The 128,505-nt window shown below is 39.5% G+C and overlaps 5 protein-coding genes, 2 long non-coding RNA genes and 1 pseudogene across 10 annotated transcripts in view; 2 read left to right on the top strand and 6 right to left on the bottom strand.

Annotated features, from left to right (window-relative positions):
* Nucleotides 1-13,320: 13,320 nt before the first annotated feature.
* gtpbp1l (GTP binding protein 1, like) lies at nucleotides 13,321-27,704 on the bottom strand. 3 transcript variants are annotated; one of them, XM_035942461.2, is made up of 15 exons: nucleotides 27,549-27,704; nucleotides 27,071-27,261; nucleotides 26,488-26,599; nucleotides 24,412-24,592; nucleotides 22,209-22,392; nucleotides 21,485-21,649; nucleotides 21,238-21,361; nucleotides 20,359-20,473; nucleotides 18,761-18,905; nucleotides 17,866-18,048; nucleotides 17,435-17,570; nucleotides 17,078-17,256; nucleotides 16,822-16,959; nucleotides 16,168-16,218; nucleotides 13,321-15,262 (listed from the first exon to the last, which is right to left on the bottom strand). In XM_035942461.2, exons 2-15 carry the CDS (start codon nucleotides 27,257-27,259, stop codon nucleotides 15,149-15,151), a joined length of 2,016 nt encoding a protein of 671 aa, XP_035798354.1. In that variant the 5' UTR covers nucleotides 27,260-27,261; nucleotides 27,549-27,704; the 3' UTR covers nucleotides 13,321-15,148. The 3 variants fall into 3 exon arrangements, with proteins under 3 accessions (XP_035798354.1, XP_054866254.1, XP_023153045.1); XM_055010279.1 differs by lacking the exon at nucleotides 27,549-27,704 and adding an exon at nucleotides 27,489-27,507; XM_023297277.3 differs by lacking the exon at nucleotides 16,168-16,218.
* A 1,150-nt stretch (nucleotides 27,705-28,854) lies between these two features.
* On the top strand, nucleotides 28,855-32,135 carry lgals2b (lectin, galactoside-binding, soluble, 2b). Of its 2 annotated transcripts, none has more exons than XM_023297280.3 (4): nucleotides 28,855-28,939; nucleotides 30,558-30,631; nucleotides 30,788-30,959; nucleotides 31,722-32,135. In XM_023297280.3, the coding sequence occupies exons 1-4, from the start codon at nucleotides 28,937-28,939 to the stop codon at nucleotides 31,866-31,868; spliced, it is 396 nt and encodes a 131-aa protein (XP_023153048.1). In that variant the 5' UTR covers nucleotides 28,855-28,936; the 3' UTR covers nucleotides 31,869-32,135. The 2 variants fall into 2 exon arrangements, with proteins under 2 accessions (XP_023153048.1, XP_054866259.1); XM_055010284.1 differs by lacking the exon at nucleotides 28,855-28,939 and adding an exon at nucleotides 30,397-30,419.
* A 4,231-nt stretch (nucleotides 32,136-36,366) lies between these two features.
* On the bottom strand, nucleotides 36,367-39,366 carry LOC111587357 (tripartite motif-containing protein 16-like; annotated as a pseudogene).
* Nucleotides 39,367-40,909: 1,543 nt separating this feature from the next.
* On the bottom strand, nucleotides 40,910-43,720 carry LOC118469471 (tripartite motif-containing protein 29-like). Its single transcript, XM_035942459.2, has 2 exons — nucleotides 43,234-43,720; nucleotides 40,910-41,731 (listed from the first exon to the last, which is right to left on the bottom strand). The coding sequence occupies exons 1-2, from the start codon at nucleotides 43,357-43,359 to the stop codon at nucleotides 41,240-41,242; spliced, it is 618 nt and encodes a 205-aa protein (XP_035798352.2). The 5' UTR covers nucleotides 43,360-43,720; the 3' UTR covers nucleotides 40,910-41,239.
* A 142-nt stretch (nucleotides 43,721-43,862) lies between these two features.
* Nucleotides 43,863-47,227, bottom strand: uts2r4 (urotensin-2 receptor 4). The gene has a single exon (XM_035942460.2). It carries the CDS (start codon nucleotides 45,932-45,934, stop codon nucleotides 44,861-44,863), a length of 1,074 nt encoding a protein of 357 aa, XP_035798353.1. The 5' UTR covers nucleotides 45,935-47,227; the 3' UTR covers nucleotides 43,863-44,860.
* A 133-nt stretch (nucleotides 47,228-47,360) lies between these two features.
* On the bottom strand, nucleotides 47,361-70,936 carry zgc:92360 (uncharacterized protein LOC436988 homolog). The gene is made up of 11 exons (XM_023297278.3): nucleotides 70,800-70,936; nucleotides 67,446-67,576; nucleotides 65,434-65,525; nucleotides 62,181-62,263; nucleotides 60,810-60,922; nucleotides 58,985-59,131; nucleotides 57,668-57,751; nucleotides 57,364-57,426; nucleotides 52,174-52,245; nucleotides 50,071-50,302; nucleotides 47,361-48,864 (listed from the first exon to the last, which is right to left on the bottom strand). The coding sequence occupies exons 1-11, from the start codon at nucleotides 70,885-70,887 to the stop codon at nucleotides 48,836-48,838; spliced, it is 1,134 nt and encodes a 377-aa protein (XP_023153046.1). The 5' UTR covers nucleotides 70,888-70,936; the 3' UTR covers nucleotides 47,361-48,835.
* Nucleotides 70,937-71,133: 197 nt separating this feature from the next.
* LOC129348809 (uncharacterized) lies at nucleotides 71,134-75,046 on the top strand. The gene is made up of 2 exons (XR_008601505.1): nucleotides 71,134-71,270; nucleotides 74,805-75,046. It is a non-coding gene; the product is annotated as an uncharacterized LOC129348809 (long non-coding RNA).
* Nucleotides 75,047-127,688: 52,642 nt separating this feature from the next.
* Nucleotides 127,689-128,505, bottom strand: part of LOC129348660 (uncharacterized) — a 20,175-nt gene continuing 19,358 nt past the window's right edge. The window contains exon 3 of the long non-coding RNA XR_008601278.1: nucleotides 127,689-128,505. This exon is cut by the window's right edge and continues 1,783 nt beyond it. This is a non-coding gene — a long non-coding RNA (uncharacterized LOC129348660).

Genomic DNA, 128,505 nt, shown 5'->3' with positions numbered 1-128,505 from the left:
AATCTTGTTTGAAGTAGTCTTTTTTGTGTAGCAACACAACAGCTCCAAGTGCTCCTGCCACATTTAAAACTAACCTTGGAAGTCTCATTTTGTATGTGGGTCAAGCACCTTCTGTGATTCTGCTGGATCTTCTCTGCTGTGTCAAAGCAGGAACTGGTCTCTATGAATTTCACTTCTGGGGAAGAGGAAGAAGTCACCTGGAGCCAAATCTGCCAATAAGGGCCGGTGGAAGGAGACAAATGTGTTATTGTGGCCAGAAAACTAAACGTGAAAGTGGAACTCAGTATTGACAGTCTGACATTCATGACCCTACTCTTGTCACCAGTGACGAGCCTCCACTTGAAGGGTGCATCAGTTGACATAGAACTTGATGTTTGCTCTCAGTGAGGTCCATGGTAAAATGGCAAAGGCACACCAGCATGTGGTCACACAGACGTCTAAGAGAGTGTTCCAAACAGGGAAACCCAGAAATCATTAGTAGTCTTTCTCTTGGAAGCATGGATATTTGTATTAAATCTTAAAGAAAATACATGTTAGGAAAAGAAGAAGGAAGAGCAGGCAGAAGTAAAGGGAGGGTGGGTGGGGCACGAGAAGCGAGAACGAACAAGTGGGAAGGGCAGAGTGTTATGTATAGACGTACGACAGGAAGGGGAGTGATTGAGGAGCGGTCCAGCTCCAGAACTTCATCTTAACATTTGATCTCCATTTAAATACTTGAGATATTTCAGTCTGAACCACAGCAGTGGACCAACATCTCTTTAAAACTGAAAAGAACTAAACTTATCTTTCATTTGCACAGGGTTAGCATTTAATTTGTGAGTTCATGCACAATTTTAAAAGTTGGTTGATTCAATAAAAACGGCAGTGCAGTGGTCCTGGAAGAGAAAGGAGCTTGGAATCTTCAAGAACAAACAGAACACTTAATTTCTTGGACAATGAAGAGACAAACAAGTAGACAGATGCAGGAATGGAAGAGACTGAAACTAAAAAAAAATAATTCAGACTTTGGCTTTGACATATCAGGAGTTGGATGCAAAGTTGCATCGTGGCTGGAGGGTCCAGCCTGTTTCCTGTCTCTGGATGCACCTGAGAAGCAGGATGAGGGGAGGCAGACAGCAGGCTGATGCAACTGTGTGTGTGTGTCTGTGTGTGTGTGTGTGTGTGTGTGTGTGTAAGCGAGAGAGAGACAGATAGCAGCCGACAGAGACGATAACAGCTGAATCAGGGAGAAACGAGGCCAAAAGTGGGAGCCGCCCTCACCTAATGAAGCACCATAAATACAACAGACAACTTTCCTTTCTCTTTCTCCTTTATCTGTCTTTTTTTTAACTTTGCCAACTGCTGTGGATCAAGCACACACACATCCACACACACACACAGACATACAGAAGTCTATATTCAATAGCTTCCTTAAGAGTATCAGCTTTACTGGAGATAATACTATTCCATGGACGTAGGCCAGAGGAGGGCCTTCACACTCAAACACACCAATAGCCTGTGACTGACTGCTTCTCATGCAGCTGAATTGGAATAAATCCTAACACAACAGTGACACCTACTGGCCAACAAAGACCACATGGACACAAGAGCAACCTTTGCATGAGATTGGAGACCATGTAAAGTCTGAGGAGTGCACACTTGATACGCTGCAGCTGCACTGTTTTGGATGACATCCAAAAGTGCTGAACAGGAAAAGACAAGTATAATAATCTTTATTTATTAAGAGGGTTATTTTGTGCCTTACCCCCAATCTGAATCATCTCATGGTTGTCTTTCTCGCTCACTACAGTAGCCCCTGCCTAATTAATTTTAAATCCCCTTGCCTAATTCAAAATATCTGAGCCTCATTTAGAATACTGGAGTTGTAAATGGTTGCAAATGAAGAAACCATGTATGTGAAGTCAAAGAATATTTCTTCTGAAAGGCAGATAATCAGATAATCCCACAACATCTGAACTGAGGAGCTGCAGACAGACCAGTCTGACATAAGGGCATGTTTGTGTCACTGTTGTGGATTATTTACCTCAGACCAGCCGTGTGTCTTAACATTATAAAAATAAAATCAGGCTGTTCCAGTGTCTTCTAGAGCCTGATAACGTATTGAAATAAAGACAGATACTTCACGTGAATATATTATCATTGCAAGCAGACAGACTGATAACTTGACATTTGAGTATGGTGTGATGGTCATCTTTTAAATTTACTTTCTGAGAACTTTTGGGGGTGATGAAGGTTTCTTAAGACTATTGTGCTCAAACTGAACCTGTAGCCATCCTCAGGGCATTCAAGCTGCTAAAACAGGATTTCAACTATATTGTACCACTAAGCAAAACCCAAGCTAATGAGATTCATCTCAGGTTAACAGCTTTCTAAGTCTGGGTGACTCAGTTTCACAGTAAATCTGCTTAAATTGTAGAGCGCTTAAGTGAATAAATGGTTGTGAAATCCCTCTCTGTTTAAGAACCAAGTCTCTGTCCTTGACTGTGTGAATGTGACTCCCACTGGCTTTTGTGCTGAGCGGCTCATTTCACCAGCCTTTATCCCCTTTCATCGGCCATTCCTCCCAAATCAGCGAATTTAGCTTCATTGACTGACGCAGCATACCGGCTTAACATTAAAGGAAATATTTCTCAAGACACTGAAAACCACAATCCCCAGTGTCTTATTGCTATTATCGGACTATAGAAGGCAATGATTGCTTTTTTTTCCAAGTACAAAGGAGAGACTTTTTTGCATTGTCACTGATGTTTGTATTTTAATGGAATTACACAAACGGATCCTGATCATTTTTGAAAGGAGCGTGCCCATCAAAAGTACATGACTGAGACGTCAGCAGGAATTGATTTCTTTCAGTTGATTTTCAAAGATAAAAAGAAAAACATAGAAATCAGAAAAGTTTTTAAAAAAACAACAAAAAACCATCAATGTATCAGTTAAATGTTTAGTTTTTTAACTACAGTAGTTATTGGAAGTCTTAATGTCTGTGTAGATTCGCTGTCTTTGAGGTCTTAATAATCCTAAGTGCGCCAGAAGAAGGCCAATGGACCTGTTTTTGGTTTTTGAGGACCACCTCTCAGCCACATACAGGGCAGTCCTGATGTCCCTCCCCAGGTAGTTGGGTGCTTTTCATTATGCTAACCTATGCTTCCTTGCATTCTCCCTCCCCTGTGACCCAGAAATCTTTCCCCTTCCACCACTGTGAAGGACCTTCCTATTACTTTGATGACCCAAGAGGCACGGAGAAAGGAGGCTTTTGAAGGAGCTTAGAGTGAGGACGCCTACAAGGAGTTTTTTTTTTTTTTTTAAATCAAGAGGCATTAGATATAAACATTCAACCCATTCTCCAAAAAATTACTTTCCTATGCTACAAAATTGCATTTTCAATCATGTTTTAAGAGAAACATATTTTTGTCCAGATTCCTTTTTTGCAACATATCACAAATATGTTTCTAATAAACATACAGCATCAACTCCTTTTTAGCCAACCCATCATATATTAGATGGAGATTGATTTATCACCCTGGTAAATCAGAAAATTGTAGTAAAACAAATATTATTTTACATCAAACCTAAACCTAATTAAGTAATTTTGGTGCCTGAACTTAATGAGTGTCTACCAAAGCATGATATTTTCTTAAACGTAAACACATAGTTCTGGTGCCTAAACCAAGTAAAAACCGAAAGTAAACAACAACAGGTAACATAACCAAGTCTAAGACTGATGGTCTTTCACCGGGTACGAACCCCAGCCTGCCGGGTGAGAATCAGAGCCTCCATCCACCTCTCCTACCTCCTCCAGTGGACTTTGTAGCTCCACAACAGTGGATGTCACAAGTGAGAAAGCACGTTTATTTCACAATGAAATTAAGTTTCCCTCAAGACGTAATTGAGAATGCAGTTTAGTTGGAACTCCCTACTTGTCAGTGAGAACTTAGGAAGCCTCTATGATGGTTGAAATGCCTTCAAGAACCAAACAGAAGTAGTTGTTCTACCCTGGAATATTTTCTTATTCTTCAACAAGGTATTATATTGCTACTACATGAGCTTCGGTACAGAAAGCACATAAAGTTATAGCATGTGCTGGATATTGGATGCCAAGAGGGCAGTCACACAAAAGTTGCTCAACCAGCACATATAAAGTTCTCTCTCAGTTTGTAGGGGTATCATATAGTACTTCTTGGTTGACGAACTGGAAAAGTAATCACTGACTTTCACACCATATTGACTTCCAAGATAAAACTACATTTTTAAAAATATTGGGACAGAATGAGTCGTCCTACCTTTCCAAAGAATTAGACACTGATCAGCAGATCTAATGAAGTATAAAGCTAAAGTAGCAGGCTTTAAAAAGAAAAGAAAGAAAAAACTTTCCTTCAAAGTTCCCTCATCTTTTTTTCAGCTATTTCTTCTAATCTTATCTGTGATTAATTATGCAATGCATCTTTTTTTTTACAGTCAAGTATTCCCCATCGTTCTTTTTTCTAGCTCATTCACTTTCCCATTGTCTTTCTCATCGCCCACCCATGTTTTGAATCAATACACTATTCCTTCTGCCTGTTTTGCTGCCAGCCTATTTCCCTCCATCTGTCTGTCAGTCTGTTTGTTCTTCCTCTCTGTACAGCATATACCACAGTTGGCTCACTCACCTTCCATCCCTCTTGCTCATCTCCAGCAGATGATCACTGTTTGTCATACAAACACTCAATGAAAGCAGTTTCATAGGAGCCAGAAATCATTTTGCTGGCAGAGTAAAACCTCGATAGATCAAGTAAAGTGACTGTAAATATCAGTGGACCAATGCCCACTGAAGAGGGTAACATGGAAGCTAACTTACTTTAGCTTTTGCATTTTACACTTTTGCACACAGAAGTGAAATTCTTCTTTAAATGAAGTATGGTGGACCCAATAATAACACAAGTGTCAGTTCCCTGGAGCTAGATCTTGTGTCCCATGGCTTTTTGCTAAAGCTACCCACAGATAACTTACATTATGATGGCCCAAAGCACACAATGCCGATCAATACTGAGCTGAGTGACTGTCAGTGTGAGTGATTGTTTGCGACCCTGGATGTCCACAGGCCACCGAAAACAAATGCTTTCTCTGAAATATCCTGTCAATGCATAATATGGTGGTTACATAGTGTTTACCGGTGACAGAAAAAAATATTGTGATCCTGTAATACACAAAGATTACATCTGAGCTGGTTTCAGGTTTAAATAAAGGGACAAGGCTCATAAGATAATGAAAACAAAAAGCTGAAAATATTAGAAAAATAACATACTTCCAAAAATTCAAGAAGGGATAAATATAGTAGCATGAATAGGGATAAAGAAAAAGAAAACATGTTGATGTATGCAGAATCTCTCCAGAGTGTTGCAGTCTGTTGGGAATGACCAGGGGAGCATGACTGAACATGAATATTGGATGAACAAAGACGCTGTAGGTTGAGACAGCTCTGTGAATTTTAAGAGTGAAGGAAGGACAGAGGTGACATCTGAGGTCATGCTGCCAAACACAGTGACAACCACACCATTCTTTACTATGACGAAAGAATGGGCTGGACGTGCCTCAGGAGTAAAGCCACTGGTATACTTTCCAACCGCAAGTACATCATAATCCACTAGGGTCTTCGTGACATGAAATTTGTCATCTCCCCAAGTCTGCAAGAGTCTGCATGGAGCCCAAAATTTGTGTCCAAACTGACATGACCTATTGCATGTATGCAAGTAGAATCCAAGCAGGCTAGAAATGAGTATAATAACAAGTACATGTTCAAGTTGTTTGCAGCTGTCTGTGTGCACATCTGCAAAAAGTATAACTGAGGTTTAAGGGTCTGTTGTGCTTTCTGTAGACATTTTTTTTTTTTTTTTTTTTTTTTTTTTACAGATTTACATAATAAAGGTACCGGGCCATTACCTAGTCACTTGACATATGCCCCAGTTTTTGGTCCTACAGGCAGGTTAAGGTACACATTGAATGGTAACATATTTTGAAAGGAGCACTTTGAAACTTGGTGTGGATTTACTGCTTTCTGCCATTTTGACAGTGCAAAGGATCCAAATTTGAGCAGCAGGATGGATCTATGATGGTCTGTAGTCTACAGCAACAACAAATACATCTGATATAATGAAATACCAATCTGTTGATGTAAATTCTACTTCAAACTTGATTAGAATACTTAAAGAGATGATTCGCTAATCAGGTGTTGCCACAAAACTCTTTGCTTTGCATATCGTAAGACAGTTGTTTTTTTTTTTTTTTACAGTCATTGCTCAGTGAAGAATGAGTTGTAAAGTGAGACAAAGTTTGTTTGAAGGACACAAGATGCAGGTTACCACACTGTCTTTAATCTGAGCCTTAAGTGGATTCTACTCAGGGGACATGTGGATGAATATCTGTGACAGATATCTTAAATAGTTCCATGTTTTTTGCAACACTTGGAACATGCAAAAGAGTGAGAAAGCCATCGGGACAGCTTCAGTCCATTGACTCTGGAACTCTACTGAATAATTCCTTCATTTCGTGTTTTGGTGATGGTGATGGAGAGCGCTGTCTAATGTACTGGCCCAAGAGCTTCCATAGGTGTTCAGTTGGGTTAAGATTTGGTGGCTGTAAAAGTCACATAATTTTAAAGTAAATCAAACAATTCCTTGTCTCCTAATGCTCTACGAATGGAGGCATTGTCATTCTGGAAACGATAGCTCCCATCAGGATAAAAATGCTTCATAATGGGACAGAAAACCGTTGTATTGATTAGCAGTGATCCCTCCCTCTGACGGGACAATCAGAAACAAACCATGTCAGCAAACACAGAATACCAGAGCCACTGGATCCCACCTACTGTGGGAATCAGCATTTGAGGTTCTTTAATTCCCCATCTGTTTGTATTCCACAGAAGAAGAAAATAAATGGCAAAAATTCAGTATGAAAGGAAATGAGAGGCAGAAAGTCAGTTTAAGAAAAGATATATTGTGCAAAAATGCTAACTAAAATGAGTATATCTGTAAATTTTTAAAAATAAAAAGGAAGGTTGTAGTTTTGTCTTCAAAAGGATGAGTATTCAGGCTGGGTCAGAGCACTGCCAGTTGGTTTATAACTGATGGGATCCACTCTTGTACAAAACCCCACCAGTTGAGCACAAGCACACATTGCCTAGATTAATTAAAGGAGTTGGCCTCTCCTTTCCAGAACACGCTCGTGTCAAAACAAAAATGAAAAGCTCTTTTAGTCATGCGCTCAGAGCAATTTGATGGGTTTTATTTTCCATTAACTTTCCACAATTACAGACATTTAACGGTGACTAAATCAGACACTAAATGTCACTTCTGCTTTCTGTGCTTATTCAGTAATGCATTATGATGGAGTTCTTTTTATTAACTGTAGAATCTTTAGTGCATCTCTTTCACTTATTCTCTGGCACTCTTGTGTTTCTTTGCTAATTTCTAATGCATCAATATGAAGAAGTTTGGTGTAAATATCTATCAGATTCAGTGAAGCTGTTAAGGAAAATGCATTGTGTTTTAGTTATTAGGCCAATAAATAGACAGCTGCTCCATAATGCATAACAATTAGAAATGTATGTCTTTTTCAAAAAGTGTCACAAAGAATTCCTTCATCATGAGATATGCTTTTCAAAGCATATGACAGCTTCACACAAAGCTCCTCACAACATGTATCTGTTCTATCACCCACCTTCAAGTTAAATGGATTATCGTGGGAGAGTGCTTGTTATGTAATTATGGGAATATGTGCAGCCATGAAATTTGGCGTCAAGACTATGATCTTATCTTTCAGTTACAAGGAAGCGCCAAGTTTATACTGCAGGGAGTTGGCTGTGGTAATAATTAGCAACTTCAATAGTTCTTCCCCTAAAACAACATTAGGCAGGCTCTAACGCTGAAGTACACTCTAACCACACTAAAGGGGTGTGTTGGATACACGTTACGTTAGAGTGAAATAAATGGAGCAGCAGCATCGAGTCGACTGCCTGAACTAGCTGTCGAGCTTTGCTTCATTTAAGTTGAGCTCTCATCTCAGTATTAATGCAATCCCTTTTGGCTTTTAAACAGAGATAAGAGAGCTCTCCTGCAATCACTAACCACCTTCACACAGTGCCAATGGGATCAGCTGAGTCTAGCTAACCTTTTGTGAACAGGGCCAATACGTGTAATGGTGATTACGGACATCACAGCATTGCCAGAAAGAAGTTTAATTCGTCAGACAGACTATTTCTTTGAATAAATCAAGTATTTGCTCAATGGTTTTTGAGGTATTGTAGTAATACTGCTGTATTATATGACTAAAAAAGCCATTTCTGAAGAGTTTTTTTAAAGACAAAGTTATTGCGGTTTCACGTTTCTTGCAGCTACAACACAAAAGTTTATATTCAACTTGGTGTTTCAAGACAGAGATTTAAACAGATTCTGCTTCAGAGAAGATTATTGTTGTCTATGATAAACACAAATTGCTTTTCTTTGATGAATAGCCTCCAAGACAGTGATGAGACCAGCAGCTACTGCAGTCTATGACGTCAATCATTGTTTCCATTGTGTTGTCATTTTTAGTGTTGAGGCCCAAGGACTGTACAGTCCACTAATGATACAGATGGCTAAAAAAACATCAAAGAATTAGGTTTGTAACAAGGGTCCATTGTTTTTATCCTTTTTTTTGTCATGTTGGTCTCAGACTGAGCCTCTTAGGATCATTCTCATTCTTGGTCTAAAACCTGCTGGCTTCACTCTGCAGACCTGGAGGCTACGACTATCTCTTATATACAGCATTACGTGATCAATATGCTGTTTTCAGCATATTATGACTCACACCTTCTTGCAATATTTGTTCAAGATGACTCAGCATTATTCTGTCATTGCACTTCTTGTTCGTCACTCTCTGTAAGGGAACACAATAAATGTTTAAACTAAAATGTAAAACAGAGAATTATAGATTTAAGTCAGGACACTTAAGTTGCTGACTGCTCAGTCTGAGCCTGGCAAAATATGTGAGAGTGAGGTCGGCTGCATCACGCTGAATCCATCTTTGCCCTTTAAGAATCTCCAGTAAAGAAATAATTAAGTCTCTTCATATCATGCTTGAGATGACATAATGGCTCTGCATATTTTGCCAGTGATATTCAGTCCTGCAGACTTTGTGATGAGGCTCTTACGCTGCATGGTGTGTAAGCCTGTAAAATCTGATGGAGACATGGTGATACATTGTTATTGGTATTTAATTCTACCCGGGGAGACAGATGAATACGCAACCGGAGAATGGGAATAAACAGAAAGACATGGTCTAAGAGCTTCTTTTCATAAACTGTAAGACTGCAACCTTGAAGTGCCCCCATCCACATTCATCAAGTCATTCACTGACCCTGGGCTCTGCATCAAAGGCCTGTTCCGATTTCCATTTTCATACCATCTGGCTGAACACCACCTGTGAAAATGAGTTGACAGGTTCACAGAGCAAGACTTTGATTGAATTCCAACAAAAACAATCAGTTGTTACAGACTAAAATATGAAGCCCTGGGGTTTTCTGAACTATTGAACACATTTGATTGAAAGTTCTTTGCATCAATAGCAGGTGTGCAGTAAGTGAAGTGTCCCAAAGCCATGAAAACGGCAGTGTGAGTGTTTTAGTAAAGGGAATTTCTAATTTGACTCCACAACTCTCCGTTAGTGATCAAACACCAACCTGTTATGCAATGTGTTTCCAATGCGAGGCAAAATTTTAACAATAGGCCCCCTTAGAAAGCAAATGATTCCTGTATTTGTCAATCAAAAAGCTCAACATATTCTCCCTGGACAACCTTAAAGAATCAAAAAGAAGAAATGAAGAATTATGGAATGGCAGTGCATCACAGAAAACTTTCAAATATCTTGGAATTGAAAGAATTTCCATGTGAAAGTGGCCAGAAATTTCAGTAAGCAGTGGTCAAAGACTAGTGAATACTTAAAACATCGATATTCTCCTCTGAGGCCACTATTTACTTTTAAGAATATTACATGTTGCTATTTTTGTTACATAGTGACTGAGAGCGTAGGGATATAGCAGTGCAGCAGCAAAAATCTCAGCAGGGAGGAATGGGAACCCTAGGGAGGCAGCTTTACAGGCTCAGACAGCACTTAGACAAATGGATATTGTATGGCAGATAGGGAATAGTCATGGGGGGTGGATGAAGCACAGCCTACACGAAGCAAAGCGGCAGCAGCTGGAATGAGAAAACAGGTTGAAGATGAGATTTAGAGGCAACAAGAGGCTGTTATATGTGCAAGAGCAGTCTTTCAGCAAAGCAGGGCCAGTGGATGAGCTGGGAGAGTGGAGAAAAAGAGGAAGTTAAGCTGGAGGAAAGTGCGGGGCATGAAAGCAGGTAGGATGATTTTCATGCAAGGAGAATTTACAGTATGATGTTCTCTGCCTCTTTCAAATCTTAGCAAGTAGAACCGCTGTGTCCTTACTATTCACTTGTGTGTTCACCATTGGGCTGCACAGTGGTTTAATGGTTGGCAGCTAGAAGATCCCTAGTATATGTAGCCCCGTGATGTGTTTATAGACCTCTAATAGGTCTATAAGCACAAATACATGATAAAACTTGAGCTACGTTTAAACACATTGCATACCTGCAACAAGCTAGTTCAACCAGTTCAAACACACCTGTTGTAAGACAGGGCTTTCCTTGTCTTGTTACACATTTGTGCCTCAGGATTCAGACACACCAGTTACAAAAGTGGAACAAAGTGAGAATGGCTGCTCACACATACTATTATTATGATTGTATGAAAATAATTGTTACAATTATGCAAGACATAGACATAATCTATTAGGCCTAAAAATGTACTGTATTTGTGCAACTGTTCAAAAGTTTGAGGCCACCCAGACAACTTCATATTTCCATGAAAACTCCCACTTGTATCCATGTGCTAACATAACTGCACAAGGGTTTTCTAATCATCAATGAGCCTTTCAACACCATTAGCTAACACAATGTAGCATTAGAACACAGGAGTGATGGTTGCTGGAAATGTTCCTCTGTACCCCTATGGAGATATTCCATTAAAAATCAGCTGTTTCCAGCTACAATAGTCATTTACCACATTAACAATGTCTAGACTGGATTTCTGATTAATGTTATCTTCACTGAAAAAAACTGCTTTTCTTTCAAAAATAAGGACATTTCTAAGTGACCCCAAACTTTTTGAACGGTAGTGTAACCACGTTGAATAAATAAACATCATCCAGCTAAAGACATCTTATTACTTCTTCAAAGACAGGTCTATGGTTAATATACTGATTATGATTTGAATATACATCTAAACATACTGTATAATCACTGAAAAACCACCACACAGATCAGTAAACAGCCTAAAATGTTGTAATTGTTTCCTTTCATTTCAGAAAGGATGGTCCTGTGTGTCCTATAGGCTAATGGAGATAAGAGAGGAAGCACTGAAGCACCCTTTACTCAGCATTTAGAGAATTGGACCACCTCTTATCATTGCACAATGAAACTTCCAGGTCATTTCACCCAATGAGAAACCTTTCTAAGCAAGAAAGACCTCAACTGAGATACCAGGTAGATTTAGGAAAACACATCCCAAGGGAAATAGCTACTACTAATCTAAGAGCACATCTTGTTCTGTGGATCCTCCTGTGGTGTATTTTGTGGAGTTGATTGTACCATGGGAGAACAGAGCTTTGCAATGTAGAACTGGCAGCAGAAGCAGAGGAGTGTAGTTAGGAAACTAAGGTTTGCCCAGTGGAGGTTGATTATAGGGGATTTGTTGGCAAATCAGTGTTATCCTTGTTAACTGGGAACAAGAGAGATGGAGCCAACAGCAGACAGCTCCTGGAGGGGAAAGTTATAGCCCAGTGTGAGAAGGCTGTCAGCGTATTACATTGCTTAGCAGGCTCTAATTGGGGATCTGAAAGAACGGCCATGATGATGATGTACGGGGCCATGATACGTTCAATATTTGATAATGGATGTTTGGCCTATTGATCTACAGCGCCATCACTTCTGGGAAAAAAACTGAAGCATCATTCAAGCTAAGGCTCAGAGAATACACAGTGTGGCATTTCCAGAATTAGCTCTGCTCACAGAAATGGGAGGAATTACCATTTAATTAGTGGGTAAAAAGGATTTGGAGGAGATTTCTTAGCACAATGCCTACTTGAGAAACACTGAGAATTCTCTGGAAAGACAGAAACGAAGAGTATTTTGTTAATTGTTAATGCCACTGGGGCAAGAGGCAGAGGGATGAGAGATTTTAACAGAGGGCCTGTGATTGGAAGGTTTAACAGTCTGACACACATATTCAGAGAATGGTAAGAGAACAGCTTTGGGAGAGGCATTAAAGGCAGTGAATAGAAGCATCCTGTGTGGAATGACAGAGAATCTCCTTCAGTGTGGAGAGTTTGTGGAGACTGTTTTAAAACTGGTGGCCTTACTGCATATGTAGAGACAAAAAGACTGCTAATTTCACTTCATACTGCTGATCTGTACCATCGGAGATACATTTGGAGCACAACAGTTATAAAGGAGGCAGCAATATGAGGGAATGAAGAAATGAGGAGAAAAAAAGATGAAGAAGCAGCTGCAGCAGCGACTGGCTGCAGGTTAGAAGAAAGATGAATGACTTGCACAAAGACAGATAAGTGCAAAGATTATATTGCTAAGTCGTGTTGGTGAAGGTGATAGCTTCTATAGGAATGTTCACCCAGCATTCGACACATTTTACACGGCTCTGATGAGAAATAAAGGGATATTATTAGAGATGCCTTTAGTGCTTGGAGGCATTTTTTCATTTTAGACACCCTGCAAATATGAAAATCCCCATCGAACCTTTGAAAACTGACTTCAAAGCTGCATTCATTTGACCTCAAAGGTGGTGATAATTCTGCAATTTCCCATCGCATTACTGAGTAATTTCAGTGTTTATGTAAAAACAGGTATTTATGCGGCTGTTAGCATATGAATGGATATCAAAAAGCAAACCTTTCCTCACTTCTTTTGCTTTTACATGAATATTTAACCATTGATCTTTAAATCTCTTCTGGTCACTGTGGCACTAGCATTTGTTCTGTAATTTGACTTTAAAGTTGTAAACATCCAGCGATACGGTGAAGGGGGTCAGTGGCAGTTACAAGCTCATGTAGAATACATCTCTAATTTGAAAATGAAGACATATAAACATGCTAGGCAATTATAGAAATTGAAAAATTATGTTAAATTCCACAAACAAAGCCTCCTTTCACCTCATTCTTTTTTGGATTCGCTGCCTTACAGCATCAGTACATTGATTTAAATGTTTTTTAAAAAAGAATTCAGCTTTCTACAACATCTTTATTTCAAAGGATTTACAACACAAACTGGCACCACTTCATTTAAATGGCATCTCTTTTTATCCTTCTGCACAACTTGCATGTTTGTATATACACACAGAGCATGTCTCTTCAAAAATAAACCCATGCATTATTGGTAAAGTTAAAAGGGAATAAAGGGAGAAATATTCTGGCAGTTCAGTACGTTTAGGATCCTGAGAAAATGGGTTTAGCCCTTAAAGACGCTCAGATGAGACTGACAAGCATTCACAGATGTATGTGAGACTGGGAGAGAAGCCAGTGAAGAACTTGATAAAACATGTAGCTAACAAAAGGATGTAGTTTTCCACAGCTCACTTTAGTTTGATGTGATTAGTGCTTTGTGTTCGCTTATTAGAAACAATATGAGACAATTTGCATGATTAACTGGTACATTGCCAGGTGGTGTTAATACGCTAAACAGATATTCAGTTTCTGTGTCATGGTTTAAGTAGTGTAGAGTAAAATCTGAATCATATAGAAATATCTGTGGGTAATATTGATACTGAATGTACCATAAAAAATATTCAATCTCTGGTCATATGAAAGGAATTTGTGTTTTCCCAATGTCATTGCATTGAAATTTGTTTTGCAGCTGCAATAAAAAAAAAAGATTCGTTGCAACCAAAATTAATGCTCTTCCTTGGCTTTTGAAAATGTGAGTGTCTAATTAATTTATCAAAATAGCAGGTAATGGTTTTTGTGCATTCAGCTTTTGGGTTATTTGGTTATCACAATGGATTAAATAGAAGAACTGTGCTTAACGGTCTGTGCCTGCTTGGCTTGTTTCCCAGGAAACAGAGTAAACAAGTTCAAAAGGACTTGAACCCGATTAAAACATGACAAATACATTTGGCCACTAGACAGTACTTGTGGGGAAAAAAGGGAAGGACTATTCAGAACTTTTCTCTGCTGGCTGTATGAACCTGATGCAGTAAAACAAGAACACTGTCTTAGAAAAACAGTTCAGTTTATAATCAATAAAACGACCTTTCTTTTGCAAGGATTAAAGAGACCGTTTTGTTTGCCGGGTACAAGTAGATGCTTCACGACACAGTGATGCGTGAGTAGTTAGAATTTCACGGCAAGAACAGAACTTTTCTGCTAAATAGCCACATTTACATCATCACCACCATCTCTATCATATCAAAAACACCTTCAGCAGGGGATTTACAAAGAACAACTGCAGCTACCACCCAAAACGGTGGTAGAGGAAACAAACACACAAGCTACATCTAACCCATACTTTTTCAGTTCAATCAATTTCAAATATCCAAGTTTTTACTGCCAGTGTCCATGACAAAGAGCTTTTTAAAAGGAATTTTAAAACTACTGAGTAGTAGACTCGAGTGCTGTCAAGATCAGAATTTTGTTAATGACAGTTAGGTGGAGGAGAACATAAGAAGTGTATCAATAGAAAAACAAATAGTGGAGGCTGAAAACAGGTCTGGGGAAGTGACTGAAGCCTCTGCTGGAGGTTCTGTTAAACAACCCTGAAACATTTGTATTAAAACAGAAATTGATAAATATAATGTAATCTACAAATTGTAAATTGTTAATGCAGTAAAATTCAAACCAAATAGCAACCATCAATTTCTGCAGCCCACGAGTTATTAGGTATAAACTGATTCAGGGTGAAAAATAATTTGCTTCCAATTCCAAACTCTTAATCATTTTACATCAAAGAAGCACGTCATGACAGGCCAGACAACCAGCAGAGCATCACGGCCACTTCTCCTCCCTGTAAACACATCATAATGATGGGCTGAGGGGAAATCTAAGCTTGTGCGTTTAGGCTGTGCCTGCTGCTCCTGCAGGAACTGCTGTAGAGATTGTTGCAGTGTTCAGGCCTTTCCCTCGATGTCTCTGACCACCTCTCCTCCGTCCTCCACCTCCCGACTTAAGCTGCAGACACAAACACCACAGTGAGCCCCATGAAATCAGGCTTCAGATGAACTGAACGCAGCAGGGGAAAGCTGGTTGGTCGAAGATGCATTTCTGAGAAACAAGAATTTGTTTCTCATCTGTGCCTTTAACTAAAAAGGTTAAGAGGGGAAAGATGAGGTTGAACTTTTTTTCCACAGGGAAGGAATGAGATGAAATAGGAGTTGGTAACAGTTCAGGATTTATGCCAGGATTATTTAATGGTGATGGTAAACCCCACACAATTTCCTCATTAATTAAATAGGACTTTTTTCTGACAGTTACTGTTATTTTCTGTGAAACTGTATTAATATATACTTATATTTTCTTTGATTTAAGTAGGATGACCAACCTCCACAATATAACACTGGCAAAATTCCCAAAATTGCACAATTTTATTCAACTGGAAACATGAAAATTAGAATGACAGCTCATTGTAGTGCTGCAAACCTTTTAGAAAATCTAACATACAAAAACACTCGTTAAAGTTTTCATTAGAAAATTAATTAACCAGGCAGAATTCACAACACAAGGACGTACAATTAAAATACGGTAAGTACTTACACCACAATCACAGGAAAAAAACGTAACATTATTTTTCTCCTTTTAACGGTAAGTATGTTGACTGTTTCTAAATCAAAAAGCACAGGGGTCCAGTTTGCAAAAAAGAAGCTGCTCAGTGGCCAGCAATTCAACAGTGATGGTTTCACTGAGCAGTTTCCAGGTATAACTGGGTGAAATTGTGAAAATAACTTAAGACTGTGCAGAAAAGGAGTGTGCATGCTCAGAAAACATCAGTTTAGAAAGTGAAGACGACAATAACAGAACAACATCCAAGTTTAAGGAGACGCCATCACGACTCCCACAGTCTGCAGAAACTTCTTTACCTTGTTCTCTGTGTTGCCATCTTTACAGAGAGCCTCCTCCTCTGCCACTGTCTGACGCAGCATGCCAAGACAGGGAGGGAGGAAAGGAAAGTGTTAAAAGCAAATGAAAGACAGTGAAGAGCAGAAAAAGCAGAGAGGACGGGTGAGGACCACATGGTAAATGAGTGGAATGATGTAGGTGTATGTGGAGATGAAGGCAGAATATTAAGGGAAGGATAAGAAGGAAACCCAAAGGTCATTGGGAACAAATCATGTTTGTCAATACATGATTAAGACGTGAAACCGAATGGGTAAGAAAGGGGACAGTGACAGAAATTAAAGGTCTGAGGTTCAAAGACAGTCAAAAGCAGGAAGAAAAAGTTTAAATAACAAATGGCAACCTTAACTCTCACTTCACAGAAATGCACCGAAATGGAGCATAAATGCTGCAATTCAAATATCAAGCCTTTTCAGCAAGAGGTTTTCAATACAAAGCAACTCTGAGATTATTAAGAAGGATTACACTATCTTCTACTATTGACAGTTTTAAAATTACATGGAAAACTGGATGTATAAAACATATTCTCACCAAAAAGGGGGGAAAGTTTTAATGTCTCACTTGGTTTACTGAGAATTTACAAATAATAAAGTTTCACAATGCATTGGTTTACTCACTGGTAACTGTGCTGTGTTCGGACTAGGCGGCCGTGCTGTTGATCCACCCTCTTCATTGGCCTCTTTAGAAGTCTTCTTACTGGCCTGACTCTTAGACTGTTGGGCCTTAGCGGCCTGGGTGTTCACTGCTTGGAGAAGCTAAAATCCCAAACACAGCCAGTGTTACTTACACCTGCATCGACCTAATATTAAACAAACTTAATACATCGCTTACAGATGGAAACTGAAACAGGAAAGCAGCAATAAGCTTCCATACCTTGGTGATGGTGCCTACAGCTTTGGTACGTCCTTCCCTGAACACCAGCTTCTGGTCACAGTGCAGGTACTCGGGGGTCTTGATAAAGCGGAAGTGGACTGTGGCCTTGTCCCCTGTCCTCAAACAGTCTTTGTTCATTGTCAGGATTGTGGCTGTCTGCCTGATGCTGCCACAGTGGACTAATGAAAAGGAGACAGAGTGACCCAGTTATTCTTGGTTGGAACTTTAAGGGTGACCATATAGTTTCCAGAAAAGCCAGTCTAACTTTCCCCGAGTGGCCAAATCAAAGCCATAAAGAAGATACACAAACTGGTGCAAATTGCTGTAAAATGTATTTGATGGTGTGCTTTCACTAACCCATGGCCTGGTATCTCGGGGATATCGTGGTCGGATGGTGTAGCACCAAAATCTCAGCCTCAAATTCCCAGGTGGCCAGTGGCATCAACTTTGGTGAAACCATCACCATTCCTTTCCTTATAGATGATCGTTTGATCTGAAAAAATACAAAGTGCAGAGGAAAAAAAAAATAGCAGGAAGCAAAGACATAAAATGAAGCTGGGGAAGTAGTAAGGACAAAACAGAACTAGAGCCAGAACACTACCTGCTCCCACTCCTTGGGATTTGCATGTATTATAAAACTGATTAGAAAGTTATGAAACTAATTCTTATTCATAATACATCCAAAAGTTTCTGAATAATTATCCTTTTCAGAAGTTTTTAAAACTTTGTGTCAGGTTGTCTAAAATGTCCTAAATGGCTGTAATTGAGCCCAAACCTCCCCCACACACCTTTTTGAGGGCAAAGGATGCCGTCTGTCCGCCACGGACCTCTCTGACAGGCATCCTCTTGCGGTGGATGGACTTAACAGCGATGGGGATAAAGGTGCCAAGAGGATCTGGGCCTAAGAGCAGCGTGTCGTTGAGTCGTATCATTCCACGTAATGTAGTGCCTGAAACTACTGTGCCCACACCCTGTCAAGAGAGGATCAACATGAGGACAAGTTAGGTGTCTGGCTCTTCTTCCCTTGGTACTATCTACAAAGAGCCTTCATCAGTCATTCTTAGTAATGCCAACAGTGCACTTTCCTACAAATTATGTATTTTCTTTGCCTATTTTCTACTATGGAGTGTCAGTGTATAAAGTTCGGTTCACGGCGCTTCACACCTTATCGTGAATTTTCACACACCGCCCACAATCTTCTTTACATGTTCAGAAAGTATTACTCTGTGAACTCTTTTTCCAGCGCTACATCAGCTGCCTCCTTTTAATACTATGCGCTGTGGAAATGTACAGAACGTCCTTGTTTTTATATTCAGCTCTGCTGTTAAAAGCAGTGACAGTCTGGCTGTGCAAATCAAAATGCTGTCATGTCGTGTCATCACAGCCACATGCACACGTACAGAGGCTTTTGACAGTGAGTGCACACATTCAGTTCAGCGTTTCACATTTTCACATGGCACTGCTGCTGGCAGACACATCGGCTTTTGCATCAGTATTAACCTGCAACAGCAGAGACTCTCTATTGTCTCCCCTCGGGGCTTGACTTAAAAACATTTGGACTTCTGTCAACCATTCTCTTTGGTCTAGCTGCCCCCTTTGGCAACCACTTTCATGTGCTAAAGTGCTATGGGGAAAGAAATCAACATCTAACAGTGTATAGCTGTGTGTGTTTTCTGTTTTTACCGGTACTGAGTATGTGTCATCTATTTGGAACTCTGCAGGCTCATCGTTGCTAAAGGTGGTCCTAGAGGACAGGAGGTTCAGGAACATTTTCAGCAGGTCCATGTTCTCTCCTGTCACATTTGAGATCTGGAAAATTGGACACATCCTAGAGAGAGGGTGAGAGTCAGAGAACAAAAGTATGACAGTTAAACATTACCCTCTGTTCAGTTATACTAACACTGTAATTAAAAGACAAAAACACAGAATAACGTTTACAACTACAACTTAAGCCACCGTGTAAGCAAACATCTGCTTTGCCAAAATAGGCTTCAGAAATGCTTCTGTTTCACAAAAACACTGAACCTCCCATTGGGTGAGATGGCAGATTCCCCAAAAGCATTGTTAAACCAGTATAAGAACATTTTACAAAAAGGGCCTGAGATGTACCACTGGATGTGCTGATTAAAGTGAAGATGCAAGAGTAAAGATATTTAAGCAAATACACTCCTATGAGCATGAAATACACACTGCACTACCTGCACATCATAAAGCTAACGTGTACTGCTGCATACAGACGTGATCTTCCATACCATCAAACATACTCTAGGCTCCTTTTTCTATTAAAATGGTAACAGATGTTCTAGTACTGCGATACACTGAAGGGAACAACACACACCACAGCAGGTCTGTCATGACAGGTAACTGGATGAACATGCAGGCAACTGAACTGAGAAAGAGGCCAACACTGTGATGAATACAGGGTTCTGATCTGCTCATACAGTAAAATGAGCAAACATAGAGAAAGCTGTGTACTGAATGTGCAAGAGTATTGTGTTGAAATATGGACTGCAAATATGCCTCTGAATAAAAACTGAATAAACAGGTCTGCCACAGGATGAATTAGTCAGCTCCCGGAGGCCTGTAAAGTGCCCATCTCAAAGAGTTCAGCCATGGTGAATTTGGCTACCCCTTCAGTTACTAGTGGTAACAGCAAACACAGTTTAATACCATGCAGATTTCTGTGGACAACAAAGGAAAAGCTATTTAGTTATTTTAACAAAATCAGGTAATAATCAAACTTTTTTCCAACCATATTAACCATTGAGCAACTATAATCTGATGGCACAGTGAAACGCTGCACAATAAGAAGAATAAAGGCTATTATTATTATTATTATTGTTATTATTATTATCATTATTTTGGTGAAGACACAATGTGTTTTTTGGAACAACTTTATAATACAAAACAACTTGTGTTTTGTGAATGAAATACTTTTAATGTGAAGTTACAACAGCAGGAAATGCTCGGTTAGTAACTTCATACAGATTTTTTTGCAGATATGTTCATAACATTGCAAATATCTAAATAATGCCATTCTCTCCTAAGTGGGCCACAGGCTCAGTCACTATTTTGGAACCTCATCTGGTGGGAGATGTGACTTAACAGACAAATATTTGAGGATAAAACCTTCAGAATTGCCACTTTAAGTAAACATGATATATTTTTCCATGTACTTTCTCGGTTGTTTTTCAGTTTTTGGTCTGTCTGCTTTGCTTTTCCTTTTTTAATTTTTGGTCCATGTAGTTCCCATATCCGGCCCACCTTTTCTTTGTTCTTACCTCTCGGAGCTGAAGTTGGAGGCTGTGACAATGACATCATCCTTGTTTTGGACAAGAACTGGGATTTTCCTGCAGCCTGGTGACTTTAGTAACCTTTGTAATAATTTTAGTGTCTCTGTGGATAAACACACACACACAGACAAAAACTAAAACAGTGGCTGTCACAAAGTCTGACAACATGCCAAACTACTTATGAGACAATGACACAAAATAATGGACATGCATGCTTCATAATGAGCTCCACTTAATGAGTACACATTTTAATACAAGGGAACTGGGAAAAAAGCAGGCCTCTATTAGAAAAAGCCCTGCATTTGTAATTCTTTGTGTTTTTTAAAGCTTATTTAATCATACTTTAGTAAGGAGACTCAATATTTTCTTTATTACTCCCATTTGCTTTGTTTATTTGCTCTTCCACTGGCTTGCCATTTATGCAAGCTCAACTCTTTGTCCTTTAGTTTCACATTAAAACCCTTCCAGCAGTTATGGTCACATATTTCCTTTTCCTTCCCAGAGAAGCTTTTTGTGTAAGTGCTGAGTTTCATAAATACTAACTTAACATCATTAAAGTACAGCAGAGTAGTAAATAGAAAGAATTAATGTCTACAAAGAGTCTTTAACAATAAAATGCTGTGGACGGCATGGTTGTTGCAATGATCTTATCATTGCTGTGGGAATGTAAATTATGCTGAATTTACAATGCAAGGCATTACTCTCACTGCTGCCTTCTCGCTATGTGTACTTTGACCATATGGGAAATTTCACCATAACTAGTGAAGCTATTTACTAAAGATGCATAGTTCTGCAGTTCTACAGCTACTGGTGGGATTCAACAGTAATATGTCTCTCAGTTAAATAAGCAGTCGTGTATCTCTTTACCTTGCAGGATGTTAGCGGGACACATGTCTATCTTAGTAACCACTACAAACACCGGTACATTTAGGGCTAGTGCCAGACCCAGATGCTCTTTGGTCATGCCAACAATACCAGCGTTACTGCCAACCTATGAGGAGCGACGAGAAACAGACAGGTGGTGAAATCTGCAAAAAGGCCAGAAGCATTGAAAATTAAGTGTGAACAGGAGCAGGATACTACATAGGGTTTTCTTTCCTATCCTGCTTCTCACCATGAGCATGCAGAAATCAGGTAAATGTCCCGTCATGCCGAAGACAGTGGTCTTGAGATATTTCTCATGGCCTGCCAAGTCAATGAAAGTGATGACCTTTGAGGATTTCTCACAGATCTTGGTCCAATCTAGGCCTCCCCCATGGCTGTCTGGCTTGTTTACCACCTAAGCAAACAGTGGAAGACAAAATATAATATAACTTGTGAATGATGTGAAGTCAAAAAAAAGAGTAGAATATAACTCGACAAGAGGGAAGAAAAAACTTTCTCCAAGACTGTCTCCAGAAGTTAATTTACTTAATTCTGAATCAATGGCGTTGATCTCAAGTTTATTAATTATAGAGAGAACATTTAGACAAGAAATGTGCATGCTTTTAAACTGGGTTGTCCATGTAAAAAAAAAAAAAAAAGGTCCATCTTTTGTATTTACACCACAAGCGTCTCTTTACTGTACAGCTATGAGAATTGTGGGAGGCTCTATTGATTACCACATTTTGGACTCATAGTCTAATACTTTGTAACTACAGCAAAGCCCGTCACAATTATGAATTCTGAGCAATCAACAAAGTTAATTAAGTTGTGATAAAAACAACAAAAATTACAGTTGAAATGATGACTTTTTAAACAACATTTTGATATATGGTATTTAATTCAAACAGCTTTAAAGTAAAATAACTTCACTTCTTAATTTGGCACTTGTCCATTTAGAGTTGGCAGAAGCTCACCTGTCCTTCCTGATCAAAGCCCAGGATATCATTGCCCACACTGCTCGTCCTGCCACTTTCCATTTCATGTTTGTGTCTGAAGAGCTTCTGGCGAGCAAAACCTCTGCCATTGTCCAGCTCGCCATGGGTCAACACCCCCAGCAGGGTGCTCTTTCCAGCGTCTACATTCCCCACAACTGCCACTCTGCAGACAGAATAAAAGAGCATGAAGAGTGACTTTCAACCGCTTAAATCCAATCCAACATAAACAAGACAAGATATGATAAAGATGTCAAAATATAATAAATACTGCCAGCAGCAAAATCAGGCACAACAAAGGTGTGTGCGGTAATATATCATAGTCTGTCACTGACTCCAACAAAGCTGTAGAAAATCTTTAGTTTTATCCGTTTAAGAATATGTTGTCAACCAACTGTATGGAATGAATAAGCTTAATTGAATTAATGCTGCAATTTCATGTGCACGTCAAGACACCAAAAAGACAATAATTACATTAAATAGCAAGAAGTGAATGGTATTTGACCTTATGTAAAATGATGAACAAACAGATTAGATAAAACACATTTAATAAATGAGCTCCAGTACAATCAGCACAACAAAATTGAGCACAGCAACAGAAAATCTGTGACAACTGCAACTAAAGTGATTACACATGCAATTTCTGATTAAGGTTGACTACATGAACAAAGTTATGAAACAACCTATAAAAACACAAAAGTGTTCTCAGTTTTGGTCTGAGTTGCATCTAATGTCACACGGCTGCACATGGTTAACAAACTGCCGAAGCAAAGAAACTAGATTGTGAGACTTTGTAAAAATGGGAGACGGTGCACCAACACCTACAGGAAACTGAACGTAAACTGAAACACAATTCCAGCAGTGGTTACGAGATATAGGAAGAGCTATATTATCACCAACACAAAGTGCAGTGGCTCTGCTCGGGAAATGGCGGCACATACAATTTGCTATTTACGAAGCTTTGCGTTGAACAACAGATGGGTAAGTACTTCTAGGGATATCTGTGCTAAGAGAGTGTGAAGAATTACACATGAAGTCCAACTGTGCGGACAGTGTCCAGGAAGAAAACTGCTGCTCACAAAATTGCACAAAAGCTGCAAGGTTAAACTGCAAAAAAAACACACTGCATGAAGCCTAATGAATTCTGGACAAGTTATCCTTGACTTCAATTCAATAGAAACACCTTTAGAGCATTTTCTAGTGGAAAGTAGAGAATCAAAGAGCAGCTGAAAACAATCAAGTAAAGTATGGCAGAACATTTGCAGTCATATTACAGAAGATTGGTATCATCCACTCCTAACTGGCTCAAATCTGTCATTAAAAACAAAGGCAGATATATACATCCATCCATCCATCCATTATCTATACACTGCTTGATCCTCATTAGGGTCGCAGGGGGCTGGAATCTATCCTGGCTGACTCAGGGTGAAGGAATAGGACACCCTGGACAGGTAACAGTCTGTCTCAGGGATACATATACAGAAAAAACAATCACACCTACAGACAATTTAGAATCATCAGTTAACCTCAGCATGTTTTTGGACTGTGGGAGGAAGCCGGAGAACCCAGAGAAAACCCATGCATGTACAGGGAGAACATCAAACTCCATGCCAAAAGATCCCGGCAAGGATGTCGCAAACCGGGGATCTTCTAGCTGCAAGGCTAAAGTGCTAACCACTGAGCCACTGTGCAGCCCCAGATATATACAAAATATATGAAAAACTAAGAAAGAAATCTCCCTAATGAAGGGTGGACTGACATGAAACCAATTGCTTCCTAAATTTGGACCTTTGATGCACAACATAGGTCAAGATATACACATTTTCCATTGAATATGGGTCACTTTTGATCCATGTTGTGCATCAAAAGGTTAAAGCCTAAGTACCTGTACAGAGGGTGTCCAATAGGAGATAATGAGAGTTATGCACCTGTGTAGACATCGCTCAGATGCTTTCTGAACAAAGCACAAGAAGACTGGAGCCAATTACCATGAATTAAATTACAATGAAAGGGTTAAAACTGCACACAGAACCCCAAAAAACAATATTTATATTCATTTCGTACAAAACGCAGAACCTAACCCTAAAAGCCATGCAAATGAGCACCTCAACAGCAGCAACTGAGCTAGGTAAAAGTTCAAATTATACTTTTTCCAATTCACAGAACATTGTGTTATACTTTATACCTGACTTCCAGGAAATCCTGCTCGCCCACATGCCGACGGATGAGGTAGTCCTGGATCTTTCCGCCAGTGTCAGTTCTTTCTCTCAGCAGGATTAGGTCAGCCTCAATCTGTTCACACAGCGACCGCACAGTTGCTACCGATGCTTCCATGTCCTTCTCATCCAGACCATAGTCACCTCCATCTACACAGAAAGGAGAGGGAAGGACAGGGACTTACACTGACGCAGGATATAGATAGGATTAAAGTTACACATCTTCTTTTTAATGTGCGCTTTGTTGAGGTGTCAGTGAGCATATGCTTTCTTGGAATGTTTGATGGATGTCAAGGCTAATGTAAAGCCTCCCTGGGAATGTTTGGAACTTAACTATTGTCCATCCAATGAAAGAATGTTGGTAACATGCAATATGACAGGGCGGTGACCAGGAAGACAAATACCACAATGGAAAGAGACTTTAGAGAAGAAAGAGAAAAAAACAAAACAGGTGGTGTATAGAAAAGACAGGAGTGGTATGCAGAGATGAGAAAACCTCAATTACTGTGACCATAATGACTCCCAAAACGACTGAATCATAACCAGTTAGCTTCAGACAATGTCCAAAAACAGTAGTGTTGTATAGTCTTTCACAACACTACACAAATATATATCTTTATGTAACTGTAAATTTCTCAGGAAACCTACTTATCCACTAAGCCTTCACTCACTGCCAGTTACTTTACGGTTAAAGCAGCTATAATCACTGCTACCTATTTCAATATAAACACCACAAAAAACCCTTCCCCTAACTGGTCACACAGTTCAGTTGTACTAGACTGAGAAACAGACTTCCAGGCAGGTCAGCAGACCCGTCAGCTGCTCATCCAGCCGGCCAGACAAGTCATGAATACTGACATATGTACTACTGAACTAGTGACAGTCCCTGTGCTGAGCAAGGATAAATGACACCCCTTTACACATGCACTGTGACCTCTTCAGCAGGCCACATGGGTCAGACATGTTGCTGTAACACGCAAAAAATAACTGGTTGCCAACAAAGGCTCTCGTGTTTGTGTGTGTGGAGCAGAGGGTTTCAGAATGAAAACTCGACAGCAAACAAATGGGATTAGCAGCCTGGGAGGCACAGCCAGCAGAAGTGATGGCTTCGCTTGTACTTAGGTATACTAAAAAACTACTTTCCCAAAACAATTTATATGGATATGAAACAATATATGCCATAGCCTAAGTCTATATGTGTGTAAATGTGTGTTTATGTTTAGTGAGGCTGCACCAACTATATTTTCAAGGAGCCAGAGGTAATAAAGTAGAAAATAAGCACTGGCTTTCTACAACAACATGGCAGATTCTTTTCTTTGCGTTCGAGGTTTCAGTTTACTCTAAAAACAAGGTGCCTGCAAAAATATTAAAAGTCTCTGGTGCCATCTATAGGATCTGTTCACTACATACACCAGTGACTCAGATTACTTTTTTGATCAAGTTGAACTTAAACTTCAGCTATAATATACCCCAAAAAACAGAATAATTATCTTTCATGTTCTTATGCAAATAAAATCTCTTGAAATTTTAGTTGACATAACAACAATAAATGCTAAGTTTTTACATCAATGAGAATAAATAAAGATTTCATTAAGAGTTTTTTTTAATGTGAAGATATTTTCAAATTTTTATTAATTCAAATCATATATTATGACTGTAGAGGCACTAACAGCTTATGTAGATGCAGTGAAAACCAACATCGGCAGAACATTAGTCAGGGTCAAATCACAGCTGAAATGAGGTTATCAGGCATCTTACTTTACTGTTGAATCTTATCAATCTACCAACAAAGACTTTTGACTGTCATCTGCTCTTCACAAAAGAATTTTCCTCACTGTATGAGGACACTGTAACAACAACTTTATGTAGCATACAGTCTTCAAGAACATGAGTTTCCTCCACTCTTCCATTGAGCAAATACATTTTTAACAACAAAGCATATTCTTAATGTTGATTCTGCACTGCTTCGTGGTGATGCTTGGATTTGAAACTGCCTTTTTATGGTGATAAAGCAAAGACTTCATCCTTAAGTTCTTAACTCTTACCTGAGCCCATGCCAACCACATAGATTGTCTCTCCGCAGCCCTCATCTATCCGCTCCCTTAAATGTCGTAGTAATGAATCATACTGTTCTCCTGTTGGACTCACAAGGACCAGCTGGAAGAAAGGTGAGAGACAGGTGAAGCGACAGAAGACAAAGACTTAGAAAGTCAAACAAGTCTTTTTTTGAGCATCTGGAAGTCACTACTTCAGCAAGTAATCAGCTTTCGTTTTTAGGCTGTGTGCTCTGCAGATCAGTCAATAAAGTTTTGCTTTGCTAATTCAGTTTGATGCCTGAGGCTGCTTCCTGTCACCAGTATACAAATGACTGCACAGTTTGCACATACATTAAATTACACCCCATGTCTGGGAACCTGCCAGCTGGATGCAGTTACACACGCTGGGCAATATACGTGTCACTCTCCAGTGTTTCGCACAGCCAGCACAAAATGCGCTGTATGCAACTTTCTTGCATTAGGAAGTTTGTTACCATATAGCAAGAGTTAACCGAATCAAAATAATAAAAAATGCGCCGTTGGGACATCTTACAACTTCACGTTACTAGCCGCAATTTCCACTGAGGCCCACCTTGCTGCTTAAGTCTAAATGATCCGCGGACTCTCCGTTTGTACCCTCGCCGTCTTCAAAGCCCTCTCCGCCGGATAGATCCTCGGCACATCCCGGGTCGGGTGCAAACATACAAGCGGGCACTATGGACTCTGCGGCTGATGCTGACCCCGGGCATATCGCTGGCTCTGTCGCCACTGACGACGCCATTTCTACAAGGAGGAATAATCCGAAATAAGCAGCAACAATAAATACCTAACTCAGCTAACCTTTAGCTGTTAGCAAAGACAGAAACTTAGGTTGATAATCAGAGCATGCTAGCTAATGCTAACCCAACATCGAACTTGTTATTATAACATTTAACATACAAAATGGGAAACGAAATTTTAATCAATCACTATAGGTGTAACATGTCAACTACGTTTTCAAACTTGCGCACATTTAAATGGTGAATTAAGCCGAATCAGATATGTATATCTCTTATAAAATAGCAGCATACCAGAAGTTCCAGCTAGCTCACAAGCTAACTTAGCTGTTGATTCTGGTCGGCTTCGATTTCTGTACGCCGACTGTAAGACACGCCCACCGTAAAATGGAGACAGACGAATGGCTGAAGTACACAAAGCCACGCCCACTTATATGAAGCACAACATAGATCACAGTGTTGCTCGGGTGAAGCCCTGAAACCCTGACCTACTTTCAAACGCACACACGCACGTACACGCACACACACACACACACACACACACACACACACACACACACACACACACACACACACACACACACACACACACACACACACACACACACACACACACACAGCCTTACTATTATATAATAATAATAAATAACCCCCCTCCAAGTCAGAAATGAAGAACTTCTACATGCTGCCTTTATATGTTTGTTCAATGTAAATATTAGTAGTATACATCATTTTATAACTGTCCATTACATTCTGACACAAACATATTAATGCTTTACATAATGTTTCTATATATGTCTATCTGTTGTGTTTCTGTTCAGAAACTGTTTACTATTACAGTGTGTTTGTTTTTGAACCCAGTTTCAAAACTGGGATATAATTATAGAAATGCTACATGTTGTAAAAGGAAGAGTCAAACTGTAATGAAAAGTAGTATGCTTTCTCAAAAATGACGCTCTTTCACAGAAACACGTCAAAAACATATAATTACAGCAAAACGGTGAAGAGTTATGCACACATTTATACAAATCAGACAATATGTGTTACATTATATACATGCAATATAAAAACCTTAATGATCCATAAGACTAGAAAATGCATATAGGCAAATCCAAAGTTGTTTAAATCAATCCAACTGGACTTTAAGAAGGTTCCTTGAAGACGTTTCACCTCTCATCCAAGAGGCTTCTTCAGTTCTTACTGAAGAAGCCTCTTGGAAACGTCTTCAAGGAACCTTCTTAAAGTCCATTTGGATTGATTTAAACAACTTTGGATAACCATGACCTGGATGAATGAGAAACTACACAGATATATAGGCAAAGTTGTCATCAGTGATTTAGTGATCAGGTATTTGATTTTACATATGAGGAAGAACCATTTCTTAAAAGCATTTTGTCAAAACCTGCTAAGCAAAGGATGTGAATGTATAATATTATTTTCCAAAAAGATAAAGTAAAAAAAACATTAAAAAGAAAAAAAATATTACCCACAGCAGTCTGCATTGTAAAGCCGAACAATGACTAAATGGTTTCATCAAGGAGCAACACTCATGTGTTTTTAGTCATTTTTTAACCTTTCCCTCTTTGTCACTTCCTGCCCCCAGCGTCAGCAGTGTTATATAAACCAGTCACCTGCCTGCAGAGCTCTGTCACTCCAGACGCAATCCACTGACGACAGCCAAGATGGTGAGTGGTGTGAAAAGCTTCATTCATTGGACATTTATTCATTCTCCTCACGGACAAATTTCTGCATTTGTTCCCTTAGTCATGGCATTGTGGCAAGCTATAGTAAATTTGACTCATTTTCTTTGACTTTGTAGTCAGATTCTGTTAAGGAAATTCAGTGTTTAACGTAGAACTTAAAACATAAGATACAGCATGTCTTGCCTTCTAGAACTTTAGTTTGTTGATTGCATCTAAAATACTAATACAAACTAATATTCACACATTTCAAATGAACGGGTTGAATATTAGTTAATTCAGAGTTTTACTTGGTTTGTGTAAGATTCGTATTCACATCATTACCAGTAACCTGCTAGAGTTTTTTTATTTCATTCTAATAACTTCATTTTATGTACAAAAAGGAGAGAAATGGTTTGTAATAAACCTTTTTTTTGCCTGTAAAAATGCTGTTTTTTGATTACCATTTGGTTAACCATTAACTTTCAGTCAAGGGAATAGTTTCCTTGAATATTCTCGTGTGCAGACCACGAGAATATTCAAGCCATGAAAACACTGTTCTAACATTTAATACTTCATGAGAACAAATAAACTGGTAAGCAATTAACTGGATCTTCTTACAGTAAAAATCCCAGAGCCTTTTTTGATTCCTGTGAGATATGCATGTTAATTAATAATTATAATAGCCTGGGTGGACATGGAGGAAGATAATGTTCTTGGACTTTTCATGCTGCACCCAAATAATTGGAATGACTCAAATCACAGTAGGATTAATAAAATATAACTTAACTGAAATGTTCTCCAACATCCTGTCTGTGAGTTCAATGATAAACCAGTGCTATTCTAAGGTGGGTGGTAGGGTGGATACACTGAGGTACCTATGGGTGTGGTGCAGGTCTATAGGGGCCAGCATGCTGAGGTCGATTTGTCACTATCAGAGGATGTCTGGCACATTGAGTAGGAGGGGAATTTATTGCCTTATTGATTAGGTGAACACATTCACAGACTTTGGGCAACACTTCAGGATGAGTTTGTGAAGTGCAAGTATTTGAAATCAATCTTTTTTGGTTCGGTTTCCTGTTTTTTTAAATAGTATTTTTCTGTAACTGTTAACACATTCACATTTTGTAGGGAAGTATAGCTGTGGGACCCTGTGTCTGCTGATATTGTAGCATAAGATCCCTTTCTAGGCATATCTTTATGGTTTTACTATCTCTTTATGAGGACAGCATGTATGGGAACAAATAGAGCTCCTTCCTGTTTCACTGCTTTTACAACCATGAATGCACTGTTTCACCCTGGTTGATCATCAGCAGCAAAGATAAGAATGACTCCAATCATCACTTCTCCCATTTTAGGCGTTCATTGTTGACATTTGCCTCTAAAAAACACATCTAGACATATCATTAACTCAAATCGATATACATGTTTGTACTCATTCCCTAACAAAGTGTCTTGGTTTCCAATAGGGAAGGAGCAGTTAATGGTTAATATTCAGTCTTGAATCTTATAAAAGCTCTTTACTCTGAAGTTATGGCTGTAAATATCTGAGTGTAAATTCTGTGTGATGAAAAAGCCATTTCAGTCAATCAATTCCAACATTACTCTCTGTCTCCCTTAACAGAAAGTCCATGACATGACATTCAAGGAGGGGACGGAGTTCAAGATCCGCATTAAGCCCAGCGATGACTGCAGCAGGTAAGACCTCCTCATAAGACATTCAAGCTAAAAATGTTCTCTGTGGGTCACACAGTTTAGCCTTGCGGTATTGATTCAGTTTTATGCTCAAGAGGAAGCAGCATACTGTGAGACGGGTTCATGCTTAATCCACTTCTTACCTCTGCATTCCTGCAGCTTTGCCATCAACATCGGCCATGACCCTGACAACATAGCGATGCACTTCAACCCCCGCTTTGACTGGCAGGGAGAATCCAACATCATCGTCTGCAACTCCAAGTCTGGTGGATGCTGGGGTGACGAATGCCGCGACGGAAACTTCCCCTTTGCGCGTGGGGAGGAATGCAAGGTGTGTTAGTGGAGTAAATGTTAAATATTTCCAATCACAAAATCATTCAATCTGAGATTTAGTCATCACCATGTGTTCAGATACAAGGTTCTGTCTAAGGGATGTAAGAAGTGACATGTTTTTGCACATATGCCATCAAGTTAAAGTAGTCCAACTCTGAGAAGTGCAAGGTAATGGCAACTTCCAAAACAAAGTGTTAAAGCATAAAATTGACTTTACCTTACATATTTTAATGATCTAACATCCCATTCTGCATCATCCACAACTGGCAAATCTCATCCCAGGGCAGATCTGTTACAGAGTTTCAGAGATACAGCTCATATTCTTATGGTTTGTCATTGTTTAGACAACAAAGGCTCACAGCAGCTTGAAGGTGGGATTACAGTTCTCACACAGACCTGCTGTACTGTATTAGAATGAATATCTGTTGCAGATCATTAGTAAAGTGTTGTATTTATTACAGTTACTTTGTCCAAGCCCCAATATAAAAATGTCTTTCACCATAGAGACGTGATTAGTGGGCTTGGTATTTGTGCTGTAAAACTGCTAGTTCAACACATAGTAATGAAGCGTTTTATGGGCTCATAAAACTTAATAGCTGCTGATCACAGCCTGATGTCTCTGGAGGATCATTCTGCGTTAAAAATGTTGCCTCAGTCAGTCTTCTTACATTGATGTTCTCTTATCTTTTCATTGTGCAACAGTATATTAACCTGAAGATGAACTGTGCGTGTTTGCTCTTTCTCTTTTTGTCTTACTCAGTTTTACATCAACTTCAACATGGAGCAGTTTTACATCAAACTCCCTGACGGCAGCATGATGAACTTTGCCAACCGCCTGGGAGACGTCAAGTACAAGTACTTTGACGTCACTGGTGATGCAAGGATCGTCGGCATCAAGATCAAGTAGAGGCTGATGTCTCTCTATCCCTTGACCTGTCTGGATTTTGCTTGTTGCTGAAATAGTCTGTGTTAAATTACTGAGCCCTGGCCTGATTGTCCATCATTCCTCCTGCTGAAAAGCAACATTAGGAAATGTAAACCAACATGAATTGCTGATCTTGTAATAAGAAAAAATGACTGAAAGATGGAGCCACAGCACAGCTTACCTCATTGTGCATGCTTGACAGCTCATCAATCACTGGGTGTGTTAATAAAATCAGGAAAAATAAATAAATACTGTCTCTCGCTGTTTTTCCACTCTTTGACACACACATATGACACACTACACATCATTTCCAGTGATGGTGTGGACTTAAAATATCTGATTATTGGTATATATGTTCTTAAATCTACACAGTGTTCTTATAACACAGATATGTGTTTGAAATGTAAAACAAAGGCACAAAAATACCTGCATTTCCTTTAACAGTGAGGAACACTTTATATGGGGGTGTTTTAATCCCAGTAATGTAAAGTAATTTAACTGATGTATGTTTAAGAACATCTAAAAGAGATGTCACTGTACATTTAGGAGAGTTAAAACCACATATGTGCAACAGAAACTGTATGACGACCAGAGGTGATGATGTAATTCTGTGTGGTCTTCATTTTATTTTGCATAAGCACTGAAGCACCTTTACTGTTATTGCTCATTCTTGTAGATTCTTACGACACGATTTTCAGCCAGCCTGATCTCACCCAGTGGCGTATAAATATCAGTCCAGCTGCTTGATTTATTTTGCGTGATATCACTGCACATTTTTTGCTTTTTGTGAATCAGCTGATGCCCTATAATCTCTATTCAGTGTGAATTAGCTAAATTACACATTTTGTGAATTGAATTTCTAATATTGGCTACTGAAATGATGTTTAATTTCAAGTAAACTGTCGTAGTGTGCTGTGCTGACTTGCCAGCTATCATTGTAGTAAGCTGTGTCTTTGCTCTAATTTTTATGCATGCTAAATACAAGTAGGTGTCAATATTATTAGAAATGTATGCCTGTGTCCGGAAATGTCATACACTGGATGCTATAGTTTACCGTTGGTACCTACTTGTAGTTGCCGTCCTTCAATTTTCTAAAAATAAGCTGTAATATCATGACCTAAACAATCTGAAGATACTTGCAAACCTGAAGTTGACAGTATTTTTTTGCTTTTTTTCCCCAAACAATCTATACTTTAGTCTTTATGGAGATTGAAAATGTCAGCACAAATTAGCCTATTTAATGCATTTTGTAGTTTGTTGTAATTTTCTTAAGTTATGTAATTTCTCCCTCTGTCATCCCAGTCCTGCATGCAGTCAGCCTAATTGCAGGGATTGGAGACAGTTACAGGGATCTGCTCTGCAGTCAAGCAAACACCAAATGCCTTAAAATGTCTGTTCATTTCACCACACTCTGCCAGACCATAGACAGCCATACGAAGCATGTAAGTTTACCACCATTTGGTTCACTCATGGGCTGAAGCTTCTTGGTGCTTCATTTGCTCTACTGTGCCATCAAGTGGACAATAAATGTAGAACAGGCAGAGTGATTATAATGACACCATGGTTTTGGTGTGTGAAGCTTTGAATCAAATGAATGAATCATGTTTGTGATGCCAGTACATAAATTATGAACTTAATAATATGGTGTCTGTCTTCGTGATACAACGATGGGGTCAAAAAGGATAGTGGAAACAAATTAGGGACCTCTTTCAGTGTTGATAGAGGTCCACATATCTCATGTTAAACTAACTGCAGATGCCTTCAACACAATGGCAATGGCTTTCTCCTTGATTTCCTTATATCTGTCCTCCACCACAGCTTTCAAAGCCTCAAGGAAAGAAGAGAACACTCTCGGAATAGCAAATATGGGGGGAAAATGCTTCATGTGCTCACATACACACCTGCCTTACGGGGAGAACATCGGCAGGGTTCAAAGCTTTAACAAGCTTTCTAAAACCTTTGTCCTCCACAATAGTGAAAGGCTGGCGCATCCTCAATCAGCATATTAACCAGCCCCTAGTCCACATCATTCTTCTGTGCAGTATTCAATTACAGATATCATTAGTCATATTTAAAATATACATTAATGTTGTCTAATACAAATGTGCCATGTAATCTTATGTTTGTAAGCTGTATTATCATTGCATCCTAAAATGGTTCACCTTAACATTGTCTACCTTAGTCGGTCTCCTTGTGTTGCTGCAGGGCTCTGTAATGCTTCAGCATAGATGAGGTGTTCCTGTTGTATCCAAGTTCTTTTGAACAAACACTTCACCTTTTAGAAAACCAGAATTTAGAAGAAAGGAATTAGAACAAGGACTACATTGTGTTATCATATTTATTTATACTATGCTAGTTATTATTCCTGTGTGCATACCTTATTAGGAGAGTTCAGCTCAAAATGTTCCCAGACAGGGGAAAAATCTCCTCTTTCTTGCTGGTGCCATTGCAAAAAAAAAAAAAAAAAAAAAAAGCTCAAATAGATTGCAAACAAATGCACAGTAAAATCCCAAGTCTACAAAATGTGGGCAGGGATCCATTGTGTTTTGCTGCCCCTTATATGTTGTTAAAATCCAAAGGTCAGTTATCTCTTAAATGAATTATATTAATCGTCAGAGAATCACTGGACCAGCTCTCCATCCAACGGGTCAGGTTCCTGCAACCAGAGGGATTTCACCCAGGTGGGATTCTGAGGAACGATTAAGCTGGTTAGTGAGGAAATTCACCTAGCTGCTCACTGCCTCCATCCAGACCCCTATCCCTCTTCCTCTGATAATCAGTTTAACTGAGTAGCAACTTTTGAGTGGTTAAATTAATTACCAGTCACGTCTGTTAACGGCAGTTTTCCTAGGTTAAAGTTTTGAGGTTAGGACAATAGAAAGAAAGTTTTTAAAAAAAGGCCACCCACGGCCCCAAAGACTTAGGTAACCTTTCAGAACTTTTTAGTTATAATGCACAATTTTTATGATGTATTTTATAACTTGTTTTATTTGTAATGTTTGATGATTTTTATGTAAAGCATATTTGAGTGTTTGAAAAGCCCTATACAAACAAAAAATGATTATTGTTATTATTATCACATTAACCTGACTTTTTACAACCCAGAGGATATATATATATATATATATATGTGTGTGTGTGTGTGTGTGTATATATATATATATATATATATATATATATATATATATATATATATATATATATATATATATATATATATATATATATATATATATATATATATTCCAACATTAATATTATTTCAGTTGCTTTATACGACTCGTAGTAAATGGAACTATGCTTTTATATAGGAAAAGTAATAATCACTCAGATTACATCATTTGGAGGGGGAGAGCAGTTGGTGTGGCCATCTCCAGCTGTTCACCTGAAGACCGACGAGCCTCCGAGGCTCACCGGCTCCAAGGGGAAGCAGGGGGTGTTCAATCCAGATTTAGATCTGCTTAAATCCTTTTCTGTCGTTAGGGCCAATAAAACTTTGCATAATCCACTCTGGTGTTGTTCCTCGCAGAAACAATAGAGTTCAGTAATGTTCCTTCAGTCAGTATTATTTTTAAATCACAGTCTTTTGTGATCGTCAAACAGTGCAGAAAGAGCCGTCCTTTAGTCCAGTATTCCAGTGGAACAGTTATTCCTTTGCAGATCATGTTGAACCACCCCTCCTAGTTGCGTGGTAAAATCCCTCATGCTCAGAGCTTTGTTGCATGGATTGCAATGAGTAACCACCATGCAACAACTCCCAACTTGCTTCGTTATCAGGTGTGCTTTATACTAAACTGAACTCCCTTCAGGTTTTACATATGCAATGACCTCATCCTAAATTAACTTGAGCAGTGACTTCATGCTCTCCAGGCGCTCATCGATCTTAAGACCTCTCCATGTCTGAGGAACTAAAAGTATCCACCCCCGATATCTCCTGTCTGCACCTCAGAGCAGGCCCCTGATCAGGAAATGGAGAAGCAGATGTCAGCGTCTAACTGTCACTGCCATCCCATTGTGCAAACTTTTGCACAATGTGTACAGACTTACAAAAATCCCTGAAGTCTGTTTTGAGTTTAATAACCTTTACCATGAACATTTAACCCTAGTTCACCTTAGCTCTTGACTTCTCACCTCATTACCAGGTTAAAAACCTCTTAGTTTAACAGTAATCATAACTCTTAAAAGCATTTCCATTTCATAAAGCATCAGTTCCTCATATTAATCAAATCTATCCAAAACATCACATTTCACAGTGAGTTGATGTTCTGACTTGGTTACTTCTTAAACAAAGATTATAAAAATAAGTATTCAAAAATAATCAACTCATCACCGTTTACAGTGAGACACTCTTCTGATTTCTACATCGTTTCAAATAAAGATTATATAAAAGTAAGTATTTGGGTTAGTTTAATCTCACTCGTTGGGTTATGGCATAATTTGATTATAAATCTCAGGTTATAATATCACACTGTGTTCCCTTATTCGGCTGTCATTCTGCCAGAGCCCCTCCTCTTCGGGGACCTCATACCTCCATGCTTCTTAACACTATTTATCACCATTGGTACATCATTAACTAACAGAAAAGTTTGGGTTTTTTTGATTGTAGGTATGAAATTGACAAAAAAATCCCTTTTGCAGCAGGTTAATCACAAGTTAATATTACTTTTTAAAAAACTTCTGTTTTTACACTTTAGATTTACAATTAAATAAGAGAAAATGTCTAACTTTTCACAATAGATCTGTCATCAGATAACAGTTAATGCTGATTTTTATTTGAAATTATAGATTTAATGTAACATTTTTAATAATGTCCTCTTCTTTCTGTTAATATATTGTTTAAACACACCAAAAAACATCCTGTTTTGTTTCGTTTTGTTTACAATACATAAATCATCATCAGTCATAATAATAATACAGGTCGACAATCTTAAGCATTTAAGAAACAAAGTAAAAAACATCAACTATGTTAATGTACATTTTTTTGTACTGATCAAACATTTCCATTGGCAGTCAGGATTTTCAAACACAACAGTATTAGAAGCTAATTTCCCCACACGTCAAGTACAACAACTTCAGCACATTTAATAATGCTGAGCAACATTTTGTCTTCTGAGTATTTTCAGAGTTACAAATGAAAATGATCCAGCAAGTTTGATTCTCCGTCCTCGTAATTTAATTTTACTTTTTGCAGCTGCACACTTTGAGGACATCTGCTTTGACTAAAATAATTTTTATGTCTGCAGAAACTCAAAGATTCACTCCAGTCAACACTCAAGAACAGACATTTAGAGCAGAAACACTACAGAACAGAGACAAAAATCAACTGACACTAACAGATTTTAACTCTTTGGCTCCTTTATAACATCTGTCTACTTGAGCTCACACAGTTCAACAAAGCGATCAAAACCATCAACTCTAAGTCCAGCATAGAGAGGCTGAGTGAATGTGGTCTGGACTCTGTGGATCAAAGTCATGGTGTCAGAGACTCTGTAGAACGACAGAATACCTGCACTGTGATCCAGATAGACTCCGATTCTGGAGGACCGAAGACCTGAGATGAGAGTTTTGATGCTGTAGTGAATAAAGAAGAAAGAATTTTCTAAAGCCCAAGATCTGTCATTGTACCCAAATTCACTTTCTGGTCCTGTTCTGCTAACATCCTTGCATGTGACTGCTACTGTAGCTGCTCTTTGGTCAACCTCCCAGTAACAACGTCCAGTCAGACTCTCTCTGCTCAGGACCTGCAGCTGTTCCATGAATCTGTCTGGATGATCACCATATGACTGAATCTGTCTTGTCACTGTTGCTTTCCTGTTCCCCTCAGAGAATAATAACTGCTGATGTGCTGTTTTTGGATCCAGTGTGAGGTGACGTGAATATTGTAGGAACTCAGCTCTGGTCTTTGGTTCTGCTGGTGACAGAATCTTCGGTGGTTTAACATCTATTACAGTCCTTAACCCAGTTCTCAATCTTGAACCATTCTTTCTTTTCCTAGACCGAGTTCTCAATCCTGAAGCATTCTCAGGTCTTGGTGAGGTCTTGGTCTCATCTTCTTTCAGAATATCCTGTAGTTTATCTCTGGTCTTTGACACAGCCACTGTAACATCATCAAACCATTGCAGACGGTGAACACTGGTGATGTTGGGTGGGTTTGTGGATTCACTGAGATATGACATGAAAGGATAATTGTGTAGAAACTGGATGTGGTCTTCTGTTTATGAGAGCTGCTCCATCTCAGAGCTTCTCCTTCTCAACTCAACAAGCTCCTGCTTCAACTTCTCCTGAAGATCTCTGACTTTTCTCACCTCGTCCGTCTGCTTGGATCTGATCTGCTGCTTCACATCAAAGCTTCTTTTCTCAATCAGACGGATGAGATCTTTGAAGATCTCCTCACTGCTGGTTACAGCTTTGTCAGCAGACTGATTGATGGCCTCCACCTCCTGTTGAAACATCCTCACATCTTTCTCTCCATCCTGGATTCTCTGCTGGATCTTCTCTTGATTCAACCCAACAACTTGTTCCTTGTTGTTCCTTTCTGCTGCAGCTGAAACTGTGTCGTGGCCTTTATGTTCATCCAAGGAGCACAGAAAACAGATACACTGCTGACTGATCAGTGCAGCAGAAAATCCTCATCACCTCATTGTGACCAGAGCAGATGTTCTCCTCAAGCTTCTTGGACGGGTCGACCAGCTGGTGTTTCTCAAAGGCAGGAGATTGATAGTGAGGCTGGAGGTGTTGCTCACAGTAGGAGACCAGACACTGCAGACAGGACTTGACAGCTTTCAGTTTCCTCCCAGTGCAGAAATCACAGGACACATGTCCAGGTCCGGCATAGCAGAGATCAGCTGGAGCAGATTCAAGTCTTGTCTTCTTCAGCTCTTCTATTAAGTCTGCCAACGCGGTTTTCTTCTTCAGGTCAGGCCTCGGTCTGAACGTCTGTCTGCACTGAGGACAGCTGTAAGTTTCCTTCTCATCCTCTCCATCCCAGCGGTCTTTAATACAGTTCATACAGTAGCTGTGTCCACAGGGAATAGTCACCGGATCCTTCAGTAGATCCAAACAGATCGAACAGCTGAGTTTCATGCCACCGATCAGTCTGATAAACAGTATTTACTATCTTTGCAAACAAAACTTGATGAAATATATCTCAAAAAAGCTGAAGGAGCCTATATAGATCCAGGGCCAAATGGATGGAGGAAGGCAAAAAATGTACCGCATACTTTAGTTGATTAGAAATAAGACAGGAGAGGAATTCAATCAAAATTTTGTTAATCAATGATCAGTTATGTTCAGACCCAACCATTATCGCTAAGGAGATAGCTTCATTCATTTTATATACAGAAATGCAAATACTTGATGGTAAATCCTAGATTTTATGTGTTTCATAAAGAGTTTCTGTCCTTCAGTAAAGCCCTTAAAAAATGAAGACTAAACATGCCATGAAACTGTTCAATTTGATTGAGAATTATAATCTGCGAAAAAAAGCCATATATATTATATTTTACTGCACTGGAAGCACCTGTTCATTACAAAAATGCATTTGCAGAGACTGTATTCCACGATGTTTTTTTAAAATGATTTTGTCAATAAAGACGGGGGGTGGGGGTGGGGGGTGGGGGGGTGGGGCTCTGGAGCAGTTTGGTGTTTCTGTAGCTGCTATTGAAAGAGTTTGTGACACCAGATTGGTTGAATTCAACCTAAAAGTACATCCAGCTCACAGAGTACAACCTCAGCTTATGCTGCTTTGTGTCTTCATTTATATCTTCCAGAGTTTAGAATATCAGAATCCATGTTTTGCAGTTGATTTTACTGTATAGAGCCTGTAGTGCATCATTAGCAGAGAACATCCACATGATAAGTGGCTGCAGCCTCCCTTTAGACTATTTATTTAAACTCCAAGCTGTCAGCGAAGGAGCTGCTGAGGGAGGGAGGAAATCATCCATCCATCCATCATCTATACACCACTTAATCCTCACTAGGGTCATGGGGGGGCTGGAGTCTATCCCAGCTGACTCAGGTGAAGGCAGGGGACACCCTAGACAGGTCACCAGTCTGTCACAGGGCCACATACAAAGACAAACAAGCACTCTCACATTCACACCTACGGGCAATTTAGAATAATCAATTAACCTCAGCATGTTTTTGGACTGTGGGAGGAAGCCGGAGTACCCGGAGAAAACCCATGCATGCACAGGGAGAACATGCAAACTCCATGCAGAAAGATCCCGGGAAAGCCGGGACGCAAACCAGAGACCTTCTTGCTGCAAGGCCAAAGTGCTAACCACTACGCCACTGTGCAGCCGGGAGGAAATCAAGGGACTCATTTTAAACTATTTCTTTCTGCTGCTGAGACTATGTTTGTCGGGTTTGACATTCTTTCACCACCAGAGGTCGCCCTAGACTCAGTTTTCCAAGTTTTTGTAAAGCAGTCATTTTTCTTTTTTCAACAAGACCTCTTATTGCCATTGGTACATCATTAACTAACAGAAAGGATTTTTTTTTTTTTAATGTAGGCATAAAATTGACAAAAAAAACCTTTTTGCAGCAGGTTAATCACAAGTTATCATTATTTTTCAAACTTCTGTTTTTACATTCTAGATTTACAATTAAATAAGAGAAAATATCCAACTTTCCACAATAGATCTGCCATTAGATAACAGCTAATGCTGACTTTTAGTAGAATATATAGATTTACTCTAAAACTCTGGGGAAATAACCTCTTTTTTGTGTTTATACATCATTTAAACACACAAAAAAAATGTCCTGTTTCTCGGAACCTTATATATATATATATATATATATATATATATATATATATATATATATATATATATATATATATATATATATATATATATATATACACATATATATGTATATATATATATATATACATATATATACATATATGTATGTATGTATGTATGTATATATATATATATATATATATATATATATATATATATATATATATATATATATATTACAATACAGAAATCATCATACAGAAATCAACAGAAAATATCACTTTTTAAACACTGATTTTCTATAATAAACTCATGAGACATTACTTGCGTCAGGAAAAATCAAGTTGATTTGTTAATCAAATCAATAAATGTTGACATATTTTTTTCATTAATTTAATCCACCACCAGTCTGTTCAGTTAGTTTGTCTCCACTGTATAAGAAGATAATCAGTGGTGTCCTTACTGATTATTGGTCAAGTCATAATAATAATTCAGGTCGACAATCTTAAGCCTTTAAGAAACAAAGTAAAACTCATCAACTATGTTAATCTACATTTTTTTGTACTGATCAAACATTTCCATTTGCAGTCAGGATTTTCAAACAATTTAATTTCCCCACAAGTCAAGAACAACTCTTCTCTGCTGGACCTTCTCTTGATTCAACCCAACAACTTGTTGCTTATTGTTCCTTTCTGCTGCAGCTGAAACTGTGTCGTGGCCTTTATGTTCATCCAAGGAGCACAGAAAACAGATACACTGCTGATCAGTGCAGCAGAAAATCCTCATCACCTCATTGTGACCAGAGCAGATGTTCTCCTCAAGCTTCTTGGACGGGTCAACCAGCTGGTGTTTCTCAAAGGCAGGAGATTGATAGTGAGGCTGGAGGTGTTGCTCACAGTAGGAGACCAGACACTGCAGACAGGACTTGACAGCTTTCAGTTTCCTCCCAGTGCAGAAATCACAGGACACATGTCCAGGTCCGGCATAGCAGAGATCAGCTGGAGCAGATTCAAGTCTTGTCTTCTTCAGCTCTTCTATTAAGTCTGCCAACGCGGTTTTCTTCTTCAGGTCAGGCCTCGGTCTGAACGTCTGTCTGCACTGAGGACAGTGAATGAAAAAGCTTCACTCTGATATTTAAAAGCACTTGTACTTTACAGCATTCTGGTTACCCCCACCTGTATTAAGTGAAAGTCCCACTACTCTTAACCCCAAATATCCAGGCAAATTTTCTCTTATTGATCTTTTAATAATTTATATGCCACATAGGTGTGTTTGCTAATGATCTCAGTGATCATTGTGTGGTCGGGGCTGTCAGGGACACCAAAACCCCCCATCTAAGCCCTGTAGCATTAACAAGAGAAATCTTAAGCACTTTAGTGAACAGGCCTTCCTTCATGACTTATTTCATTTTAACTGGGGTTGTATCTTATTGATTGAGGACACTCATCTGGCTTGGAAATATTTTTATGATAATTTCAGTTATTTTATAGACAAACATGCTCCTTTTGGCCATTTTAGGATGAATGGCTGTGAAGGCCCCTGGTTCACTTCTGAGCCAACGTTCCTCTTAAACAAGAGGAATCAGATCTGGACAGTTGTGAGAAAGTCTGATTCTGAGGCTGACTGGCTACACTTCCACACACTTAACCATTTTTTGCACACCTCTGTAAATACTACCATTTTAGGCACCTTATGCTGTTGGTTCGAACCAGTGTTGCCAATACATTTCCACACAAGCAACTCATTCATTTTTGTATGTTCTCATACTTTGCCACTTTTACCTGAGCATTTTTACTGTTTCCAGTGCTTGTGTTTTACTGTTTAATTTGTAAAAATTTCTTGAAAATGTCTTGTGTGACAGAAGCTTCTAGAATGCAATGTTATATGAGGGGTTTTTTGTTATTTTTTTTCATGCTGAAACCATGTTAGGGAAATGCCTGTGACTGTAAGCAAGTCTCAGAAAGCAAATGTAAAAATATAGAGGACTTGCTTGCATCACATTATAATCAACAATTCCTTGCTTTTGTGTTTTCCCCAACTTTCAGGTTCGCCTCAACAAGTACAAGTCCACTTAAATAAAACAATTCAAACAGTAAATCAGTCATTTTGAAAGTCTCTAAATATACATAAATAAAATAACAATATGATTCCAGGGAATACAGTTTACTTTTCAAGGGTAACTTGAACCAAGAGGAAGGATTTGTATGTTCAGGAAGTTAAAAATTAAAAATACAAAGTAAGATGTGTGTAGTGCTTATGCATTTCAAATTTAAAATGTTGAATGAAGTGATAAAATAAATGACATTACTGTGAAAAGAGCAGTGTCTTTGTTTTACAGTATGTAATAATTTTACATTATTATTTTACAGTAACTAAAAATAATACAGCAATACCTGTTATAGTAGTCTAATATTTGCTGTGGTAAAAAATACAGTATTTTATATTCAGTGTGAATAAATTTACTGTAGAACACAATACAGCAGCATACTTCTAGACTGCTGCCAATTAGTTACTGTGCATTTTACAGTAGTCTTTTCTACGGTGCATCTTTATATTCAAGTACTGGAATAAATGGAACTGAGATTTAAATACGAACCAACCTGCAGCGTGAATGCAATCAACACAGTGAAAGGGCTGTGAGGAAAGAGCAGACAGAAGAGGATAAAACAGGATAATGCAAATGGAGTGATAATACACAGCAGAGGTGAGACGAAGCACCTCCTCATCTGACAGAGACAATTTGCAGGAAGACTCTAAAGATCTGTGTCCCAACACTGTGGAATGTAGCACAATGCAACCACATTCCCTGCAAGGAGTTGAAATATCCTGTGTGTGTGTGTGTGTGTGTGTGTGTGTGTGTGTGTGTGTGTGTGTGTGTGTGTGTGTGTGTGTGTGTGTGTGTGTGAGGTAGATGGAAAAAAGTACAGTAAAAGAAAAACTAAACCGGTTATCTACATTTGATTCCACTGTCGATCTATTAGATTTTTTTGTTTACAGCAAAGTATTGCTATTATCAATTATTGCAATCAATATATTTTCTACCTTTTTGGGGAAAAAAATCCATGTTGTATCTTTTCAATGCTGAGTCAAACCTTTTTAATTGAAAAGTAATTCACATTCGAACACAAATATTGGTAGCCCATTTGCCAGAATGATGGTATCAGGAACAACGTGCACACATCAAGATATGCGTTAGATTATAACAGAGAACACAAATCAAACACTGTCGTTTGTGTTGTTTGCCCTCCAATTGGAGGACCTGCAGTCAGACTTTAATGTTAGAAAACATCCACTCGCTGAGCTGAGCTTCAGTCCTTCACGGCTCTGGTTTCCCTTCTCAATATCACACCACATATGTTTGCAGCCTTTGCAAAATTTGAAGACAGTGCTACAGATCACAAGTTTCTCACAAACATGACATTTTTCAGTTCTGTACAAAACTGCTATACATTGTGAAATATAATGCAATCATTTTGAGGAAACAACTCATTTCCATTACTCATGAACTTAACAAAGATTTGTTTCAATAAGTTCAAGATGAATCAACTTTCAATTTCTACTTTTCATTTTCAGTCCTCCAGCAAACATAGGAACTTGAATTCCTCTGCCTTGATGTAATGAGCTCAAAGAATGAAATGCTGAATGTTCCTTCCGCTGATTTAATTCAGTTTCTAAAGAACTCATTAGCAGACTTCCCAGCATGCTTTGTTTGTGTTATAACTCTGCAGAGACCCCGCTGTTTTGTTGTTTGACGAAAATATTAATGATTGAAACCTGCTGTGTGTCTTCAGTACATGTTAAATTATGTTCTGCTTTTTTCTTCTCATAATAATGACAACAATGCTGAACGCAATGAAGGCTTATATTAAATTCATTCCGTCCCTCCACACACTTTCAATTAACCAAAGTCACAGTGAGAACTTAATGTTGTCACACATGTACTCTGGTACAAAACAACCACAGCTGTAAGTTTGTGTCTAAAGATCAGCTCCAGACTGAGGAAATGTAAATGGAAAGAACGATTGTTTCTTCAGATGCTGTTTCAACTTAATGCTGTAAGTTAATTAAACATGTTTGCTCAAGTTAATTTAACTCAGCTGGTTCTGTGTTACAAAACAACATGAAAGCATTTTTAACAACCTATGTGCTAAGGCAGTAAGTTGAACCAAATGTTTTCTCTTAGGCCGATAAGTCAACGACATTTTGCGACCACACGATGCTCATCCGTTAAAGGGTCTGCAGAGGGGTCGACACAACTGACCCAAGATCAGCCCTGCTTGACCCAACAGACTGACCTTTCTGGGCCAAGTAATCTTTATAGTTCCGGGTCAGTAGAGTGTAAAGAAACGGATTGATGCAGCTGTTCCCATAGGTCAGACATGTTACAAAGAAATTGACGTAATTATGAGCAGCTGGAGACAAAGCTTTGAGGGACTCTGGAGAGAAGAGTTTGGCCAGCTGCCATCCCCAAAAAGGTAAGAAACAAGCCCAGTAAGCGACTACAATGCTAAAGATCATTGATACAACTTTTTGTTTGAGTCCTCTCCTCCGAGCAGAGCGGCTGCTACCTCCTAAGCTAGCCTGTGCCGCCCAGTAGCGCCTGGCTAGTCCTGCGTACAGCCCAACTATTACCAATCCGGGCACTAAAACACTTGTGAAAAACAGTACAGTGATATAAGCCTTGAAGGCCTCCGGGGTCCAAGTAGGGAAGCAGATTCTCTTAACCAAACCAGCCACGGTGGGTTTGCCCTCCCTGAGTCGGATCATCACCATCATGGGAAGTGTCAGCACGAAAGCTAACCCCCAAATAATCCCTGCTGCTAGCCTTCGGTTGCGGGATGAGGACCTGTGAGCGCTGAAGGGCCTGGCAACGGCACGGTAGCGTTCCAGGCTCATAGCGACCAAAATGAAGACACTTGCATGCATCGTGAGGAGGTCGAGACTCAGCAGGATGCGACATCCGGCTTCACCGAACAGCCAGTCGTGGGCGAAATAGGTGCAGACAACGAAGGGGATGGTGGAGAGGTAGAGCAGGTCAGCCAGAGCCAGATTAACGATGTAAACATACATAGAACCTGTCCGCCGCAGAGCAGCTGAGCGTGTAATGATGAGTGTGTATGTGTTGCCTGCCACACCCATGGCACACATGATCGTCAGCGTGGCACCGAGCAGGGACGTCACCCACAGGCCTCCGCTGCCTCCAGCACCACTGCCGCTGCCCTGGGACTCTCCATCTCCAGCCCCTGGGCTCAGGCTGAGGCCCAGCTGGGGAGTGATGGTGGCATTAAGAGTGAAGTTCATCGCAGGTTTAAAGATCAGAGATCAAAGGGGCTCCAGAGTTGAAGATCCAATTTACACAGAGCTCTTTGATAGTCGGCTCCTAAAAATGGAGAAGGTTTCAAGTCTGTGTAAACATTTCACAGCGTTGGGTGAAATACAGAATGAAGATGGCAGCGGAATGTATAAACTATCAAATGAACTTTTTGGTGAAAAGAAAACATTGCTTGTCAATTTATAGCATTGATTTGAACCTTCTTCGAACTAAATCCAAGAGAAGGGCAGTCGGTGCAACTGCAGGGGACAATAGCTGTATTAATCCATAGAAGAGATGCAAGTTGAAACGCTGACATGGCGAAAAGCACCAGTGACTACAACTGCTTGTAGCTTGCAGTGCTTGTTAATATAAGGTCTTCTACACACCTATGATCCCATACATCTCTGAAATCGACAGTCGTTATGCCTCCAGCAAAGATATAATCCATCTAGACACCTCAGACTTGAGAGGTGTTCTCAGTTACAGAGCTCAGAGATTTCATTGTTGGGCTTTGGGCTGAAGTACATCTGACATGGGTCATTTGGGAGCAGCAGGGAGGCGAAATGCCTTTCAGCTGGACAAACTGTCTTCAAAGTCCTTGATAGCAAGATCCTGGTGAGTCGAGATGTGATTGAGAAGATTTTAGTTCCTGACATCGCCAGAGCAGTCTCCACAGCAGGGAAAAAAAATAAAAATTCTCTCCAGATATGTTAGCGTGATGTCTCGAGTGATTTTCAAATATTTAGTAACTTCTTGTCCAAATTGCACACAAAGTAAGATTCAGTCAGCAGCTGTCGTGCATCCAGTCAAATTTCATCTTGCCTTTGTTCATCTCTGTTTCTGTCCTAATGCAGACTCTCAGAATATTCATACTGACGCTTTGTTAAATCCAAATCATTCATGATGCTCCCCTGCAGCTCCTCTCTCTGAATTCACTTAGGAGAAGCTGAGCCTTCAGTTTCTCCCTGAATCTTAAGTCCTACTTTATCTCCCAGTTTTGACAGAAGACTGTTGTGTCTTTGTTCCTTGGAGTTTTCTTGGTTACGGTCCTCCCTCTTTCTCACCAGGGTGAAGAACTAGCATGGGCCTATAGATTTATGTGGTATTCCTCTCGGGCCTCAACCTGCCATCTGTGAGCACTAAGGTGGAGTTTTAGACACCCAGAAATCGCTGGCAAGGGCAGCCGTCTCCAAACACATGTATGGAAACCAAACACATAACACATGCGCATTGGCAAAATTTGGGTTATTCTTGAAAAGAAGTACAATTTTGGCTTCTTTTAAAAATAATGTAAACTCTTAATTTCAATGTGGGTGTGATATTTGAAGAGAATACTGTAAGCTGTAACAGTTTTAAACTTAAGCTGTAAACAGTTTCATACACAATTCTGTACAGAAAACCCTTGAAAACATCTTGAAGAAATATTTTTTATTTGGGAGGTATCAGTAATTTCTTATTCTAGCTCAATCAGCCATGTTCAAACATAAAAATGCCTTTAAAAATGGACACATCAACATGAATTAAGTACCTCTTTAACAAAAAGAAGAAGAAAAAAGTACCATTAAAATTGTCAGTCGGGTTATTTGATAATAATAAAAATGATGAAAAAAAACAATAGTCACGTTTTAACAAAGTCTTAGTATATGTACTTCATGCCACATGGAGGTGCTGTTAGACCATCCAGGGCTTTGTAGTATTTCCATCTGCTATCTTGGCATTGTATATCTTTGATCGAAGCATTCATACCTTAAATACAGACGTGTTTTAAAAAAAGATAACTTACAAAATCATTGATGACAAGTTGAAATCACGATGAAACTGCATTGTAGTATGTCTGAAGATATTACCGTGCTTGGAAGATAACATAAAAACTCTGTTTAATCTTGCTTGAGTACATGACCTGGAGATGACAGTGGTTAAAAAGCTTCGATAAAAAAAACACTGAATAATATTGCTTTTGCTGCCAATCTAGCCCTGACCACAATTAATGGAATAAGCTTTACTTCTGTCCTCATGGCCTGCACCTGGTGGTCAACCCACATGCCTTTTTCACAGCAGATATTTCGAGTTGTCATAGTAAAAAAGGCACAGCTCCATTCAACAACAGTGTGACAGTAAGCCAGCATGCACGATACTGGGACCCTGAAAATAAAGCAGCTAAATGGAATAGCCATCATTAACTTTATTGTTTGTGCCTGTGCTTTTCCCACTGTGGCAAATCAAAATCCCTTCAATGAAAAGAGGCACATTTGACTGCCTGCGTCCCACTAACATTAACCAATCATCACAGAACACCTGGACACACAATACCTAAAACAAGGGGACCAAGGCACTTTTCACCTCAACGTTTCTTTTTCTAATTTGCATTCAATATACAATAAATACTATGTTTGTTATGTGAGCGTTTTACTAGTCTATAGAAGCTTTTAAACACAGTGGATTCTTTCTTGTGTAAAGTCTCCTGGCCAATGGCAGTGACATGTTCAGAGAGTATTTATCATGAGCAGTCGCCACAATGACTGAAGAGACCAAAGAATACCATCCAGACATTCAGACATGATATATACAAAGGATAAAAGTTTATAATTGATGTTTTGGATGCACAAACAACACACAATGTCGATAACAGTCATCACCAAATGAAAGTACAAAAACACAGGGACATTAAGGTATTGTTTTCTTCTTTTGTACTAATCAATATTGCCCTGGTCCTCTTGTTTGCATTCTTAATCTCCCAGCCATCCCTCTGGGATTTAGAAACTAGCTCCAGTGTGACCATAGTAGCAATGAAGGTCAGATTTCAGGTCAGTGCAGAACTTAAGTGGGTCCCATGTCAGAGCAGTGATGGGCAGAGAGGAGAAGAAATGGTCCCACAGGTCTCTGATCCATCAATGTCTGTGCTTGAACAAGGCCTCCACTTGAAAACACACAAGAGCCCAAAGTTAGAAAAAAAGGCTCTTTTACCCACAAAGACAACCCCATTGTATGATTAATGATATATGTATCATCAGATCGGGTATTGTAATTTGTCCAGTACTTGGGTTTATGACCAAATACCTTCAAAACTAATGAAACTGCCATGATATGATTACATCCAGCGCTAATTACCAAATGGGCTAACAAGTTCAAGAAGAACACAGTAGATATGTCGACATGTCTCGCTAGACTTATTTGTATATTCATATTTCTGTACGTAATTCCTAAAATATTCCTTGTTTTTATGTATATTTATTTCCAGTATGTTATTTGTATATGAGGAAATTTCATTACACGTTGTATAAAGACAACAAAAACTGATTCTGAACCTGTGCTCTGACCTCAACTTCCTTACAAGCTGGAATATGTGGAAAAAAAAAAAGAAATTCATGGTGCAGTAGTAATGTTATGACAAGTAAAGACTTCTTCTTCCTCTTTTAACCATATCATGTTTTGGCTATCTTTAGGCAGATCGTTAAGGTAATTTAAGGGTATGACTCTGCTTCTCCACCAGATGTGGTTGCAAACATTTCCTTCGATCCAACACACTTTCCTGGTAGATATCGCACAGATGTAGGTGAGTACATGACGAATGCAGTGTAGCTTGTTTTTATTCTTTTCCATCGTCTTTCCCGTTTAATAGACATGCCTGCTGATGACACTAGTTTGTGCTTCAGATGCTGCTATTTTGTGGTTCTCAAAGGACCCCTTGTGAATCTTTGAGGATCGCTCAAATTAGGGGAAATTAGTGTTGAGAGTGGAGTTTATGCATTATCCAATGGCCTCATAAAGTCCCACAATGGAATGAAACAGTAGCATCCATATATTTCCTTCTGTCAGTCTTTCTAGGAACTACTGGTCAGTTAGTCAAAAAAGATTTCCTTTTTTTCTTATAAAAACATCACTTTAGCCACAAACACTTTCTCTGTTTCTCTTGTAATTAATACCAAATTGCAAGGAGCAATCTTTCTTTAATCTGTGGCAATTGTTTTTTGTGACCTATTACTTCCACAGTGCTCCCTTGGAGCAGAGTAGGTCTGTGATGTTCCCTTTAAAAAAGCGATCACAGGAAGTAACCAGCAGCTTAAGAGCTAAGCTAAAAAGCTAAGAAATATTTAAGGACTACTTAAAAGTTGTGAATTCTTACTTGTGTACTCCTGAGGGGACATTGGAGCGCTCACGACATCATTGAAGTGTTTCAGCCAGTCCTGCTGGTCACTCTCTGTCTCGCAGGTAAACAGGAAGCAGCGGTCAGGCGTTTCTATGGTGATGCCGTGTTGCCAGGTGCCATTGCAGTGAGTGCCAGCAGGCAAGCCTGGGGAGGCATTGTAACCATGGTCCCGGTTCCCCAAGAAAACTTCCCCTTTGGCAAAGGCGTCCTTTAAACAGAAAGACAGAGAGGTCAGCTGGAGAAAACAAACTCTTTATTCTGCATTTTAGGGCACAGTGTATCATCTGTACAACATACAGGATATTGCAGGACGTTTATATTTTGTTTCATATCTCTGCTTAATAATGAAATAACTGACCAACTGCAGTAAGTTTGATATAGAATATATGGAGGAGCTTCTAACAGTGTATCTAGTAACAAAGGTTTTGTTGTTTGCATGCAGTAATGACACCATTGCTCGTTCACCATTATGGCGAATGAGCAATTTAATAAGACATATAAACACCTGTAAAAAATGTTGTTGACGAACGGTAATGACGAATATGAGAGGTAATAAATACTCCCGAATTTTACAAAAGTACCCGTCTTACTTTTTTTAAGTAAAGGGCCACCATGAGAAAGTGTTCTGTGATGCTTAATGCCTAGAGGTCTCCTTTTGTAGGTGAGCTGAAGTGCGCCAAGACAACGTCATTGTGGCCTATTGGCTAATGATCTACGCCACTGGACTGACACATGGCTTGGCTTGATCAGGCTGCCGGAAGAAGTCTCAAAATGTTCACAATTAGCACCCCTAGTTCCAAATACTGGTTAACAGTCTCACTGATTACTGATGATCAGAACCAGCCCTGAGAAAAACCAAAGTGTTCGATCCATACACAGGATGCTTTCTTTATTTACTTGCATCCTTTTCTTGGTAAGCCTGCTTTCACATAGTTTATCAGGGGTTGGGGTTCAACACAGGCCAGCGTTCTTCACCTTGAACTCAAAGTGCTCATCCTTGGCCTGCCCGAGTAGCGAGGGATGCTAACTGTAACAGGCTCCTGGATGGCATCGCAGCTTGTCACAGGGTAACAATACATAAAAGTGCTCATATTGAAGCGTCCTGCGTTCACTCAAACACACTTCAGGAGACTATGTGTCACATGATGTCTTACAAAAACAATTACAACTTGATTTCCCGTCTGAAACTTTATTCTGCTGTAATCAAAAGCAGACATGACGTGTGAACATATTGCTCTTACATGCACAGTGAATCATGGTGTACACACCATCTGACATGCATAATTTACTTATTATCCAAGTGATCAAATGACACTGCTTTAGGCAGTGTCCTCCGCATATTCCCTGTCCAATCTCGACTTCATTATACTTCCTCTTTCTTTCATCTTCCAGTTTTTCTTGTCCGACACTCTTGGGATAAGTGGGACATTTCAGTCACTTAGCGCCTATAATTATTGCACCTCTCCACTGAACTCTTACATCAGCAACAATGCTGAGCTGCTGCTGATCAGGGCTACTTGATGTGTATTTAGCCAAGACTTGTGCAATGTGAGCTGCCCCGTCTCTGTGATAACCACAGCAATAAAAACTCACTCTAATCATGCAGAATCTTCTGAAGCAGTCTCACTTCTATGTCTCAACCATTGATATGAGATGAATTAGGGGAAGTCTAGCCAAAGTGTTGTCTGTAGGAGCGTAGTTTTCTGCAGGATGGAATCTAAATGTACTTTTCAGGTTCCTACTGTGAGCTCATGGTAAGAAATACCGTATGTATAATTAAGTTACAGTGAGAATGAAACTATCTTATATTCCATTTTCCCCACTGAGTCATGACTTCATATTCCCAACCCCGTCTACTTAATCTAATTTGCCTGATGAAAAAAAACTCCCCATCGACTCTCCATGGTGCTCATTTATGCCTTTCTAGAGCACAAGATTACCACCAAGGCACTTTTGTACTCTATGTTTGGTATTTTGTAGTCAAGAAATCAAGCAACACACTAACACACCAACAACAGGCCAAAAATATACAAAAGTCTTTGTGATGTGTGCAGATGTTTGTGTGTCAGGATGTCATACCAGTGGATCTTTGAAGTACATGAGTCGTCTGTGGTCCAGGGTAAACCAGCGTTTCTTGAAACCTTCTGTTTGCTACGTAGACAAACAGGGAAACACATTCAGACACTGGATGAGTGAGACAGTAAAGGACACAAAGCAGCACTGTGTTTGAACCAAAGGAAGAGTCTTTGTGGTTTTAAGCCAAAAAGTGAATCACATGCTGCTTTTAAATTGGTGTTTTGTATTTAGACTTCCTACAGCACTTTCTTAACACTTTATCTGATACTGTCATATATAACACAAAATCAGAAAAATTATCCCAGACCTGCAAATGATTTCGTCAAATTTTGTCCAACCAACAGTGAGACAAGAAAGCAGAAATTACTTATATCTGAGCACCAGCTTGGTATTTTTGCTGGACTTCTTTTTGACAGTTTTGCCAATTAATTTGTAGTTTCTAGTCAGATGAGACTAATTACAATGATGCTTGGAAGTTTGTGAATTGTCTCCAGTTTCGCATAAATATGACATAAGACATCAAATTTTCACACGAGTCGACAAAGAGAGCCCAATTAAATAAGAAAAAAATATATTATATTTGGTTACTTTTCTGTTTTTCAGAAAAAAAATCTAGAATAACACAAACAGCCAAAGGTATGTGAATCTTTGCTTGGGTATATGTTGTCACCCTTGTATAGCAACGATTGCACCTTAAGTTTCTAGTAACTATTTATCTTCCCTTTACATTGAAATGGAGGAATTCTATCCTTATTCTAGATGAAGAACAGCTTCAACTCTGAAATGTTGGTGGGTTTCCTCGCATTAACTATTCACTTCAAGGCCTTGAACAACATTTCCATTGGATCTGAGTCACAGTTTGTGTGCTTAGTGTCATTGTCATGTTGCATGTCCCACTTTCTCTTGAGATTCAGTTCATGACCTGATGTCCTGACATTTTCCCTTAATTTTTGCTGATGTTATTCAGAATCCATTGTTCCAGCAATAATGGCAAACTGTCCCTGCCCGAAAGAAGCATAAAAGGTCCAAACTATGATAATATCACTGCCGTGTCTCACAGATGGGATGCTGGAATGCAGTGTTTTCCTCTTTCCAAACTATATATAGCATATATATACTATAGCAGTTCGCCCATCTGCTGATGTTGGACTCATGGTAATTAAAATTAGTCAATGTGAGAGAAGCCTTAAGTTGCATAGAAATTTCCTTGGGATCCTTTGTGATCATGCACTGCAAAAACTCAAAATCTTACCAAGTCTATTTGTCTTATTTTTAGTCCAAATGTCTCATCCCACTAGATTTAAGATAAATTCACTTAACAAGAGACATTTCAGCAGATGGAAGGACTTGTTTTCAGACAATGCATCTTAAATTTCTTGTTAAGTCAAACAATCTTGAAATTATCTTGTTTTGAGTTGTATTTTACAAGAAAACTCAAAATAAGGTTGATACATCTCAAATTAGGAGGCTACATGAAAGCAAAAATCTATTTTGGAGTGAACGACTACTATTTTTTAGCATGTCTGGCTTATTTTAAGACACCTAAGCTTGACAATCCTGGTAAAATAGAGCTTAAAATAAGTTTTCCCAGCTAATTTTAAGATCTCAATATTCTAAATATCATATCTTACTTCAAGAAATCTTACCAAGACATTTTTCACTTGTTCTATTGGTAGATTTTTTCACTTATTTCAAGGTAAAAGTTCCTTGAAATAAGCTTTTTTTTCTTGTTTTGAGAGGGGCATTTTTTCCAGTGTGCAGACTATTGAACTCACACAGTTTGTCTGAATGTGGATTGGTGGAGTCCAAATTCTTAACAGATGGTTTTTGCAACCTTTTTCAGTACCAGCGACTGTTTTTGTGATGTTCTCACACATTTCCTTCGTTCATTACACAATACACTTCCTAAAACGTGTTGTGAAGCTCAGACTTGAACAGATGACTGTTCTTTGAATGAAATAGAGCACACAGTGATGGAAAACACATGAATCTAATTTCACCTTTTCACTAACTGCTAGTTCTAAAGGATCTCACACTTTTGCACTCAGATGTCAATATTAGATCATGTTTCTCAATAAATACATGACAAGGTACAATATTTTTTAATTTGTTCAATAGGATTTTCTTTATCAGCTTTCAGGACTTGTGTGGAAATCGCTTTTAGGATCATGAAGAAACAGAGAACAATACTAAAACACTAAAACTGGATTGAAACTTGAAGAGCACACAATGAGTGTCTTCATGTCGACTCTCTGCAGCCTAATTCAGCCAGTTTGTCAAGAATATTTTCCTTTTCATGAATCAGTCGTGCAGCTTTTCTTCTGTTATATCGTTAGGATTGTGCAATAAACCTGATCTCAGGCTTCCTAAAGTGAGATGAGAGCATTCTTCTTTGTTAGATGCGCACTGTTTTCTGTCAGTACATAACACTGTCAAACTGTTTCCCTCTTGGCAGTCCCATCCGAGTGCTTATTCCACCACATTCATAACACTGATGTTTAATTTAAAAACTTGTCACAGCTGAAAGTATACAACAGTGCAAGATTTCCAAATCCACGATGAAAGCAGCTATTGAAGGATGCAAAGCACGGTACCTTCGGAGAGTTTACTGAAGTGCACAAGCTGCAGCTCTTTTCAGAGCCGGGCCTCAAATAATGACAACACTCAGGTTCCCGACTGCTGCCAGATTGTCCTCATAAAAGTGTTTGATATTCTCATTGTGCCATAAAGTTGAACCACTCACTGCTCTTGTCTCATTTCACCAGTTGACTCCTTTCACCAGTATGTCTCACATGTGCGGGAAGGAAATGAATTAAGCAAATCATCTCAACACAGCAAGTTAGAGAGTCCTTTCATCTCTCAGCCTGACAGACAGAGATTAAACTGAGAGCTTGTGTTTGTCTGAAGACAGAGCCGGTAGTGTCACTGAGGATCAGGTTGCTCGATGTCGCCTGTTTAGATGCTTCTGTCTGAATCCTATATGTGAAGACACCTGCATGTGTGTACATATGCAAATACAAGTGTCAGTACAACTCTGCACAAATGCCTCCTTGTGTGTTTCCTAAATCCCAGCATATGCTTTTGTTTTGCGTGTCTATTGACACTTGACAAATAAGTCCGTCCTCAGCTGGAAGCCCTTCATTCCCTGTTAGACAGGCTGACGGACGGATGGACGGTGAGGCAGGCAGGTACAGTCGGTGCTTTCAGCTGTCAGTCAGCCTGTTAGGTAGAAGGGAGCTGTATTGACAGCTGGGCTCGTTAGCCTATTAGCTCAGCTCCCATTCAATTAAAGGCAGAACAGAGAGCTGGGATCACAGGAGGAGGGATGAGCAGGGGACTTACAAAGTGTCAATTTAGTCTCAATCACAGGTCACAAATAAATCTGGTTTACATATATACATATATATATATATTTTCCCTTTGCTGACTGATAATCTATTAATGTCCTGAAGTGTTAATTACACTTTTACATTTCTGCTTCTTCTTCTTTAAGCTCTATACATATAATCGTGTATGCAGTATCATAGCAACCACAAATGAATTATCACATGAAGACATTGTCTATCATGGCAGAGTGGAATAAATAAGCCCTGTTAGGGCTCCAGACTGTGACCAAAATGGCTGCATTTGTTACCGTTTTTTTGAAAGTGTACGAGTTAAAATTTCAAGCAGCCACATTGTGCAAGAGCATGACGATCATTAAGCTGTACTGGTTTCACTCTAACCAGCACAGACGACCATTGCGTTAACCACAGTGGTGGAAAGTAGTACTTTTATAACTTTGGTTTACTGTGGAAATTTACGCTCAAAATTGTGGTCTTCTCGTGAAAAAGGAAAGACCGCATGTAGAAAAATATCACTCGGTTTCATGTGGAACAAATCTGACATTACAACGCCCCAGCTTAACTCGTGTCTAAATACTTTTCGGTCGCACACCTGTCTGAGCACCACAGCCACCGAGCATCAGCTACCACTGCCTGCAATGTGGAGCGTTTAGGAAACACTGGTAAACTGTAACGTCTCTCAATAAGAAGATGTTCAGCAAGTGATATGTTTTGCCAGATGGTAGGTGAAATGAGAAAGTGCTAACAGCCCTGCCTGTTTACATGTGACTGATACTAGGCACCTCATGCAATTCATCAATTAACCCCAAATGCGAAGAAAGAAAACATACTGCTGTTCATGTTGAATGTTATAAAATATGTTTTTGGGGATTTCAGTTGTGTCACATTGATATTAAGTAAAATGGAAGCTCTGTAGCTTTACAGCTTCCACTTCTGCTGCCACTTTTTTCATGAAAAAAAAGAAAACCGATGTTGTCTAAATTTAAAAAAAAATGGAATTAAGTAATTTGCTGTAATGTGTGAGTAGGCTCTTAATCATCTGAGCTGGAACTTTCACTTTAAAATGTCAGACAGACATTTTCCATGTAATTGCCGCATCTCCATAATTATTACAAATCACTGAACATCAAGTATTTGTTCCATGTGAACAGGTTTTTAAATTAACTGACAAATATGCTGATTAGTCCTGTACCTCCAGGGGAGTTCTGGTTAATGGAAATCAATAACTCTGTACCCCAGAAATATCACCATATTAGGAATTAACATAACAGTCATTAACACTGGCTACGTATGTATTTTTAAAAACGTAGTCTGAAGACTGTGACTTTAATTATAGGATGTACAAAAGAAGGAATGCTTGAACTTAGACACAGTGACATCCACTGTTAACTGATAACCAACATGTGCACGTCACATTAACAAATTCAAATAACCTTCCCAGGCACCCGCTATGTCAGACAACAAAATATGATCTACCAGTAAACTGATTTACTGTCCAGACTAAAACTGCAAGCGGACAGGGGCGAATTAAATAACACATCCACACCCTTTAAAAAAAGGACAGCAAAATATACAACTCTGCCTTATTTCTAAATGTAGAGGAGCAACACCATGGAACATCTACAGAAGAATTCTGTCAGCAAATTTTGTTGACTTGTAAATTTAGGAAATTCTTCTATTTTATTTTTGGTTTTTGAAGCTAGCTCTCACACCCCTGGCTGATTGTAAAAGATCTCCATTTACTGATTCATGAAAATACCAACTTGTGTATTTGCTTCTGAGATTTTACAGAAGAACTGAAGAGTAAGGAATAAAATGAGCATATATTTTCAAATAAACATTTACGTACTCTGGGACCGGTTTTTTCCATGTATCCTTCTTTGAGAAAGTTCCGGGTAAGTTTAGGTATCAGCTGAAAGCAACAAACAAAAGGAAAACGCTGAGATTAGAAAAAAAAAACAAAACAACATCAATACGAGGCAAATTGTTTCAGAGTTTTATGGTAATTCTGCAAATAATTAGCTTCCATCATGAGCAGGAATTATAACAGTTATATTGTATATATGTATGTTACTGTTCCTAATAAACATCCATATAAAAATATCTATATAAGCATACATTTTAGGTGCATGTTTGTCTGTGTGTGTGTTTACCTCTGCATCAGTTGCACCAGGAAAGGCCACCTTTAGATAGTGAAGCTGAACTGCACGGATTGAATTGAACCAGTCGACGATCTCCTAATGAAGACAGAGAGGTTAAGATAGAGACAGTGAGGACAGGCAGTCTTCCATAGGCTATTCCTTCTTTCTTTGCTCCTCTCTGTCGTCTAGCAAGAGACAATAACACCACAGGTTTGTGTGTGAGTCTCTGAGGGTAACACAGCTCTGTCGCTGCCATGATTGTTATGCATGGGAAAAAACACAGTGACAATTTTGATTCTATTTATCTTATGTCTTGATGATCTGTGACAGAAACAGTGAACTGCTCTGTTTGCTGAAATAGTTTCTTGTTTCCGAAGCTTTCGGGTTTAAAATTGGGAAAGTATATGAAAAGTTTCAGAAACAGGCAGTAAATCTGACCTTGTGTTGTGACCCTTCTGGTGAAGCTGTTGATTTAAGTAACACCATCATCATTTTAAAATGGTAATCAGAACATTGGTGACTTGATTGCAATCACAAAATGGGTGATTTTCATTTTTAAAATTCTGCTTCATAGCAGTAGTAACCGCATTGTTGAAGAATGTTTAGTTTTTTGTTCTAATTTCTTATTTTTCAAAGCAATTTTCTGTATGTTTTTTGGTATATTTTACCATATTTAAAACACAAACTGCCAAAATTATCCTAGATAGTGCATCCTGACATTGAGTGTATGGATTGTTTACTACATGGAGAATTTCTTTACACCTTTCACAAGCAATAACGTAATTTCTACCTTTCACAGGTTACCAGGAGAATGACATTCAAAGTGTAGTTTGTTTAATGTAATGTCAAAATGCCAAAATAATGTGTTCATATAAAGTTGCATTGACTGACTTTGCAAATTAGAAGTTACTTAACTCCAGTGTCTCCAACATTAGACAGCCAGAAATAAATCCTTGACTTGATAACAAAACTGAATGTCTCCATATATTTCAATGTGTTTATGAATGACACAGAATGATGGATGTTGTGCTTGAAAGCCATTTGCTAATGGATTCCTTCAGCCAGCAAATATCGGTACAAATGGTTTAGAAAAGGTTTGGAGACTCGCCCATAACAACAAGAGTCAGGTAGAATAAAGTGATGGGCTTCCATAAAACATGCTTTAGACATTATTGTGCCCAACCAGCTTGAAATATATCTTATAGACCCACACTGTTAAAGTGCAAAGAGGAAAGCAGTCATGTATTGACATATTGCATATACTTAGGTATTTATATGATTCATTTAAGAGCCTCTTGTATGCACCACACACACTGCAGAGATGCAGACCTTTCCACTGTCGTGATAAATGAAGATGTTGCGGGTGCTGTAGTCTTTGAGGTAGGTGATCTGCAGGCCGTTGGGGTTTCCTATCTTCTCTGGCTGGAAGGTTGCGTTGATGGTGTCCACCTTGATCACTGCTTTGGGTTCCTTAGCCTGCAGGAGAGAAGACAAAAAGAGGAAGAGGAGTTAGTGTGAAATGCAGGGGATAGCAACAAAATATGTAGGAACTGACTAATTCTGTGCTTGCAAGCTGATGCCTGCCAGTCGCTAAACAAAGAGATCAGGAGACAGATCCCTGAATGTTTATCTTCTGCATGTTTTTATTGTGTTGTTGTCTTTGATTACTAAACTAATATTTTAGATTCTGTAAATAGTTTAATCATATTCTTTGTCACTCCTTAATTGATCTCACTGCAATGTTTGTAAACAGAATAACATGAAAGGCATGTAACTCACTCTTGTGAACAAAAGTATACAACTCCAGTTACAAAAATCCAAATAAATGCAACATTAAGTGCTGCATTAGAGTACTGCCAACACCACTCAAAGACAGAGAGCATATGAAAATCCACTGCAATTAAACCTGTTTTACATATGAGATGTCTTAGACCTCAGAGTTCAAACAGAAATAATATGTAATTATGTTTTATGGGTATTTCTCTCCAGAACCTGAGCAGATATTAAGGTTAAAAAGTAAAATTCTTCTGTTTTGAATAGAAGTAACATCAAAACAAACATTGCTATTAAATCAGTTATGAAATCTTTTGCTGCCACTGCTGAATCAGAAAAAAATATGTTTCTGGAGTGGATGGTTGTGTATGGCACTGAGACCTGGGCCTGTATTCATATTTTGTCCTCTTTCTAACCATGAAAATAAAATCTAGGACTACTATCTACACACCTGATAACCATCATTTCCAACACCAACACTAATCCCAGCAAACCAGGTTATGGATGCTGTGCTTTCATCTGCAGTGACTTGAATTTAAATGGGCAACTATGGAAACAGAATCTCTGTGTGCTTCGTCTGTCCTTGAGTTTAACAGAAAACAAGCACAGCTACGCCTATTGACAAGAGATATGACAACTGATTACATTTGACCCCTTACATCAATGTGAGTGCTGACACTTCAGCGTGATAAATCAGCAAGAAAAAGTGAGACAAATTGCAAGAGGACCTAAATATTTTACCCACCTCAAGGCTCTTTTGAATCTATGGAACTTTTATCCCCACACTGACTGAATGAGGATGTTTTTGTTTTACTGCGTGATATTCGCTCACAGAATATGAAGACACGGAGCGATCTTTGGCATTAAAAGCAGTCATGGATAGCAGGAAAAGCATTCACAGTACAGAGGCATTTGTATGCTGACACATATCCGTAAACAAATTCCAAAGTTACAGTCTTTTTTTTTTTTTTTTTTTTTTTTTAAAGTCTTTTTGAATGTATTATTCCCACATCCCCTGAGCTGGTTTTCTGTGACAAACAAAGTGTTCCCAGTGCTTCCAGGTCTAATTGGTTTTGGGGGGTGTACAGCACAGTGAATCAGCCACACTGACAGAGGACAGACTGCTGGTTAAGCTTGTCTGAGCACGCTCAAACGCTGTGGAGGGAGCAAGTATCATTTTGGAGTCTCTTGGTAGGTGTGTATGATTACAAAGCCAACCATGTGTCTATGTGGGAAAAGTACTGAGTGAAATAAAGCGGGGGTGCTGCCTGCCGTGTACTTTATGTCTTTAAAGTGTTCTGTGATGTGGTTGCATGTGTGTGGGTGTTGCACATGTGCAGGAAGAGAATGATTGAAAAGAGTCTAATTAAAAGCTGCTTACGTCATATTTGGTAAAATACTTCAGAGTCCCCTCCCTCTCAGAAAGGACGAATCGCCTGCTCAGAAACTGTCCGTTGTCCCGCCCCCTCTTCATCAACACGCCATCTCTCATTCCTGCAGGAAACCAGCAGAGGTCAGTCATTAGTTTTAATCACAGACTGTGTATAAGAGCTGGATGTAGCCTCTGGGGCTGAAAAGTGAAGCCACCGTGGATGTGAATTCAACCTGCATTCTTTCTAACAGCCAGCCGGGGGCAACTAGCCTGGTTGCAAAAAGGAGTCCAATTGTAAAGGAGTACGTTCTTACTTGATTTATTACCTCAGTAAACATTTTCCTAATGAATTTATAGTGTCAATCACTCCTTTAATGCAGCATAATGTAGCATATGTAAACCAGGGGTTGCTAGATTCCTTATGACAATCCTGGTGCTTTCATACATCAGGGAAAAGTGTGGAAATTCTTTATCTGCCACTTTATGTGTAAAAAATGGAGTTCAAAACGGTGCTCGCCTATCCCCTTAAGTATTTACGATTCCTACAGTCGATTTAGGTAAAGAGATTTGACACAGCATGTATGATTGGCTCATTTACTACCTTCTGTTTTGGTGTTTTTCTGTCCCAATAATTCTGGTCTCCAGCAGTTACTGAGCTTGTTGACAGTACAGTATGAATATTGACATCAAATATAATGTAAGTAAGAGTAAGGCAGAAGAGTGGCATTTCCTGGTCTGGGAATGTACTTAAGGTGTGTAATAACCAGTGGTCTAGATGATCAGGGTATTTATAGACAGGGTCACAAATTGTAGGAACGAGCACATATGTTGGCCTTTATATTCACCTTGTGTGCAGTGACCATGAAGAGTTCTCAAACGCTGTAAAACTACCCTATTCTACACAATGGAGTAATTCAGTCACACGTTCATACCAGAAACTGATTCTGACAAACAGGAATGATACTGAAAGCTCCACCCTGCAAGCTGACAGGATTGGTTGCTTAGGTTTGTCACATATAAAACCCTGGGAGTCTGAATCTGTGTCTTTGAGTCTGTCAGTACACTGAAGTTTCTATGGAAAAAGACTCAGACATGGTGTCGACTCCTTATTTTGCTCATGATGTACCTTATCCAGCATATAGAAAACACTGTATGTACATGTTAACCTTCTGATGATTAGTCTATCTAAATCTATATATGATATTATCCTGACTTAACCCAGTCCTGAACTGAGGTCAGTCAGGTTCAACTCCAGTATGTGAAGTATTCTCCTCGTCTGTATGTTAATGCCTGATCATTGAAGGACTATAACCATCATTTATATACAGTCTATAGTTTTTAAAACATGTGTGTGTGTGTTTGTATGTATCCTGTACTCACCTTCCTCGTATGTAAAGCTGTTCCCAGGGTTGGAGAACTCTTTCCTCTCGTACTTGGCTCTAATCCACTGCTCTCTCAACACCCTGGACAAACACAGACAGATGAAATGTCAATAAAACTAGCCTGTAAAATACCAGCTCACGGCAGACTAATAGTCTTGTCTGTACTTTGTGGTAAACGAGGAAGACGATGAACAATATGTACAATGAAGGCTGAACCATTAAAGCAGAAATCATTATTCCACCTGGATTTGGCAGCCATAACACATCTCATGTGATCTGCATAAGCAGAGACTCGTATTTGTTTAGGGATTTTTTTATTTGCAAATTTAAGTTAGCTAGTTATTTAGTAGTTTATGCCTGAAAAATATTCACTTTTCAACACTGTTGGCTAGTTGCTGGTAAACTAGCTAAAGCTGTCTAGCAAAAGCTAACCATAACATAGCAAACAAAACCAAAAAGAAGTGTGTCACATGCAAAACACATACAGTAAGTCTGAAATTTAATCCAGTTTGAGAGAAAACTTCAAACTATATTTCATGTTCTGTTAACCTTTATATCATTATTTCTTCTCTATTTCTCTGTCACACATCTTGTGCTCCACCTGTTTTCTGTTGCTAATGATCACAGTGAAGGAGCTGCATAGACTGACCATTCACAACATCAAATCAAATCAAAGTTTGCTGCCAGAGCAGTTCTGATGCACTGAGGCCTGGATTCCATAGATCTCTGAATGTGTCCTGTGGTATCAGGCACCAAGATGTTAGAAACAGACCTTTTAAGTCCTGGAAGTAGCGAGGTTAGACAATGGATTGTACTATTTTTTTTGCAGAAAATCCCACTGATATTCAGTCTGGATAACAAAGAACACCTTGAGCTCTTTGCCATAGGAATACTGTTGCCACAAATGGGTGCACATGGTCTGCAGCAGTGTTCAGGTAGGTGATGTATGTCTGTGTACATAAATGCAGGACCCAACATTTCCCAGCCAAACACTGTCCTGACTCCACTGGCTAGTCTTATTTTCCAGTTGTCATCTCCTCCTCAGGTGAACAATGTCCACACCGTCCATATGATGTAAAAGAAAACATAATTTATCACACCAGGTCACCTTCTTCCATTGCTCCATGGTCAAGTTCTGACACTCACATGCTCATTGCAGGCACTTTTAGTGGTGGATAAGGGTCAACGTGGGCGTCTGACACCGTTCTTTTACAGCAATGTAATGGGATAATAAATGGAATTAATTTTATCAGTCAGTGGTTTTAATGTGGTGGCTTATTAATGGTATATGTGTGTGTGTGTGTGAGTGAGTGAGAGAAGGGTGTGGAGATTAAATTTCTCATCAGGCAAATTTGTACAGATAGCCTACAGAGACGAACTGCTACATACATTCAACACACAATCTACAGTTTCAAACAAGTACAGACGTCAGCAGGAAAAACCTGGTTGTGCAAGTGTTTGTTTCATTCATGTGCCACCTGAGAAGGTTGGCTTTTTTCCCCCAAAATCCCCACTTCACATTCACAGAATTCCAAACATTCTTTTCTGAGAGGGACCTGACCAAAGAGCATGTCCTGAGACAGTCATCGTCTGTCAACAGGTAACCTGGAGATTCTCCGCATCCCTTGACTCATAATTCACAGGGAAAATCTAGAGTCCCCTGTGTGACGGTGTATTTCTTGCTCAACACTATGTATGCTTGTTTAATTTTGAAATTATTGAAACTTTAATCTTAGAACATATAGTGCATAGCATCGTACAATTACAAAGAATAACTTAAGTAAATCAATTTGTACAAACTATTAATTAGCCAAGTTTCTATAATTAAGAATGACTGCTGTTTTAATAAAACCATCTGAAGACTGTGCAAAAGGGTTCTAAGATTACATTTTTTTATGATAGTATATTGAAGTTTATTTTTACTTTTTTTTTTATTAAGGAAAAAGTCAGTGCATAACGTGACTGACAACTCAGATATTAATACATGTTGCAGCAGGAAAAACACTTTCTAATCAACACTTGAATGTTACCAATAAGGAGAGCAGTCAGCATTATTGGTTCGGCAAAGCTTTCACAACCACGCCCTCTTTAACTTGGCCAAGCTTGAGCAAATCTGCCAGGTAGCAAACGCAGAAAAAAATGCATCCAAGAGCTACGGCCAACAACTGCTGTCAGGAGGGCTCAGTGAGAGTGTATTACACACTGAAACGCTGCACAAGCTAAGTACAAGGTGCTCAGAGTGCGTCAGGACAAAGCTTTCAGTCTCACAACCTTGGAGGTGTCCTTTTCAAACACATCTTGAAAACAGCACATTACCTCGAGGGTGAATGAGAACATGATGTTACAAAGTATGTGGAATGATTTACTGCTATTAACGTGTGAAATCTTACATTTTTATTCATTTTATGTTTTAAAATCTTATATTTCCACTTGTACTAACTACAAAACTCTGAAGAAATTAAAATGGCTAAACAACCAATGAGAGTAAAGAAGGAGGGGTTTTAAGCATATGAGTGTTTCTCCCTTCACACCAAAGTCCCTCTAATGTCTATTTTGAATTCATTTTAATGGTATTTTTATTTTTGCATTGATTGGTTGCTGGTTTTATTTGGTTTCAGCAAGTTTTCATATCTTCCTTATAACATTAATTAAATAATATGACAGGTTAATTAATGTGCTTGTTATGTGTTTTCTTAGACTCTTAATTCATACACATGCTTTTATATTAGTGTTGTTAATCATTTGCCTTAAATCAAAAGCAGTTTTGTCAATTTCTGTCGTTCTAAAATGTGCTATATCAGTAAAGGGATTTGACTTGACTTAATTCTCCTTCCCAACTTTACAAATTTCGTTGTATTTCTGCACAATGACAATAAAGTCTCCTTATCTTTAACTGGTCTACTACACATTCAGTTAGAACTTGGACACAGAGCTGGGTTGGCAACCACTTCAAAAGAGTGAGTTTTTTCTTTTAAAAAAAGGAGGGGTGATGATGTAACTGGAATAAAATCTAAAGATAAATCAGGACTCTTTTAAGATTCCAGTTGCATGCAAATATTAACATGCATGTGTTCCAAGAAAAACAGGAAACCACATGCGAGGACACACACTGGTGCACTTGTGAAAATACACCACAAAACATATACAATCATACATACAGCATATGCAAATATTAGTAGAAGAATTCAAAACAAAACTGCATGTTGTCGGGGATATGGTTATAGAGTGTGGCTGTTGCTATGGGTACTTACTGGCAGTCCTTGTGGGTGGGTTTGTAGTAGTAGACTGGAACAGCAGCCTCATATTTACTCTTCATCAGCTCATTACCATTCTCTGCCATGAACTAATAAAACACACACACATGGAATCAGCTGATTATTCAAGGAAGAACGACATCTTGGCATAGGAATAGACAGTTTTTAGGCTACGGGACAATTTTCTTTCACTGGAGTTTCAAACTGATGTTAGAGGAAACTATTGACCCACAGAGCCAAGATGACAAATACAAGAAGTATTTCAGGATCAAAATGTACTAAGAACCAAACTCATTTATTATCTGGTTCATACTGTGTGTCCAGAGAAGGGTAGGGAGTGCACTGGCCAAGAATGTGACGTCCTCACATTTCAAATAAATAATAAACTCCTTAATTTTTTTTATTTCTCAAGATGCTTCCAATTTTACAACTTCCTTTCACTCAAATCTGGATTTTAGCTACCGTTAATGTGTGAACTGTGTATTTATTGATTTTCACACCACAAGACTGTTTTCAAATGTTTCTACTGAAAGTGTCATCACTAAAGTGCCATCTAAAATCTCTTTTTAAGGCCTCTAAGTAGGATCTGGGACTTCACACCTAGGCCAACTGTAGACACTTTAAGCCTGCATTGCAGAAACGCTGACTATCTATATGAAGTAGTTAGGCTTTTTAAATTGAAAAATGTTCTGTATGAGTAAAAGATTTTCTTATCAGGTAATTTAGTTTTTGTATATATCACATAAGACACATGTAACTGTTCAAAGCAGAGTAATTTTCTGTACCTTTCAACATGCCTGGAGGTGATCTTTAATGACTGATCCTACTTTTCTATACCCTCCATTGTAGTAGGATCAGAGTTGTGATCAAATGTATCACATGCTGACAGTGTCAAGGCCACTCAGACGACAGTAGACTGTATGAAGCAGGGTACAAAGAATGTAGAAAAAGCAGTTCTCAGTTCTTTTTTAGTGAGAGTCAGATTGATACCACCTTCTTATCTGTCCATCTGTCCAATAGAGCAGACAGTCAGCTTATCTTAGCTAAGAGTGGAAGTGGGCAAAGGCCTGCTTCTGTCCAAAAGTAAAAGAAATGAGTCGACCACTGAAGCTCACAAATAAATACTTAGGCTGTGCAAAAAAACCACAATTCAGCATTTTAAGACTCGTCATATGACAAACTATTTCTCGGCTGGTACCATAAACTTTTCAGAGTCTCTGATTTCTTGTTGAATTAATTTTTAAAAAGTTATAGGTTGTTTCTGCTACTGCTAAGCTAAACTAAAGAGCTGCTCGCTTTAGCTTCATATGTATAGAGACATTTATACTATGAATAGTGCTGATAAATGGTACATTTTCTTATCTAAATCTTGGTAAATAAGCATAGTTCACAAACTGTTCTCTATAGAATTGTTTAGTATTAGAAGAATAACTTATCACTGGCCTCATGTGTCAGGAAAAAGAAATTAGAAAGTAGTATTAATTATTAATATTATGTTTTCAGTCTTAAAACAGCAGGATGTCCATTATGTTGTATTTTGATGCACCATAATAGTGTATTTGCATTATTTCACTTTTTTTTTTGGAAAAAGTTATTTTGAAGTTCAAGGAAATCATCTGGGGACTGCTGTCCCTTGAGGGCACATGATTAACCAGCCATGGCTAAAGACAGCAACAACCGCAACAAAAATAAGTAAAAGCAGAAGTAACAAAGTGTTTTTGACCAAAGATGTCAGTGCAAAGTGTTAAAGTTTGGGGTTCGTATCAGCAGCCAACAGCTTATATGCAGATTAATCACCACAGTTCCAAGTGAGTGCAGACTTGAACCCCAGTAAAATGCTACTTAGTCAGTGAACGTTTTACAGTACATCCTGTCAGCATTGCTCTTTGTCAAGAAACTGCGGGTGTAAATCAGCAGTGTTGCTTTTTGTTATTTGTAATACAGAAACCAATATTAAAACAGATAATTCTAAAAGCTAGGGGCGGTGAAGTGGTTGACTGTCGTCTCACCTGGACCTCGTGGTCTTCCCAGTGGGACAAGCTCAGGGACTTGACCTTGCTGATGTCTGGGAAGTTGCGGTGGATCCCAGAGCAGGCCAGACAGATGAACACTCCCAGGGAGCAGGAGCCCCACGTCGGGTCTGAAGAGAGGACACATGAAGAGGACACATGGAGTGGGGTGATAGAAGTGGCATAGATAGTGTGGCGGCTATAGAAGAACAGGAATAAAGACAAAAATACAAGGACAGAAAGATGCAGGGGCTAAGAGGGATGCTCAATTTTAGTCCAAACAAACATCTTTTGTATGGCTAAGAATTAAGATTCCAAAAAAATCTTATTTTCATTATTGATGAATCTATTTAGTTTTATTTCATAAAACTTCACTGTTTTCTGTCCTGGACTGTTCCCTGGACTCCATAGAGGAGGTGGGTGAGAGGAGGATGTTGGCAAAGCTCACATCCATCATGGACAATCCCTCTCACCCACTGCATGACACTGTGGGGTCTTTAAGCAGCTCCTTCAGCAGCAGACTGAGACATCCACCCTGCAAGAAGGAACGCTATCACAGGTCCTTCATCCCATCTGCTATAAGACTTTACAACATCAGCATCACTGGCTGATGTTAACATAAACTGCACTCATATCATATCATATCATATCATATCATATCACCCCAAACCATAAAATTTGCACAGACATTCTTGCACTGCTACATCTTTGCACTTTTTAAACTTATTTTTTAAGCCACTTTATACTGCATTGTCTTACAGTGTGTCAATACTGTACTATTTCATCCTCATTTCTCATCCCTGTACATATTGTAAATATTATTACTACTGTTCTATTATTATTTTATTCCTATTATTACGTCTATTGCTACATAAGCTGCTGTAACAATGTGAATTTCCCCTGGCGTGGGGAGAAATAAAGGACTTATCTTATCTCATCTTATAAACTACTGATTCAGTCCATGAAATATTTTGAAATGATCATCATATGTTCTCAGTCACCAAGGTGCAGCGTGTCCTTTAGCATTTTATTAAATGAAATGGAGACTACTTCTGCCAACACAACTTCAATATACTAGTTTTATCCAACATAACATTCTAAAGCCAAAAGATATTTGATCAGTGACATCAGACAGAAAGCAGTGAATGTCTATACTTGGGAAGCCAGATCCAAATGAAGTTCATTGTCATTTTGTCTTTGAAAATGATCTATCAAAGTTACTTGCAACAGACTACCTGTTAAAAAGACAAACAACAAGCATTGTCATCATTGCATATATTGTTAGACTTTGGAAACTAAAATTAAAATACTCTTATCCAGGGAGATGCATTTCAGCTACAACATGATTCACATCTCGCACATGGTTTCTGTGACTCACCTAAAGGCAAATCAAAGTCGTTGTTAGGTGAGAGGAAAGCACTTTCCCCAAGTCAATATAAGCTTTTTGTTCATAAGCTTAATTCCAGTCAGGCCAGATCAGCATGACACAAAGCCAAAAATCTTTTAGAGTTAATTTATCTGTCTTCTTCCTCTGTAAACCCAGATATACGAGAAACGTTTCCTTTGATTTGGCCACACCTGTCTTATCTTCCCGCAACCTTTCTGCAGACTGCCAGTAAACAGAGCTTTTGAGAGTCGTGGCCTTATCGGTTGAGATCACAGACGTCTGAGCAGAGAGGGCATTCTGTCATTTTCCAACCGTAAAGGGCAGATTAGAATATGATTTGCTTGGCTGGTTAATATGCATGCCTAATGTTTTGCTATGTCAGTGGTACACAACTTTAGTGAGAGGCTAATAAAAAAAATAAAAAAACAACAGGCTGACACGTGCAAGTCCTAACACACACAGAGGGACTATCTGTTGTCTCTAACAATGAGGAATCATTGGACATGATGGGTGCCAGAATTTAACCAGAGGGTACATTAGGAACTTGGCAGTAGACAAAAATGTGGTTTTAAGTGGGAAATCTTGACATCCATACACCTCTTCAATAAGCTTTTCTTGGACAAAGAAAGAAAAGATGAGGAGATAATGCCTAGAAGCATATTATCTTTGTTTTACATCCCCGGGGCATAGATTCAGTGACATTCTGGTTTTATTTTGATGCACTGAAATGTAGCAAGGACATGTTACGTCAAAAATGAGTTTTGACTACATTAAAACTCCACTGATAGATAGATAGATAGATAGATAGATAGATAGATAGATAGATAGATGACACTACACAGCCATAGCTAGCGTGCTATCTGATATTTTAACTCAACTAAAAAGTTAAAGCTGCTAAAACACTTCCATGTATTAAATTGTGCAGTCATTTGCCATTGTGAATTCAATATAAATATTACAAAAATAACATACAGACTGTAAAGCGAAGTGAGTGGATGTGCTACCTGAAACTGGAGCTGAAAAAGTAGGTTTTGTTTGAAAATTGTGACATTTCATTTACTCAAAAAATATCGAGCAGCAGATTTCAGAGCCCATTATGTACACTAGCATTCAGAAGTTTGGGGTCTTCCAGACAATTTCATGTTTTCCATGAAAACTCACACTTTTATCCATGTGCTAACATAAGTGCACAAGGATATTCTAATCATCAATGAGCCTTTCAACACCATTAGCTTGCTGGAAATGTTCCTCTGTACCTCTATGGAGATATTCCATTAAACATTTCCAGCTAGAATAGTCATTTACCACATTAACAATGTATAGACTGGATTTCTGGTTAATTTAATGCCTTTCTTTCAATAATAAGGACATTTCTAAGTGATGCCAAACTTTTGAACGGTAGTGTATGTTGCTTGGTTTTGATTCATTTAGTCAGAATAAATCGCCTAAAAAAGCAACAACCTTCCAAGTTAAAGACTTTAAGCATGTTTTGCCTCTAATTCACTCCACACATTTTCCTTTAAAGGCCAGTAGAGTTCCTCAGATGTCTCCATAATCTCTAAAAGTGGACATAAGAAACCCAGAGGACCTCCACTGTCAGCCTCAGCTGGATGAGTGTGTACAAGCCCTACACTCCTGCATGTCAAGACTTGCTGATTTCAAGAAGTTTCTGCTCTTGAAGCCTCCACACTGTAGACCCGAAGAGCTTCACCTGAGCTTGTTTCCTCCAGGAGCTCCTCCTTCCTGACTCACTTCTGCACACATTTCAGCTCCCAAAAGCACCAACAGTGGCGGAAACATTTACTTTCAAGTCTAGTAGCTATTTCAGGCTGAAGTGGTTGGAATATAACAACAAAAGGCGCATGAAAATGTGGTTTAAATGTTAGCTCAGGTAAACGTATTCAACACCTGAGCTACTAAAGATAAAGTTCCCCTTTTCACCTTTTACAGCGGATTTTTGCACCTACCCGGTGCGCCACAGTCTGCGCAGGCGTCATTTCCAGGCTTTTGCAGGATCTCTCTCAGGTCCCGGGTTGCTCTTCCATTTGTCGACATTTCAGCGTGCAGATCGGCTATTCCTCCGCTCTCACAGGCACACGGAGGCAGTGATTCAAGGTGTGTCTCCTCGGGCTTCGCTCCCCCTCTCGGGTCGCGGGCAAGTCCTCACAGGTAGCTCTGTGCGCCCTCAGCGCGGGCGAACTGAGCCTCCGGGTGGAGAAAACAGTCCAATCAAAGCCTCCTCACAAAGCTTTAACGCCAAAATCCAGTCTGTTTACGCTCTGCAACGAGCCAGAGTCCGGTGTTGACACCCAGAGGTCCCGTGGAGGTCTGCAGCCAGATCTCCAGCAGGTCCCGGAGCGGCTGAGCGGAGGATGAACCAGCACAGGAGGAAGTGAAATGCAGAGGTTGTTCCAACTTGCTTTTCCGCATACTTCGAGGTGAGATCGCTATGCACGACGCCCCAGTGCCAAGCAGCACTTTAGTTTGAAGAAGGCTGACGTGCAGTCGGCCTGCCAGAGTCCTGTAGTGGCCTTTAGAATAAAATATATTGGCAGTCTGTCCGTTTTTTTCTGGGTTTATCAGAGATGATCAATCTATGCAACAAATTAATGTACTACATCCTTTAAAAACGTCCCCATCCACTTTAATATTGCTCAATTGGGATTCTGTGCCCATCAGGTATCTAGAGCTTTTTGTCACACTAAAATATGTTGTCTTTGTAGAAGCAGAAAGGAAAAAATTATATATATGTTTTTATTTTTATATATATATATATATATATATATATATATATATATATATATATATATATATATATATATATATATATATATATATATATATATGTATGTATGCAGTGGTGGAATAAAGTTTTCAGACACCCCATGCATTTGTGAAATATTGCATAAAGAATCACTCTTAGGTCTTCAAGTGCAATTTCCATTAGTACAGTCACAGCCAAAACACTAAACAAATCCTATAAAGCCATTAAAAGCTTAAAATTGATTGGCTCCATAAAAAATATCTAAGAAATTTTGAATATTGGGTCATTTTGGTACTAGTGATCCACTAATGAATGTTTTTTATTAAAAGACAAAATTTTTGTTGCCGTGCTTCATGTCTATATAAAGCCAGCACATTTGAAAGTTCTTCAGAGACAATAATTGCTACAACAAGGAATTTAACACAGGAAACACACCTGAAGATCCAGATTCCCTGTCAGGAAGGGTCCAGCTGCTGCCAGATAGCCTGGAAGTGCAGATGCAGTCCTTCAGCAGTTGGATACACTCTGCAGAAATACAGACGAATCAACAGCTTGGAAGACAAACCAAGATCTGGGCGTCCAAGGGTTTTTTCAGCAAGAAATGACTGCATCCTGATCCATCCATGAGCAGGAAAACCACCAAGTGAGGGTACGCAGAAGGCCGGGAGAAGCATTATCTCCAGCATGTGCAGTACCTACTGTCAAGCATGGTGGAGGCAGTATCATGGTTTGCTGGTGTTGGTCATCTCACATTGAACTCTGCAGTATTGTGCCATTCTCCAAACCCACATGCTCCCTTCTGCTCGTGCTCTGTTCCATCGAGGTCAAACTGGATGTTCTACCAGATAATGCCCCTTGATCACATCCAGGACCAGCAGAACTTGGCTGCAGGAGCTTAGTATCCAGGTCTGAGAGTGAGCTGCTCAATAGCAGGAAATAAACCCCACTGAAAGTCTGTGGTGGATTATCAGAAGGTCTGTTTCAAAGCAGAAACCAAAGAATTTGGAAGGATTAAAAGCAGTAATTCAAGAAGAATGGGACAAGATTAGCCCTGAACAGTGTGAAAGGCTGGTGGGGAACATCCAGCCAAGATTAGAGCTGTACTGCTGCTAATGGCAGGGCTACTAAATATTCATTTGATGATGTGCAACAGTGGCTTTTACAGGGTAAATGACTCTCATTAAAGTGACAAAAGTAAAAAACACAACATTTACTGATACCAGGCCAAATAAAAGCACATTAAATCAAATCTGAAAATACTCCATATGCTGAAAAGTTGTCTTGTTATTGTTTTATTTATATCAAAGTAATGTTGGACATTTGTCTAATAATTAATGACTGAAAAGCTACTCTATGTTTAAGTAGAAGTGCAACAATAATGACTAAAGGGGTTGGAAAGAAGAAAAAAATCTGCCAAACAAATCAGTTTTCACTTCCTTTTTTAAAACCTTTCCAGTGCCAAAATATTTTAATGGCTAATTATATTTAGTATACGGACAACCCTGTGCTTCTATTGTGAATTTCTGGGAATGTTTTTCATGGTTTGATTTTATTATAATTAAGAGAAATTTCAATGCTACATGGAGACAATCATGTCCACTTTCTGGCAAGTCTGTAGAGAAACAAACCAAAACTAAAAGACAAAAAGAAAAACCTCTACCTCATCAACACCTTTGGGATGAAGTAATATGGTAACAGTGACCCAGGCCTTATGACCTGATTCACATACACAACTGTGGCTGAATGGGAGAAAAAAGCAAAATCTGGTAGAAAGTCCTTCCTCAGAAGAGTGGCTCTTATTAAAGCAGTAGATTTCTGTCCAAATGTGAAGTTTAACCGTCATATATGGGTCAGATCTAAAACACCTGGTAAAATGAAAAGGTTTAAAAAGTTCAACATTTACCTTTGAAATGTAGTAGAGTGGAAGTAGAAAGTTTTAAAAAAATGCTGAAAAATAAGATTTTCTTGTTGTATCTCCATATTTGGCCAGCAGATGGCAACAGTTCACTACTTTTCTACCTATATGACTATCAGACTATGTCCTGTGTAGTACAGGTGTGGTTGTTAGTGCTGTACAATTTCAGCATAAATATTTATCATTCTCCTCCTTTCCACTGAAACCCAGAGAGATGCCCAGGCTGCTGGGAAGCTACCTGGTGTATCTAATAATGATACTGATCAGCCGTACCGTAACCCTACTTCCCATTACAGAAATAATGATTATCTGTAGAAAAATGACAGCAGGAATCCAAAACAGTCTGCTTTTGAAGTAGGTTCCCACACGCCTGAACACTCACTACCCCAATTTCAATTTGGTTGCCTAAGTGAGAGTGATAGGGGTTAGGCCGATTTGACAGTCAGCGGCGGTTTGATGTCATTTTGCAGTGGTGGATTTTTCCTGTGACAGTGAAAGGCTAATACTCTGTTACCAAGCTCATTTGTTAACACCAATCTGGCAGACAGTCGTTTGTCTGTTTCTCCACCACCCCAGTCGCTAAATCTTCTTTTTCATTCTGTCAATTTTGGAGCTGGAGGCTGAAAACTGCCCAGCGGCCCCTAATTGATGAATGTTAAAGTCTGTGTAAGATGAGAGCGCGCTGGATCCCTTCCTCTGGATTTACTGTGTAATAACATTAGTCAAGTGATTTTTACAGATATATACAAATAAATTACAGATTTTTGTCAGCCAAACAAGTTATAATATTGTCTCCTCTGTGTCTTTCTTACTCTGCTAAGGAACGGTGGAGTTATGTGACGATCGGCGTCTGTCTGTCTGTCTGTCAGCAATATTACTCAAAAACGTACCAACGGATTTGTATGAAATTTTCAGGGAAGGTCAGAAATGGCACAAGGATCAAGTGATTCAATTTTGGCAGTGATGCGGCTTATAGTCTGGATCCAGGGATTTGTTAAAGATTTCTGTATCATTGCCAGATACTACTACAAATCGACCATTTCAGACCTATCGGAACTTATCTTTCAGAAATGATACAAGGAACAATTGATTAAATTGTGGGAATGTCCAGTCAATTCCCGCCGTGCGCTACATATTTAGGTCATGTGATTTGGTATCCGTACATAACGTGCACATGCAGAACAGACACCTGTGCTCAGTGCAAAGTCATTTTGTTTGTGGGTACATCTACAGGGTGGGCCATAAGTTTCCATACGTAGGAAAATGTATCATGTATATTTTTTTATGTTTCAGATACCCTAGAAGATGCGTCTGATGCTATCTTTGGAGGCACTTGAAGGCCATGGTGTATCATGTGAAGATACGAGACATAAATCATCTCCAGGAACGTTTCACCAACGCCATTACAAGCAAAACTTCAACTGTGCTAATGCATGTTCGTCATCTCTGGAAAACACGTATTAATATGTGTTTTCGAAACAATGGTGATCATATAGAGCACATTATATAAATAAAAACAGTTGTCCAACATAAAATGTTTATTTTTCCTATGTATGGAAACTTATGGTCCACCCTGTATATTAAATGGACACATTCTATGTTGCCATGATTTCTGCCGCAAATGAATTCAAGATTTCAGCCATCGGAAATGATACGACTGAGCAGCCTTGGCGGAGTACTGCACTCTCTGAATGCTTTCTTGTATTTTACTTGTCATCCTGTATGACCTTTTACCTGCTTTGCCTCTTTTTTCCTTTTATTTACTCAGTTCAACTGTTAGTTTTGTTATTTTAGTCTGCTTATCCTTGAAGCTGAATGCATCACATTCTTTAAATCACAACTTATCTAAATCACTGAAAGCTATGTTTTGACAGTCTAATGTATTGTTGTATATCCCCTGCGTATGTAACAACAACTTGTAGCTAAAAATGCACACCGTATGTCTTTTCTGTCCCTCCCTCTGATGATTTATATGCACGCAGTTGGTGGCATTTTGAAGCTCGCCGGGTATGACAGGGACTAAATGGCAGCAAGTCCAGGCCATTAGTATGTGTCTTGCTGGGTGCTTCTGACATATTATGCCCTGTCTGTGGCCCTGCCTTTGAGTCTGGGCTCTCAGTATATTCTGTGATATATAGCCATAAACGAAGCTTACAGGAGTTGTCCAACAAAGTTTGAATCAATCCTGCGGACTGGGCGCTAAATGGCTGAAGACGTTCCATTTGAGAAAATTCTTTAACTCTGATGTCAAGTCTCCAGAAGTGTAAAAAAAGTGGCATTACAGTGGTCAGAAAATCAAACAAACGGGGGTAATCAGAGGCTCGCACAATCAGGCAGGGACTGTATTAGCAGTTATCAGGGGCCAAAATAAGCATAAAAGCACATCAGAAGGGCTTTGAAAAGGCTGTCATACACTGAAATGATAGTCTCAGTGGGACTGAGAGTCCCCAGAGCAAATTAAACTGGAAGTATAAAAACAGATAAAGCAAATTAGATTAAAGTTCACAATTCACACAACACATGATAAATAATTACTGAACATATTTTTTTCAGAAACAATCTGTATGTTTTATTTGTTTAATTCTAGTCCACTGTACGGTCCCACATCAACAGTGGATCTTAACTCAAGGTGTCTAAAGCTGAAAACACTGTCACCACGGCGATGTGGTGCCTCATATGACATGCATCAGCTGTCACACTCGTATCAACAAGAAGCGTCACACTGCAGTGTGCCAGCAGGAAAACAGTGTAAAATGTTTTCTACAGCATGCACACATTAGGTTCAAATCATATGTGGACCAATCTAGCTCAACCACCAGCAGTGTGGAGGTTGGAAGATAATATAGGCAGCTCTTTTGTCAAACACTGTTCAGCACCACTAAAATTCAGCCTTCAAGTGACCAAAAAAACACACTTAAAGGTTCTTTGTTTTTTTACTTTAATTTGTCCATGCTACTGTAAACTCTTCTGCCTCAGTTCAGTGTTTTAGAGTTTCTGTTAGAAGTGGTAATGCTTGGTTATTGTATTGGATCTTGTACATGAGTAGACCTCATGAAATGAGGTTCGGTTTGTGTTAGGACACCCCCTGTACAGATGTTTGCATTTCAAACTTGTAACTGCAGCTGTGCAGCTGTGTGTATAATATACACTTTGTTCTAAACAGATTAAGTGAAGAATGATTGAAATTAGAATATGCAAAATACATGTCAGTTAAATGCTTCACAGAAGAGTGTTTGTCTAATTATAGCTTGGGAACTGTAACTATAGGAAGCCCGTAAAGTGGGTCTGGGTCCTTAATTACGAAAAAATTCCCTTGGTAATGACGATTACCTGATGAGTGTTTTGCAGTATATTTATCTTTTCTATTTCAGACTGCATAACCACCCTGTTGGGTTACAGAAACAGTTAGCTGGTAGGTCTCTCCAAACTGAGTGGTCACACAACATCCCATGAGTATATAAAGAGCAGAAACACAACAAACCTTTTCCATGGAACACAAATTGTGCAAATAACATCTTGGATTTTATATTTAGACATTAAAATGCACGTTGACAGGCACAATTTTGAAGCCTTAGGACGTCTCATTTCACTGTAGCTACACACAATTAGCAGTTATTAACTGAACTGTACAAGAGGTGACCATGATGTAAATGTCTTTGTATACTTAGCAGTGGGCAAGACATGCATTAGTGTTCCTCCTGATAAAACAAATTTTTTTATTATTTTTTTCATGGTTTTTGGTTTTCTCTGCTTGAGAATCTTCGTCGTCATGTGCTGAACTTTAAATTTGATTCTTCTACAGTCTGGCTCATGTTTCATATGTGTTTCCTTTGTCGAATTTGTAGTCGCCTGTAAAGATATAAAAACATAAAAGCAAATACAACTGCCAGCACTAGTGTACAATGGTCAGTATATACAGCAGAAGATGTGGATCTTTTAAAGCTGCATTTATTTCAAAGCATTGTTGCTGTTGCCTGTTGAGGCATAAAACATTTGACCATGTCACTTTTGTTATTGATTCAAAAATAACTGATAGCTTTGAACCGAAGAAAACCTTTATTTGACTTGTATAGAGATCAATGTTAAGCTGAATATAATGGTCACCTCTTTTAACTTGGAACCAAACGGTTCCCTGAGGAGTTTTCTTACACAACAAGCAAGTTATGATTACCTTCACTATTCCTCATCCAAACACATTGTGTGTATCCTCAAAGTATGAGGAGTTCTGAGATAAATTTCATTTATTGCTGCGTGTGACAGACGATTCATGTCAGGTGTGATTAAAAGGCAGATAATCTGGCTTTTGCATCACTTATTGCCTGAAAGGGTATTCTGTCAGCCAAGAGATGACACTTTCTAATAGCTACGGCATATCTCTTACCTTTATTAACTATCCATCCATCCATTCATCCATCCATCATCTATACACCGCTTAATCCACGTTAGGGTCGGGGGGGTGGGGCTGGAGCCTATCCCAGCTGACTGAGGGCGAAGGCAAGGAACACCTAGAGACAAACAAGCACACTCAATTTAGAGTTACCAATTAACCTGAGCATATTTTTAGATTGTGGGAGGACGCCAGAATACCTGGAGAAAACCATGCATCCACAGGCAGAACAAGCAAATTCCATGCAGAAAGATAGAGTAATAACACACCTGCTTACGTTGTATGCCTTCTCTTTAAATGACTCTTTGTGGACCATAATTGTCCCTCTGAACACATCTTCTTCACTGGAGCAACGGCTGCTCTTCTATTTAGCATCAATCGGGAAGGTCAATACAGAAACCAGATTTAAAACTCAGGTTTCACTGTGAAATACAGAGAGACTTAACTAACTCTGATAGATTTTATCAGCATTGGGTGATAACAGACTTTTATTCAACAGTCCTGCAGTCCAGCTCTAACCCAATGATCACTCAAAGAATATGATTAGGTTTTATAGGGTATATTAGATTACTGTACTACAACCAAGATGCTGTTATCAAATTAAGTGCACATAAAAAGATAAAGTCTGAATGTGTGAAGAGACAGGGGAAAAGTAGAAAAACGCCAGACTGAAAAAAGGAAAGATCACAAGGGAAAAACAAAAGACCAAAAAGAAAGATAGCCAAAGAGAGATAGAAGAAAACACAGGCATGGTAACAAGAAATGGAAAAAGAAAAGAATGAAGCCTGAGAAAGAATGAAACCTAAATTGAGCCAGATCTTAAGTAGAAGACAGAGAGAGAAGAGAGGCTGGATGGCAGAGGACGACAGTAGAAAACAGCCAAAAAGAAGAGACATGAAAAAAGCAGAAGAGAGCATATTACTCGTGGCAGACTCTGTCATAGAGTTAATGGGGTTTTGCCATTTCCTAGCATCCTAGTGCCTTCTGAACCGTGGCCTTTGCATACAGAAAGATCATTAACTCCCAGCTCTGCCTCCTCCAGGGGCTGCATCTCCTCTTGGTCTGCAGGACGACTTGTCAGCAACAGCCCGATGCCATTTAAATCTGCACCACATACTTTATGTAACAGCCCACCCATATTAGTAGCCTAAATCCCAAATTAGGGCTGCAACAGACAGAAAAGCACAATTCTCACTGAGATGTTGCAGACTCCTTGTTTTTATTCATTTCACTGAAATTCTGTTTTTTTTTATATAGGCACTGGTGAGAAGAGAAAAATCTAAAGGAAAAACAAGATAATGTTTTTACCATTATGTCTGGTTCACATCACAAATGCTCATTATTTACCTTATTCTTGCCTTTATGCACCTCAGAGATAAGCATCTGGTGGGCACAAAGCTTGATAGAAGACTATTACTGGAGTGAACACATTGGTTGGAGCAGTGCTGGTGACTGAGGAAATGCAAGGAAAAAGTTAGGTTTTACACATATGGACCCACACTGCATCTGTTTCTTTTTTCTTTATTGCATGAGGTGATTTCAAAAGATTTGATGAACACTTTATGCTTATTTAGAGATGTTAAAATATACATTTTTGTCCCAGTAATTTGCAAGAAGGATGAAAGAACTGTTGTTTCTCAAAACAAATGACTTAAAATTAAGTTTTTGTTTGCTTTCACTCCAGTTTTTATCACTACTTTACCAATTCATTTCCAGAATAAAGCCACAGCGTGAAGAGTCGCTTTCAATTTTCTTTTTTTCTTGCTATAATTATTCCCCTGAACAAATCAGTTGCAGTTCATAAGAGTTTCCTGGTTCAAGCAAAGATGACAACTAGATTATATGACTACTTATTTGTGAAAGGACTGCCTTCTAACACTTCCGTCAATTCATTTCAATAGTTGTGTTTCACAGTGCATGCAAATGCAGTACTTTCACCTAGTAAGCTATAAAGTTATGAGATTTCTACATTTTCAGGTGCAATTCTTGTGGCTCACTGTAGCAACATAAAAGACAACTGGAGCTTTGTGTGTTGTGTTTGCATGGGTGTATTTTAAGCCAAACCGTGATCATAAATTAAAGTAAGCAGCTAGTGAAAAAGACAAAAAAATGTCAAGAACTAGTGACCGAAAATGAAAAGTGATTAAAGATGACAGTAAAACAGCAACAAAAAATGAAAGTAAACAGCATTTGCAAGAGTGTGTTTGAGGTAGCATCAAGCAGTAGTATCGAGTGCCTAAATGTACAAGAATTGTTTTGTAGTCCGAACAAAAGCGCAAAGCAGTATTAAATAGTGAGTGAAAGATAAAGCTAAGTGTGAAAAGAAAATATCCAAACAACTGTCCAACTCAGGACAGTAAAGTCAAGTCAAAGAAATTGATTATTACAGATTTAAGATGCATCATAGCAGTTATCTTATTAAATTTTGTTCAACGTTGCTGCCAGTTTGTTATTGATATTACAGCAATAATTTTAGTTATTGGTGAATGCGTAAATGCTTTTGCTTTGTTACTGTTCTGCTTTATTTGAGGCTGTAGCCAGATTGTAGGGTTTAAAGTAGAGGTGGGCGGATTGATCCAAATATCGATAATATCGATACCAGCATTGGTATTGATATTGAATGACACCAGTGCAGCGATATCGATACATTAGTTTCAGTTTCTGTCCTGTATGTCTGAACTTATGCGGCTTCAACAAACAGGCGACCTGATTGGCTGTCAGAGCTCCTCCATCTGAGGAGCAGCAGCTAATCCTCCTCTTGTGATTGGATGTTGTACCGTCACATGACTCAGCGGCGCCAGACAAACAAGCAAGCAGGCTTAGCTACATCATAGATCATAGTGGTGGAAAGTATAACTTTAATTTCTTCCGTGGCTCTGTCAGTCTGTTCCTGCCTGATGTGTAGAATGAGATGTTTAGTTGTTGGACGTTCCTCAACTAACACTGAGGAAAGAGGAGGCAGAGAAGAAGTCCAACTGAGATCCAGCGGATGATCAGACTGCAGGGAGGAAGATCCTGAACCAGAGACAATTATAAAGACTAGTGCTGTACAAAATTAATCATTCATCACAATCATGATTTTTAGCTTCTAACCACTATAAGAAAACAACTGACTGTGGGTTTTAAAATTTAAAAATGCACTCCGCTCTTAAAAGACGTAGCACCTCACTGCGCAGTTTTCTCCGCTCATAGAAAACAACACATGGATAAAATCAGTCGCTTTCATCTTGGACTAATCTGAAACGAGGACACTTTATCTCACTCCTTCCAAAGTAAATTTTGCTCTCACGCCTGTCTGATCACCAGCCACTGAGCAGCATCTACCACAGTCTGCGCTGTGAGGCGTTCAGGGAACATCGGTAAATGTCCCTCGATAAGCAAATGCTCAGCTTGTGAGATGTTTCACCTGTAACCAGGTGGGACCAGGTGGGTGGGACGAACTGACAATGTCTGTCACACTTTATTATCCAAGACAATAACCGGGGGGAATTAAAAGATCATATTTAACATTACAAAAGTAACTGTGCAAAAAAATTATCTTTTATCTTGAAAATCTACTACTGCAAAAGTTAGTCTGGAGTATCGGTATCGGCGATACTGGCCCTGTATCCTGTATTTACTTGGTATCGGATCGATACCAAATCTTGCAGTATCGCACACCAGTAGTTTAAAGTAAACAAGTGGTGTAAATCCTCACTCAGATGGTGGAAGTGTAAATGAGGTGGAAGGCCAGAGGGAAGTCACTCTTATCAATGCCCTCCCTTGAGTTTTCTGGCCTCATGGAAGCAGATTCACTTCATCTGTGCAGACCCTGAACAACAATCCCCACAGGGGGAATTCAAGGTGTGTGTTCATTTGTGTCTGATTGAACACCTGATATCTGAGTTTGGGGGAGAAGAAAACAGGAAAACAACTTCACTGTCTTCATATTCTACCCTTGAAATTGATTCAAAAGACAACTTTCATGTTTACATAATTAAACAGCTCGCCTCCAGACAGAAAGGGGGAAGAATTAGACACAACAAATAAGTGAGGCAGTCATGACTGTAATCCTTTCTTGTTCATCTTTTTATCAAAAGAAATTTTGGCACTTCAGTGATTTTATCGATAATTTTGTTTCGTAGATTGCAATGGATGTTGGATTGGGACCCAAACCAGGCTGAGATGTTGAAGGTAATGACTGATTCAATGAAACATTTACAGAAAGCTGTCAGAATTGACTAGTGAACTTGAAGTTTGCAGACTTTCCTTAGGAAAAAGAGGTGCTGTTGACATCTGGAGAAGATGGTTTCACTGTTTGGTTGGAAGGTGAGTTTGTGATCAATGGTTGTTCCGAGGTATTTGAATGACTCAACTCTCTCTGACTGGTTGTTAACTGACAGAGTGGGGATGATGGGGGGATCTTTGTGAAAGTCCACAACCAATTCCTTAGTTTTAGAGGGACTGAGCTCAAGGCAGTTCTGCCTGCACCACTCCGCAAAACTGTCCATCTCAACTTGTAAGTCTCCCTGGGAGGTGGTGGTGTCAATGATCACAGTGTCATCAGAGTATTTAATGTATGTGATACCTGGGTTTGTGCTCGTACGGTCGTTTGTATGTAATGTGTACAGAACTGGTGAGACTACAGAGCCTTGAGGGACTCCTGTGGAGACTGTTCTGAATGAGCTGAGGTGGCCATTGACCCGGATCCTCTGATGTCTGTCAGTCAGAAATGAGAGGATCCAGGGAATCAGATGTGGATTGACAGCCATCTGGAAGAAATGACGATCAAAAGTTGTGTAATGGAGTAATTCTGCCATACATGTCAGGTTTGTTATGTATGAAAGGTGTTTGTGTCTTTAAGACTTCATCATTACACGCAGTTTCAAGGAGGAAATGCTCTACAATGGTGTTGATTGCTTATAGCTCCATTTACAGTAGACTAGTTAATACGGTCAAAATCTTCTCTCCAGACGGGGTCTTATGCATCCAAAATGACAAAATAATGGTGAAAAGAGAGCTAAAATAATGGAACTTGGAGGTTTATATAATTGTTCCACTATCCAGGATGGCCCTGTGTTTCTATGTTAGGCCATATTGAGCTGGGAATACAGAATTATATTTCACAGCTTCACAGTATTGCAGCTGTTGCTTCAGTGACATTATTTCATCTGCCATTTAATGCAACACCTTAATTAGCAAGTCATTAAATTGCTGCTGAGTTAACGGCTGTCTATTTGAACTCTTTATTTTTTATCCGTGTGCTTGATGACTAAATTAGTTACTGTGAAGTACTTCTGTCTCTCCACTAACTTTTTAACATCATTAACATATTTTTGGTTTGGCTCATCTTTATGGAGCTGTATTTTGTTCTGATCTGTTATCACTGTCATTTAACTGTACTGTTATGCAATTAATTTTTTGCAGTTTCACAGTTGCTTCCATGAAAAAACATAAGAAGCAATTCCCACCGTTAGACCTCCACTAGAAGTGTGTTTAGCTCTCTGTCTAAGTGTGTTGCATCATGCACAGTACAGGACAGAGAACAATTCCCTTCCTGGATGTATCTGTGTGTGTAGGCTACATTATTATTACTATTATTATTATTATTTACCAAAATATCATCATGCCAACATAAGAAAGAGCATTTTTTCATCTGTCTTTTATAAAAGATGGGACTCACGTGAAGAACACAGACAAAGATGCAACACTATCATCCTCTCCATCCATCACCTGATAAACAGTGAGCATAGTCTGCGTAAATCCAAACTCTGCTCCTCCAATGACGGTGGTAACACAAGAGACAGATAAAGACACGACTCTGGGACTCCATGCAATTAATTACATCCTTGGAGCAAGAATGTGTAATCTAGATATTACAGTTCAATCACCCTCTTCACCCCCATTCATATAGACTCTCCTACTATATATTTCTTCTTTTCACCTTTTCACAAACACAATTTACTCTTTATCGTTCATTATTTCTATATCGATGGATGGAGAGGGACCCGAAACACAGATTACATTATTTTGTAATATTTTGTGATTCTGAATAAAATGATAGGTTTGTTTATACAGAGGCACTGACTGGCAAAGCAGTGGTTTTGTGGTGGGACGGATCGTGATGGTGGAGATAGAGACTATTTCTGCAGTCTTGTTCGCATGAATATCAAGGCCACATGAAGAATTTCCATACACCGTTGTGCTCAAATGACTAATGAACCAAATGAATGGCATATGTAAGATACAAGATGTGTGCTACAAGCTGCTGCGGTGCACATCAAAGTCAAGGTTAAGTCGTGTCAACCAGCCAGAGGGTAAGAGGAAAGGCTGAATAGATTAAAGCATCTAATAGCACAGATGTACTTTTATATATATTTTATAATCCATTCGGCTCTCTCCAGAGGTGGCCTCGCAATTCACATTTTAGTCCTGCTGCACACCTGTAAATCCATACTTTCATATTTTACACATGTATTGACACATGAATTGCACAGTATTGATTGTGTACACAGAGCAAAGAGAGCCTCTAAAACATGCGTGACCTACTCAGTACTGTGTCTGTTGTGTAGACAGATGGAGCCCCAGAGTTGCTGTCGTTGCTCAGCTGCTCACACCACTTGTTTCTGCAGAGACTGTTCCTTTCTTACGCTGGGGGATTTTCCTCACATTAGATCATGTGTCAGCATCACCCCCAGGCAGAACCAGGACTGTCATGTGTCAACACCTGGGAGGGCAGATCTGTCAGTTATCGTAGGAGGAAGTGAGTAAAAGGGCCATGAGCAGTTCTGTAATTACAATGTGAAGGTACCAATCCTGCCTGTGAGGTTAGGTGGGACATGAAAAGCAAGAAATAATGATTATTAAAAGTACACTGATTGAGCAGCTATTGGATGGGCAGGTTTTGCATCTTTTACTATGCAAGCAAATATATTTTAATTAAGAACCTGGGAGTTGTACAGTCCGCTTGCTTCGGTCATCAGTGGCTTTCTGCTTTATAAAGCACTAATAGGGGGAGGAACAAAGCCATGTAAAATATAGACAAGACAAGCATCTGCCAATTTAAAAGATGCCCCAGCTATAAAAGAAGAATAAAACAAGCTCTCACTTATAGTTGTGACGACCCTCCACCTGGACACCAGGTGTCCCTGTCTTTTCTCTTCCAGAGCTGAGGGAGGGTTGTCAGCTGATTGAGCCACACCTGTTATCAAGTGGCTCAGCTGCATAAAACCACCTTCATTTTCCATTCAAGCTTTCTCTGACAGGAGCTGCTTTCACCAGCAACGTGGTTTGGGGTTTCTGTTTGGGGGCTTTAATGCATAGTTTTGGTTGTTTTTCTGTTAAAATAAATCCATTTTAGTCATCACATTGTTGCTGTCTCCCTGTTTTGTTACAGTTTTTGAGCCAAGCTGTAACACAGTAAATGTATCCAACAAAGCTCAGTAAATGCTTTAACTGGGTTGCTGCTCCAATTTGTGGGAGAATGAGCAAATGAGCAATACCTCGTGGGGTTAAAAAAAAAAAAAAAAAAAAAAACATCTTTTTTTCTAGCAATCTCTTGCATGTGCAGGTCATTGATAGAAATCAAAAGGGGAATTTTGTTAATAAAATCAATCATCAGTCAAAAATTTTGACAAACCACTTGTTCATATATATATATATATTTTTTTTTGTAATTTCTCATATCATAATGTGAAACTATATCTATAAAACAGAAACTATCACACTTCTGCAGAGTAGCATTATTTTAATATTCCATGTTCTGCCTTAATGTGCTTTTCAGGCTATTAGATCTGACGTTTACCAGACAGCCACAGGGTCAGGGTGTGTGTGGATGTGTGCATGTGCATCTATTCAGTAGAAAAGAAAGAAACACCCCACAACCTGAAAAAAGCTACTACAGTGTAAGGCATAATAATACCTAATAATATAATACCTCTGTATTATCCATGACAGACGCTGACAAGCAATTTAAGGCAACGTTTCTGACCTTTCCAACACAATGTTCTTATTCATATCACCATCTATTATACACACACACACACACACACACACACACACACACTACTAGGTCTGCAGTGATTGTGAGTTGCTTCGCTATGTGTTGTTTATGTTGTTTGAGGAGGGCAGAGGAAATAAACACAGTGACCTAAACAGTCCTGGGTTTGTTACCAAGGTGTCAAGACTTTCTGTAAAGGGAACAGAATGATTCGATGGGTGTTAGACAGGGAGGTTCAAAGACGTGTCGGTCAGTTCCAGGAGCTCATCTCGTGCTAATGTGACTTTAGATGTCTCTGGCTCTCTAGATAGTGTTAGCTACTGGTTAGATAGCAGGCCTTGTAGATCTAGCTGATGCTGTATTTGTCCCTGTTTGACAGCATGGGAAAGCTCTCAGTTCCATCAGCTAGTTGTGTTTTCTGGTCTCCTGGGCCCCCCATCACCAGCTCTGTTAGTACTAATTTGATATGCATGCTTGCTAATAATAATAATAAAAGTCCCTACTTTGAATGTTAGATGATTATTGTCAGTCATGTTTAAACTACTATCCACAGGAGGCCAGAACTTCTGACCCACAGGCTAATCTGTGGGTGCTGATGTTTTGTGGAGGGTATCACAATAACAAGAAACATACCACCATTAGCATTACTAACATCACAATCCCATTTGGCCCCAATAGAATAAGGATGAAGTGGTCAGAAATCCTAAAGAAAGCCCAGCTAGAATGTTTGAGTTTGCCAGAAAGATGAGTTGGCATCAGTTAACTGTCTCTGGTCCCTCACCACTGCAGCATAATGACAAGATGTGAAGTGGAAGGCATACTGCACCGAGCTGCTGGCGGGCTCATTACTGCAGTGAACAGGGATTCAGTTTGTTGACAACTGGCCTTCCTTCTGGGGCTGCTCTGACCTTCTGAAAGCATACAGTCCTCACCATGCTGGGATTGACGCTGCTACTTTATCTAAGAGGACAGACAGGTGTTTATGTCATGTTAGACGTTTGGGACTCAGCGCTGGGCAGGTCGCAGGTGATTGGACAGCCTGCTAGGATTTGGAATACACTGGCTTCATTAATATTCTCCTGAATATGTAAATCACTACAATCTAATTATCATCCCCTGCTCACAAAGCACCTCATTAATGTCTTAAGCCCAAGACTGTTTTCTGAAACTTCCACAAGAAAAAAAAAAAAAAAAAAACTTGCCCCAATTCAGGAAATACCTTCATAATTTTAAGGCCAAAATGAATCATCCTGGGCTCTGCGGATACAACAAAAACTATAAATCAAAGAGTAAATGACAGCCTTATAAAAATGAGTCAATAAACGGTGATGCTATAGAATCTGTGTCAGATTTCATGCACCAGAAATGAAGCACGACGATTCTATTTCAATTTCGGACTTGCAACTGAACATGTTGGCCTTTTGTCTGAACGAACACTCCGCTCACTTTTCTATAAAAGTGTTGATGGCACTCTTACTCGTTTGGATCAAATATCGTTTCCTTATCACTTTCAATATTGCAGAAGCCTGAAGGCCACATTTCAGCCCCAGTTTTCATCCAAAAAACATCACAGACACAGTTTGTTTGTTGAAATCAAAATACGGCTTTTTCAAGTTTCTTTTTTTTTGGCCTTTTGTTGGCTTTATCAGATAGGTTAGTGGAGAGACAGACAGGAAAGTAGGGAGGGAAAACCTGCAGTAAAGTGCAGTGAGCTGGAATCAAACCCAGGCTGATGCATCGAGGACTATAGCCCTGCTGATAGGTCACCTGCTCAACCAGTTGAGCTACCTGGGGGCCCAAATCCCCCTTTTTCATTTAACTTGCTCTGAAATTGTTGTGAGTACATGTATATTAAACGGACACATTCTTGTTGCCATGATTTTTGATCATCAATAACTAATAAAAGAATATGCTGCATTTCTGACAATGCCATATGGGGGAATGAACGGCCTTGGCGGAGGACTGCGCTGAGTGCTTTTCTAGTTTATAATGATTTTATTCTTCAGCCTAATCTGCATATCACTGTTTTTTTCTGAAAGAAGGCTTAACCTTCACCTAATAAACCAGTGCTCTTATTTCTGAGTTGTAGGTGTTACTTTAATCTGTAAATTAAAAACAAATGTGTGTGCATTTACATTGGCAACACATTCAGCACCTAGGAACATTATGAACATAAAAGTGTGTTTGCAGTTCACAGACACCAGGTGACTCTATTGTTTATGTGTCACCTAGTGTGTGTGTGTGTGTGTGTGTGTGTGTGTGTGTGTGTGTGTGTGTGTGGGGGGGGGGTGTGTGTGTGTGTGTGTGTGTGTGTGTGGAAGGCTGAGTACTTGGCAGTTATATTGGATAGGAGTGATAAATCTTTTATCTGTTCAATTTCATTGCAGGTGTCAGGAGAGTCGTGTGTGTGCAAATATGTGCACATTTGTGTGGATGTGAGCATGTATTCTAGCAACAGTTTGACATTTGGGCGTGGGAAAGGAAGATCAAACTGTGCTCTGCTTGGGTAGCATCTGTTTCCTCCATATACTGGCAGAATTCCTGTGTGTACACACTGGTGTTTGTGTGTGTGTATTTCCTCTCTGTGATGTAACGCACAGACACACACATGGCATGTTAAATGTTGTCATTGATTACTTACCTGCCAGCACTGGAGTGTGAGAGTAAAAAAAAAAAAAAAAAAAACATGATACTGATCTACAGGTTAATATTTATTCACCATTTACTAGGGCTGGACCCACATATCCAAATATCCGAATATTCGGTCCCGACGGTGGTATCCGGATATTAATTTTGAGTTCCGAATATGCCTGTGCAAATACACTGCATGAAACACCCCAGGTAATAGTGGTCATGTGCAAACAGGGATTTAGTCAAAACACTGATTTTCCCTTACAGCTCTGACCAGCAAACAATATTTAGTGTTTTGGCATCATGTAATTGTGGTGTAGAACGCTTTAGCTCAAAAACGTTCATCATGTCTTCTTGTTGATACTTTAGTTTCAGATTCTTTTGTTCAGACATTAGGTGAATGGATAGATGTTATTTACCTTGCTTGACAGTTTCGGCGAACACTCTCGCCTTCCTCAGAAGCGTCTCACTGACAGCACATGATGTGGCAGCCAGCAGATTTTAACAGCCGGCAGTAGAGTCGCCAGATTCACCAGGCCAACCACGCCCACACCGTAATGGCATGTCCTGGTGAGCCCAACGGACCCGACCATCATTAAATCTGCCGGCTGACACGTCACGCTGTCAGTGAGACGCTTCTGAGGAAGGCGAGAGTGTTCGCCGAAACTGTCAAGCAAGGTAAATAACATCTATCCATTCACCTAATGTCTGAACAAAAGAATCAGAAACTAAAGAAAGCTTTAGTTGTGCAATATTCCAGTAAGAAGATAACCATTCTGCCTTTTTCATTACACCAAACCATGCCTTTCATTTGTACTTAGCTCAAGAAAGGAGGTATCAATAAGTAGTCTTCACATCAGGGATTTAAAAGCATTTGATAATTTGACTAGATGTTGAATTCAGAGGATATAAAAAGGTGTGGAACCCTCACCCTACTGGCACCAAAAAGATCTTTTGCTATCTAGTTAGTGTACTAAACCAATGAAATGTTAAAGGGATGAAAGGGAGTAGGGCTGCAATCTGACCTGATGTCCTCTCATCCAATCACAGCCTTCAAGGAGAAGCTCTTGCATACAACTGACGCCATCCCCCTCTCTTCTTCTCTGCATACAGGTCTAAGACCTCCAACACGTCACACCTCTCCACTGATGCTCTCATTTTATTCTCTCTCAGTGTGTAAGATGCATATATTTGTGTTGCGTTCACCAGCGAATCTCATCAGTCTGAAGATAAAGTGAGCAAATATAAGTACTCAACTCTCCACACTTCCCTCCTCCTCTCCATGGCTCTCTCCATCTTTCTACCTCGATATTTTGATAACAAGATTATGCTGATGCTGTGGGAGGCGCCTCTAACATTACTTTACATCAGCTAAATAATTACTTTGCCCCTGCATTTATCATCACCAAGACCTCACCTCCCTCCCTGCCTGCCCCCAACGACATGGCTTTCATCACAGCAACAGTGGCTCCGGCTATCGATGGCAGAGAGAACAGTCTGTTTTTATTGAAGCATGCATGTGTGAGTAAAACAGACAGACTGTGTGTGTGTGTGTGTGTGTGTGTGTGTGTGTGTGTGTGTGTGTGTGTGTGTGTGTGTGTGTGTCTGTGTGCGTGCGTGATCATGCTTTCTTAAATAGAACTGAATGAATTAGGCTTGTTGCCGTGGTGGGATCAGTGTGTGTATTGAAGCTACTTAGAAAAAGACTGATTATCATTCTTTTAGAACAAACACATTAAGAATCTTACGTTACTTAATCTGCGGGTTTGCTGTAGTGTGTGTGCAGCAGTGTTGTAAGGATCCACTCTGTATAGGGCTGGAGTGTATTTGTGTGTAACTGCACTCCTCTATACATTTCTGCAACATTGCTTTAATGCAGTATTAATGGCAAGAGACAACCACAGCAAATCTGCAGAATGAAGAGAAATAAGGCATAAAGAAAAAAGACAGACCAAGAGAGATTGTGTCTGGCGTTTTGTTACAATATGAGCACAGAAAATAGAAAAGCTAGAAAGGAAGACCGAAAAACAAAAGACCCATTTTAGCCATGATTAGGTTTGACTCTCTAACATGACATTCTGTCTCCTTCATCTCCATAAACTGTCAGAGGCACATAACAAACACAACTTAACCTCCTTTGAAGTTGGTTAAGATGGCAGCTACCGCTGTGTGTCAACTGTGAAAGCCAAGGGCTAGCGCTAAAAATGCAGCACTCGAAAGCGTCGTGGATAAAAGTGTCCACCACTGGTAAAATGTTCAAATGTTGGCTGTTATTGAAAATTAAACCGGCTAATGCCTGCTGCTGAGGCATCCACATAGACTGGCAATTTTCACACTGAGAGGCATAGCATTTTTAAGAGGTTTATCTTAGTTACGTAATGGGGATGGAAAATTATTGCCCATCAACGTGCCGGGGAGATAGAGAGAGCCACTGCATATATTTGCTGTCAGAGGCTTTGGTCTGCGGCGATGTATGCATTTTGAAATGAAGAGCCGAGCAGAATGTGAAGTGTGGGCTTAGATGAAAACCCTACATGATATGTTGGAAATTACACACATGCCAAAAAAGGAGGAGGAAGACTGGTGCATGAGTGTGATGCACGCATTATGTGTGTGTGTGTGTGTGTGTGTGTGTGTCATATTACATCCATATGTGCCAGTGAGAGTATTGTATGTGTGGGTGTGTTTGTGTATCTTTGAATTTCTTTATTTTCTAGTGGATGTTTTATTGCAAGCACACAGGGAGGAGGAAGATCCTGAGGAGAGAGGACAGCTCACCACCCTCACTGCTTAAGGGGATAAACGGCACGCAAAAATATTTCGCCCTACAATGGAGGCAAAAATGGAATTTCTGTTGTGGATTCCATTCACTGAAAAATGACAGTGTCAGCAGTTTTTGAAAGGTATATATTTACAGATTAATGCCAGGGAAAATGGCCATACTTCTCAGTCCATTGGCTGTTTGTGTTGTATTACACCTTTGTTTAAGTATATAGCTTCCCCCCGTAGATTGTATGCATTTATTTACAGCTGCAAGTGGGCAAAAATCTGAAAAGTCAGGATTTAAAAATACAACCCTCCTCCTGTTCCAATCCCCTCCTAAAACTTAAATAACGTCAGAGTCTCAGAAAATATGGCCAAATTTGGAAGATCCAAATGGAATATTCTGTTCACACGGCATATTCCAAATTGGGAATGTTATTATATTTGGAAAAATAATGGAATATTAGTCCTCACATACTGTGGAAATAATCAAGCTTCATTCTCCTGAGTGACAGTGCTCTATGCCATCAATTCTGATTACCATTTTGCAATGTGTTTTGCATTTACTCTCCTGTCAGTGGTTAGGCTTTCTGAGGCCTGAAAATGGAGCCACGAGGAGGTTTATTTTCCTTTCAAACCACTTAAATTACAATATGATTAAAGGTTTCTTCCCAACAATGCACAAAACCTCCCAAAAAAAAAAATCAAGCAAGTGTGTTTTAGTTTAGAACAGAAGCCTTTCCCACAGTGCATGCACATGTATCAGGAGGTAGCTGCAGGATGGTGTGTCTGATTTCTCATCTGGCTAATGAGACATAAACTGTACATGTCTACACCCTGCTGCATCTCATCAGCAATCAGTCACAGTATATATGTTCTCTGCTGTACGGAGGTCAGTGGAGCTGTGTGCACCAGACTCCCTGTGGTGTCAAATGAGTGTCGGACTTCTTTTCCTGAACTGGTGATGGAGCGAATAAGGCTTTCTGATGCAATGAACCGCTTGAGGCGGCTGTGTTGAAAGTGGTTGATTGTTTGAAAAAATGTGGATTGGTCAACCTGAGGCCGCCCAACTCCAGTATTTATTCTTGAGTCACGTCCAGAGTTTTTTCTGGTAATTGAAAGTGTGAGATCACAGCAGTCTGTGCTTGGTCCCAAGTAATATTGCAGATTGTGGCAGTGCCATTATGCAAATGAGTTTTGGTGCTAATGATTGCTCTTCAAAAGACTTGAAAGCAAAATTGAACAACTTACAAGCAGCCTGATGGCTTTGGAGGCAGCACAAGTCTTCTGTTCTGCATCTAAACTTGCTCACGGCACAACAGCTCCGACATGGAGTCTGTTGACTTCTATCCTGTTTCCCCTTCTTGAATGTGTTTGTTTAGTTGCTTGGACAGATTTTCCTGTTTCTCCACTTGTCTGTTTCTCCTGCACTTATTTGAATTTTTTTATCTTTCTTTTAATTCCAGATATACAAGCACCTGCCCTTCAAAATAATGGAAGAGCTGCTGCTTAGGTGCTATGTTGTGTGCAAATGTAAAAATACATCACACTCATCAGAACCTATGACACCAATAGTAAAGTAGGAGGTGAGCTGTGATATGAATCTCAGTGGATATGTGGATCTCACTGTGGTCACAGTGTAAATGTGGGATCTCCATTCTCAGTTAAATATTGCTGCCTGCGCCACTCAAATAATTAGGTTAGAGGTTGTCCAATCACTGTATGCAGGTATTGTACACATGGACAGGTGAAAGCAGTATGTGAAGTGCAGGCTGAGGCATGGACAGGAGTTTTTACTTGTTCTGCTAATTAGACCTCCTCCAAAACCTAACAACATTGCTCTGAAAAAAAAATTATCCAAAAATGTGGATAAGAATAGGTGTCTTATTGACATTTTCTAATTTGCACATACACAAATATATGAGTGGAAAGACAAAAGTAGTAATAATAATAAAATAAATAAAGAGTGTCAAAGTTAGTGCATCAATAAAAGTGAGAAGTACAGTGGAAGCAGCCCAAATAAATTCAATTATAATGTGCAACAGGCAGTTGATTTAAAGGACACTGAAGTTTCCTCTCAACTAAAGAGACTGAAGTAACGGCTGAGAAAACGCTTTATCCAACATCAAGCTGACATTTTCATCACCTTTTCTACAACGTTTTCACCATCTTCATAGTTATTCATCTTCCCCTGTAATTGTTTAGGGCTGCACAGTGGCTCGGTGGTTAGCACCATTGCCTTGCAGCTAGAAGATCCCCGGTTCGCATCCCTTCCTGGGATCTTTCTGCATGGAGTTTGCATGTTCTCCTTGTGCATGTGTGGGTTTTCTCCGGGTGCTCCGGCTTCCTTCCACAGTCTAAAAAGATGCTGAGGTTAACTGATAATTCTAAATTGTCTGTCGGTGTGATTGTGTATTTCTATGTGTCGCCCTGTGATAGACTGCTGACCTGGTGTCCCCTGCCTTCATTTAGAGTCAGCTGGGATAGAATCTAATGACTCTAATGACCCCTGCGACTCTAATGAGGATTAAGCGGTGTACAGGCTCTTGATTGGAGCAGCACCAAATGCATATTGAAACATGCACTAATTCACATTTTCCTTTGCCGATTTTCTGGAAATTCTGTTCCAATTCCAGTTACAAGCCACTGTGGTGAAAAACAACATGCAAGTTTGCAAATAAATTTGAGCATCTAGCACCTAGAGAAGCAAATAGTATTGATCGATTTGGGCAATACTGTTGGACTTACATTCCTCAGGTGACAAGAACACAAAAATGAAAATTCAGTCGTTAAAGGATTCTTTAAGTATGTAGGACATGAGATATATATGAGATTTGACAACAGAGATTATCATGTTTACTTGTTTTTACATCACTCTTATGAAATCTGAATGGAAAAAGAATGCTGACGAAGGCTACATGGTGTAAATGTAAATGTATATCCAGTTCACATAGTGGGTTCTCTCTTCCCTCTCCATGTCCCAGCTATCGAGCTGCCTGCTCTTCCAGTGTTTAGCAGCTTACGCTTCTGACTAATGTGATGTCATGGACTCAGCATATAGCTGTAGGAGATGTGGGTATGTTTGCACAAAATGCAGCTCAGATAGCCACTGTACTCATTTGCTTTGTCTTTCTACCAAAAGTAGAAAAAACTATTTCATGAACCTACACAGAACTCACTGACACCATCACAGTTAGTTTGTTCACAAACTGCATTTCTTTATAAAGACTTTTTGATATATTGCTGTTTCTCATGGCAAACATTGCTTAAATTAAGGCGCAGACACTGACTACATACAAATTTTTTGCTAATTTTAGAATTTTCCTTAAAATATTTTCCTCAGTCTGAACCACATTTTTTACTGCAGCATACAATTTTGTGATTGTGTATAACTATCTATACATGAGAGCATCTACATTTTCTCCAGTGCTCTTAAATGTGCACTTAATCTTTTAGATCCGTCAGCCAAGATCTCATTGATCCGACTCATTACATGCCAACTTCTGGTATAAAATTGCCATTTTTGCACATACCTTTCAGCTATCTGCACATTAAAAATTCAAAAATCTCCTTTATTATGGGACACAACAACAAGAACAACCTACAAACAGCAACCCACACACTAAATATGTTAGGGATGAAGGTTTGGATCACGCAATAAGACAGGTCTGCTTGCTTTTATCAGAGAATTAGCCATTTTAATGACAGTGCTTTCCACCCCACATGCAAATATCCCACCAAAACAATTCAGCCATCACTATTTTGAAGGTTTGTTACATCCTGGGCTTAACACCACACAAGAAGAGTACGACTGGTTTGAAGAAATACAAACATACAAGCACTTTTTTTCTTCTTACAGCTACATTATAATGAAATGCAGTGAGATCATTCTCCAGCACTAAAACAGCACTGTGGATCTCTGGTTATTTGGTTCCATCCTCATTATTTTTCTGCCTGTAAGAAGTCATTTTGGTATATTCTTAATTATTTATGATTACATTCACATATATGTCTCAGCTTAAAAAATATCAGTGCTTTTAAAAAATATTTTACTCTGAGAGTCATCATTTGATGTGCTTATTTTTAGAAGCTGTGTAATTTTGGGGAAATGATTTGACAAATTAGGTTTCTCTCGCTCTCAGTGATTCCATTTTCTTAGTTTCACAGTATCTTATCAATTTCCCACCTCATTGCATTTTTCCATCTTAGTAAAATTCTGTCTGTCTTGTATTGAAAAAGGCTCTCAAAAGCTCATCTTGCTGGGTCCTGACTTGTGGAAATGAGAGGTGAATTTAAATGAATTGAAAAAATCATGGTCTCGTCAAGGTCTGCACTTCCTATTTCACTGAAAACTGCTAGTCTGCAACAAGCTATATCTTTGGATTTTTGAAATCCTTTTATGTGTAGTCTGGTTGATTACATGCACTGAAAGGATGAAGAAAACATTTTGTGATAGCACTAATATTGCCATCTTGCTGGCTATCATTTTAAGACATTATTACTGTCTTTCAGTTGCAGTGAACAGTAGAGAGCCCTCTTTGAATGACAGTAATCCACTTTTTATCCATTTCAGGTTGCCAAGCAGGACCATGAAATGACAAGAGTTCTGAAAGAAGGAAACTGACAAAATCTGATTGGTTGACGGTCGCTGACAGCGACAAGTCCAGCTTCTGTCAGTTTGACAAGTTCACCATCTGAACATCATCTGAAATTCTGTGGTTGTCAGGACCGTGAGTACCAGAATTTGACAGGTTTTTATTCAGTCACAGTGCAGAATTAGATGTTCTGCTGCTGTCCGCCTACCATTTGGAGACAAGAAAACATGTATTAAACAGCACTAAAAATATTAAGCTGTGTAATAAAAATTCAACAATAACAGAAAAATGTGAAAGAACACCTAAGACGTTCCTCATATCAAAGAATAAAAACATAAATACACCTGCCTTACTGATCAGGCTCACAAAATGTCATTTCAAACAACACACCCTACATCTGACAACGCTTATACGCGACCTTGGAGCAGAACAAGGGACCGAGGTGACCTGTAGTCTCTGAGTCAATAAGCTGATATTGCACAGAAGTAAGGGGCCGTGGGGGCAGTGAAGTCACGGTTCACTGATCTGATTGGTTCAGAGACAGAGGCTGTCCATTCTCATCCAGCAAAACCACACTGACTGGTCTGGGCAGAAATTACAGCCGATTGAGCCTGAACCTCGCCCTCCTTTTTTTTTTCTTTTTTTTTTTATCCTTTCTCCATGTTGATGCCTTCTACAGTATTTACCAGCAAGGTTACATTTCTCAGAAAAATCAATGATTATTTAGTGGAGCTGTGCACTGTGATCACTCAGGTCATTTTTAAGTTAATAGACTAAAATAGTTGTTCAACACAGCAAAGTGGAACAAAATACAGACAGAAAATGCAGGAGGGCATAAACGGTTTACAGTTTTGTGTGTGTCATATTTTTATGTCATGAATGTGTTTTAAATTCTACAAGCTCATGGTTCTTAGTATGGCTGGCTGTGGCCAGAACAAATCAGAAATCTTATAAGCAGACTCAGCAGGTCGTCAGACCAAAAAATATTGAGTCGAGAATATATTGGAATGGAGGACATGTCAGGAAGAGAGAGTAAGGTGTGGTCCTTCTGGGTTGGACAGGCATGCATAGACAGTAGATGATGTGCATACAGAAAAGATGATTAACAGTATAGGTAATCAATAAGGCAAAAGCTGGAAAGAGGACAGACTCCACAGAATCACAAGAGGCAAAGCTCCAGTATAGTCTTTAAACATATAAGAGAGTGAAGCAAACACACAGATGGAGAAAGACATTATTCCAGCTGGTTATTTGCAACAGATCAGGATTGCATGAAATAGTCTGATCAGCCAGAATATTAAAATCTCACAAAGGTTAAGTAATCATCTTGTTACAATGCAATGTTCTGCTGGGAAACCTTTTATTCCGGCTTTCATGTGGATCTTACTTCAACATACAAGCTTTCATGTCAACATTTTTCTGCATAAAGCATACCCCTCCTATGGAAATGGCCCTTTCAGACAGTGGTGGCCTCTCCCAGTGGGACTATGCACCCTGCATCGTGATTAAAACTGTCAGGAACAGCTCAAGGAACATGATAAAGAGTCCAAGGCACTGGTCTCCACAGATTCTAGTCTGATCCAGCAACTGTTTGATGCTCATCCCGATGCAAAACACTACATGACAGTCCAAGAGGTCCCATGTCAACGCCCCAATGGGTCAGAGCACAAGGTGTTTTGGTGGTACGAGAAGGACGTGAACAGTATTAGACATGTTGCACCCGCATACAGCCACTCTACTGAGGCGATTACCTCGAGAATGGTGGGTGCTCTGTTCATAAATCTAGATGAAACTACTAAATCAATAATAGATATCAAATAAAGGACCCAGAGAGGTTTTTACTTCTGGCCAAATTAACCAGTGAGAGGCTGGGTTTAATACGACACAAAAAATATACAATCAATTAGACAAGAAAACATAAAAGAAGTAACTCAAATTTTCCCCAAAACAAATTATTGTCTATTCAGATAAACCTTGTCCCCGGATGGTCCTAATGACCAGTCTTAGTGTTAATTTAAATCCCTCTCTTTAACCATGAACGACAGGTCAAAAGTACGCACCCAGACACACCAACAGCCAATCCCGTGTTAGCATACGGACAGCATTGTTCATTCTAACCAATAAAACAACAGAATACAGCCAGAGTAAAACAAGGCAAGATTACCTACAGTTATTACCCAGGTTTACCACCGGGCTACAGACAGATGATGTTAATGTTGTGACCTGCTGTCCTGCCATTCCCACCCCAACACCTCCTGCTATCTCCACCCCACTCATCCCCACTCTCACCCAACCGGTGGAGGCAGATAGCCGCCTTCCCTGAGCCTGGTTCTGTCTGAGGTTGTTTTCCCCCCTCCATATTCCAGGGTTTTTTCATTCCTTCCCACTATTGCACATAGAGAATCCATAGGCAATTTTGGATTGTTGGGTTTTCTGTTGTCTGTTTATAATTCATAAGGTCGGTATCTTACTATGCTAAGTGCTGTGAGATGGCGTATATTGTGAATCTGCGCTATATAAATAAAATTGAATTTATCTGAATTGACTTGATCACTATAGACTGTCAGTACTGGGCATAATATTGGCCACTAATTAAAACGGAGACAAAGCCAACTCATTGGAGAATAAGCAAGTAAATGAGAGTTAAGATGAAGAGATTTCAAAGTTTTAGACTTTTGAATGTAGTTTTAAGGCCTCATCAGTCAGACAGTGTGATGTCTGTCAGGGATGTTGGGATAGTGGTATGATAGTTTACTATGATGCAGGATTTTCTCTTTTATTATTACTGCAAGATAAACACTAGATTTTTGTCAACTTTTACATTGTAATTTATTGGGGAAATGCACTTCAATTCATTGATGGGCCAAAGTGCATTTTCACTTCAGATTTTAACCAATAATAATAATAGTAACAATAATAATTAATTTTATTTGTAAGCGTCTTTCTTGATACTCAAGGTCACTTTACAGGAAAAACAATTCAATTCAATTTTATTTGTATAGCGCCAATTACAGTCAAATTGTCTCGAGACGCTTTACAGAACCCATATGCCTGACCCCCAGAGCAAGCCAAAAGGCGACAGTGGCAGGAAAACACCCTTTTAACAGGGAAAAAAACCTCGAGCAGAACCCGGCTCTAATGTGGGGGACCCATCTGCCTGCTGGCCGGGCGGGTTGAGAGGGACAGAAGAGGTAGAGAGGTAGAGATAGAGGGGTAGAGATAGAGATAGAGGGATACAGATAGAGGGGTAGAGATAGAGAGGTGGGGGGGTGGGACACAAGGACCATAAAACACAGCCACACATCTGAAGCATCCAGCATCCAGCTCTGGGACCAGGGACACTCGGAGAAAGGACACAGAAAGAAACAGAGTGAATGTAATGCAATAATGGTATATATAGTAAATACATAGGTAGTTAGAGAAGGGCTCAGTGCATCCAGAGAGGTTCCCCAGCAGCCTAGGCCTATAGCAGCATAACTAGGGGCAAACTAAAGGGACGTCAAGAGGGGAAGTCAGTTGTGCAAATGAAAACACCAGCTCACCCCGTCAGGGTCACCCAGTCAGCCCTAACTATAAGCTTTGTCGAAAAGGAAGGTTTTAAGCCTGGTCTTAAAAATAGAGAGGGTGTCCGCCTCCCGAACCCAAACTGGGAGCTGGTTCCACAGGAGAGGTGCCTGATAACTGAAGGCTCTGCCTCCCATTCTACTTTTAGAGATTCTAGGAACAACAAGTAAGCCTGCAGTCTGAGAGCGAAGAGTTCTGCTAGGGTAATATGGTACTATCAGATCTTTAAGATATGATGGAGATTGGTTGTTAAGAGCTTTATATGTCAGAAGAAGGATTTTGAATTCTATTCTAGATTTAACAGGGAGCCAATGAAGAGAAACCAATATAGGAGAAATATGATCTCTCTTGCTAACTCCCGTCAGTACTCTGGCTGCAGCGTTTTGGATCAGCTGTAGATGTTTCAGAGAGCTATTGGGACAACCTGATAATAAGGAATTACAGTAGTCAAGCCTAGAAGTAACAAATGCATGGACTAGTTTTTCTGCATCACTTTGAGACAGGATGTTCCTGATTTTCACAATATTTCTCAGGTGCAAAAAGGAAGTCCTACAGATTTGTTTTATGTGCGAGTTAAAGGACATGTCCTGGTCAAGGATAACACCGATAAGATAACACAAATACAACAGACCAGATAAATGAAGTTCTGCTTTTTTCCCCAGATGTCCCCACTTTCCCATGGTTTGCTGTGACAATACAGTGCTCATATTGCCATTCAAGAGGAGTGTGTGTTGTGTTGTTTAACTGTCCTGGTTTAAAACCATGTTTAAGGCCTTATAACACCAGAAAGAGAGTTAAATTTAAGATATTTGGTTCTGACACATTACTGTCACTTACTTCATGTTTGACTATGAATCTGCCTGCTTCCTACAACTGGCTCCACATTTTCTTATATTTTAATTGCTGGTGTGACCAGTTTGGCTTTTAGTCTGTATTTTGCATTAGAAACAGCCCTGCAGGCTAACAAAGTCATTCAATTCTTCACTGATATGTCTGTACCAGAGGAAGACAATGTCTTCACATAAGTTAATAACCTTAAATTGTTGCCAAATGAATCTAGCAAACAGGGAATAAAAACAATGCTCAGTTATTAGTGTTTCATTTTCAATAGTCCAATAATCCACACATCAGCACTGCAGTGCTCAGTAAAAGACTGTCCAGAGCTCCAGGTTAATTCCCTCGTTCTCTGGCTCTTTCCTCACTCCTCTCAGCAGATGTTTGCTGTTAATTAACAAGCTGATATGGCGTATGTAGAGGTCGAGAGTTTGATGGCGTGCAAGTCCATCATCTCGATGGTCATGAAAAAAATTAAGCTCTTTGAGTGCCGGACCTGCGGGGTTAGTGCATTGGAGGTCCATACTGGAGAGGTCAGAGCAGAACACTGGCCAATTAGTGGCTCAACAAGAGAAAAAAACTATTTGGTTTTCTTTCTCAATTCAGTCTATGAATTTGTCAGTCCGCACCAAAACAGCATGGAGGAGCGTGGATGAGGAACGAAGGAGATTAAAAACAGCTTTTCCAGTTTAACACTGAACCTCTGAACCAGTTTCAATCAAAGGTATCGTCTTGCCAGCAGTATTAACTTAAATAAATGACAACATTTAACCTTTTAACTGTTCCAGAAAGTCTTTTTTTGTGTATGCGTGCTGTATGGTCTGATTGGTGTGTGTGGAGGAGTGACAATAGAATTCACACATGCATGAATTTACCTGCCTTAAGACAGATTTTATGAAGCTATCACTGCCTATAGGCGCCACTGGAAGGAAAAAATAAAAAGTTCACTAATTGGCAGGAAATTTGAATATTTTCAAGTTTCATATCCAATTAGTTTCATAATTTGTCATTTCAGGGAAACATTGCTATGGGAGGTTTCTGATGAGATGAAAAAGATCCTGCTGAAGGAAGCGTGCCGTCAGGAGATGCATTCCAGTTGGGTGTTTACAGTTGCTGATCTGACACCAAATCCAAGTGCAATAATTACATACACGGGCACAAAACACACAAATGAAGCTCCTGATCCAAGATAAATAAACAAAAAAAACACCCTGCTCATGTTCCAAAACAATCATGTCACAGGAGTCACTGACAGCAAATGTTTATTTATCGGTTTTTCAAGACCAAAATTTGAAATGTTGTTGTTCCTGTGGGAGCGCAGGTCACTTCTGGTGGAGCGAAGCCTCCAGAACCAGCATTAGATCAAAGTGTGCATTGCAGCTGTTTTATTCTATTTATCTCTCCCACACACAAAATAAACACAGTCATGCTACTCGTTAATTTGCCCTGATTATGCTACAGTACAAGTGCTCAGTTGAAACACCTCCTTTCATATCTTTGATGAAATGGTGATGAAGTGTTGCTCTGCCAAGCCAATAAAAGTGAATCTTGTCAGAGCGAGGCAATTGTAATTATACAGCAGAATTTATAGAAATTGGCAAACCAAAGGGCATTTTGTACCGCCTGACATTTGATAGCATTTTTTTTAAAGGAAAAAAGTACTGTGGCAGTTGTCAACCCTGCTAAAAATCAAAGCATGAATGAGCTTTTTTCAATCATGTTTTGATCTAAAAAAAAAAGAAAAAAAAGGCTGACTTAGTTATTGCTTTGGTAAAATTTGTGCTCTTGTGTCAAGATGAACAGCCGTCCTTACTCTGTCCTTTTTCTTAAATGAGATTCGTTAAGTTTGCCCTTACTGAGCTGTTTTGAGACATGCAGTTGTTAATGTGGTCAATGCATCGACGAAGACATTCTACAGGACCTAAGTCATTTGTTATAGTACCTTTTGGTGTCATCAGCAAAGCCGTGATGATAAATTTTGTTGCCTTTAATGATTTGTCCAAGGCAGACCCTTTAAAAGCTGAAAAAAAGGTCCTGATATCGACCTACAGCAAGGGCAGTGGTGATTAGGTGTAGTTTGTAAAGGCAAAAAAGAGCCTCCTGTCTTGTATGACCAGGGCCACTTGATAACCAGGACTGGTGTTTGACCTGCACTAGTATTAAGACACTTGCTTTTTAAAACCCAAATACCTTAAAGGGAGCCATGTCAGTGCTGTGATGAGTTGATTAAAGAAACACATTTTCGATGCTTTTCCAACAAATGGTAGATTGGATATGAGCTGGTAATTGTCCAGTATGGAAGCATCAAGATTAGTTTTTACATAGGGGCTTTATAACAGATGTTTTCTTAAGGAATTTGAACATTCCAGGCAGCAGCTTTACATTTAAACACATCATTGCTATGAGACGAAAACAGATTTTTTTTTAAATGTGAAAGAGTTAGGATTTTACAGTGTTTTATTCTAAGCTTTGTTGTCTATCAAATGGAATTCTGACATCAAGATGAGTTTTCCTGTCTTTGCTGCTCTTAATTCCACAAGTTAGGTTATTAGAAATTCAGTACAGATGTTCCACCTGATTTTTAAATCGTTTTTACGTTGACAAAAAGATGGAAACATTGCACTTCAGGTGCCAGCTGAGAATCTGCATTAAGACCAGCGTGTTACTGTGAGCTGTGCAGATGTGCTGGTGTAAAACTGAATAAAATAAGCAATAAACAGACTATAGAGCACATTACTGACCAGCCTGTTGCATTGGCAGTCAAAAGCAGTGCCACAAGGACTCTTTACCCTTCCCAGTTCAAACCAGTTTTTCAACCAATCAGCTTTCGATGTCTCCACAGCCTCTGTGTTGGTTGAATTCCCAATACAGTGGGTCCTCGGTTTACGACGTCATCGACCTACGGCCTTTTGTCATCACGTCGGAACTGGTTACAGACGGGTCCTCAGTTTACGACGTATGGCATTATGTCAGAGCAGACGAATATGTCGTCACGCGGTGCTATAAGATGGCTTTGTTTACATTCGCCTGTTGATCAATGTCATCCAAAACATTTAACTTAAAAGAAAAAAAGAGGTTATTCAGCAGATCATCTACACAATCTGACTGTTAAATTGTCCTTATAAATCCTTGCATGAGCCTGTTCAGAGCATTAGGGCAAGTGGTTATTAGCCATAGCCATACATCTGCTCAGAGCATGTAGAGACAGGGATATTGAAATGAGGCAGAAATTCTAAGTTAAGACCAAGTCCTTGACAGTTGTGGGGACATTGAGACCCTCTGTGATGACGAGGTGACTAAAAGAAGTGAGTTGGCTCCTGTACATGCTGCATCAAGCTAAATATTTCAAGTGGTGCATTTAGTTCCTTAGCACTTCGCTGTGATTTCCATGCAAGTAGAAATCAAATCAAATAACAAAAAATGAAAATAATGAAGTGTTTTGAAGGCCTCTTAACAATTACTAACAAAATATGAGAGCCTAATGAGAGCACATAGGTATTTAAATTATTCAAAATCCCTGAAGGATGGTTGTTTATGCATCTCCTGTAAAAAAGAAGATAACAGTGACAGAGAAAAAAGTTGGGAGGAAATATGAAGAATCTAAAAGCACAGTCTCTCTCCTTCTCTTACAAATAATCACACATCTAAAAGGCTGAGAGATTAGATACAGTTAAAGGCTTTTTACTCATGCTGGAAAGCAAAAGTTAGCTGCGAGCAAAGCATGAGTTCAAAGTGTGCAAAGATGCTGCATAATTCTTGTTGTCAGGAGTCTAATTAGCCAGTTAACCTGGAGGAGCAGAGGGAGAAATATTCAGTTTAAGGGTAAAGTTAACAGTAACGGAGAGTCTCTCCATTGGAGACACTCACAAGTTCCCTCCAGGTGCTGCTCTTTTATGTGTAAGAAACAGCCAACACAAACATCTGTAGCTTTTTTGTCTGAGGACTGCAATAACCAAAAATATATTTAAGTGTTATTTACCATTTAGCAGTATTGAACACTACCCAGTCTAGCAGCACTGCAAGTGTACTGTTGCGTCTTTAGTATGGCTGTAGGATGTCCTTCCCTATATTAAAGGTAAGATCAGGACAGAGCTGTTGCACACTTAGACACATAAAGACTCCCTGGTGTGTGAGTATAAAACAATATCTTTACTTTGCTTTTCTTTTGTTCAGAAAATAGAGAAACACACACCAGGATAATGTGGCTGCATACTGCTGTCGAGGTCTACTGAATGGATCACACTACAAACATTCTAGTTCATCCTTGAATACGTATGAAGCATTAAGTGTCTGCTCGCACTTTAACCCTCTAAACACATTCATACTCACAACATTCACCAAACCTCTATTCCAGCCGACTACCAGACGTTACACCGCTGATTCACTTATTTGTGCGTTCCAGGGTAAAGCACTGCCTCACAGGGCATGCTCTTCCATTTAATTTGCAAAATGCCAGCATAAATGTCATATTTGCGTAAGGGATAGTCCATTAAGGCCTATTCATGGTTGCTGCATGACCACTGCGGACTTTAAAAGCGGATTTGGTTCTATTTATACTACAAATACATAGACGTTGGCCTGCTATGAAGATGGTCACTTCCCCTCATATTAAGCACAGAACACAGTTTCTGAAAAGCTGACTGTGACTTGTGGCTGTAGGAGGAAAAAATTATGTCATGTAGAATAGAATAGAATAGAATAGAATAGAATAGAATAGAATAACTTTATTTTCTGTTCCAAAACAGAAATTCATCTTTTGTCACGGCTGTAAGACAAAAATTAAAAACCACACTCAAACATTTAAAATACCCTCAGACATTAAAAACACAGTACAATAAATAAAAACAAAACACAAAATAACTAAAAACACTAAAAACACAGTGCAGTCTATTTTGACTCAAAACTTGAGGCCTTTAAAATGGTCGTCCATAAGTCAGTAGCAATGTCCAGTTTGCATATACAGTCTGTGATTGGAATCATAACTCAGCCTACTGAAAACACATTACAGTTGCAAATGCAAATGAGGATACTGCATTTTAAATTACAAATAAAAAAAATAAATAATTATCCAATTCAATAAAACAATAAAATAATACACAAAAAGATGGGGGAATCCAATGTTCATTAATTTGTCAAACATTATTGTGGGTCCCAAAGAGCCACCAATATTTGGATTGGCTCCCAACCTGTGGATGTCTAACCTAGAATACCACATACTAATGTAGATAGATAAGGATATGCTTGGCCTTGGAGGCAATGCTTGGTAGGTAATAAGCTTGTTAGTCAGAAATGCCAATGCTTGCAGTTTACTCTGGAAAATACTGTTGGTTGTTTTTTTTGATATTTTCCTACTGCTCTGGGTGTCAACATGTGTTGGTTTGTGGCTGAATTGTTTTCCTGTTAATAAAATCAACTTGATGTTATTGTGATACAGTGAAATACAGTGAAGGACTCCAGACATGACCAACCACACCATCTGCAATCTGTAGAGGCCCAGAGAGATCTTTTATTGCTGGTCCACCACTGAGACTGAACAATGGCCTAAATAGTTTCAGCAAAGTCACATAAACCACCCCCTGATTTATTTACACTAATTACACAGACGCATGAAAACTGACATCCACATTCTGTATTCTAACCTTATTTACACATGGATTTGTGGGCTGTGACATACACATAGATATGTTTTACACACATGGCTTGAATGTGACACAGAAAAACTGTGATTGTTCTGAAATGCTCATTAATGTCGAAAGCACGTACCAATTGTCCATGGAGGAAAAAGCGACAGGGTTGTCAAGATGTTATCCTGATGCTCTGTGGGAGTCATTATCATGTAAATAGGAGGAGAGGCTAAACAGAAGACCAACCCAGTGACCCTCTTATTTAGAGGACTCCCCAGATTGATGTTTCTGTCCTTTTCATTAGAATGCAGCTCTGACCAGCAGCCACCCTCCTCCTCCTCTATTTAGCCTGGGAATTACAGTTTAGCTGGAATTACAAATTATGTGATAGGATTTTCACAGGGATGCCCTCAGCTCTCAATCACACTGATGTGCACAGACAGGCATGATGCACGCGCACACGCACACGCACACGCACACGCACACACACACACACACACACACACACACACACACACACGATCATTCCACTTGAGAGCCTACAGAGTCAACGAAATAATAACATGGTTGATTTTCAATCTGCCTCCTCTCTCCACTCTGCTTGATGGTGCTGAATCGACGTAACACCCACATACATGCTTCCAAATCTACTCGTATTGGCACTTAATACCTGCATATGATAAGCATTTAACCACAAACCTTCACACCACATTAGATTAATTTGAATAGAACTGCCACAATCAGAAAATCTTCAGGTGAGATGAACTTTAGTGAAATCTGACATGTCATTTTCTACTGCCAGGTAGTGCTGAGCTCTGTGGCATCCAAAAATAGGGGACAGGTAAACAAGACTTGGTTGAAAGCTTGGAATGACAATAAAAAATATTTTAAAAAGTTAACACCCTAAACTTCCCTGGAGAATTATTATTTTTTAAATTAAAATAAGGATTCTCCTCATTGGTAATAATAAAATCCTTTCAGGAACACTGTTTGGACATGTTTGTTCATTTAGGATATGCATCTCACTTTGGACTTTTATTGCAGTTTGCAGTACACTCTTGTCTCTTTATTGCCAGCTCCTTGTGTTATAAACAGATTTCCAAGGCTGGGGTGTAGATGCACGTACAAAAGAAATGCCCATGTTTCTTGTTGGAAGCAGAAGGGAGAAAAACACACTTTTAAATAGTATGAAAGACAGGTTTTTGGTTATAAGCAAATATCTCAATGCCAACTTTTTAAATTTGGCTGTGAAGAAAAGTAACAATGTAGGCTGTGTTCATTAAGGGAACACTACTGAAAAACTGAAAAAAGTATAAATGACTGCATATAAATGGGAATATTAGTGGAATATTCCTTCTCAGTAGCCATGTAAACAGCTTAGAAAGAATATCGTCTTTTATGGCATAAGGGCAAAAAACTGGCATTGCAAAACTTGCATCGTTAAGTTTACTGAATGTAACTGTAGTGAATGTAAAGATTCAGTCTGAAACTTTCGGCATTTTGCAGCAGGCTGTTTGGCCATCTGGTCAGTGGACATGTCTCACAGTGTAACATAAGGTGGAACCACTGCTGTGGACAGAAATCCACAGATTGTCAACTTGCACTTCTGAATTCCCTAAATGACTCAGGATCTAGAGGTCTGTTATTGAGGTCATTCAGGGAAAAAAAATCTTAATGTTCAGAGCTGTTCCTAATGCATATTCTTCTGTCCAGCTAGCTTGGGAGCATGACCTCAATGTGTCTCTGCCTGCCTCTCAGTAGAACACAATAGGGAAGTCAGCTTTTAGGTCTTGTAAATCTGAGAGATTCAGTGTTATAATATAATAAAATTCTGAGCAGAGCACATGTTTTACTCTTGTTAGATTATCCACGGCGGATGAGAAACACCAACATTTATGCTGGTGCTGTTTTGGCACTAACCATCATTGCTTTAGGACTGTCCAGAACTGTCTGAGACGGTCCAAAACACTGGCAGGAAGTAATATCCCCAAAGTCTGGATTTCTACTACCAACTCTCCAGTACGTCCCATTGTTTGCCAGTTGGGCCACGAACCAGATATTAATATTGGAGTCACAGACAACCAGTTCTGGACACACTGGGCTGCTTACTGACCAAAACACTAATTCTATTAAAGTGGAAGGATCATAAACTAGATATGTTCACATTTAATTGATTAAACAGTTTGAAAGTTTTTTTTTCATATATACTACTGTTCAAAAGTTTGGGGTCACTTAGAAATATCCTTACTTTTGAACAAAAAGTGTTTTTTTTAATGAAGATAACATTAAATTAATCAGAAATCCAGTGTAGACATAGTTAATGTGGTAAATGACTATTGTAGCTGGAAACAGCTGATTTTTAATGGAATATCTCCATAGGGGTACAGAGGAACATTTCCAGCAACCATCACTCCTGTGTTCTAATGCTACATTGTGTTAGCTAATGGTGTTGAAAGGCTCATTGATGATTAGAAAACCCTTGTGCAGTTATGTTAGCACATGGATAAAAGTGGGAATTTTCATGGAAAACATGGAATTGTCTGGGTGACCCCAAACTTTTGAACAGTAGTGTATATATATATATATATGGAAAGATTTAACTTCGACTTAAGGACACTGATCATTTTGCATTGCTTTATGGTACGAGCAGATTATTATAGACCTGAAGGCAACTACCATAGGCATGTATGTGTGACAAGCAGAGAAACAAATGCTAGAGGTGGAAGTCAAGAATTACTTGACTTACTCGATTAGTTTTGTCAGGTCCAGTTCAAACTGTGGAACTCCCACAGCGAGGAGGTACTGATGCAGTCAGTGTCTTGATTCAGTAGAGTGAGTTAAGCTTGAAAATCCAGTGATAAAGATTCATTTGTGTATTTGCATGCACAAGTGTGTGTAACTGCAGTCCCCCGGAACAAACACAAGAGCAAAGCTGTGGGTTTGTGTGATGGCTGGTTTGTGTCTATGACTCAGTGTGCACATGCAGTATATCCATATGTGCATGAGTCAGTGCATCAGTCTGTGCCAGCAGAGATTCACAGGCCATCACTCTTCCATTGTCTCTCGGTTCACATCGGCTGCAGAAGGAAGAAGCTTTTGTGCCAGACCACGTTCAAGCTTGGCACCTCCACACAGCTCATTTTTAAGCACCTTCTCCCATTGTCTCCTCCTGCGCTGTGCTCAGTGTGGCTTCAGCGTCTGAGCTTTAAGTTAAGCCTGAGCCGGAGACAGCAGAAGATGGGGTGGTAATTGCATGTCGTACTGCGCAGCCTCCTTTTTTCTGCCCTGGATGGCCAATTCATTTTGCAGCGCACTGCTCACAGAGAGGAAACATGTAGCCGTTTCGCTGATGAGATGCGGTCCAGCAGGTCACTCTGTGTGGCCTAAATACGTTTCTTGATGGAAATAAGAATTAAATTGAGACCACTCTTATCTTGTTATTGCACTGTAAAAATCCATCGTGTGGTCACACATGATCTGTCAAGGACATGCGTCTGCGAGTTCACTTCAATTCCACCATGACTAAGACTACTGTTCGGGTTTCACAGAAGAAATTACTGCAGCATGTACCACTCCTGATCCCTTTGCTCCTTCTCAATTTGCCGTTTTGACATAAGAACTGTAGAATGTGGAAACAAATGAAATTCCTGATCATATTCTTATTACTAAACTGTGTGTAGCAGCAGCACTATTTTTAAAAAGTCACTTATTCTGTGGTTATCACATTATGTTCTAATCCACCGTTGGAGCTGTACAGTCACAGATGGTTGGATTGGAGCTCATTTTGAAAATGAGCTGGTGGGTTGGATTCTTTACTTTAAATTATTCTTCGGAGGAAAATATTTTCAAGGGGCATCCGAAGCAATAATTTCTCATTATGCAGCTTGAGGTTTTTAGTGAAGCTGTTTGCTCAAGTGCCCGGAATGAGTCAATGAGGCAGACCAAAATCCAGGAAGAGTGACATTTATGTGTGTCAGATCACTTGTTACCGAAGCTGTGTGACATTTAACATTTAATGGTGATGACTGCTGATTAAACATTTCCTATTAAAGGTCTCAGTTGGGAGCTGCAGGTGATCTCTCCTGAAGTGGCAGGTACAAAGGCTTTAAATGTATCACTGCTGAAGAATTTTTGTGTATGCTGTAAAGGTGGCATTCAGCAAACACACACACGGAGCTTTGTGAGGACCTGACGTGGACTAGCAGCAAAAACAAGATAACACTCTGCAAGCACCACAGCTGGTCAACATCTGGCAGCATGCTACAGCCGGTGGCTCCGTCAGGATGGAAGGCCTGTCCAAGCTATTATTGGGATTGACATTATTTCCACACTCAAATGTGGTTCAGAGAAAAGGTCATTCCATGTTTTGATTTAAATCAATGAGAGGTGATTGATTAAACCCCTAAAAACTCATCTCTGTGCATCAAAGTTACATATTTATTTCTCCCATTAAAATTATCCCTTTCTGCTTCTAAAATGGCTTAGATGTAACTAGAATGTGCAGTTCTATGAAATTCCAGCAAATTTCTCCAGTTGAGCACACCAGCTCACCGTCATGTTCTAACACGGGAAAACTAGATAGATATTTTATTAATCCCGAGGGAAATGTAAGTGTTCAGCAGCTTACATACAACAACATAAAATAACAAAAAGAGCAGGTTAGTAACATTAACAATAGAGGTTAGTATATAAAACTGAAATTAAAATTCAATATACAGTATGTACACAACTACACTACACTTCACACTTCAGAAATAATGGAGTAATTCAGCCACACGTATTCAAACTGGAAACCAATTCTGAAGAGGACTAATCATACATAAACCCCACTTTGTAATCTGATAGGATTGGTTCCTTAGGTGTGTTACATTTGAAAACCTGTCTTGTTGCTTACAATGTGAAAAAAAAAACATTTTAAATGTCTAGTATGACTAAACTACCAACATGTATGGAAGATTAGAAAGAACCACATTAAGTCAGAGGTTTGTGGACCTAAAACCAGTCATGACTGAACTACCTGCATCATTAAATGTTTATGAACTCACCAGAAAGATGGAAAGCTCAACAAGAACTCTGGTATCATCTGTTTAGTTTAAGGTTGCAATCCTTAAGATTGATTTTGGGGAAAACTCTGGTTAACATGGCAGCAGGAAGTGTGTTTTAAATTCTGGAGGCACAACAAAGTCTAGCTGAGCAAAAGAAACTTATGTTTTTAAATAAAATGGGTAATGAAAAGAACCATGGCATGAGGGTAACAGTCAGAAACCATGGTGTCAGAGGCAAAGCACAGTAAAGGTAGTTGTTTTAATAGCTCAGGCATTGGGGAGCTCATTGTGACATCCATCCATTATCTATACACCACTTAATCCTCATTAGAGTCACAGGGGGGTGGAGTCAATCCCAGCTGACTTAGGGTGAAGGCAGGGGACACCTGGACAGGTAACAGTCTATCACAGGGCTACACAGAGAGACAAACTAGCACATTCACACCTATGGACAATTTAAAATGATCAATTAACCACAGAATGTATTTGGACTGTGAGAGGAAGCCGGAGTCCCCGGAGAAAACCCACGCTGCACAGGGAGAACATGCAAACTCCATGCGAACCAAAGATCTTCTAGCTGCAAGGCGACAGTGCTAACAACAGATCCACTATGCAGCCTTCATTGTGGCAATTCTAACTTTTTCCATTCCTTCCATTTATATCAAAAGTGGATCCTCTCTCAATAAAGGTGGAGAAGGACTGTTGTTTTGTTCCTCCGTTTGACAGAGAATTGTGTTTCCAAAAACTGCCTTTCTGAATCGGCCAGCTGTGAAAAGGTAAGAGAGGCCGTTGTATTCATCTCTCTCAGTCCCTTTTTTATTTTTTACTCAGTTTTTTGTGTCCCATCCCATGTGGACACCCCAGCTTAACACTATCAGTGTCTGCCAAGAGAGACTGTCTGAAATGAGGGTGTTATCCTCATTCTCAGATGACGATAACACTCTGTGACCAGCGGCTTTTCACTCCACCTTCCAGTATGCCCATTCAGACAAACTATAAATACATTTGATTTCCCATGCGGCAGGACAACGTGCCTGGATCAAAATCTGGTCCTAGAAGACGAAACAGACGCCCCCTATCTGATGTTGGAAAGTTGTGGGGAGGAAGGACGTTTCTGAGGCAATCCCTAAATGCAATTCAGACAGACCATAAATCCAGCTGCAGCACTTGTCCCTGTGGTGTCTTTACGATGTGACATTAGCAGAGAAAACAGTAAATACAGAGACCTGAGATAAAATTACTTGGGATTACATGATCATCTATTTCTGTAAATCCCTTGTGTGAATGACTGACGTGAATGGGATGGGAGTAGCAGACTCCACCACAAACAATGAAAACGATTAAGAAATAGCTTAATGCAAAGACTTCACATGGTTTTTGAAGGCTGACCATAAATAATATTGAAATGATCTGGACCAGCTGATCCTTTAAAGATAAAACCTAGAAAACTCTATCCATCTACCCATCTATCCATCCATCCATCCATCCATCCATCCATCACAGTTGATCAGGCTCTCATCATACAGGTAAATACATGAAATTGGACCCTCATCCCTGAGAACCTGCAGTTTGTTTACATGATTACATGCTGTCTTTGAGTATATCTGTTCCATTTGGTTTCCAGGTGTGTGAGTTTGAGGAGTGGCCTCAGGTGTGAGGTTTGTGTTTGTATGCCGGCTCTGATCTATATTAATTCTGAGCTGTGCAATGGCTTAGTGTGTGTGTGTGTGTGTGTGTGTGTGTGTGTGTGTGTGTGTGTGTGTGTGTGGAGAGGCTTGCTGCCCATGAATAAGAGGATTGGCTTTGCTGGCAGACTTTTTAAGTGACTTTACTCAACTAGTGCTCAGTCGCTTCAAATGTCCAGAGACATGAAATGGAATGAGAAATGTCTGCTCAGTTGTCGGTGCAAAAGAGCCGGTTAAGGTGAACCACCATCACCTGCTGTCATCACTTACTATCAGTGGCAACCCCACTTGTCACCATATCAGTGTGGCAGGAGCTTATTTTTATCACCAATGAAAAACAAAGTGTTGTATTACCACACCTTCATGTGCTCTACTTAATGTTCTTCAGATGAACATACCTGGAATCCTGGACATACCTGATCTCATCTGTTCATGTTTGAAGCTTTACTACTTTGTACAAGCTTCAGCAGAATGAAATCTCTAATAGGGGTCTTATCACAGCAGTCCACATCTGCTGAGCTAAAATGATCAAATAGCAGCATGGAAATAGTTCTATAGGATTGAGGTAAGAAAAGTGTCAGTAAAATATGGTCGAACTGGTGTTACTTCAGAGTTGTTCATTGTGTGCCAGCTGTGGCGTGAATAAATAAATTCATATAGTGAAATGCTTTATCATGCAAAACTCAAGGAGCTTGTCTTCAGCTGATAGTTGGTCCATCTGTCAATACTTCACTTTGGTCCAGACAGAAATATGTCCACAACTTTCGTACAAGTTGCCCTAAAATGTACAGATATTAATGGTTCCTTGAGGATGACTTGTAATAACTATAAGTTCCCTTGACCTTGAAATTGAACTTGTACATTTTACATTGCTCAGTGCTTTAGTTTTTGTTCAAATACTGATTGAAAATTAAAAATTAAATTAAATTAAAAATAATGACTTTCCCATCTCCACTGCTATACACTGGATTGAGTCTTTGCAAACAATAGCATGCTAACACGCTAAACTGAGATACGGAACATGATAAACATCAGTCCACTAAATTACATACAGTATTTACACTGTTCACCTTAAAATGGGGTGGTGGTACATTGCCAAAACGGCAAATTGTCTATTTAGAAATGAAAGTCAAGATGCTTGTCATATTGTGTGAATTTGCATGTCAAAGATGTGCTCATGTGAAGTGGACATTAGAACAGACATTAGCAGCTCATTCAAATGAAAGCTGCTCAGAGCACATTTCGCAATAAAAACCTTCTGAGCTTCCACCATGAGGTGAAATTCCACACACTTCTGCCCATCAAACATATGAATTACTGTCCTTCTCAGTTAAGTTGATATTGATCATCTGACCAAGTCTGCATGAGCCCACATACAGCTGAAAAATTTCCACACTGACCGTCCTCGCAGCCGCTACAGGGCAACACTGAGCGTGCTCAGTAGTAGTGTGCATGTGTGGAATATGAAAACACCAATATACTGCACATGTATGGAATAAATTCCTCCAGCTGGACTAGTTATTGGACAGAATGGGTCAAATTGTGATTAGATAATCATTTTACAAGGACTGCAATGGTCAGAAAATGGATTCACTGGTTTGCAGATTTGTCCTATGATTGAATGTGGAAAAACGCCTTTTGGGCATCACATGGTGAACACGGAAGTTGTGATAATGCAGTTCGGCCACTACATCAAAATCGCTGCACAGCCCAGTGGAAGCTCAGTCAAATTTAACAATTCAACAAAGCCCATTTATGTTTTTTTTTTCTCAGCCTGTAACATTCATGAATCGGAAATAAAATCCAACATGAGCAGCACCATACAACCACAATGCCGCATAAGTGAAAGGGAGAGGAATCATATTGAAATCTGCCATTTTATTCAAAGAAGGTAGGTAAATGTAAGGAAGCTAGTCTATCTTATTTAGATTGAAGCTGGTCTCTGGAGATTAAGGCAAAAATGTAATTAAACTGCATTGTGTGGACTGCTGCGTGAACTGTACTTGATGGAAACTTGAAGGAAACTGGGATCGTTATAAAATGGAAGAAGGTGCTCGCAGCTCATTTTTGTCCTTCAGCCACCCGGTGCTTCAATCCAGCCATGCTTACAAATGTAAATGTAGCCTTATTCTGGAAAGAGACAGGCATTATCCAGGTGTGAATGTAGGATGTGCTTTATAATAATCTCCACTCTTGTTGGCATATATGAGAGAAGTTCTACGGCTTTGTTCTCTGGGCTCCGAAAAATGAGCAGAAAATAGAGTTAGAATTAATTTCTATTGGGGTTTATGTGATAGCAAAGCTGTGTCAAATATATTTCACTAATGACATTTTCTTTCAGAGTTGGCAGCTCCTCACTGTAATGGCCCCGGCCTGGGTGAGATCAGAGAGGAAAATAAGGATGAAAGGGAGAGAGTGGGATCAGAGGAAAGGGTGGAGGCGCTTAATGTGGATGCGAATGTAACGGAGGATGGATGGATAGATGGGGAGCTGAAGAGAAGGAAAAAGACAAAAGAAAACACACATGGAAGGGAGACAGCAGGAGGAGATGGATGTTTTCATACAGTTGCATGCAGTGAAATATGAAAACAACCCCTGCAGTCAGCAGACAGAAATGAGCCTTTCTTTAAATGCTAATAAACTACTAATTTACTTATTTTGAATGAAAAATACTGAGAAAAATGGTAATTGTGTGCAGAAGGTGGCATGTGGCATGATGAAGGCCATCAAAGTGCTTCCAGCCTGCATGTTCTCCTGGCTGAAATGTCATGGATTCCAGTAAATACCACCATTCAGAATGCAGATGTCTCACAGTCAGTCTAGAAAGTGAAAGCTGAAGCTTTTAAAGTGGCAGCGACCACCTCCTGATCTGAAAAACACTGAAAAAGTTTGGGTTGGCCTCAAACACGCAGTTCGGGAACAACATGAAGTATCCTGCAAGGATGAAAACTGGATGAAGCTGCGTTTGTATGTAGGGTTGGTGTTTAGGAGGGTTGCATGAAACCAAGAATCAAATCGACTCATATATGAATCCTTTCAAATTCCTCAGTGAATGTCTTTCGGTTTAGCCACACAGCTGCAGCCTGTAGATAAGATGAGCAGCAGAAGATGCAAAATATTGATTGAAATTGATTGTTCTGACAGTGGAGTAACAATGGGAACATACTGACTTTTTCACACTACTAATCCAGATAATCCTGATCCAGAGCACTGAGGTTAATTAGTTAAAACTACTGATTCCACAAATGAAAAGTGGAACTGGGACTTTAACACTGGCATTCACAGTGATTTGTTAGCAGCTTGGAGAGAGAACATGAACTGAGAGACTGAAGTGTCAGCAGAGCTCTTATGGAATTAACATTAATTAGCTTCAGCTGATATGATCTGCTGTCTGTGACTGTCACAATAACCAGTGAAAGCAATAATCAGCGTCAGCTATCAATAACAGGCTGCTCATGTTCTCTGCTACTGAACTGGTCTTAAAAACATAAGGACATAGAGACTGATTTGACAAGAAATTAGTTGGCGTTCAATCAGAGCACTGCCGATTTTCTAGCTCATCTTCTTTGTGTTTTTTTGTTGGTTTTACAATCAAAGGTTGAGACTCAAATGCAGAACACAGACTCCAGTTCGCAAAGCTTGAGAGTGGTTTACTGGTGAGGTTAGTGAAGGAGATGATGGCGAAGGGGAATGAACAGGTCAGGAGAAGGCTGCTGACTGAAGGGAAGACAGGCTGGCAAACAGAGGAAGCAGTAGACCAGAAGCACAAGGAAGCAGGATCAGGCCAAAACAGAAACACTTGAATTAGTTGCACATTATGACTGAACAATCTGGAGGTAAGTGGGCGGAGGACTGCAGCACTGCAGAGGTTAGAAGGAGCAGGTATATAGGCTGATGCAATCAGGGCAGTACAGGCAGGTCGCAACACTCGGCAGCGATCTTGTTCACACCCTGGAACACTTATTCTGGGCTAACAAGGCCAGGTCCCTCTGTAAATAAACGGAGAGAGAACCATAACTGCAATTTCAGTGGTCACCAGGACATCATTTTCTCCCACCCAGGCGATTGTAACTCACTGCTCACCTGCCTGAACGGTGCTGCCTGTCTACAGCTGATTCAAAACTCTGCTCACAAACACTTGACACGAGGGCAAACATTACCCCAGTCCTGTCTGAATTACACTGGCTCCTCATTCACTACAGAACTCAATTTAAGATTCTGTTGATTACGTTTGGATCTCTGCGTGGTTTGGCTCCGCTCCACACCTCGGCACCTTTAACCCCTTATTCTGCACCCACAGACCCCTCATTTCAGAGATTCAATTACTGTCCAGGCTTTAAACAATAGGGGGGGCATGCTTTCACTGTTTCAGCACTGAGCACGCATGTTCTGCATGTGTACATTATGTATGGATACTGAATCGCGTGACCTAAATATGTAGTGGGTGGAAACTGATGGGACTCAGAAACACCCCCACAATTTAATCAATTGTTCCTTGGATCATTTCTGATGGATAAGTCCTGATAAGTCCTCAGCAGTGGATTTGTAGTAGGATTACAATCATGTGATCATCAGCAGTCAGCTGACGTAGTGTTTACTTTTAGTCATGGTTCCAGTGACGCCGTGCCGCTATCTGACAATGATACAGAAAACTTTGACAATTCCATGTATCCAGACTATAAGCTGCATCACTAAACGCTAATCAGTAGGTCCTTGTGTCATTCTGGCCTTCCCTGAAAATCTGAGTCTTTGAGAAACTTGGAGTCCGCATGTACGGGGCACAGCTGACTCCCTCTTTGATGTCCCTTATTTCCCCTTAGTAACGCTGCTATAGGCCTAGGCTGCTGGGGGACCTCTCTGGATGCACTGAGCCCTTCTCTATCTAGCATTATATTTAATATATATATACCATTATTGCATTACACTCACTCTGTTTCTCCCTGTGTCCTTTCTCCAAGTGTCCCTGATCCCAGAGCTGGATGCTTCAGATCTGTGGTGGTTCTCCCACCAACTGGCCTAATCTCCATCTGTGGGATGCTGCTGCTGCTGACCTTCCTCCAGCCCACTGCTTCCAGCTGCCCATTTCCACCAATCTACTCTGCATCACCCTCACTATACTTGCTACGCTCATCTACTTAGTGTTTGAATTTTACTACCAGCTATATATGTAGTATATTTAATGCCAGAGTCATACATCACAACAGCAAACTATGAATCAGTTTCATTGCTGGCTTGGACTTTGTATCATTAATGTTAGTCTTGTCATGCATGTATCCCAGTGTGGGTTGTATGTTTCCTTGCCTTTCCCTGTGAAATAATTTACAATACAACACAATTCTATTCTTTTGGACAAAGTACATGATGCAGAACCAGAAAGAATGAATTTTGGTGTTTAAAAACGCCCTTTCATAACTACATGTGTAATAATTTAACAGTCTTTGCCACTGTGATTGACTTTTCTTGGGTCAAAGCATTTCTGTTTCAGAGGTCATATTTTTTCTAATATCCCTAACACCAGTCTGATTCCCTCTAACTTAGAGCAGCCAGAAGAAGCTGCTGGCTTCTTACAAAGCAGCCAGAGTTTTTCAGGGTGGGATGAAAATGATTAAATATGAAGCATTAACAGCACAGCCCAAACCTTTTGTTTACAAATGTTTTGTCAAGGAGATTATTTCTCAGGATCCCCTCAGATTAAGCAAAGCTGAAAAGACAGCAGAGACAATCTCTTATTGCGAGTGCCGACGCTGCGATGAAAAATCTGTCCACTGCTGAGCTGGTGGTAGAAATCAAATATCCACCTTCATAATTCTTTCATTTTTATCCAGGGAGAGGAATTTTGTATCAAAGCATGAAAACCATGTGTGAGTAATTACAGTCAGCAACTTTTTCTTCACCTCTCAAAAACAATTTGCAACTCGTTTTCAGGAGCAGGAAAAAGTTACCAGAAAGCTGAGAGTCGGAAACACAGGTTAAAGAGGGAAAACTAAGGAATGAACATCCAGATGGACCGAGTTTATACTGACGTGTGGAGAGCGGAGGGTTTTTTTTTAAAGATTAAAGAGCACCTTTTGTGTACAGAGAAGAAACTCAGGTGTTGTTTTGGACAGTCAATGCAAGAAGTTACTTTGTAACACCCTCATCTTTCAGTAAATGAGTTTCCCAAAAATGTAAACAATCGGTGCAGCCCAGGTCTAAGGGCTGGATGCCTAAACTCAAACTGTGATTTGTCTATTTATGTTAAAGTACTAGAATTACAAAGTGAGCCTGAGCCATCCAGTCATTAATAGTTGAATAGTGCCAGCAAAGATTTTTTTGCAGTTCTGCAGCAAACTGAATGTTTTTCACCATTTCCCAAAAACATGTCAAACTCTATGGCCCTACGTTGTCTCACATCGGGAAAAAAACCACACATTATCTAGATGGAATTCAAAATACTGGCATGGTCGTTGGTCATGCACAGGCGGGTCAGCTATACTCTAGCCATAAAATGTAGCCCAGACCCATGCTCTTTAAACTAAACATAATAACAATACATTTTATTTGTAAGCACCTTTCTTGACACCCAAGGTCACTTTACAGTAAAAACAAATACAACAAAGCAGATTAAAAACCATACATAAAGATTAAAAACCATACGTAAAAAAGAGGCAGCTAGAGAGAATAAATAGTCCTGAACAGATGAGTTTTGAGTCTGGATTTGAAGAGAGGCAGAGAGTCAATATTTGTAATGTCTGGTGGGAGTGAGTTCCAGAGTTTGGGAGCAGAGCGGCTGAAAGCCCTGCTGTCCATGGTGCTGAGGAGGATGGAGGTAGAGGATCTGAGAGAGCGGGAGGAGGAGGCGATGTGAAGGGGATCAGACAGATAGGCAGGGGCGAGGTTGTGAATGGCTTTGAATGTATACAGGAGGATTTTGAATCCTATTCTGGATCTGACAGGGAGCCAGTGGAGTTGCTGTCCTCTCAGATTTAAGACCTGGATTCATTTATGTACCTTCTTTGGGAATACTTTTTCACAAATAAAAAACAAAAGCGATCTGAGCTGGACTACTCTTGCCAGATGTATCTGTCACTGTCTCCCTGCTGGAGGCTTGATTGTATTAATTTAAACCAATCACTTCTGTCTTGCGTTTGCTGAAGCCAGGATGTAGCAACACTGCCCCTGGAAATGGGATGTTTTGGTGGAACATTTGCATACAAGGAGACCAGTGTTGTCATTAAAACAGCTAATTCAAAGAAAAAAAAAAAAGACAAATCTTGAGGGAAAATTTGAAATTCACAATGTGCAGTTTTTACCGGCATGATCGATACATAAGAACAGGAGCTATGGAGTAAGGTTGAAGGCCACATTGTCCTTACATCGGAACAGCCTTCCTCGAGTCATTTGAGATTTTAAAAAGCTCCCCTTTTTGCAAGGGTTGGCTTTATTTTATTCTTTACTCACAGCTAGCTCTCCTAATGCCACTTAGCTACGCTAAGTTTTTTCTGCTTCCTGGTGGCTGAACTCTTACCTCCAATACAAGAGGTGGTAATGATGGTAAATGTCAAACCATCAGAGGAACATGTTCGCCTTAGCGGCTTAGTTAAAACAGTCTAGTTTCCTGACAACGAAGCAGCACAAACACATGGATGCATCACACTTATGAACTATGAGTGAGACACATGTTTGATTGTCCTCATACATCATTCAGCAGCTGATCTCATCAGGGATCAAACTCCCAGCACCTCCTGTATGACTGCATGTGTACAATTTGCTGGAGGCGGCTTCTTCCTGATGCTTTAATGAGGGAGAAAGAGAAAAGAGAAGAACATCTAACCTCACTGTAACATCTGCTGCCACTAGGTGCAGTCTGTGTAGAAGCTACTTCCACAGACACCAGGACAGTGATGTATACCAAGCCCCGGGGTGAAATATTTAAATACTGGAAGACCGATAAGCTCCAACGTTAACGGTTCTGCTAGCAGTACTTTAACAAGTAAGATGAAAGTTGCACAGTCTATCTCATGGCTATAAGACGTGTCTGATTTCTATGTGTGAATAATACACTTTCACTTTCTAAATATGAAACATATTTCTTTTTTTCAGAGTCTGTAGCTCCAACTGACAGAACTCCAGGTATCTGAGGGGTGGAGCAGCCTCTGTTACTCACCTGCAGCAACACACAGGTGATGAATGGTAAATAGTAGAATTATATTTCACTACAGTTGATGCAGAAAATGTTTGTTGAGACAAAAGTATCAAGTCGTTGTCATGTCAGAGCAGAAACACGATCAATGTGTTGAAACCTTCAGTAAATGATCGTCACATACAGATGGAGAAATGTTTGACTGCTGAGCTCATAGTTCATCACTAACCAGGTTTGTTTTGTCTGTTAGCAGCCCGAATACAAAGTTAACTAAAATATACGAATATAGGCCACTGGTTAAAAGTAAGCATTCATGAACCGTTTGTTTAACTCTGGCTGTGTTCATGAATTCAGTCTGAAATTCAGAATGCAGTGTTTCCTCTAGGATTTTTTCCAGCAGCGGTGGGAGGCTCCCCGGGAGCCGTGGCCACATAAACAAATGGCACTTGACTGCAGATTTTCCTTGTACAACCTATTTATTGAATGGCCTGTTGAAAAGTTGAAAATGGCCTTTTAAAGGCTGAATGTTAAAAATAAAAAAAAATTAAAAATTTGAACAAGCTCATCTGAAAATGCACTCAGCAGTTATTCATACATGAGTGTAGATATTAGCTTCATGCTCTCAATAGTTTACTCACATTAGTGACACTGAGTTGGCACCGGGCCCAATGAACTGAAGCTACCGATATGTTTGTAATGTCAGCTGGACATCAATATTTAGAGAATGTCTGTTCAACACATGTAGCACCTGTATACATCCACTCTACTGAGGCGATTACCTCGAGAATGGTGGGTGCTCGGTTCCTAAATCTAGATAAAACTACTAAATAAATAATAGATATCAAATAAAGGACCCAGAGAGGTTTTTACTTTTGGCCAAATTAACTGGTGAGAGGCTGGGTTTAATACGACACAAAAAATATACTTTCCCCAAAAACAAATTATTGTCTGGTCAGATAAACTTATCAATTTGTCCCCGGATGGTGCTAATGACCAGTCCCGGTGTTAATTTACATTTAAATCCCTCTCTTTAACCATGAACGACAGTATTCATCCATAGGTTTAAGCTCACAATAAAACACAAAAACCAGCAAAGTCGCTGAACAATAGAACTAGTGTCACATCTGTTGGAAACGGCAGTGGGAGCCTTTCATGATCACACGCGCGCGCGCGCGCACACACACACACACACACGCACGCACGCACGCACGCACGGCCAAGTTTACTCACTGTCCCCAGTTCAGTCTGAAACCACGCGTTGCAGGCCTGTTTGGTCCACAAAACATTGAGTGCGCTGAAATGTCATAACTCCAACAAAAACATTGAGTGCAGTGAAACATTCCCTGTCCAAAGGATGCTAGCCGCCGTGCTAGCGTTAGCCACACGCCTCATCCAGTGCTCCCACAGTCGGTCCTCTGGCCTCAGACTCACCACGTGTCTGGTGGGTTCTCAGCCCCGTCCTCCAAGCTTCCTGCTTGGGGCTGCTGAGTCTGTGCTTCGGCTTTGCTCCAGCCAAAAACATCCACGCCGCCACGTTGTACCTCCTGTTCCGCAGAGAGACCATCAGAAAGAGCGTCCCGCACCTCCTCCCAGAGTCACTCCGCCGGGTCAAAAGTACCCACCCAGACACACCAACAGCCAATCCCGTGTTAGCATACAGATGGCAGCGTTCATACTGTGTAGTTTTTCATTCATCCAGGTCATGGTTATCCAAGGTTGTTTAAATCAATCCAAATGGACTTTAAGAAACTTAAAGTCCAGTTGGATTGATTTAAACAACCTTGGACATTGTTCATTCTAACCAATAAAACAACAGAATACAGCCAGAGTAAAACAAGGCAAGATTACCTACAGTAATTACCCAGGTTTACCACCGGGATACACGTGTAGAATCTATGATGAGTTGTCTTGAACTAATAACTTTTCTCTGGTAAGTCGCTGTGATATTTTCCAAGACGTCACTCCTCTGACTCTCTGACCTTGGTGCTTGACGTGACGTCACTTTCAAGGCTGCGCTCTCCTAAGTAATTAAGGTCGTATTAACCCCACATATCAAAGAGTAGATACTGAGCAAGATAATTATCTGTAGTTTACCTTAGTACTCACAAGTACCTGACACAGTGCAAGACTGCTGTGAAGGTGGAGACATGCGGTGGTGCAGTATTTGCAACGATTAAAAAAAAGAAAGAAAGAAAATTGAAGGAGCAGCGGGCGACTGCTGAATGAATATAGACGAAACCCTGGAATGTCACTCAGAATCGCAGTTTCACTTTCAGAGCACAGTAAAGTAGGGTTTAATGATTTTAGGGCTGCAGCCAAACTGTCTGACTTTATATTCGCTGTTTCTCTGACTGATTGTTGGTGCTAGTGGGTCCGTGTATATTTTGGCAATTGGATTTTCCGTTCTGAAACGGGTATTGAAAAACAAAAAACGAGTGGTTATTTGATTTTCGTTTTAGAATACAAAAAATAAAACTGAAATACAAGGCGTTTTTCCTTGTCATGATCAAAAAGGGATATACGAAATTTTAAAAATGCTTTGAATTTCATTTTATATTTAGAATAACAAAAAAATTAAATCAGTAAGAGACAGAAATGAGAAAAGGTCCGTTATTTCATTTTCTTAGACCGGAAGTGGTCATCAGCAAGTGTGGAGCCAAAGGACAGCAAGATTCTCAGAGGGCGGAGCCAGAGAGCAGCGATTGGTCAGACTGACTGAGAGCCAGAGAGCAATGATTGGTCAGACCATAGATATACATAGAAAGCAGCACACTAGCATGTCTAGTCTTCTATATATATCTACGGTTGGAACGTCTGGTAGCATCTCTGGCTGCTGTTGACCTTGTTTTTGGAGTAAAACACGGTAAGAAGATAAATACTTCTAACCAGTAGTGTTGTTTTGTTGTATGTTAAGTCAGCGACTTGTGAAAAGTTGTGTTTTGTCATGTTTGAGCAGTTGGTCCGGACGCGTTAGCTAGCTAAGCGGCTAAGTTAGCTAGCGGGCTAATTAACACAGGTGGCTAACTTACCGCTGAACACCTGTGTTAGTTGCTGCCACAGCTGTCCTCATTATTAGATTGAACTTCTCAACCTGTATTTCTCTGCTGTGTATTTTGGCTTTTAAAAAGTTATTTTACTTTAAGGTTAACTGAAACCCGTTCAGCTGCACTGAAGTTTAACATTCAGCTGGTTTGAATTAAACCGCGCATAACTTAACATTGCGCAACATTACCTCTCTGAATCTCCATAATTTCATTAAATTCCTTCTCTCTTCCAGTGCTCAAGTTCAATCCAGTATATAAAGTGACATTAATAGTGAATAAACTAACAACCAGCCATTGTATTTATTTATTATTGCATGTATTTGTAGTAAAACATGAGTTGAAACATCCTACTTTTGGATCTAGAACTGCACAAGCCGTTCATTTTCAGTCACCTGACGAGTTAAACTCCCCTTTTTATGTGAGGTTGAAGCAGAAAGTCTGAGTTAATAAAGAAAGTTGTTTATAATTTGGGATACCTGTTATCTCTGACTGAGGCTTTAGTTTTTGTTGAGTCGATTTACTCATAGAAACTTTGTTCAAGAAGATTTCTCAGTAGCTCAGAGGACTGGCTGCTTTTTACACAACCTTGTAAGAGAATGTCTGTCAATGCTTTCAGCAGAATTTAGAAACACAACACTTCCTAAACAGATATTTTGAGGCTGTGAGGTTGAACGTTTGAGAGTCTATCAGTGTGTTTGTTTGTGGTCTTTCTGTTTCAAGGTGGAAGCTGAATTAGTGAGGATGACTCCTGCTCCTGTCATCTCTAAGCTCTTCACACATCTTTACCTGCACATGAGGAAAATCACTCCTGTAGAATGCAGGTATGTTTGTCATTATTATAAAAAGATGTTGCCTGGTGACCTGTCATAAACCCATTATACAGAGTCAGCCAAAATAATGTTTACACACATCAGGAAAAGAAAAACTTGCATAAATATTTCAGTACCAAATTTATTCAGACATCACCAGATTAATAAAATTTATTTTTGGCCTCTACAATTACAAGAGGTGCTCAAAGTGGTGGCCACTGGCTTCCAGACATTTCTGTTCTGCTGTAGACGTCACTTGTTGATGCTCCATTCATGAGGGTAGCGCCATCTGTTGGGAAAACATCGTACAACAGGACACAGAGTTATCGTACTATGATCAAACTTAGAAAGAAGAATCTATATGTATAGAAGTACTTACACAAATGAAATATTTATAAAAGTTTTTCTTTTCCTGATGTGTGTACATTATTTTCGCTGACTCTGACTCTGTGAACTTAATGAGAACAAAACTGTCATTTAATTGTTGCTCTGAAAGTTTCTTTAGTGAAAACCGGCTGGTGTTCTGCTTTGAAACAAACTGCTGTTGAGGTCTGTGTTTTTAGGTTTAACCCCACAGTTTCTGAATGAACTGATAGTTTGTTTTTTTTTTTCCTGATCAATGTGGATGTTATAATTGATGGTAACATTTACTGATCATATAATCAGCATGACAATATAACAGTAGAACATTCTGACCACCTGACTAATACTGTGTTGGTCCTTTTATGCTGCTAAAACGCCTCTGACCCAGTGGTTCATCAGAACCTCTGGGGATGTCCTGTGGATCCTGTGGGTCCTGTGGGTTGCAGGGTGGGTCCTACCTAGACCAGGCTGATCCTGGACCATCCCAAAGATGCTCAATGAGATCTGGATGTGGGGAGTGTGTCATTGTACATGAAATTATCTGCAAACCAGCAAAGTGCATCAGTCTGAGGTATCTAAAAATAAATAAGTAAAGAAAAATGCTTCTAAAGCCAATGATAAACAGAATATTCTAAAACGGAAAGAAAAGATCCATTCTCACTCCCCTCAGGATAAACTGTCATTAAAATTGACTTTAAATTTAGTTTCAACATGAGATAAAAACATTTACTTTCATTACTGATGTTGTCAAGTTTTAATAAAGTTCACGGTACTTTTATAAAATGATGAAAGTGAATAAATTGTATTTCTGTGATCTGTGTTTGATTTCTGTCTTTTCTCCTGTCATCCAGATGTTCAGAGGGAGATGATGCCACATCTGGTCCAGCTGATGGAAGGTCTTGAATTTCTCTGACTGGCCTGGACTGAAGATGGTCGTCTCACTGGATTTAAGGTTCAGATGCTCAGTAACAAACTCCACCAATGAGCCAACAGGGAAGCTTTAGGTTTATTAAATGTTGCTATGAAGGTTTCACTGTTTTTCTTTGTGAATGCAATGAGCTCCAACTGAAACTTGAATTAGAACTTAGAAGTAAATCCTTCCATCTGAAAGGATTTAGTTGCATTAATAACCTCATAACATTCTAATTTTTATTCCAGTCTTGGTTGGAAATAGAATCTCTGTATTGATTCAGGTAAAAACTGAACTTCACAGCATGTTGGAGCAAAACAACCAGATGAAAACTGTGATGGTGTTGGATTGTCAGACCGTAATGTTGCAGCTCAAAGCAGCTTTTCTATCTCAGTTCATTCTGACATTCAGCTATGAATCAACACAGCAGATGGTGATCCATGCTGTGGAAGTCTCACATCTCCTGATTTAATGGAGCTGCTTTGCACTTTTTACACTGTTTATTCACCAACTCTTTATTTAATAAAAGTCCCATTTAGTTTTTATGAGGAATGTGATATTTTAATTTCTCTGAATAACTGCAGTCTAATGCAACAGCTGGAGTTGTAACATCTGTCCTGATATTGATCATGAAGTATTGATCAGAATACTTATGGTCAGCAGTCATCCCTGAAGTTTTATATTAAAATCTTTACTTGTGTTGTGAACTTTGGTAAGAAGCAGAAACGTTAGCGTTGCCATGGATACATGAGTGTTAAATTCTGTCCATGTTTCCATTTTGGGAAATTCAGTCCAGCAGATGTTTGTTTTTAGTGCCAGCTACCATTCAGTCTGAGATATTAAGAATAAATAAATGTGCATAATGTGGAAATGAACAGATTCTGTTTTTATTTATTCCTACAGCTGCTACATGGAAAGTTCCAGAATGTGGAGGAATTTAGTCGCACAATCACAGACAATAAATATTATCTGAAAGTCGGGTTATTGTTGTTTATCAGCACAATACAAAAAGATTCATGTTAGAAATATTCCAGTTAAGACTCTAGAATATCAGGATTTATGTAATTTTACCTCAATAATATGAATGTTCAGGTTAGGTTGTGCAGTGATATTTATTATGTAAGTTTAGCTGATTAAAGTTTATGACTCTGCACTACAATATTGTTTAAATTGACATCATTATTATAATATTTAGGGTCAGACCCTACAGTATTGCCATTAAGAAATCAAATATTCTATAAAATGTAAATACACTGAACTCATTTGGATATATTTAAGTGAGACTCTACAATATTATTTGACACAAATCTTTCTAAATCGAAATTTTAATCATTTTTACTCCAAACATTTACTGGGCTGGTTTAAATATTAAAATCACTCCTTTCTAATCCTCTGCTGTACGTTCAAACCTGAGGCCTTAAATAGAAACACACAAGTAACTGATTGAAGGAACTTCTGCAGAGTCCTGGTTCCAGAACATGATCATAGAATTATAGACAAACTTTAACAAAAGCTGCCTGAGAGTTTACAGGTTTTTATGTTAGATTTCTTCAGTAATTTAATGAGAGTTATCAGCAAAAATCAAATGTTCATTTGATGAACTTCATTTCCTAAAACATCCAGAATTGGAGCTCATATCTTTGGCAGCTGTAAAGTTTCTGCTCCTTCAAAGTTCACAACACAATGAATGAATTCCTAAAACACTCTCAATGCTGGAGAGCGTTTGATGCTGAAGCAGTGATCAGTTTTTCTGTTTCTTCTCTGGAGATGCACAATGAGGGACGTCTGCAGCGACTGAGAAAGAGTCTCACCACATCCTGACATGAGGAAAAAGACTTTATTGAAGACTACAATGAGAAAAACTATCAGACAGCAGACGGCTGCATTCAAGGTGAGCTCTGAACATTTGATCTGGAACAGGAATTCAATAATGGCAGCATGAGCTTCATTTCAGTCTGTAGCTGCTGAATTCATGGATGAATCATCTGGAACTTGAGAGGAAGACCATCAAACATCCACGTCAGCTGATGGAGGTCCAAGAGTCTCACCCAACAAACAACCTACAGAATGAAGACCTCCAATCTGATTGGACGGCCTCCTATTCAGCCACGTGTGAACAAATGCCTCTAAGTTGATTTGTTTTCTAAAATGAATCTAGTTTGAGTCCTAATCTATGCCTGTGTATTTGCTTCTTTACACTGCTGTTAACAGCTTAGGCTGTTAGATTGTTCCAGACAAGTACAAGATTGTTCAGAGCCGTTCTACCACGAGCCTGACGGGAAGAACTCCAACAGCTACTGAATGTTCCTGTGGTTCCCTCAAGGCTACAGGAGGAGCCCTACGAGGACGAGCCGGTCCACCTGATGGTGGCCAGTCGCTGCGGTTCAAAGCCAACACCGACTACGTGGACTTCTACTGGACCACACGGAGGCCTTCAAACCGGACCAACAAGTTTAGCAACTCCCCGACTTGTGGGTCTGAGGACGCCGCCGAGCCTCGGTCCAGCCAGCCTCCTGTCTGTGGGTGTTTGAGTGCTGAGAGGTTTGTGGATGCATGTGAACGTTCTGTGTTGAAACAGCAGCTTTGGACTCAGTAACGCCGGGAAAAACCAAGAGCTCCTTTATTTGTGACTTCCACTAA

Source organism: Amphiprion ocellaris, chromosome 4 (genome assembly GCF_022539595.1).
Source record: "Amphiprion ocellaris isolate individual 3 ecotype Okinawa chromosome 4, ASM2253959v1, whole genome shotgun sequence".
NCBI classification, from domain to species: Eukaryota; Metazoa; Chordata; class Actinopteri; family Pomacentridae; genus Amphiprion; species Amphiprion ocellaris.
Note: the sequence above shows the minus strand (reverse complement) of the source record. Positions and strands in the feature narration are given on the sequence as shown.

Coding starts and splice junctions, on each gene's coding strand:
- gtpbp1l (XM_035942461.2), bottom strand. CDS start 27,259: ATGGCGTCGTCAGTGGCGACAGAGCCAGCGATATGCCCGGGGTCAGCA. Junction 24,593..26,487: donor TGTGGTTGGCATGGGCTCAG/GTAAGAGTTAAG, acceptor CTTTCTGTGTAG/ATGGAGGTGACTATGGTCTG. Junction 17,257..17,434: donor CCCGAGATACCAGGCCATGG/GTTAGTGAAAGC, acceptor CCTTTTCATTAG/TCCACTGTGGCAGCATCAGG.
- lgals2b (XM_023297280.3), top strand. Junction 30,632..30,787: donor CCCAGCGATGACTGCAGCAG/GTAAGACCTCCT, acceptor GCATTCCTGCAG/CTTTGCCATCAACATCGGCC. Junction 30,960..31,721: donor CGCGTGGGGAGGAATGCAAG/GTGTGTTAGTGG, acceptor TGTCTTACTCAG/TTTTACATCAACTTCAACAT.
- LOC118469471 (XM_035942459.2), bottom strand. CDS start 43,359: ATGAGGAGGTGCTTCGTCTCACCTCTGCTGTGTATTATCACTCCATTT. Junction 41,732..43,233: donor TGATTGCATTCACGCTGCAG/GTTGGTTCGTAT, acceptor CACTGTCCTCAG/TGCAGACAGACGTTCAGACC.
- uts2r4 (XM_035942460.2), bottom strand. CDS start 45,934: ATGAACTTCACTCTTAATGCCACCATCACTCCCCAGCTGGGCCTCAGC.
- zgc:92360 (XM_023297278.3), bottom strand. CDS start 70,887: ATGTCGACAAATGGAAGAGCAACCCGGGACCTGAGAGAGATCCTGCAA. Junction 65,526..67,445: donor GGGAAGACCACGAGGTCCAG/GTGAGACGACAG, acceptor GTGTTTTATTAG/TTCATGGCAGAGAATGGTAA. Junction 62,264..65,433: donor CCCACCCACAAGGACTGCCA/GTAAGTACCCAT, acceptor GTGTTTGTCCAG/GGTGTTGAGAGAGCAGTGGA.